The sequence below is a fragment of the Aquarana catesbeiana genome, linkage group LG12, assembly GCF_042186555.1.
Source record: "Aquarana catesbeiana isolate 2022-GZ linkage group LG12, ASM4218655v1, whole genome shotgun sequence".
Classification (NCBI taxonomy): domain Eukaryota; kingdom Metazoa; phylum Chordata; class Amphibia; order Anura; family Ranidae; genus Aquarana; species Aquarana catesbeiana.
The window spans coordinates 6,143,569-6,262,134 of NC_133335.1; the positions used below are offsets into that span (position 1 = coordinate 6,143,569).

Consider the following 118,566-nt stretch of genomic DNA (forward strand, 5'->3'; position numbering starts at 1 on the left):
CAGTGAAAAGCCTGAGGGTCAAGCATGATAAGCTCCCGGCTTATGTTGCCCCGTGTTTGAAAATGCTTCGGCAGTGGCAAGTAACAGCAGGAGATGTGTCAGGGCTGGGCTCAGCCCTTACTTCTCTGAACTGGCCGCTCAGCTGTCGGCTAATTGCCAGCTCCCATCTCTCTCCACAGTTACCCAGCTGTTGTTGATTCTGCTCGTCAGTCCTGCCTACTTAAACCCGTCCAGCTCACTTGATCTCTGAGTTCGCCTTTGTCAACATCACAGAGACTTTCTCCTGCGTTCCTGTTGAAGACTTGCTCAGCTGACGTTCGTTCTGGCTCCTGATCCTGCTTGCTGTACTACTACGTTTATCTCTGGCTCTCTGACATTTGCTTGGCTAACTACCTGATCCGGTTACTGAACTCTGGCTTGTTTTAACTATGCTTACTCTGTTTACCTTATTCTTATTATTAAACAAGTGTGATTTAACTATCCTTCTGTCTCGGTTTGATTCATGGCTCCTGATAGTAGGCGAAGGCCATGAATTTAGAAGATACAGTCAATCCACTTGTTGGTAATATTTTTTCCAGATTGGATAAGCAAGATCACCGCATCGATCAGTTTTGCCATAGGGTTACAAACGCACGGCTCACCTGGAAACTCCCACTGTGGCTGCTCCGGTACATCCTGAGTTGCAGGCCATCCCTGCTGCTGTACCAGTCTCTGTGCAGGCACCCGCCTCGAGTATTACCTCTATAAGAGGTATGTCTGGTTCTGCTCCGCTTCCCAAGCGATTTGGGGGCGATCCAGTTCAATGCAGAGGGTTTCTCAACCAGGTTGAGATTTACTTTTAAGGAGCACTTGCAGAAGCCTCCTGTACCTTTGTCTCCGAGCTTTGCAGTCCCACCCATGCCTATCCCACCTCCCTCACTTCCCATGCCTCCTGGTACCGAGTCTGTCAGTGAAGATGAACCCATGCACTTGGGCTTCACGCGTCTCTCTGAGGATGAGAGAGCCTTTAGGAGGAGGGAGAGATTGTGCCTTTATTGTGGCCAGGCAGGTCACTTTTTGAAGTCTTGTCCTACCCTTCCAGTGAACGCCCCAACCTTGAGGTCCTGTCATGGACAGACCTTAGGTGGCGTTGTTTCGTCCCCAGTTATCCAAAAGGATAAGCCCCTGGTTTCAGTCACCCTTTCTTGGGCTGAGTCATCCATCGAGATACAGGCTCCAATCAACTCTGGGGCTGCAGGCCTGTTCATTGATGCCGCCTTTGTATCGCAGCACTCGATTCCACTGCAGCTGCGTGACACTCCACTTGCCATTGAGGCTCTTGACGGGAGACCTCTACAGCCTGCCCATGTGACTCATGAAACGGTTCCGTTGTCTATGGCCGTAGGGGCTCTTTCAGGGAAGGTTCCATCCGCTGATGACACTACCTGATATTTGCCGTGCAGTACTGTGGTCCACCAGCAGGTGTCTCCTGGCAGTCAGGTGTCAAGGTGTCTCCTTGCAATCAGGTGTCACTTGAGACCAATTACAGGCCTATAAATACCCGGAAAACACTTATGTTTGCCTTGGTATCTTCCTTGCACCCTGACCTGCTACCTAGTGATCTGATCCTGATTCTGGACCTGTTCCTGTGCCCTGAACCTGTGTATCTGATCCCGTTTCCCTGTCCTGATCCCTATCCTGTCCCACCTGTTACCTTCATCCCTGCCCTGCAGTCTGATCCGTCCTTCCTCTCCCTGTACTTCCCTTGGCTGTATATAATTATCTGGTGTCTGTGGGTTTCTGTTGGTTGGTTGAGCACTATTTGTATTTGGGGTATTACATATTTATCACTTATCCTTAATAAACTTGATATTATTCACTTATATACGTTTTGGTGTCCTCTGTCAGATCACACGGTTCTGGTCACACATGTTCATGACAGTATACCAAGGCCATCTCTGACCAGAAGTGACTGCGCAGAGGAACCATTGTAGTGCTGTTACTGCTACTAAGATGCAATCAGAAACAGTTGTTCTCCTTGCCTCACTGATATTGGAGGATAACAATTATTGTCGTCTGGTCCTGAAGGAGTGGGCCAGGGATTAGCTCCTGGAGTGTATCCGTCTGGCCCATTCTCTGGTGGATTTGAAAATGTTCAGCCTCTGATTCAGCTGTGTGTAGAGCTAGCTTCGTCCAGTACTCCAGAGGGCAGGGATGATTTTTCTCCCCCCTTCAGTTTTGATCCGATTGAGTCTGTAGTGTGGTTATTAGAGGATGAGCAGGTTTCTTTCTTTGAACATTATTCCTCATGTTCTCAGCAGGTGTTATCAGAGTGTGTTAACTCAGTGCAATCTCTTGTTAGACAGGCAGCATGTAAACCAAGTTTTGTTAAGCCACTATTCCAAGCCTGGTCTAATATATTGCACTCAGCCTCACTCCGCTCACAACGCCCCATGTCTGCTACCAAACACCTGCCTATTCAGACGTCTTTTCTCTCATCACCCATGGCAACCTCAGCTACAGTCCAATATACCCTGTTTCCCACCAAGTATCAGTGCCCTGTTTCTACTTCCTGCACCTATCCTGCCTTTAACCCACCTGCCTCTTCTCTACTACCTACAACTTCCCCACAAAAACTTCCTCTGGCCGCTGTCCCCCCTTCCTTGCCATATCCCAGCCCTTCGCTTCAATATGCCTCACCTCCTACCTACAGTCCTACAGTCACCTACAGCAGTTAAGCCAAAGAAGAAATGGAAATTCTTTCCAACCCATTTGATCCTGCCAGTAACCCAACCTGCCTCTGCACCAGCTAATCCACCCCAGCCTGACGTCCCAGTGCTTGCTACCCAACCTGATGTCCCAGTGCTTGCTACCCAGCCTGATGTCCCAGTGCTTGCTACCCAGCCTGATGTCCCAGTGCTTGCTACCCAGCCTGACGTCCCAGCGCTTGCTACCCAGCCTGACGTCCCAGCGCTTGCTACCCAGCCTGACGTCCCGGCGCTTGCTACCCAGCCTGACGTCCCAGTGCTTGCTACCCAGCCTGACTTCCTGGTGCTTGCTACCCAGTCTGATGCCCCAGTGCGTACTACCCAGTCTGATGCCCCAGTGCGTACTACCCAGTCCGATGTGCCTGCCTTCCAGTCTGATGTGCCTGCCTTCCAGTCTGATGTCCTGGTGCCTGCCTTCCAGTCTGATGTCCTGGTGCCTGCCTTCCAGTCTGATGTCCTGGTGCCTGCCTTCCAGTCTGATGTCCTGGTGCCTGACTTCCAGTCTGATGTGCCTGCCTTCTAGTCTGATGTGCCTGCCTTCCAGCCTGATGTCCTGGTGCCTGTCTTCCAGTCTGATGTGCTGATGCTTGCCTTCCAGTCTGATGTCCTGATGCCTGCCTTCCAGTCTGATGTCCTGGTGCATGCCTTCCAGTCTGATGTGCCTACCTTCCAGTCTGATGTCCTGATGCCTGCCTTCCAGTCTGATGTGCCTGCTTTCCAGTCTGATGTCCTGGTGCCCACGCCTGATGTGCCTCTGTCTGTGGACCAGCCTGATGTGTTCCTGTCTGCTGCCCAGCCTGATGTGTTCCTGCCTGCTGCCCAGCTCGATGACCTGAAGCCCGCTGCCCAGATAGATGCCCTGGAGCCTGCCGCCCAGCTCGATGACCCGGAGCCCGCCGCCCAGCTCAACAACCCGGAGCCTGCCACCCAGCTCGACGACCTGGAGCCTGCTGTCCAGCTCGACGACCCGGAGCCTGCTGCCCAGCTTGATGTGCCTGGGCCTGCTGCCCAGCGTGATGTGTCCCTGTCTGCTACCCAGCCTGATGTGCCCCTGTCTGCTACCCAGCCTGATGTGCCCGTGCCTGCTGCCCAGCTTGATGTGCCCGTGCCTGCTGCCCAGCTTCATGTGCCTGCTGCCCAGCTTCATGTGCCTGTTGCTGAGCCTGTTATATCTACGCCTGCTGCCCAGCTTGAGCTGCCCCTTCACCTGGTTTGATACTTTGGACTGTCTTCTTACCCAGCTTAGTGTGACTCTGCCTGCTGCCCAGCTTGATGCCATAGACTTGCCCCAGAAACAGCTAGTTGGAGCGTCCGGAGGCCGCTCCTTTGAGGGGGGTACTGTCAGGGAAGGTTCCATCCGCTGATGACACTGCCTGATATTTGGCGTGCAGTACTGTGGTCCACCATGAAGTGTCTCCAGGCAGTTTATGACAATCTCGGGCCAGGTGACGGGAGCGAAATTTTCGCCCTCACTCGCCAACCTCTATATGGGGTGGTGGGAGAGGTCCCGCATCTTTGGATGTGATAGCCCCCGCCATCTGGACACAATTTTCTTTTGTCGGTACATAGATGATCTCCTGTTCATCACATCGGATGATCAAGTAGATCTAGATCAATGGCTTTTGTACCTGAATGACAACTCCCTTAATTTGAGATTCACCGGAGAACTCTGCGAGGTCTCAATTACTTTTCTTGATGTGACAATGACGGGTGAAGACGGCATTGTAACCACAAGCCTACACAGAAAATCCACAGCTGGTAATGCTCTTTTGAGAGCAGACTCTGCCCATCCAGGGCACACAATTAAAGGTGTGCCCTATGGACAGTTTCTGAGATTAAAACGCATATGCAGCACACCTGTCAGTTTCGAGAAGGAGGCCATCAATAGGACCCACAGGTTTATAGACAGGGGATATCCCAACAAACTACTGAATAGGGCTTTATGTGCAGTAGAGAATATCCCAGAGATACTTTGTTGATAGAAAATCCCAGAAAAAGCAACAAAAAACATTCTCGCTTACATAGCAATATTCCAGTTTTCTCCACGCCTTTTAGTTTAGAATATAGTAGAATCAAGAACACAGTCACCAAGTATCTCCCAATTTTACTTAATGATTCTATCTATAATGAGATCCTCTCAAAAGGCATTAAATCTGTGTCCCGAAGAGCACCCACGTTGGGAAGCTCTCTTTCTCATCCAGCTTATTTCTCAGTCAGCCTTCAGGATTTACCTGGCTCCATTTTAAAGGCAACTTCAAATGTGGCATGAAAGGATGCGACTATTGCCGCTTTATTAAAAAGGGCAATAGTGTGTGTTCTAGCAATAATGGTAGAAGTTTTGAGATCTCAACATTCATTAATTGTAACACCAAATTCTTGGTATACTTAATTATATGTGAGACGTGCCATATCCAATATGTAGGTCGCACCACACGGAGGTTGAAAGATCAGTTGTATGACCGCCTACATGATATTGAGAGAAATAGACCTACCAATGTGGCCAAACATTGGAACACCATTCATCACAAAGACGTTACTAGCTTCGTAATTCGAGGGGTGGAGAAGATAGTGACCCCAAAGAGAGGGGGAGATTTACTAAGGACACTTTGTAAGCGCGAAGTGTTCTGGATATTCTCTTTAAACACCGGAATCCCGCTGGGGTTAAACTTTGAGTGGGATGTGTCCCACTACTATGATTAACCTCACTATTCATGCTTGAGTTCACTCTACATTTGTAAAGCATTATGATTAAATCTTTTTACCCACATATGAGATTACTAGATATATGCTACACATGTATTTTGACACCATTTAGTGGCGGCGACTGTGGCTATCCGCTCTGCAGCATGCATACACCCACATATGTCTAGAGTTGTATGGATGGATGTGTGTCTCTTTATCGTGTTTAGATTAACAACTATTGATATGAGACACAGACCATTTGATTAATTAATTAATCTACTCTGTACTGTTTTGGGTTTTGGGGTAATGGTTTTATTATCATTACCATTATTATCATCATTTCCACTTTCATATTTATCTTTATTGCTGCCGGCCATATATTGAGGGTTTATACACAACCATCTGCATATGCGAAGATATTTATTCACTTTCGCTTCACACACATGGGTTTCCTCTTCTCCTATCTTCTCCTCTCATCTGCTTTCGTTTTCGTGTTCTCGTTTTCTTTAATCTCTTCTCTTATCTTTCCACTCACCTTTTTCACCTATCTTTTCTCTTTACTTCTGTTTCCTTCTCCTCTCATTTTCTTTCGTCTTCTTCTCTCTTTTTTTCTTATCTTCGAGTCCGTCGAAAAGATTTGAAACATGTTTCATTTCTAGGCCCGTTGAACTTTTGGGGGAAAAAAGCCTGCTGGAGCCCACACACGATCGAGTTGTCCAACGGACTCCGGTCCGCCGAACCAAGTATGCCGTAAAGTCCGGTCTTGTGTACGCGGCATTAGATTCATTCCTGTGAGATTTAGCTATGATTAAGCACTAACTGTAGTGTGAAACGCGTCAGCTTCCCTTTACTTCTTGCTGTGGCATGTATTTTTGTTGATTTTATTAATAAAGGCGATTATCATTTTGAGTGCGGCCATCCAGGACTTTTCTCACAAACTCATTGTTACAAGCATTGCCGGCACCTGAGGCTTCCAGTCTGGAGGAGAGGTTCCTAATTGACCTTCTTGGAGCGGTGATTTCTTTTTGTCTGCTAAAACCAATGGCCAATACTCCATACTCATACTCTTAGAAGACCTCTCTACTGCCTTCGACACAGTTGACAACCTGCTCCTCCTCAGCAAACTACACTCCCTTGGCCTCCGTGATTCTGCTTTATCCTGGTTCTCCTCCTACCTATCTCAGCACACTTTCAGTGTCACTTACAACTCCATCTCCTCCGCTCCTCTTCCTCTCTCTGTTGGGGTACCCTGAGGCTCTGCCTTTGGGCCCCTCCTATTCTCGCTCTATACCTCTTCCCTGGGCCGGGTGATAACCTCCCATGGCTTCCAATACCACCTCTATGCCGATGACACCCAGATCTATCTCTTCACTCCTCAACTCACCCCCTCGATCTCCACACCGATCTTAAACTTACTGAATGACATATCGGTATGGATGTCACACCACTTTCTCTAACTCAGTCTTTCTAAAACTGAGCTTGTTATATTTCCTCCTTCCCAGTCCCCCCCCCATGACTTTACCATTAAGATCAACAGCACAACCATTGGTCCCTCCACACATGCCAGGGTGCTGGGTGTAATCCTTGACTCTGACCTCTCCTTCAGCCCCCATATCCAATCACTGGCTAAATCCTGCCGCCTTAACCTCCGCAAAATCTCCACAATTCCACCCTTCCTGACTAATGACACCACAAAACAACTTATTCACTCCTTGATTATTTCCCCACCTTGACTACTGTAACTCCCTCCTCACAGGCTGGCCCTTACACAAGCTATTCCCCCTTCAGTCTATTATGAATGCTGCTGCTAGACTAGTACACATCACTAACTGATCTGTGACTGCTGCTCCTCTCTGCCAATCCCTTCAATGGCTTCCCCTCCCCCACCGTATAAAATTCAAAATGCTAACCACAACATACAAGGTCATTCACAACATCTCTCCCAGCTACATCACCAACCTCATCTGCAGATATCACCCAAATCGGCCCCTCCGCTCCTCCCAGGACCTCCTGCTCTCTAGCTCCCTTGTTACCCTGTTTCCCCGAAAATAAGCCCTACCCTGAAAATAAGACCTACAAAGACTTTAACTAGGGCTTATTTGGGGGATAGGGCTTATATTGCAGCCATCACCAACAATCACACTAGGTCTTATTTTCAGGGAAACAGGGTACCTCCTTCCATGCTCGCCTTCAGGACTTCTCCAGAGCCTCTCCCATCCTCTGGAACTCCCTGCCCCGGTATATCCGATCAGCCCCTAACCTGTCCACCTTTAGGACTTCTCCAGAGCCTCTCCCATCCTCTGGAACTCCCTGCCCCGGTATATCCGATCAGCCCCGAACCTGTCCACCTTTAGGACTTCTCCAGAGCCTCTCCCATCCTCTGGCACTCCCTGCCCCGGACTATCCGATCAACCCCGAACCTGTCCACCTTTAGGAGATCCCTGAAAACTCACTTATTCAGAGAAGCCTATCCCACACCCACCTAACAACTGTCCCCGAGCCACCCCCCATCAAATCATTCCCCGCATCTATTACCTTTTGTACCACCACCCCCTCCTGTCCCTTATGTATTGAACTGTAACTGTAATTGTGCTGCCCCCCCCCCCCTCTACATTGTAAAGCGATTCGTAAACTGTTGGCGCTATATAAATCATGTATAATAATAATATATACACAAGACTGTATATATATATATATATATATATATATATATATATATATATATATATATATATATATATATTAATACACCGCCTGAAGTGTATTAAAAACAGTACACCACAAAATGCACTGTAGATATAGGTTACACTGGATGTAGAGTATATATATATATATATATATATACGGTGCTCAAATTTGCCGCAAATGCCTCATAATGTTCGCCCTTCATCCCAAACATCAAGCTCATCCCTAATCATAAACACGTGGTACTCACACTAATGCATGTTACTATTCAACGCGGTGTAATTGGGTTCTAAGGGCCTGTTCACACAAGTGTTGATTGTGAAAAATGCACCTATAGAATTTTTTGAAGCCTTGAACAAGCTTCAGACACCATGAAAGTGTCGTTTTTCTAGGGGGAAGAGCTTAAAAGGGAAGTGATGTAGAGGAAATTATCTACTTTGAAGTGCCTCTTCTCTCCAATGAATTTGTGTACTGTCACTTGCTGGTAACCAAGCTTCCTCGCACCGACACTTGCAGGTGAGGTCATTTGCTGGTCCCAACTCTTGCTGAGCTATGAGTAAGCACCTTTGGATGTGAAACGCATTAGCGATTTGATCCCCGTTGTGTCCACTTCTGTTACCTGTCTGCATTTTGGATTTTATATACCCAATAAAGATGCTTTTTTGATGGAGTGCGGCAATCCAGGACTTTTCTATTTCCATTATCTTGTGCATAGCCAGCACCCAACTCTGTTTAGTAGGACGGCAGCACCCTGAAAACACAGAGACTTATAGAGCGGCATTTCTTATCAGTTTCCCAACTCTCGCTGACACAAGAAGCTTTGCCAACGGCAAAAATGCTCAATGCCTCTGCTTCTACCTGGCACTGCCAGTTTGGCTGGCTGGTTGATTTTTTTGCCCGCACACAGAAGCAAATGGTCATAGCTCCCAAGTGTCAGGGATTTCGAGGGACTGTCCCTGATATGGAAAAAAGTCCTTCTGTCCCTCTTCCCTCCTCCTTTGTCCCTCATGTTGGTCAAATCTATAGAGTTGTATATAAAATGCACTATTTATCTTTTAAAAAGTGTTTCCCGGTGCTAAACCATTAATCTCATTACTAAGTTGCTGCATTTGTAAACTTTCAAAAGCCAATATAAAGGAATAGTAGTGGTAAAAAAAAAACAAAAAACATTTTTTGTATAATTCTCCTTTAAGGGGGCGTGGCAGGGGGTGTGTCCTCTACTTACATACTTTGCTAATAGGTGTCCCTCCTTCCTATCTCTAAAAGTTGGGAGGTATGTAAATTGTGTTATCACACGTCTGCTCTGTACAAACAGGAAGTGGCTGGAGCTGTCCTGTCCTTGTTCTCTTTTATTTCGCAGTGCATTCTGGGATACAGGAACCTCCACTGCCTCTTCTTAGCAACCAGCTAACACATTATAAATGTATAGCGCTACCCCCCGCAGGAGCTGCTTGGTATGACGGGTCCTCTGTTCTCTGCCACGTCTCTGTAAACTGCTTCATCACTTCTGACACACCTGGTTCTGTATAACTGAAAGAGGCTCACAGCTGTATGAGTTTCTTAACAAACAAAACTAAAACACAATATGAAACAAACTAAAACACAATAAGAAGCTAAACTAAAATACAATATGAAACAAAACTAAAACATAAATAGGAAACAAAACTAAAACACAATAAAAAACAAAACTAAAATACAATAAGAAACAAAACTAAAACACAATATGAAACAACACTAAAATACAATATGAAACAACACTAAAATACAATAAGAAACAAAACTAAAACACAATATGAAACAACACTAAAACCTAAAATGAAACAATCTAAAACACAATAAGAAACAAAACTAAAACACAATATGAAAAAAAACTAAAACACAATAGGAAACAAAACTAAAATTCAATAAGAAACACAACTAAAACAAATAATGAAACAAAACTAAAATCCGATAAGAAACAAAACTAAAATAAAATATGAAACAAACTAAAACACAATATGAAAAAAAAAACAAAAACACAATAGGAAACAAAAGTAAAATACAATAAGAAAAAAAAAATAAAACACAATATGAAACAACACTAAAATACAACAAACAAAACTTAAATACAACAACAAACAAAACTAAGATACAATAAGAAACAAAACTTAAACACAACAACAAACAAAGATAAAATACAACAAGAAACAAAATATAAATGACCACTAACAACAAATCAATATGTATAATAACATACATTGAAAAAAAAGGAAATATAAAAAACAATATTAAATACTATACTATAATAAGCATAGCATGCTATTAAAACACTGCATTGTAAAAAAAAAATCTAAATCATTCATAGGTCTGGAATGCGCTCAAGTGTTAAGGACCCCTCCCCCATACAGTAAAATGGAACAATTAGGATTTGTGTTGTCCCTTCTGTATCTTGCACAATGCTGACTACAGAGCCAGCCAGTCCTTGTAGCTATTAACTGTGCAAAAGTTCAGATCTTTGATTTAGTTCCCTCTCTCGGGAGGGGATCCTGGCTTCCTCTGCTCCCCATCCATCCAACCATCAGATGAAGAATGTGGATGGGATGGTGGAAGACGGTTCTGGGCTGGAGGTCCACACAATATGAGAAATGTCCCTGATGGACGTTCTCGGCTCACACACAAATGAGAACAGCGACCCCAAGCAGGGCCGGACTGGCCTACCGGGATACCGGGAAATATCCCGGTAGGCTGGCTGCACAAAGTACCGCTGGGGCCGCTCACTGCCTGTGTCAGCAATCTAAAGAGCAGCAGCGGCGGCAATGGCTGTGTCACTGGGTCACTCACTGCTGTCTGTGTCTCCTCCGTTCGGGCGCCGGCGCGCTGCCCACCACCCTCATCATGCCTCTGTCTGTGTGCCTGAGGGGGAGGAGCAGGAGAACGCCGTGCTGCTTCATTTTTGCCTTCATGACTCGTCCCGTGTGGCGCCAGCAAGCACTGCCCACTATCTGCACGAGGAGAGAGAATAGAAGTGAATGGCTGGCCGTGCAGCTGCTGCAACACAAGAACTAAGGTATTAAAAATCTCTATCTCTCTATCTCTCTCTCTCCCCTCCCTCTCTCTCTCTCCTCTCTCTCCCCTCTCTCTCTCTCCCCCCCCCCTCTCTCTCTCTCCCCCCCTCTCTCTCTCTCTCTCTCTCTCCTCTCTCTCTCCCCCCCCCCTCTCCCCCTCTCTCTCTCTCTCCCTCTCTCTCTCTCTCACCCCTCTCTCTCTCTCCCCCCCTCTCTCTCTCTCCCTCTCTCTCTCTCCCCCCTCTCTCTCTCTCTCTCTCCTCTCTCTCTCCCCCCCTCTCCCCCTCTCTCTCTCTCTCTCTCTCTCTCTCTCTCTCTCTCTCTCCCATGCTTTGTTCAAGTGCCAGATTATCAAGCTGTATACCATCAAACGCTGCCACTGTGCCCATAGATTGCCAACACTGTGCCCATTAAACGCTGCCACTGTACCATCAAATGCAGCCACTGTACCATCAAACGCAGCCACTGTACCCATCAATTGCAGCCACTGTACCATCAAACGCAGCCACTGTACCCATCAATTGCAGCCACTGTACCATCAAACGCAGCCACTGTACCCATCAATTGCAGCCACTGTACCATCAAACGCAGCCACTGTACCCATAAATTGCCACCACTGTGCCCATTAAACGCTGCCACTGTACCATCAAATGCAGCCACTGTACCATCAAACGCAGCCACTGTACCCATAAATTGCCACCACTGTGCCCATTAAACGCTGCCACTGTACCATCAAACGCAGCCACTGTACCATCAAACGCAGCCACTGTACCCATCAATTGCAGCCACTGTGCCCATCAAACACAGCCACTGTGCCCATCAAACGCAGCCACTGTACCATCAAACGCAGCCACTGTACCCATAAATTGCCACCACTGTGCCCATTAAACGCTGCCACTGTGCCCATCAAATGCAGCCACTGTACCCATAAATTGCTGCCACTGTGCCCCCTCAAACGCAGCCACTGTACCCATCAATTGCAGCCACTGTACCCATCAATTGCAGCCACTCTGCCCGTTAAACGCTACCACTGTACCATCAAATGCAGCCACTGTACCCATCAATTGCAGCCACTGTGCCCATCAAACGCAGCCACTGTACCATCAAACGCAGCCACTGTACCCATAAATTGCCACCACTGTGCCCCAGGGCCGGATTAACATAGGGGCTGATGGAGCTGCAGCTCCAGGCCCCTGCCTTAAAATCGGCCCTCCCAGTCAGCAGTATAAGCCTGATTTCTCCTGTCCATAAACTTCTATGGGACAGGAGAAGCTGTGTGTAAATGGAGGGGTGTCTGGCTGCATCTGTGTTGGCTCACTGTGTTTATTACAGTGTCAAAGTGCACAGTTCCCCCCCTACACAAATGGCTCTGCCTTCCCCCTCCCCTCTCTCCTCTCTCTCTGTGTGCGGTGAAGGAGCCGTGTGGGCTGGGAAATTATGAACAGAGCAGCCGGCAGATAGAAGGTGAACAGATATGTGAGTGATAAGCTTCCCATCCAAGTGTGAGCTCAGTGACTGGACTCTTATCTCCCTTCTCTCCCCCTCTTTTACCTTTATCTTCAGCAATGGCTGTTATAACTGCAGTCAATATGTAGACTCGGCTCCTTGTGCTTTTAGGTGGGTTCACACTGCTTTGCTGTGTTTTGGCCCATTGCTGGTGTATCCGCAGTTTTCCTGCGTTTTACCCACAGTGCTATTGATTTCTATTAGGTTGCATGTTTTTTCTGAAAGCGCACCAAAATCAATAGGACTGCAAGCTAAAACTGCAGATACACAAGCAGTGCGCCCAAACTGCAGCAAACCAGTGTGAGCCCAAAGGCTGTACACACAACCCTCTATAGAACTTGGTCTGATCAATACTCCTGGCATTCATTTTACACACAACCATACCATCCCAGATCAGGAGGGGTGGGGGCTTCAGGGATTTGTTTGACTATGCAGGTCCTGTCCCTTCTACCCATCCTGGAAGAGTCCTGGAGGAAGTGGCAGGCTGCTGGTGGCAAGTGGCACACTGTATCTGGTGGCAGGCTGCTGGTGGCAAGTGGCACACTGTATCTGGTGGCAGGCTGCTGGTGGCAAGTGGCACACTGTATCCGGTGACAGGCTGCTGGTGGCAAGTGGCACACTGTATCTGGTGACAGGCTGCTGGTGGCAAGTGGCACACTGTATCTGGTGGCAGGCTGCTGGTGGCAAGTGGCACACTGTATCTGGTGGTAGGCTGTGGTTGGCAAGTGGCACACTGTATCTGGTGGCAGGCTGCTGGTGGCAAGTGGCACACTGTATCTGGTGGCAGGCTGCTGGTGGCAAGTGGCACACTGTATCTGGTGGCAGGCTTCTAGTGGCAAGTGGCACACTGTATCTGGTGGCAGGCTGCTGGTGGCAAGTGGCACACTGTATCTGGTGGCAGGCTGCTGGTGGCACACTGTATCTGGTGGTAGGCTGTGGTTGGCAAGTGGCACACTATCTGGTGGCAGGCTGCTGGTGGCAAGTAGCACACTGTATCTGGTGGCAAGTGGCACACTGTATCTGGTGGCAGGCTGCTGGTGGCAAGTGGCACACTGTATCTGGTGGCAGGCTGCTGGTGGCAAGTGGCACACTGTATCTGGTGGCAGGCTGCTGGTGGCAAGTGGCACACTGTATCTGGTGGCAAGTGGCACACTGTATCTGGTGGCAGGCTTCTAGTGGCAAGTGGCACACTGTATCTGGTGGCAGGCTTCTGGTGGCAAGTGGCACACTGTATCTGGTGACAGGCTGCTGGTGGCAAGTGGCACACTGTATCTGGTGACAGGCTGCTGGTGGCAAGTGGCACACTGTATCTGGTGGCAGGCTGCTGGTGGCAAGTGGCACACTGTATCTGGTGGTAGGCTGTGGTTGGCAAGTGGCACACTGTATCTGGTGGCAGGCTGCTGGTGGCAAGTGGCACAATGTATCTGGTGGCAGGCTGCTGGTGGCAAGTGGCACACTGTATCTGGTGGCAGGCTTCTAGTGGCAAGTGGCACACTGTATCTGGTGGCAGGCTGCTGGTGGCAAGTGGCACACTGTATCTGGTGGCAGGCTGCTGGTGGCACACTGTATCTGGTGGTAGGCTGTGGTTGGCAAGTGGCACACTATCTGGTGGCAGGCTGCTGGTGGCAAGTAGCACACTGTATCTGGTGGCAAGTAGCACACTGTATCTGGTGGCAGGCTGCTGGTGGCAAGTGGCACACTGTATCTGGTGGCAGGCTGCTGGTGGCAAGTGGCACACTGTATCTGGTGACAGGCTGCTGGTGGCAAGTGGCACACTGTATCTGGTGGCAGGCTGCTGGTGGCAAGTGGCACACTGTATCTGGTGGTAGGCTGTGGTTGGCAAGTGGCACACTGTATCTGGTGGCAGGCTGCTGGTGGCAAGTGGCACACTGTATCTGGTGGCAGGCTGCTGGTGGCAAGTGGCACACTGTATCTGGTGGCAGGCTTCTAGTGGCAAGTGGCACACTGTATCTGGTGGCAGGCTGCTGGTGGCAAGTGGCACACTGTATCTGGTGGCAGGCTGCTGGTGGCACACTGTATCTGGTGGTAGGCTGTGGTTGGCAAGTGGCACACTATCTGGTGGCAGGCTGCTGGTGGCAAGTAGCACACTGTATCTGGTGGCAAGTGGCACACTGTATCTGGTGGCAGGCTGCTGGTGGCAAGTGGCACACTGTATCTGGTGGCAGGCTGCTGGTGGCAAGTGGCACACTGTATCTGGTGGCAAGTGGCACACTGTATCTGGTGGCAGGCTGCTGGTGGCAAGTGGCACACTGTATCTGGTGGCAAGTGGCACACTGTATCTGGTGGCAGGCTTCTAGTGGCAAGTGGCACACTGTATCTGGTGGCAGGCTTCTGGTGGCAAGTGGCACACTGTATCTGGTGACAGGCTGCTGGTGGCAAGTGGCACACTGTATCTGGTGACAGGCTGCTGGTGGCAAGTGGCACACTGTATCTGGTGGCAGGCTGCTGGTGGCAAGTGGCACACTGTATCTGGTGGTAGGCTGTGGTTGGCAAGTGGCACACTGTATCTGGTGGCAGGCTGCTGGTGGCAAGTGGCACAATGTATCTGGTGGCAGGCTGCTGGTGGCAAGTGGCACACTGTATCTGGTGGCAGGCTTCTAGTGGCAAGTGGCACACTGTATCTGGTGGCAGGCTGCTGGTGGCAAGTGGCACACTGTATCTGGTGGCAGGCTGCTGGTGGCACACTGTATCTGGTGGTAGGCTGTGGTTGGCAAGTGGCACACTATCTGGTGGCAGGCTGCTGGTGGCAAGTAGCACACTGTATCTGGTGGCAAGTGGCACACTGTATCTGGTGGCAGGCTGCTGGTGGCAAGTGGCACACTGTATCTGGTGGCAGGCTGCTGGTGGCAAGTGGCACACTGTATCTGGTGGCAAGTGGCACACTGTATCTGGTGGCAGGCTGCTGGTGGCAAGTGGCACACTGTATCTGGTGGCAGGCTGCTGGTGGCAAGTGGCACACTGTATCTGGTGGCAAGCTGCTGGTGGCAAGTGGCACACTGTATCTGGTGGCAGGCTTCTAGTGGCAAGTGGCACACTGTATCTGGTGGCAGGCTGCTGGTGGCAAGTGGCACACTGTATCTGGTGACAGGCTGCTGGTGGCAAGTGGCACACTGTATCTGGTGACAGGCTGCTGGTGGCAAGTGGCACACTGTATCTGGTGGCAGGCTGCTGGTGGCAAGTGGCACACTGTATCTGGTGGTAGGCTGTGGTTGGCAAGTGGCACACTGTATCTGGTGGCAGGCTGCTGGTGGCAAGTGGCACACTGTATCTGGTGGCAGGCTTCTAGTGGCAAGTGGCACACTGTATCTGGTGGCAGGCTGCTGGTGGCAAGTGGCACACTGTATCTGGTGGCAGGCTGCTGGTGGCACACTGTATCTGGTGGTAGGCTGTGGTTGGCAAGTGGCACACTATCTGGTGGCAGGCTGCTGTTGGCAAGTAGCACACTGTATCTGGTGGCAAGTGGCACACTGTATCTGGTGGCAGGCTGCTGGTGGCAAGTGGCACACTGTATCTGGTGGCAAGCTGCTGGTGGCAAGTGGCACACTATCTGGTGGAAGGCTGCTGGTGGTAAGTGACACACTGTATCTGGTGGTAGGCTGTGGTTGGCAAGTGGCACACTGTATCTGGTGGCAGGCTGCTGGTGGCAAGTGGCACACTATCTGGTGGAAGGCTGCTGGTGGTAAGTGACACACTGTATCTGGTGGTAGGCTGTGGTTGGCAAGTGGCACACTGTATCTGGTGGCAGGCTGCTGGTGGCAAGTGGCACACTGTATCTGGTGGCAGGCTGCCGGTGGCAAGTGGCACACTGTATCTGGTGGTAGGCTGTGGCTGGCAAGTGGCACAATGTATCTGGTGGTAGGCTGCTGGTGGCAAGTGGCACACTGTATCTGATGGCAGGCTGCTGGTGGCAAGTGGCACACTATCTGGTGGAAGGCTGCTGGTGGTAAGTGACACACTGTATCTGGTGGTAGGCTGTGGTTGGCAAGTGGCACACTGTATCTGATGGAAGGCTGCTGGTGGCAAGTGGCACACTGTATCTGGTGGCAGGGAGCTGGTGGCAAGTGGCACACTGTATCTGGTGGCAAGTGGCACAATGTATCTGGTGGCAGGCTGCTGGTGGCAAGTGGTACACTGTATCTGGTGGCAAGTGGCACAATGTATCTGGTGACAGGCTGCTGGTGGCAAGTGACACACTGTATCTGGTGGCAGGCTGCTGGTGGCAAGTGACACACTGTATCTGGTGGCAATTGGCACAATGTATCTGGTGGCAAGTGGCACAATGTATCTGGTGACAGGCTGCTGGTGGCAAGTGACACACTGTATCTGGTGGCAGGCTGCTGGTGGCAAGTGGCACACTGTATCTGGTGGCAAGTGGCACAATGTATCTGGTGGCAAGTGGCACACTGTATCTAGTGGCAGGCTGCTGGTGGCAAGTGGCACACTGTATTTGGTGACAGGCTGTCGGTAGCAAGTGGTACACTGTATCTGGTGACAGGCTGTGGTTGGCAAGTGGCGCACTGTATCTGGTGGCAGGCTGCTGGTGGCAATTGGCACATTGTATCTGGTGGCAGGCTGTGGGTAGCAAGTGGCACACTGTATCTGGTGGCAAGTGGCACACTGTATCTGGTGGCAGGCTGCTGGTGGCAAGTGACATGCTGCATCTAGCGGCAGGCAACTGTGGAAAGTGATACGCTACATCTGGTGGCAGGCTATGGGTGGCAAGTGACAAGCTGCATCTGGTGGCAAGTGACAAGCTCAGGTCCCACTAATTCTGCACGATGGTGAGTTGAACTATTTCACTATATATTACAATGTAGTAACTGAAATAATGGAATTTGATCATCCTGACACCATATCAAGCATGGTGTCAGGATGATTGATTTTAAGTACTAACACCAGCCATTTGCCTGACAAATCACCTCCACTGCCGATTTCCCTGCCAACCCCGAGACTACATCCTCCACCCTCATCTTTTTTTTGGGAAAAGGGGGATGTCCCTAAATGACAGTTTGGAAATGTGGTCTCCCTATGTTGCTGCTGGTGAGAGACCGCATAGCAGGTGGTATTGGTGGTGTTGCTGCTGCTCAGAGGCTGCACGGCTGGTATTACTGGTGAGAGTATATTTAATTCGTTTTAGCGAAAAATTGTTTGCATTTTCATTTTGTTTCCATAAAAAGGCCCACCGAAATTCTCAGCACCAGGCCCATGATGCTCTTAATCTGGCCCTGCTGTGCCCATTAAACACAGCCACTCTGCCCATCAAACGCAGCCACTGTACCATCAAACGCAGCCACTGTACCCATAAATTGCCACCACTGTGCCCATTAAACGCTGCCACTGTGCCCATCAAATGCAGCCACTGTACTCATAAATTGCTGCCACTGTGCCCCATCAAACGCAGCCACTGTACCCATCAATTGCAGCCACTGTGCCCGTTAAACGCTGCCACTGTACCATCAAACGCAGCCACTGTACCATCAAATGCAGCCACTGTACCCATAAATTGCCACCACTGTGCCCATTAAATGCAGCCACTGTACCATCAAACGCAGCCACTGTACCATCAAACGCAGCCACTGTACCCATCAATTGCAGCCACTGTGCCCATTAAACGCTGCCACTGTACCATCAAACGCAGCCACTGTACCATCAAATGCAGCCACTGTACCCATCAATTGCCACCACTGTGCCCATTAAACACAGCCACTGTGCCCATCAAACGCAGCCACTGTACCATCAAACGCAGCCACTGTACCCATAAATTGCCACCACTGTGCCCATCAAACGCTGCCACTGTACCCATAAATTCCTATGGGGCTGGTATGACATTTTTTCCAGGGCTGGTTTTCATTCCCAGTCCGGCCCTGACCCCAAGAGAGAATTCTGGGATCTGCGCCAACATCAGACACATCTGTGTCCCAGTCATGTGACCTCCTCACACCAACGCTGTGCTGGATGAAGAAACAGAACAGATAGTGGTATAGGAGGATCGGGGTGGCCGTGTGTGCGATCCTCTCCGACACCCAAGGTAAGTGGATTTCCTGCTCAGGAGATGGAGAGATTTGTGGTTGTGCAATGACTCTTCCAACCAATAACAGTATATGGGAAATTATTATTATTATTCAGGATTTATTTAGCACCAACAGTTTGCACAGCACTTTACAATCTTACGGGAAGACAATACAGTTACAATACAGACATACAAGAGGGTTCTGCTCATAAGAGCTTACACTCTAAAAGGGTGGGGAGATATTGTATATGCCTGTCATGCTTTTACCGCTATCTTGGGCTCCTTTAAGTGGTTGTCTCCTCACTTCCTGTCCTGGTGACAACATTTTAATCTCCAACAGCAACACAGACAAATAAAAATTCTTTACATAAAGCCGTTCTCCAGGCAGCTATTAAAAAAAAAAATAGATAAATAAATAAAATGCTTGGTGATCATTTGATTTTTAAGTCCCTAAATGTGACCTGGTATTGGCCCCTGTACAGCAGAGCTCAGGTTGGGAGCGGGGAAACCAATACAAGGAGGCTATCGGTTGTTCTGTGGTGTTCACAGCTGATTGGAGGAGAGAGCAGAGTGACAGAGAAATAAACTCATCACTGTGCTTGCCCACTGTTCCTTTACAGGCTGGGGCAACCTGGGCTCAGAGGAAGTGGGTTGAACGATGATGGCCATCAGACTGAGGACATCTAGTGGCAGAAAACTACTGCATGGGGAAAGATCTGGATTGAACATGAGTATGCAGAAAAGGCCGGTTTGGTTATTGTAACCACTTGCCGCCCGCCATATAGCAAAATGACGGTGGCAAAGTGGTTTTCTAATATCCTGACCGGACGTCATATGACGTGATCAGGATATTAAGCCGCTGCGCGGCTAAAAAAATAATAAAGACCAAATATATATATAAAAAAAATATGTATTTTTTACTTTCTGCTATAAAACACATCAAATAAAAAATCGAATTTCTTCATCAATTTAGGCCAATATGTATTCTGCTAAAAATGTTTGGTTAAAAAAAATCCCAATAAGCGTATATTGATTGGTTTGCACAAAAGTTATATCGTCTATAATTTATGGGATATATACTGAAATTTGTATTTATATATGTTTTTTTACTAGCTGAGTGGCGGCCCGTCCATTAGGGACACCCAGGCGTCACCCGGCCACCCCTATATGAATAATGGATAGATTGATACATAGCATGAATCTCTTCACAGCCTATTCATGTGTCCGGCCCCTTTCAGGACGTGTGAATTACAGCGGCGGTTTTTTGGGTTTTTTTAAGCACCTGATTAGAGTCAGAGGCTCCAATAGGCTTCAAAATAGGGTGGAATACGAGCGCAGAGCATTGGGCCACGAGCCCACCCAAGTGTTACAACAGCGCATGAATATGCACTGTTGTAACACTGATCCTCAATTCGGCCAATCAGAAGCGGGTGTGAGATCCGTTTTCTGATTGGCCAAAAAGAGAAGACTCCCAATTGGCTGCCAAGAAGAAGGAGGAAACGGAAGCCGCCGCCAGCATGGATAACCGTGGAAAACAGGAGACCCCCCCCCCAAAAAAAGAATAAAAAATTTCCACCAGCCCCTACTGCCAGTAATGGTGGTGATCAGCGACTTATAACGGGACTGCGATATTGCGGCAGGCACTCTCTGACACTAACTGACACTTTGTGAGGACCAGGGACACCAATACAGTGATCAGTGCTAAAAAATATGCACTGTCACTGTACTAATGACACTGGCTAATTATGAGGTTAAACATCTCGGGCGTTCAAAGGGTTAACTGTGTGCCTAGCCAGTGTTTATGTGTACTCTGTGTGCTGCTTTTACTAAGGGAAATGATGGATTGTATTCCTTGCTCTGCAGGGAAAGGAAATCCATCACATCCCTGGTGCCAGGATGGAGCTCTGTATTGTCTACATAGGCAGAGCTCCAGCCAGCCTCTCTCCTTGATAATCAGAACGTGCCGGAGGACATCCATTGGCTGGCAACCGCAGAAGAACCGGCGGGCCAGGGGGCGTACGTGCGACCTCCTACCCAGAAGTGCAGAATCACATATACCAAGCATTACCAAGCAGAAGCAGTGAGCCGGGGGCCAGAGCGCGACCCCTACCCAGAAGTACAGAATCACATATTGTATATACTGTATACATGTGACTTTTCATCCGTCTCAGACTGCCCTGTCTATGAGGTGACAACACTGCTGTGCGATTTCACTGCAGAACAAATAGCGTTGTCACCCTTATACAGGAAGTGGAATAATAATGTATCTACTGGCAGGATCATCAGGGAATAACACTGTGCTATGGGGGAGGGGCCACCTTTGTTCTCATTACTGACCGGCTGCATCATATATGTCATTCTGGTCAGAGTTATACTTTAAAGGGCCAGTCCACTGACAGCGGATCTTCCCTTGTGATGGATGTCCGGTGATATCTTCTGCCTCTCGGGGGCGCTGGATGTGTTTCGCAAAGCTCTGCAATCATTGGAAGTTCTTTGTTACATTTTGAATATATTCTTATGTATCCGGTTGGTTGCTGAGAGAAGTGCGGAGAGTAACATCTGTGTGACATCCCCGGGAATTTACTCCAGTTTCTGGAGAATTTCTTGTTTTTTGGAGAAGTGAAATCCCTTGTGGCTTTGCAGTTTTACATAATGTACTCAACTTATTACTGAATAGGAGAGCAGCTCAGCCTCAGAAGCATTAAACAGAATGCAAAAAAAAAAGATACAAAAACATCAACAAAAAGATACAAAAACAAGTATTTTCAAATTGATCATTAAACAGAATGCAAAAAACAAAAAAAAATAAAAATAAACAATACAAAAAACCCAAAAAGATACAAAAGAAAACATCAAAAAGCTAAAACAAAATATTAAAAAGATACAAAAAACAACAACAAAAAGATACAAAAAAACAACTAAAAAAGAAATAAGAAAAATAACATAAAAGTTACAAAACAACAAGAAGGAGTATTTCCAAAGTAATCATTGGTGATGTTTGTCTTTCAGATGACCGGGGGGACAGGAAGGGAGACCAGCCTCGTCCAGCAGACCTTTGTTCTGCTGCGGAAGAATATTCTGGTACAATGGAGGCGTCTGGGAAATGTAGTGCTGGTAAGTAAACTGTGACTGGGGGTAATACTGTGGGTGTTTTTGGCTCTCTATGGCCATATTAGCAAGAGTTCCCCTTACTTCCTGTCTCAGTGACACCAAGGCATGAGATGAGAGGGTGCAGGTGTAGGTGGGGTGCAGCACCTTGCGTCTTGCTTTTTGACTACTGGTGATTGCTGGGTGGCATTTTTAGGTTCTTTTGGGGGCTCTTTCTTGTAGCTTTTTAACACCTTTTTCTGACACTTTTAAAACAGCTTTTTTTTCTTTGCTACCTTCAGCCTACTAATTAAGGGTTAATTGGTGACAGGTGCTTGAGACCTATATAACCTTGTGTAGAACTCATTGTGAGCTTGCTGGAACTCTGTCCAAGTGGAACTGGACTAAGTGGTGAGTTTAAAACCAGAGTTAGTGGAACTGGCCTAAGTGGTGAGATAAAAACCAGAGTCTCATCTCTGCTGACCCTTATTACTGGTGGGGCCTCCTCTCTTACCCTTATTATTGGTGGAGTCTGATCTCCGCTGACCCTTATTAATGGTGGAGTCTCATCTCTGCTGACCCTTATTACTGGTGGGGCCTCCTCTCTTACCCTTATTAATGGTGGAGTCTCCTCTCCGCTGACCCTTATTAATGGTGGAGTCTCCTCTCCGCTGACCCTTATTAATGGTGGAGTCTCATCTCTGCTGACCCTTATTAATGGTGGAGTCTCATCTCTGCTGACCCTTATTAATGGTGGAGTCTCAGCTCCGCTGATCCTTATTAATGGTGGAGTCTCATCTCTGCTGACCCTTATTAATGGTGGAGTCTCATCTCTGCTGACCCTTATTAATGGTGGAGTCTCATCTCCGCTGATCCTTATTAATGGTGGAGTCTCATCTCTGCTGACCCTTATTAATGGTGGAGTCTCATCTCTGCTGACCCTTATTAATGGTGGAGTCTCATCTCTGCTGACCCTTATTAATGGTGGAGTCTCCTCTCTGCTGACCCATAGGGTGAGTACATGGATTGAAAACTGGCTACAAGGGCGAGTGAAATGCATGCTCAGTCGGATTCGGGTCTGGTGATTGACTTGGCCATTGCATAACATTCCACTTCTTTCCCTTAAAAAACTCTTTGGTTGCTTTTGCAGTATGCTTCGAGTCATTGTCCATCTGCACTGTGAAGCGCCGTCCAATGATTTCTGAAGCATTTTGCTGAATATGAGCAGATAATATTGCCTGAAACACTTCAGAATTCATCCTGCTGCTTTTGTCAGCAGTCACATCATCAATAAATACAAGAGAACCAGTTCCATTGGCAGCCATACATGCCCACGCCATGACACTACCACCACCATGCTTCACTCATGAGTTGGTATGCTTTGGACCATGAGCAGTTCCTTTCCTTCTCCATACTCTTCTCTTCCCATCACTTTGGCACAAGTTGATCTTGGTCTCATCTGTCCATAGGATGTTGTTCCAGAACTGTGAAGGCTTTTTTAGATGTTGTTTGGCAAACTCAATCTGGCCTTCCTATTTTTGAGGCTCACCAATGGTTTACATCTTGTGGTGAACCCTCTGTATTCACTCTGGTGAAGTCTTCTCTTGATTGTTGACTTTGACACACATACACCTACCTCCTGGAGAGTGTTCCTGATCTGGCCAACTGTTTTGAAGGGTGTTTTCTTCACCAGGGAAAGAATTCTTCGGTCATCCACCACAGTTGTTTTCCGTGGTCTTCTGGGTCTTTTGGTATTGCTGAGCTCACCGGTGCGTTCTTTCTTTTTAAGGATGTTCCATATAGTTGATTTGGCCACACCTAATGTTTTTGCTATCTCTCTGATGGGTTTGTTTTGTTTTTTCAGATTAATGATGGCTTGCTTCACTGATAGTGACAGCTCTTTGGATCTCATATTGAAAGTTGACAGCAACAGATTCCAAATGCAAATTGCACACTTGAAATGAACTCTGGACCTTTTATCTGCTCCTTGTAAATGGGATAATGAGGGAATAACACACACCTGGCCATGGAACAGCTGAGCAGCCAATTGTCCCATTACTTTGGTCCCTTAAAAAGTGGGAGGCACATATACAAACTGTTGTAATTCCTACACCGGTCACCTGATTTGGATGTAAATACCCTCAAATTAAAGCTGAAAGTCTGCAGTTAAAGCACATCTTGTTCGTTTCATTTCAAATACATTGTGGTGGTGTATAGAGCCAAAAAGATTAGAATTGTGTCGATGTCCCAATATTTATGGACCTGTATATGTGTAAATGAATAAAAATAAAAATGAAGGTAATCTGTGAGTAAAAATATGTATCTATATCTATATATATAGATATAGATGAGGTTCAATGTAGAAAAATGTAAAATAATGCATTTGGGTGGCAAAAATCTGAATGCAATCTATAGACTGGGGGGAGAACCTCTGGGGGAATCTAGGATGGAAAAGGACCTGGGGGTCCTAGTAGATGATAGGCTCAGCAATGACATGCAATGCCAAGCTGCTGCTAATAAAGCAAACAGAATATTGGCATTAAAAAGAGGATCAACTCCAGAGATAAAACGATAATTCTCCCACTCTACAAGACTCTGGTCCGGCCGCACCTGGAGTATGCTGTCCAGTTCTGGGCACCAGTCCTCAGGAAGGATGTACTGGAAATGGAGCGAGTACAAAGAAGGGCAACAAAGCTAATAAAGGGTCTGGAGGATATTAGTTATAAGTAAAGGTTGCGAGCACTGAACTTATTCTCTCTGGGGAAGAGACGCTTGAGAGGGGATATGGTTTCAATATACAAATACCGGACTGGTGACCCCACAATAGGGATAAAACTTTTTTGGGGAAAGGAGTTTAACAAGACTCGTGGCCACTCATTAAAATGAGAAGAAAAGAGGTTTAACCCTAAACTACGCAGAGGGTTCTTTACTGTAAGAGCGGCAAGGATGTGGAATTCCCTTCCACAGGCGGTGGTCTCAGCGGGGGCATTGATAGTTTTAAGAAACGTTTAGATAAGCACCTGAATGACCACAACATACAGGGATATACAATGTGATACTGACATATAATCACACACATAGGTTAGACTTGATGGACTTGTGTCTTTTTTCGACCTCACCTACTATGTAACTATGTAACTTGAGCTTGGTTTCTCAGGTGTGTTTGGCATTCTTACCAACATTCAATCCCCCAATCACAGTGGTAATTCTTCCAAGACAGGTTCAGGAGCCATCTATTTGTGTTTGTCCAACATCAACTGCTTGGCCTTTTGCCTCCTCTACCAATGTTCCTGTACCCAAGAACTAAGAGTTCTGGGCAGGAGGTGTTCCAGTGTCCCCAACAGAAGGTCCTCGGGCATCTGGCTGGACTGCCCAAACATAAGGAAGAAGGGCATGTGTCCAATGGACTTGTGGACAGTGTAGCCATCTATTTGTGTTTGTCCAACACCAACTGCTTGGCCTTTTGCCTCCTCTCCCAATGTTCCTGTACCCAAGAACTAAGAGTTCTGGGCAGGAGGTGTTCCAGTGTCCCCCAACAGAAGGTCCTCGGGCATCTGGCTGGACTGCCCAAACATAAGGAAGAAGGGCATGTGTCCAATGGACTTGTGGACGGTGTAGTTATAGGCCCATACCACAGCCCCTCATGTTGGCACCACCGATCTCAATAGCTCTAAAGTCTGCAGCATTCAGCAGGGTGTGATTGAATCACTCACAGGTGCCATTGCATTAGAGGTGATAGGGAGTGGTGTGAGATTTACTTTTGGTCATGATTACATACTCAAAGTTCTGGTCTTGGCCTGACAATATCCACTTTGAGCAGCCATACGATTGGACAATGTGCTCCCAGAAATGTTTGTCAGTGGTGACAGCTATCTCGTCCTTGGTAGGCACCACCACCTTGAACCTGGTAAAGTGGTCAGCGAAGACATGCACATATTGATAGCCATAGGGCGTGCTGGAGATCGTTAGGAGGTCCATGGTCACCAATTACAAAGGGCTCAGGGGTGGTGCTTGTCATTGGAGTGATCTTTTCAGAGGGAGCCCTGCAGCTGGCACAACTTTCACACTCCTGACAAGCTTTGTGCACCCAGTCTGACAAAAATGGAACTAAAAAGTACCTCCAAACCAGTGATTCTGTCTGATCCACCCCAAAATGGCTGCCTGTTCTGTGGATTACTTGGCAGATCTGTAGGATATGCGACTGGCGAATATCCCATAACTCGGAGGGGATACATGCCTGATAAGGTTCTTGATGGACCATGGATAGGGTACGGCCCACCCGCCACTCTCATTACAGGCCTTGCAGGGTTCGATTATAACGGTGGTCCCTGTAATTTTTGGGGTGGCCCAACAGGGAGTGACCAGACCACTTCTTGTAAGGGTGCCAAAAGTAACTTTGGCTTGGGGGTGTACAGACCTACACTACTTGCTCCATTTGCGTCTTGGTTGCCCTGCAGAAGAGCGCCACCTGCAGTGAAGAAAGAAGACTACGCCTGCCTACACTGGTGTCACCAGGACAGGAAGACACAGGGAGCAATTAAGGCTAAATGATATTCTATTGCTTCTTGCTTGATATCATTATGGTGTTCTTGCTGTTTCTGTTCATTACTACTTCCCACCCATATTACACCCTGTCCCCAGGACAGGAAGTTTTTAATATATCCCTTATGGGGACACAGGAATTAACACTTTCTGCCTGTCCCTGCTACAGTTTAATGTTCTTCATGGTCCAAATCCTTTCTGTAAATCTCTTTTAGTATAATCAAAGGTTTTTATTCCATTAAATCATTGGTTTAATATAAACAGCTCTGATGAAGGGTGTGATGTTCTGAAATGTGTTAGATTTCCACCTCTACCATAAACACATCAGTGATTGAAATTCCACAGCTGGCCTTTTGCCATTGAGGTTTTAAGAAGAGCGCATAAAAAGCCAACAGTGGTTCAAACCCTCTCTGTGCATAACTAAATAAAACTGTTCCTCTGGAGTTCAGTTTTAGTGATCCTGAGAGGCCGTCCCATGTCCTCAAGGAGAATGGATTCCTCTGGTTAGGGGCCCCTTTATCTTACCCATAATTTCCTGTAGTGGAGAGCTCAGGAGATCTATGTCTGTGTTCTCAAATGATTTATTATAATTGGTGATGGTGGTGACCCCATGTTTGGTTTACAGGAGTGGGTCCAGCATTTGGCGTTGATCTTCTTGCTCTTCGTAATGCTGGCTCTTAGAGACGCTCCAAGCCCGAGTGCGTACACACCAGCCGTTGTCCTGGGGCGCCTGGATGAATTCAGCAATGAAAGTTTTCCAGTTGGCTACATCCCTACAACCCCAGCCATCCGGGACATAATGCAGAGGGTCAGCAGAAGCCAAATCACCCCAGGTAAGATCAACTCTAAGCCGAGCATGGTGCTCCTCCCTGATGAATGAGCAGTGTATGGGGGTCACCAGAAGGCCTGACTGCTTTATAAAATCTTTTAGTTCCCATTCAAGTGTTATATGTGTGTACAAAGCTGGGGTACCCCAAGAATGACCCCCGCTAATAAATGAATGGAAATTACAAAAGTCCCGATTCCTCCTTCCAGAAATATCAATGCAGGAATTCCAAAATACTTCTGACCTCCAGGACGCAGTTTATGGGAACATCACCGCTGTTGTGGAATTTGAGAACGAGTTTACGTATTTTATCAGATATCATTACTACATCATCCCGAACCCCAATGACTACTTGGCTCACAGAGGTAAGATCAAGTAGCCAATTTTTCAACAGTGCCATGGAGGTCTCTGTTTTTACGTCCTAAGCAATTTCACTTCCTTTAAAAACATCAGAATGTTGAAACTTTCATACTGCCACTTCCTTGTTTTCTTTTTGCATTTACATGAAAGTCTACTGCAGCCTTTCTCAACCATTTTACTTCAGAGGAACCTGTAAAATAAGTTTCAGGGCTCAGGGAACCCCTGCTAATCCAATTCATTGGGGATCAGTGGGGAAAATATCCCTTATGTTAGTGGCCACTGGCCAGTTGTCATTGGGAAGAATTTCCCTTACATTGGTGGTCAGTGGGAAGAATGATCCTTCCATCAGTTATCAGTGGCAAGAATGTTTCTTGCATTGGTGGTCAGTGGGGAGAAAGATCCTTCTATTGGGGGTTAGTAGGAAGACTTCTTACATTGGCGGTCAGTTATAAGAACATCCCTTACATTGGTGATTCATGGAAAAAAATTCCCCTTACATTGGTGATTAACGGGAACAATGCCCTTTACATTGGTGGTGACCAGTGGGAAGAATGCCCCTTAAAATGGTGGTCAGTGGGAAGAATGCTCCTTACATTGGTGGTCAGTGGGAAGAATGTTCCTTACATTGGTGATCAGTGAGAAGAATGTTCCTTACATTGGTGATCAGTGAGAAGAATGTTCCTTACATTGGTGATCAGTGAGAAGAATGTTCCTTACATTGGTAATCAGTGGGAAGAATGCTCCTTACATTGGTAATAAGTGGGAAGAATGTCTCTTACATTGGTGGTCAGTGGGAAGAATGTCCCTTAAAATGGTGGTCAGTGGGAAGAATGACCCTTACATTGGTGGTCAATGGGAAGACTGCCCCTTACATTGGTGGTCAGTGTAAAAATACCCCTTATATTGGTGGCCAGTGGGAAAAAATGCCCCTTACAATGGTGATAAGTGGGAAGAAGACCCCTTATATTGGTGGTCAGTGGAAAGAATTTTCCTTACATTGGTGATCAGCGGGAAGAAGGCCCCTTATATTGGTGGTCAGTGGAAAGAATGCTTCTTACATTGGAGGTCAGTGGGAAGAATGTCCCTTAAAATAATGGTCATTGGGAAGAATGCTCTTTACACTGGTGGTCAGTAAGAACAATGCACTGTCGCATACCTTGTGGCCTGAGTCTGATGTGCAGCGGGAGGCCTCTTTTACAGATCTGGCTCGGGGACTACTGATGTTGCGACAGTGGCCATGAGAGCATGGTGAGGCATGACTGCCTGTGTAGTCTGGTGGTAGTAGTGATTCGTAGCAGGTTCATCATCAGAGCTGGCTGGATAGCTGGAACAGCAGATCCTGGACCGGTAGACAGGCAGCAATGGGCAGCGGCTGATAGCAGGCTGATAGCAGGTGCAGGAAGACCCACAGTAGAAGATACTCTAGTTGGAGCTAGGCAGATACAGGCAGGGCAGATGAACAACTGGATGTGAGGTTAGACAAGCCAGGTCGACAACAGACGGTCAGATGCAGGTATAGATGGCAGGCAAGGAACTGTCAGGGTACAGGCAGAGGTTGGCAACACGAGATCAAGCAGATAAACAGAAGGCAGATCAAAGTCCAGAAACAGGCCAAGGTCAGCACAGGTAGCGTTCAAGCAAAGTCAGGAGCAAGTCGGGTTAAACACAGAAGTCTGCAGAATCCGATACAAGAACACGGGTACAGCTGCAGATCAGACACCGAATGGACTAGTGCAGCTGCTGCACTCATATAGGCCACTTGGTGCCAGTGTCAATGGCTAATGAACGCATAAGCATAGGTGTGTGCATTCGCATGCGCATATACGTTCACCTGAGCACAGTAAGACGGGCACCAGCAGGCCAGCGTTGCATGCGCCTCGGAGCTTCAACTGTGCTATGGCCAGCACATTCCAGACAGCTACTATTCTTTTTCACAGGGTTGCATATAAGAAATACTACTGGCTATAATATTTATCTTCTTTTGGTCTTTGCTCTTCCTGTGTGTTCCTCCAGGCTACTGTGAAACTTCAGAAAGCTGCCGCCCCCTGGAGTACTGGAAAGTGGGGTTCATCTCTCTACAAGCCAGTATTGACTCTGCCATTGTTGAGGTGAGCCAAAAGCCATTTCTGTCCCCATCACTACTCATTATATACTGTAGGTAGCTGTCTGATCAGTGGAGCGAGAAAGATCCTGAGGGGTAAAAATGGACCCGGTTTCTTAACCACTTGACCACAGGGCACTTAAACCCCCTTAATAACCAGACCAATTTTCAGCTTTCGGTGCTCTCACATTTTGAATAACAATTACACAGTCATGCAACACTGTACCTATATGAAATTTTTGTCCTTTTCTTCACACAAATAGAGCTTTCTTTTGGTGGTGTTTAATCACTGCTGGGTTTTTTATTTTTTGCACTATAAAAGAAAAGAGACTGAAAATTCGGTAAAAAAAAATGAATTTTTCTTTGTTTCGGTTATAAAATTTAGCAAATTAGTAATTTTTCTTCATAAATTTTGGCCAAAATTTATACTGCTACATATCTTTGGTAAAAAATAAGTACAAATTGGTGTATATTATTTGGTCTTTGTGAAAGTTATAGAGTCCAAACGCTATGGTGCCAATCTCTGAAAATTGATCACACCTGAAGTACTGACGGCCTATCTAATTTCTTGAGACCCTAACATGCCAAAAAAGTACAAATACCCCCCAAATGACCCCTTTTTGGAAATAAGACATTCCAAGGTATTTAAAAAGATCCACGATGAGTTTTTTGAAGTTGTCATTTTTTCCCACAATTCTTTGCAAAATCAAGATTTTTTTTTTCTTTTTCTTTTTTTCACAAAATTGTCATATTAGCAGGTTATTTCTCACACACCACATATGCATACCACAAATTACACCCCAAAACACATTCTGCTATTACTCGAGTACGGCGATACCACATGTGTGAGACTTTTACACAGCGTGGCCACATACAGAGGCCCAATATGCAGGGAGCACCTTCAGGCGATCTGGAGCACCCAGGCCAATTCTGACATTTCTCTCCTACATGTAAAAATCATCATTTATTTTCTAGAAAATTACATATAACCCCAAAACATTATATATTTTTTTTTAGCAAAGACCCTAGAGAATACAATGGCGGTGGTTGCAACTTTTTATCTTGCACGGTATTTGCGCAGCAATTTTTCGAACGCATCTTTTTTTGGAAAAAAACGGTTTTGTGCTTTAAAAAAAAACAAAACAGTAAAGTTAGCCCAATGTTTTTGCATAATGTGAAAGATGAAGTTATGCCGAGTGGAATGGCGCCAAACTTCGCTACTTAAAAATCCCCATAGGCGACGCTTTAAAAAATTTTCTGGTTACAAGTTTTGAGTTACAAAGGAGGTCTAGGGCCAAAATTATTGCTCTCGCTCTACCGATCGCAGCGATACCTCACATGTGTGGTTTGAACACCGTTTTCATATGTGGGCGGGACTTACGTATGCGTTCGCTTCTGCATGCGAGCACACTGGGACAGGGGCGCTTTAAAAAAAAGCTACAGGCATCATTCAGATATCCCCGCACAAAGTCAAGAACATCGTATGATGGCGGGCGGGAAGTGGTTAAAACGCATTTTTTTTTTAACACAAAGTTGTTCATTTATACAATATTTCTAACACATAGCATGTACTCAAAGCAAAAATGACACCCCAAAATAGATTCTCCTATTCCTCCCTAGTACGGCGATACCACATGTATGAGACTTCCACAGCCTGGCCACATACAGAGGCCAAGTACAGCCGAGTATGGCTGAGCATGGCAGAGTATGGCAAAGTATGGCTGGGCATGGCCGAGCATGGCCGAACATGGCAGAGCATGGCCGAGCATGGCTGAGCATGGCTGGGTATGGTAGAGTATGGCTGGGTATGGTAGAGCATGGCTGGGTATGGTAGAGCATGGCTGGGTATGGTAGAGCATGGCTGGGTATGGCTGGGTATTGCACAGGGTATTGCACAGGGTATTGCACAGGGTATTGCAGAGTAGTGCAGGGTATTGCTGAGCATGGATGGATGGCTGAGCATGGATGGCTGGATGTGACTGCATTTGTCACAGAGCAGCGCTGTGGGCACTACACATCCAGCCCACAGCGCTGCTGCCATCCGATCCCTCCTCCTCTGTGTACAGTTCGGTACAGAGAGGGGAAAGAGGAACCGGCGTCATGACATGACGTGACGGAGCGATCACATGGTGAACGGTCGTGATCAGTGATGCGCCGGGTCCTCTGTACCCGGCGGTCATGGATGTTCTTGGGTGCGCGTGAGAGCGGAATTTTGGGACGACGTCACTGTACGCCCTCCCGGAGTTAAGCAACCGCCCTGCAGCCGTCATTCGGCTATGGGCCGGTTGTTAAGTGGTTAACAAACACACTTACGTTTCTAAGTGGGAAGAAGACCAAGGAAGGCACCAAAGGCAAGGAAGACGGTCACAAACCTGGTGCATGATAGGCTCCTGTTCTATCAACATACCTACCTTCGAATCAGTCTTCAGGACCATATTGAGGAGGTATATGCTTCCGTCTCATCTAGCACCCCTCTACCCATCTTCTCCTGGCACTTGTTTCTGAGGCTGCTCCAATCCAGGGGATGTTCTCCACACATGGTGGACATGCTCTATGCTCTCTGTATTTGGGATCAAGGTCCTTAAACTCTTTCAATCATTGCTGGCTTGTCCCTTCCATAGAGACCTGTGGTATGTTCTCTTACACTTAAAGCCCCCAGACCTCACAAGGTCCCAATTTCAATTGGCAACCAATGTATGTTTTACTGACAGCGAAACAAACCATAGCAAGAGCTTTGGAAAAGCAATTTGTACCCTTTACAGAACTCTGTCATTGCATAGAGGCACCAGCATTCTCCTAGACACGCACAAGAAATTTTTAAAAATATGGACCCCGTAGATACAATATGCCCACCCTTTCATGTCTACAGCAAGTAATGTACTGTTATAGGCACTCAGGTGCTAAGACTCCAGCTACCAAAAGTATTGGGACGCCTGCCTTTACACACACATGAGCTTTAATGGCATCCCAGTCTTAGTCCGTAGGGTCCAATATTGTGTTGGCCCACCCTTGGCTGCTATAACAGCTTCAACTCTTCTGGGAAGGCTGTCCACAAGAATTAGGAGTGTGTCTATGGGAATGTTTGACCATTCTTCCAGAAGAGCATTTGTGAGGTCAGGCACTGACGTTGAACGAGAAGGCCTGGCTCGCAGTCTCCGCTCTATTTCATCCCAAAGGTGTTTTATCTGGTTGAGTTCAGGACTTTGTGCAGGCCAGTCAAGTTCCTCCACCCCAAACTCGCTCCTCCATGTCTTTATAGACCTTGCTTTGTGCACTGGTGCGCAGTCATGTTGGAACAGGAAGGGGCCATCCCCAAACTGTTCCCACAAAGTTTGGAGCATGAAATTGTCCAAAATGTCTTGGTATGCTGACGCCTTAAGAGTTCCCTTCACTGGAACTAAGGGGCCAAACCCAAACCCTGAAAAACAACCCCCACACCATAATCCCCCCTTCTACCAAATTATTTGGACCAGTGCACAAAGCAAGGTCCATAAAGACATGGATGAGCAAGTTTGGGGTGGAGGAACTTGACTGATCTGCACAGAGCCCTGACCTCAACCTGACAGAACACCTTTGGGTTGAATTAGAGCGGAGACTTGCGAGCCAGGCCTTCTCGTCCAGCATCAGTGTCTGACCTCACAAATGCACTTCTGGAAGAATGGTCAAACATTCCCATAGACACACTCCTAAACCTTGTGGACGGCCTTCCCAAAAGAGTTGAAGCTGTTATAGCTGCAAAGGGTGGGCCAAGTCAATATTGAACCCTACAGACTAATGCCCGGTACACACGGTTGGATTTTCCAATGGAAAATGTGTGAGAGGACCTTGTTGTCGGAAATTCCGACCGTGTGTGGGCTCCATCACACATTTTCCATCGAATTTTCCGACACACAAAGTTTGAGAGCAGGCTATAAAATTTTCCGACAACAAAATCCGTTGTCGGAAATTCCGATCGTGTGTACACAAATCCGATGGACAAAGTGCCACGCATGCTCAGAATAGATTAAGAGACGAAAGCTATTGGCTACTGAACCGTTTATAGTCCTGACGTACGTGTTTTACGTCACCACGTTCAGAACGATCGGATTTTCCGACAACTTTGTCCGACCGTGTGTATGCAAGACAAGTTTGAGCCAACATGCATCGGAAAAAATCCATGGATTTTGTTGTCGGAATGTCCGATCAATGTCTGACCGTGTGTACGGGGCATAAGACTGGGATGCCATTAAAGTTCATGTGTGTGTGAGAGACGACAGGCGTCCCAATACTTTTGACAATATAGTGTATTTATTTCCTATGGTCGTCAGCTCCATTTAGTGGTCAGAATGCTACATTTTTTGATTCACTCTAGTCTTAAAGAACGAATAACATTTAACCTGCAGAGGATATATCCTAATAACATTTGATTTTGAACCCATTCACACAGTACAAATATACAGTGCCTTGAAAAAGTTTTCATACCCCTTGAAATTCTCCACATTTTGTCATGTTAAAACCAAAAACGTAAATGTATTTTATTGGGATTTTATGTGATAGACCAACACAAAGTGTCACATAATTGTGAAGTGGAAGGAAAATGATAAATGATACAAATAAATATGTGAAAAGTGTGGGGGGCATTTGTATAGCGCCCCCCGGAGTCAATACTTTGTAGAACCTCCTTTCTCTGCAATTACAGCTGCAAGTCTTTTTGGGGATGTCTCTACCAGCTTTGCACATCTAGAGAGGACATTTTTGCCCATTCTTCTTTGCAAAATATCTCAAGCTCTGTCAGATTGGATGGAGAGCGTCTGTGAACAGCAATTTTCAAGTCTTGCCACAGATTCTCAATGTGATTTAGGTCTGGACTGTGACTGGGCCATCCTAACACATGAATATGCTTTGATCTAAACCATTCCATTGTAGCTCTGGCTGGATGTTTCGGGTCGTTGTCCTGCTGGAAGATGAACCTCTGCCCCAGTCTCAAGTCTTTTGCAGACTCTAATGCCATGTACACACGGGCGGACTTTTCGACCAGACTGGTCCGACGGACCGAATCCGGCAGACAATCCGACCGTGTGTGGGCTCCATCGGACCTGCAGCTGACTTTTTCGGTCAAAAATCTGACGGACTTTAGATTTGGAACATGTTTCAAATTTGTCCGACGGACTCGAGTCCGGTCGAAAAATCTGCTCGTCTGTATGCTAGTCCGACATACGAAAACCCACGCTAGGGCATCTATTGGCAACCGGCTACCAACTTCCTTATTTTAGTCCGGTCGTACGTCATCACGTACTTATCCATCGGACTTTGTTGTGATCGTGTGTAGGCAAGTCCGTTCAAAAGTCCATCAAAAGTCAGTCGGAAAGTCCATCGGACCAGTTCGGTTGAAAAGTCCGCCCGTGTGTACGTGGCAAAACAGGTTTTCTTCTAAGATTGTCCTGTATTTGGCTCCATCCATCTTCCCATCAACTCTGACCAGCTTCCCTGTCCCTGCTGAAGAAAAGCATCCCCACAACATGATGCTGCCACCACCATGTTTCACGGTGGGGATGGTGTGTTCAGGGTGATGTGCAATGTTAGTTTTCCGTCACACATAGCATTTTGCTTTTAGGCCAAAAAGTTCAACTTTGGTCTCATCTGACCAGAGCACCTTCTTCCACATGTTTGCTGTGTCCTCCACATGGCTTCTCACAAACTACAAACAGGACTTCTTATGACTTTCTTTCAACAATGTCTTTCTTCTTGTCACTCATCCATAAAGGTCAGATTTGTGGAGAACACGACTAATAGTTGTCCTGTGGACAGATTCTCCCACCTGAGCTGTGGATCTCTGCAGCTCCTCCAGAGTTACCATGGACCTCTTGGCTCTTCTCTGATGAATGCTCTCCTTGCCCGGCCGGTCAGTTTAGGTGGACGGCCATGTCTTGGTAGGTTTGCAGTTGTGCCATACTCTTTCCATTTTCCGATGATGGATTGAACAGAGCTCCGTGAGATGTTCAAAGCTTGGGAGATTTTCTTATAACCTAACCCTGCTTTAAACCTCTTTACAACGTTATCCCTGACCTGTCTGGTGTGTTCCTTGGCCTTCATGAGGCTGTTTGTTCACTACGGTTCTCTAACAAACCTCTGATGGCTTCACAGAACAGCTTTATGCTGAGATTTAATTACACACAGGTTAACTCTATTTGCTAATTAGGTGACTACTGAAGGCAATTGATTCCACTAGATTTTAGTTAGGGGTATCATGTTAGGGGTACAAATGCCCCCCACACTTTTCACATATTTATTTGTATCATTTTCATTTTCTTTCCACTTCACAATTATGTGCCACTTTGTGTTGGTCTATTACATAAAGTCCCAATAAAATACATTTACATTTTTGGTTGTAACATGACAAAATGTGGAAAGTTTCAAGGGGTATGAATACTTTTTCAAGCAGTTTCACAAGGCAAATAGCTCCTCATTAATGCGCCCTTACGTGTCCTGATAACCACTGTCACCGGGACAAAAATTGAATGTAAATTCTTCCAATGAGAACACTTGTTCTAGTGAATGTCAAAAGAGGTGGTATTTCCCTTTTTTTGGGGAGTTCTCTGGCTTTCCAAAAAAATAAAGTAGATATATTATTGATCTTTTACTCCCTTTTCTTTTAACAGAAAAATAATATAAAAAATATATAAACTTAAAAATTGCCCAACCTTAAATACTGAAATAATCAGCACAAACAATATTTTGCAGAAGAACACCAAGCAGTCGCTGTGGGATGGTTTGGCGGCCACAGAGGTGGTGAAGATGAAATCTTTGGATCTCACAGAAAGGCCGGTTCTGTTCATGGGCACCATCATCTATGACTTGAGCATGTGCTTCGTCTCATTGTCCTATCTCATGACGCTGCAGATTACCCGGGAGAGGAGGAAAACCAGAGAGCTGATGAGGATGATGGGACTGAAGGATCTGGCGTTTTGGTGAGTGGCGTTGGTCAACCCAAATAAGTATATTCTTGGTAGGGATTCTTTATGGAACATAAATAGCTCAGGTAGGGTGCCAATAGTGTGGGAGGTGGGGCAGTGACACAGTGGTGGCGTTACTGACTTTCAAAAGTTCAGGAAGATCGGGGGTCACAAGCATGCCTGCCTTTCTGTTGGCGGATAAAATGGCCCCCATTGGTTGGAGATTTCGATTCTTGGAAGATCTCCAGTATGATGTCATCATCTTGTATTTCAGGTTGTCTTGGGGGTTGCTGTACATCATCAGTGCCATCATCATCGCCACCGTCATGGCTCTGGTTGCCACCACTTATGTGTTTGTGCAAAGTTCCTTTGGCGTTATTTTTCTGCTCTTCAGCCTCTATGGCATTGCAACGGTAAGTCTCGATGATGTGTTTGCGTAAATGAAAGCCACCCTTTATCACCCTCCTAGTTAGGTTGCGATTAGTATTGAGGTAAAGTTAATTGTTGGCTCTTCTATAACCAGTAAAGTGAAGTTTAATTGCTTTTGGCTGTTTTGGGTTCTGCTGGTTGTAGGCTTGGCTGCTTCCCCCTGATTTTTGGTGGGTTCCAGAATTTAGGGGGTTGAAAGAAGCAGGCCCTTTAACTTGTATATTGAACAGCATCAGCCAATCCTGAGGTAGGAAGAATGACCAGTATGTGAGTGAGGTGTGTAAAAATAGGCTGGGCCCTAGAACAGCAGGGTCCTTGTCCTGTGGGAGATGACCCAGCCTGAGGGTTGTGGCCCTATTGTCACTTAGTGAAAATTTGCAGGAGGCTACAGGGGTCCCAGCTCAATGAGAGCTTAGCGACCTGTGTCTGGTGATGCTGGGAGTAGTTTGGAGGAAGTCTACAGAGGATCTTGTCTGGAGGCTTACATTACAGAAGCCGTCTGGTACTGCAGGAAAGCATTCAAATACCCAGGGCACAGTGAGTACAGGCCTGAGCGAGATCCTAGAGATTTCCCTTGTTAACTCTTGGAGAGACTGCTTAAGGTTGTAGGCTCAGATTTGTTCCTTCATTTGAGTCCACTGAGGGGTTTCACCCTGAGGAGTCCGTCATAGTAAGAGAATGCCCTCCATTATAATTTTCACCAAATTTGGGTAGGGTAGTGTGTAGATTAAACCTTGGGATACTCCAAATTTAGTATCCCAAGGCTCACCCCGCACCCTAGCCAAGTTTAGCTACAAAAAGACATGCAACCAATCAGTAACATGTCATAGAAGCTTTAACATGTCAATGTCTTTAAAAAAGTCATTTTCAAAATTCTGCCTAGAAGGTCATGGAACTTCCTATTATAGTGTGACAACACTGTCTCAGTCTCCCTGCATTGTCACAAGGGATTCCAGTGGAGACTAGAAGAAGACATGTCAATACACATTACACAGGCATAGTCAAGTGTTATCACCATCAGGCAACCCTCTGAAACGCCACGCCGCCATCCCTGGAGTGCATGTAGACAGGAAGTGGCTGGAGATCTCCAGGGCTCAGAGCAAATTACATGTCATCTAGTTTATATCGCTAGGGTTTCATGAGGGATCCTTACCATATGGGGGGCATTATAGACAGGAGGTATATGGAGGTAGTTTTCCTCTGCAGCTCCTTTTTTATGAACTGAATCCAACCTCATTGATTAATTTTTTACCCACTCAGGTCTGTTTTAACTGCATGTTGAGCGCCCTCTTCAGGAAGCACCGTCTGGCAGCAATTCTGGGATTTTTCATCACTCTCTTCCTAGCTGCGTTGGGCCTCCTTCCCCTGGTGAACGCCATACCCAAATCTCTGGAAGTTTTTCTGAGCATTTTCCACCCCTTCTCCTTCGCTGTCGGGATAGTGGAGGTAATCATTTATTTTTGGGAGCTGTTTGTGGAGCTTACACAGGGCTGAGCAATATCGCCCCACCCCTAGTCAGGCACCAAGCACCAGTGCAGTCATATGACAGGAAGAGAGAGGAAGTGGTATGGATCTACTGATCTTCTTTATTTGGCAGCTGAATGGAACCAAGGAGGCGTGAAGGAACGATTCTTCAGATTCTTCAGGGGCGGGCATTAATGTGAACCTGTTGTCCTGCACTGCATGGATAAAGCATTAGTTAGGTTTAAATACAGTTCAGAAAGTATAGTCAAACACTTTGAAAGTGTATTTGTTGGTGTGAGATGTGCCCATTAATTATGGCTTCTCTGTGTTTTTAGAGCATGCACATGGAAAATGACTTTCAAGGGGCCTTCTTCTCAGACATCGGTGGTGACTCCTCCCACATACTCTCCAGCGCCATCTACCTGACTCTGGATTCAGTACTTTATATCATTCTCACTCTCTATTTCGACAAGATTATTCCAGGTGATAACAAATGGCTGATATTTATTCTCATCATTTAGCGGTGGATCAAGGAGTTCCAATAACAAAATGTGTCACGTGGTGCACAGGGGTGGGAATGTCAATTGTATCCAAGCCTCAAACATAAGAATGGAAGCTATTGCACTGACTTGTCTTGGTCACTGTGATGTCTATCTTATGATGTAATTATACACACACTGGTCTAAAAGCCTCAACCAAAGTAACTCTAAAGCTGTCTTTATTTTATCCTCATGGCCTTAACCAGACTTGACTTATTTTCATGGCAGATAAACACGGAGTGAGGCACAACCCGCTGTTCTGCTTGAGCCCTTCATTCTGGTCAAAGAAGAAGATGACCCCTGTACCGCTAGGAGAAGGAGAGCACATAGAAGAGGACTCGGGGGACTATGCAGAAAAAGTTCCCATTGAGTTACTGGGAAAAGAAGCGATCAGGTACTGATGTTTGAGGTGAAGTCTCCACTTCTGTCCATTATAGAAGTCACACCCAGTAAGCACCTTAAATTAAAGAGAGCCCATGGCTTGTTGACACAGACCCCAAATATTATTTTTAACAATGATCCAGGATGGGGGCACATTTTCATTTCAACATGATGTTAAATATTTGAATTGCCATGGAAGCGGCCATTATTGCCCATTATACAATGCCTTGAAAAAGTATTCACACCCCTTGAAATTTGACACATTTTGTCACGTTACAACCAAAAATGTAAATGTATTTAGAGTCGTACAAGTGTGAATGGAGCAGCTTAGCCTTTGCAAGCTGTTATATTTTATTCATGGCAAGGAAGAGGTTCTTTGTTACCCAAGATATGTGATTTGGCCATGCTAATAAGCATTCTGTTGATTCATGTGGAGCCGCTTGCTCAACCTTTTTACCCCAGAGGAACCTAGAATTATTAATAGCAGGGGTTCTCCAAGGCCTAAAAAATTATTTCTTTGGTGGTCATTGGAAAGAATGCTCAACACCAGTGGTCAGAGTTGCAAAACACAGCTAAAAAGATAATTGGGGCCATGGTTCTGGTTCAGTTGAGTGGTGTTGGCTCTGGAACTATCCAGGCACCATCAGTTAGGAGGTCAACCAACGAATGCTCAAGGAACCTCTGAAAACCTGTGGAGGAACTCTGGTTTAGATTAGTTTATGTAAAATATTCATTTTAGTATTGGGAACTGTAACGAAACTTCCCATACTCTGCTTGATTGCTTTCGTCATATACCACTTCCTCCCAATCTGAATATAGATATCAGATATTCCAACCGCTCCCAACAACAAAACTAGACAATACTCGTTTGGTTGCTGGACATGGACTGTTTATTAGAACAAGAATACAGTCTTATATACAGTTGAAGGGAAGGTTCTCCCCTCCTGCTCATATTACTCTAACAATACACCAGTAACCAGAAACCCAATTAACATGAGCTAGTTATCTGATCATTTACCCAGACTTGGTGACTCAGAGATATGACCTTTCAGGGTAGACTTGCCGCCTCCTCACTCAACTTACAATACACATAAGTATAAACACATCCTCCAATAGCACAATAAACTATTGGGTGAAAGACCCAGCTTTTCCAGATCTCATTAATCAGCATTCCTTTCACATACATCTGCCCACTGAGTCCCAAGCTGGCAGAAACCATCATTGCCTCCTTAATAATGTCCTTTTGCATTACATAACAGAATATCTTCCTAATGCTCGTAGCTCAAATGCCGAAGCCCATAGTTGGTAGGCAAGAGGCTAGCATTCAGTCCCCTCCAAAAGCCTCTGTCTCGAGTGAGTCTGTCACAGGAACTAGCTCTATATAGTGGTTTTGGCCCTGAAACTATGGAGGCACCATCAGCTGGGAGGTCAACCAACCACAGCTCAAGGAACCCTGATTGAGAATGGTTGGTATAAATTGTGAATTTTAGTATTGGGAGCTAGCTTTTAGAGTGTGTTGGATCTGGAACTATGGAGGCACCATCAGTTGGGAGGTCAACCAGCCACAGCTCAAGGAACCTGGTTGAGAATGGTTAGTGTAAATTGTGAATTTTAGTATCAGGAGCTAGCTCTGTAGAGTGGTGTTGGCTCTGGAAGTATGGAGGCACCATCAGTGGTCAACCAATGACTAGAAGTATGGAGGTCAACCAATGACTGCTCTAGAAACCTCTGGAGGAACCCTGGTTGAGAATGGTTGATGTAATATATGAATTTTAGTATCTGGTCAAAGAACATGTCCTTGGACTGGTTTTATGTAATTTCCTCTAAATCATCATATTCTCCCTTCATACAGGATAAGTAATGTCAAGAAAATGTACAGCGGCAAGGACAAAACGACAGAGGCGCTACGAGGTGATCCAATTTCTAAAATGTTCACTTCTCTTGTCTGTAAATCCACAATCCTGGAAATAAAATATTTCACGTTAGAGATGTGCACAACAGAGAAGGATTTGTGTGTTAAGTTAATTAGTTTGTTTCCTCATATTCATAATAATGTTGAAATGGATCGTTTTCAGAATTTGTTTTGTATATTCCGATTTTGTTTCGTATGTTCATTATTTTCAAATCGATTCAAAATAAATAAGGATGAGCCAAACACCCCCCTGTTCAGTTCGCACCAGAACATGCGAACAGGAAAAAAGTTTGTGCGAACACCGTTAAAGTCTATGGGACACGAACATGAATAATCAAAAGTGCTAATTTTAAAGGCTAATATGCAAGTTATTGTCATAAAAAGTGTTTGGGGACCCGGGTCCTGCCCCAGGGGACATGTATCAATGCAAAAAAAAGTTTTAAAAACGGCCGTTTTTTCAGGAGCAGTGATTTTAATAATGCTTAAAGTCAAACAATAAAAGTGCAATATCCCTTTAAATTTCGTACCTGGGGGGTGTCTATAGTATGCCTGTAAAGGGGCGCGTGTTTCCTGTGTTTAGAACAGTCTGAAAGCAAAATGACATTTTGAAGGAAAAAACCCATTTAAAACTACCCGCGGCTATTGCATTGCCGACAATACACATAGAAGTTCATTGATAAAAACGGCATGGGAATTCCCCACAGGGGAACCCCGAACCAAAATTTAAAAAAAAATTACGTGGGAGTCCCCCTAAATTCCATACCAGGCCCTTCAGGTCTGGTATGGATATTAAGGGGAACCCCCGGCCAAAATTAAAAAAAAAAAATGACGTGGGGTTCCCCCTAAATTCCATACCAGACCCTTCAGGTCTGGTATGGATTTTAAGGGGAACCCCGCGCCAAAAAAAAAAAAAAAACGACGTGGGGTCCCCCCAAGAAATCCATACCAGGCCCTTATCCAAGCACGCAACCTGGCAGGCCGCAGGAAAAAAGGGGGGACGAGAGTGCGCCTTCCCCCCTCCTGAACCGTACCAGGCCACATGCCCTCAACATTGGGAGGGTGCTTTGGGGTAGCCCCCCAAAACACCTTGTCCCCATGTTGATGAGGACAAGGGCCTCATCCCCTCAACCCTGGTCGGTGGTTGTGGGGGTCTGCGGGCTGGGGGCTTATCGGAATCTGGAAGCCCCCTTTAACAAGGGGACCCCCAGATCCAGGCCCCCCCCCCCTGTGTGAAATGGTAAGGGGGTACTTACCCCTACCATTTCACTAAAAAACTGTCAAAAATGTTAAAAATGACAAGAGACAGTTTTTGACAATTCCTTTATTTAAATGCTTCTTCTTTCTTCTATCTTCCTTCATCTTCTGGTTCTTCTGGCTCTTCTGGTTCTTCCTCCGGCGTTCTCGTCCAGCATCTCCTCCACGGCGTCTTCTATCTTCTTCTCCTCGGGCCGCTCCGCACCCATGGCATGGGGGGGAGGCTCCCGCTCTTCTCTTCTTCTTTTCTCCTCTTCTTCTCTAATTCATTTTCTTCTCCGGGCCGCTCCGCACCCATGCTGGCATGGAGGGAGGCTCCCGCCGTGTGACGGCGCTCCTCGTCTGACAGTTCTTAAATAATGGGGGGCGGGGCCACTCGGTGACCCTGCCCCCCTCTGACCCACGGTGACTTGACGGGACTCCCCTGTGACGTCACGGGGAATGCCACAGGGAAGTCCCGTCATGTCCCGTGCGTCAGAGGGGGGCGGGGTCACCGGGTGGCCCCGTCCCCCGTTATTTAAGAACTGTCAGACGAGGAGCGCCGTCACACAGCGGGAGCCAGCATGGGTGCGGAGCGGCCCAGAGAAGAAAATGAAGAAGAGAAGAAGAGAAGAAAAGAAGAAGAGAAGAGCGGGAGCCTCTCCCCCATGCCATGGGTGCGGAGCGGCCCGAGGAGAAGAAGATAGAAGATCTAGCGGAGGAGATGCTGGACGAGAACGCCGGAGGAAGAGCCAGAAGAGCCAGAAGAACCAGAAGAACCAGAAGATGAAGGAAGATAGAAGAAAGAAGAAGCATTTAAATAAAGGAATTGTCAAAAACTGTCTCTTGTCATTTTTAACATTTTTGACAGTTTTTTAGTGAAATGGTAGGGGTAAGTACCCCCTTTCCATTTCACACAGGGGGGGGCCGGGATCTGGGGGTCCCCTTGTTAAAGGGGGCTTCCAGATTCCGATAAGCCCCCCGCCCGCAGACCCCCACAACCACCGGCCAGGGTTGTGGGGATGAGGCCCTTGTCCTCATCAACATGGGGACAAGGTGTTTTGGGGGGCTACCCCAAAGCACCCTCTCAATGTTGAGGGCATGTGGCCTGGTACGGTTCAGGAGGGGGGGGCCGCACTCTCGCCCCCCCCTCTTTTCCTGCGGCCTGCCAGGTTGCGTGCTCGGATAAGGGTCTGGTATGGATTTTTGGGGGGACCCCACACCGTTTTTTTTTTTTTTGGCGCGGGGTTCCCCTTAAAATCCATACCAGACCTGAAGCGTCTGGTATGGAATTTAGGGGGAACCCCACGTCATTTTTTTTTTTTTTAATTTTGGCCGGGGTTCCCCTTAATATCCATACCAGACCTGAAGGGCCTGGTATGGAATTTAGGGGGACTCCCAAGTCATTTTTTTTTTTAAATTTTGGTTCGGGGTTCACCTTTAGGGAATTCAGATGCCGTTTTTATCAATGAACTTCTATGTGTATTGTCGGCAATGCAATAGCCGCGGGTAGTTTTAAATGGGTTTTTTCCTTCAAAATGTCATTTTGCTGTCAGACTGTTCTAAACACAGGAAACATGTGCCCCTTTACAGGCATACTATAGACACCCCCCAGGTACGAAATTTAAAGGGATATTACACTTTTATTGTTTGACTTTAAGCATTATTAAAATCACTGCTCCTGAAAAAACGTCCGTTTTTAAAACTTTTTTTTTTCATTGATACATGTCCCCTGGGGCAGGACCCAGGTCCCCAAACACTTTTTATGACAATAACTTGCATATTAGCCTTTAAAATTAGCACTTTTGATTTCGCCCATAGACTTTTAAAGGGTGTTCTGCGGCATTCGAATTTGCCGCGAACACCCCAAATTGTTCGCTGTTCGGCGAACTTGCAAACAGCCAATGTTCGAGTCGAACATGAGTTCGACTCGAACTCGAAGCTCATCCCTAAAAATGAACTTAAAAATGAATTTGAATTTGAAATGGAACGTATTGCAATGAATACAATAAGATTTAGAAGTGAAAAAAGATGACGATTCCTACTTAGGCTGCTTTATAGAACAGAATTGAAAATAATAGATTAGAATAGAAATTAATAGAATATTTTATTATGTGTAATTCTATTTTATTTTTTTCTGTTCTATTTTATTCTTTTCTATCCTTTTATTTTCCGTTCTATTCTAATCTATTCTATTCTTTTGTATTCTATTATTTTCTTTTCTATTCTATAAAACAGCCTAAGTAGGAATCCTCATGTTATTTCTCTTTTATAACTTACTGTATTTATTGCAATATGTCTCCATTTCTAATTCAAATTTATTTTTTCATTCGACATTGGATAATTAGTTTATAATTTATTTAATAAAGTTTTTCATTTATTTTGGATTTATTGAAATTTGTTATTACTGTGATTCATAAACTCCGAATGTCGTGAAGCTGAATTCTTCTTACTATATATTTCCCTTCATTCAGGGCAGAGAATAGGCTGTCTGTCCTGAGGAATTCCTATTTAGAAGACAGTGGGCATACAAACATTCACAGCCAATACCTAATTTTAATGAACACACTGTATGTAATAATTAAAAAGATTAAGGGGTGTATTCATAAAAATACAAAAATAAAAAATTCTGTATGAACATCTCAAGCATTCTCTTAGCTGTCATGAATAATCCCTATATATTGACAAAGATGTTTATTCTTATAATCGCCAGCTCCATCTAGTGGCCATGATGTGATATTTCCATGATTGAGGTTTTACAGAAAAATACTGCATTGTAGCCAGTAGATGGAGCTGATGATCATTGGAAACACACATATTAGACAAATTATGGGGACTATTTGTTATAGCTGTAAGAAAGCTTAAGGTATTTTTTTATTTTTATATTTTCATAAATAGAACCCTTTAAGGGCAAGGAGACCTGAAAAGTTCCAGAAAGTTGGGAAAGGATAAGTATTCTTTACACAAAAAGGATGACTGTCCTTTTTTTTTTTTTTTTTTTGAAAGAGACTCAATGTTGCATTCCACAATTTTTTTGTTTCTGATGGAAGCATAATCCCATATTGTGTAGCCGTGCATTGATCACTGAAAGGTTTTACCCCCCAGGACTGAATCTGGACATCTATGAGGGACAGATCACAGCGTTACTCGGTCACAGTGGAGCTGGAAAAACAACATTACTGAATATACTCAGCGGGATGGGCGGAGCCACTGGTGGTGAGTTTTTCCTCTCGTTATAAGCTTTACCTGTCTATATAAAAATAGATAGATAGGAATGACCTCTACAGTCTGTGTCCAGGGCTGAATGTAACCACTGCCGGGCACATTTGCTAGTGTAAATGTGGCCTAACATTAAAAAAAGCTGACCCAAATCCAATACAGTTTCCATCTCTCTACTTATATTGAGCTTCAAAGAGCCCTCTGACCACACTGAGCTAATACCACATCTAGAAACATCTGAGAAGTGGGCACCATACTGCTGTTGAACAGAACAAGCAATTGTGTCATTATCTTACTGTGCATTATGGGTACATGACTTTGAATCTTCTGATAGGACCAAAACCAACACCTGAAATACAGATGGAGGCTCAAATATATGTTTTGGGTGGAGATGACCTTTAACGTAATTTCTTCCTCATTGTAGGGTCTGCCAACATCTATGGCCATCCTCTATCAGACCTCAGTCATCGTCAGGAGATCCAGAGAAAGATTGGCTTTTGTCCGCAGATCGATATCAACTTTGAGCTTCTAACGGTGAAGGAGAACTTGGAAGTTTTTGCTCAGATTAAAGGAGTTCCTAGAAGTAAAGTGAAATCCGAGGTACAAACCAACGCGGATGTGCAGATATACATCAACAATAGACATCTGTGAATGGGAGGTTTGAATTTTTGCTGATCAGATTTATTTTATAGGTAGAAAAGGTCCTTTGTGACCTGGACATAGAGAACATTGAAGACCTGAGAGCCAATAAACTGAGTGGAGGTCAGAGGAGGAAGCTGACCCTGGCGATTGCACTATTAGGAGACCCCAAGGTAATCTTTTCAAGTATTTTTTGTCTTTCATTGAAAAAAAAAAAACACTTTGTGAGAACCAGCATGGAGCATTAAGGGCGCATCCATTTTTTTAAAGTGGATTTAAACCTGTGAAATTAAAAATGAACAAAGCCCCGAGTGTGATGTCTGTCTACTCTCACAATCTTCTGCTAGCTGCGTGAGAGTCAGTTATGCCAGTCTATGCCAGGGGTGTCAAACTCAATTTCATTGTGGGCTGCATCAGCATTATGGTTGCCCTCAAAGGGCTGGTTGTATCTGTAAGACTGGATGTCCAGAGCACCCCATCCCCCTTACATCAGATGTCAAGAGCCCTCCAACCATCAGAAGTCAAGAGTCCCCACCCTCCCTTTCATGACAGTGTACCCCCTTACCTTGTGCTGCTACCGGGAAGAAGCTGGGGGCAGAGCTGGGAAGCAAAAAGTGCAAGGTCTGGAAGAGGACCAGAGCATAGTTGGCAACATTGTAAAAAAAATTTTAGGGACACTTTTTTGGTTGTGGGCGGAGTTGCATTATAATTAGGGTGCATGCATTTGAAGGCATGGCATAGAAAGATGTAAAAATGCAGAAGAATGGGCGTGGTTTACGTGAAATTGTGGGTGTGGCTTAAATGGGCATGGCTCAAAGGGTGTGTGGTTGGAGTCTGAGATGAATGAGGGATGGAGAGGGTAAGGGGGAAAGGGGGGAGAGAGGTATGGAGGGGCAGCAGCCCCAGATCCTACACCACAATAGCAATATGTGTATTCCAGAGTTTAACAATCAGCAGATAAAGATACTCCAAACACGTGGTGTCAGGATGATTGAAGCGCATTATTTCTATTATCACATTGTAATATAAAATAAAATCAACTCACCATAATGCAGAATCAGTGGGACCCCTGAGCGTGTCACCTGCCACGTCCCCTGCCACCAGATGCTATCAGGTGCCCCCAGCAGAGTCCCTCCTTACATCAGGTGCCCCCATCAGCGGAGCCTTCCTCATATCTGTGTCCCCATCAGCAGAGCCCCTCCTTACATCTGCCCAGCAGAGGAGTCCCTCCTTACATCTGTGTCCCCAGCAGTGGAGTCCCTCCTTACATCTGGTGTCCCCATCAGCGGAGTCCTCCTTACATCTGATGTACCCATCAGTGGAGTCCTCCATACATCTGATGTCCCCATCAGTGGAGTCCTCCTTACATCTGGTGTCCCCATCAGCGGAGTCCTCCTTACATCTGGTGTCACCATCAGCGGAGCCACTCCTTACATCTGTGTCCCCATCAGCGATCAGCGGAGCCCTCCTTACATCTGGGGGCCCCATCAGCTGAGTTTTCCTTACATCTGGTGTCCCCATCAGCGGAGTCCTCCTTACATCTTGTGTCCCCATCAGTCCTCCTTACATCTGGTGTCCCCATCAGTCCTCCTTACATGTTGTGGTGTCCCCATCAGTCCTCCTTACATGTTGTGGTGTCCCCATCAGTCCTCCTTACATGCCGTGGTATCCCCATCAGTCCTCCTTACATGTCGTGGTGTCCCCATCAGTCCTTCTTACATGTCGTGGTGTCCCCATCAGTCCTCCTTACATGTCGTGGTGTCCCCATCAGTCCTCCTTACATGTCGTGGTGCCCCCATCAGTCCTCCTTACATCTGGTGTCCCCATCAGACATCTAGTCTGCCCCCCGTGACATGCAGACTGTCCCCCCTGTGACATGCAGACTGCCCCCTGTGACATCCAGACTGCCCCCCCTGTGACATCCAGACTGCCCCCCCTGTGACATCCAGACTGCCCCCCCGTGACATGCAGACTGGCCCCCCTGTGACATCCAGACTGGCCCCCCGTGACGTGACATGCAGACTGGCCCCCCCCTGTGACATCCGGACTGTGTGTAGCCGATACAGCTTGTTGCTGTTCCCTCCTCGCATGTTGCTGTTCCCTCCTCGCAACCAGCCTGTGTCCCCTCGTCCTGTCCCCCGCTGCCATTCAGATGGAGACAGGTGTATCGCTGTGTCTTCATGCTGCAGCCGATCAAGTTAATGTAACTCAGCTGTGTTCGTCGGCAGTAGCTCTGCGCTCTTGTCTGAAATCGGCACATGCGCAGTAGTAGCAGAGGATATTCTCTGTGTGTTCAGTGGAGAGGGGAGGGGCCTCCCCTCTCCACTAAACACAAGGGGATTAGTCCTCACGGAGGCAGCGGCGGCCATCTTCTTGTAGCCCACCGGCTGTTTTTGCTAAACCATTCCCATTTTTCCCGGGACAAAAAGCTAAATCCCAGGAATTTAATCGGGATGAGCTCCGATCGGGACGAGGGTCCCAAAATCCGAATTGTCCTGGGAAAATCGGAACTGTTGGCAAGTATGCCAGAGGCGGGCTGGAGGCTGCTGAATGCTGAGACCAGGGGAGGTGGAGATGAGAGGGTGCCGTGGCTGCAAAAAGAATCTGTAGAAGGAGCTCTGTACTCCTCTTTGCTGCTGACTGCTGAGACAAGGAAGGGGGTGAGAGGCAGAGACAAGCCTCTCTGCGGCTGTAAGGAAAAGTGCTGGATCTGGCGGAGGAGTTCTGTCTTCCCCTCTCTGTTGACTGCTGAGACAAGGTGGGGGCAGAGACAATGGATTTGTCGAAGCTGCAGCTGAGGTGCAAGGGCCACAAAAGATTGGTCAGAAGGGCTGTATTCAGCCTGTGGGCCTTGTTTTTGACATATGTGGTCTATGCTAATACCAGGCAATTTCGGGAGATGGCCCTGTCCCTGCTCCAGCATACAGCAGGTAATTGACAGTCTTAGCTGCGCCGGTTACCTTATTAGACTGTGTAGAGGGAATGTGTCCATTCCCACCACTCAGGTCTCAGATTACACTCAGGTCATTGTTCTGTGCTGTGGAGTGTGTAACATCAGATCTCCACCCCCTGCTTTCTGGAGCTCAGAAATTGTGTTTTTGAGGAGGCTAAAGAGAAGAGAGGGCTGCAGATAAACAGGTAAAACGTATGTAGGAGGATTTGCTTAATCTTTGTGTATCACTTGAGGCCAGTCACCTCACTGTATATGGAAGGATTTACAACCACTTTAAATTTTATTTTTAAGGGCGTTTCCCTCCCATTTTTATTAAAACAAAGCAAGTTCCACACACACATGATTTTTTAGCACCACCAAATAAATACACAATCTGACTCCTGGCCAGAGATCTTCTTTTGTCTGGGGTGGAGCCCTGGGCCGTAGTCACATCTATAAAGACAGCCCTCCACACACCTAGACTGCTGGTGGACCCAGGTTGGGAGCTTCATCCCTTCAAAGTCTCTACAAAGACTCTGGGCTCCAGGACCAAAACCGAGTTTTAACAATCTCTGAAGAAACATAAAATCCAGTTTCCTTTGTATGACATAAGCACCCTGGAGTGCCTCAACCTGCCTGGATGAAAACCATGGGGATAAAAAACCCCTTTCACACCATGGCACCACAATTTTTTATACATGGTAAATCTAACATTTTACAATTTAAGGATTCTCATTTCTCTAAAATTGTGAAGACATGGATGAGTATTAAATTATATATGAAGTAAACATAATTTATGGTTGTGACTGAAGTTCTCTTTTAATCGTTGGTATGCAACACAAATCTTTACAAATATCTCTTCTATTTTTAAAACTGCCCTCCTTTTAGATTCTGTTGCTGGATGAACCGACGGCTGGTCTTGACCCCTTCTCCAGGCACCGTGTATGGTCTGTTCTCAAAGAGCGCAAAGTTGGCCACGTCACCTTATTCAGCACGCAGTTCATGGACGAAGCTGACATCCTTGCGGGTGCGGTGCTTTAAGGTTTTGGTGTCCACCTTTCTGGTGTAATTTAAACCCTTAGGGCCCTTGAGAAACATTTATATTAAAAAATGTACTCAAGACTACTCATGTCCATTTCTTTAGCCCAATAAGTGGTCCCTGCCCAAATATTCTGAAGCCAATCAGCATGGTTGTATCTGCTGTAAAAGTTCACATGACCAAGCATTTTTCCTTTAAATGTGTGACCTTAGCTATCATTTAGGCTATTTTGGGCTACAGCAAAGGTTGGCTTTTCAAAGATCATTCTCTGTAACCAGATGCATTCAATTTGGTTTATCCCAACTCTCAAACTTGCTTGTCACGGCATACAGAATTTTGTTGGAAATTCTTATACATGTCTGATCATTATCTTTTAATTTGGTTCCAGACCGTAAGGCTGTGCTCTCCAATGGGAGGCTGAAATGCGTTGGGAGTTCTTTTTTCCTAAAGCGAAAATGGGGCATCGGCTATCACTTGAGGTGAGCATGGAGACCCAAACCTGCATGTAATGCTTTGAGACTTGCAGAAGATGTTGTTGGTGCACTAAGTTTAGGAGTCACCAAACAATTCCTCTAACATCTAGACTGTGGTGCAAACACAAAGGGTCTCATACTTGAAATTTCAAGGAAGGGTTAAGGTTCACCAAACAACTCCTCTAACATCTAGCCTTTGGAGCTTTCACAAAGGGCTTCATCCCTAAACTACACGGAAGGGTTAGGATTCACTAACAACTCCTCTAACATCTAGACTGTGGTGAAAACACAAAGGGTCTCATACCTGAACCTTCAAAAAGGGTTAGGATTCACCAATCAACTCCTCTACCATCTAGACTATGGTTCCAACACAAAGGGTCCCATACCTGAACTTTCAAGAAGGATTAGGATTCACCAAACAACTCCTCTAACATTTAGGCTGTGGTGCCAACACAAAAGGTTTCATACCTGAACGTTCAAGGAAGAGTTAGGATTCACTAAACAACTCCACTAACATCTACTGTGATGCCAACACAAAGGGCTTCATACAGGAACCCAAATGGAAGAGTTAGGATTCACTAAACAACTCCACTAACATCTACTGTGATGCCAACTAAACAACTCCTCAAACATCCAGACTGTAGTGCTAACACAAAGGTCCCCCTATCCGAATCTTCAAGGAAGGGTTAGGATTCACTAAACAACTCCTCCACTATCTAGACTGTGGTGCTAACGCAAAGAGCCTCATACCTGAACCATAAAGGAAGGGTTAGGATTCACAAAACTACTCCTCTTAACATCTAGACTGTGGTGCAAACACAACAAAGCCTCATACCTGAATAACCAAGGAAGCTTTAGTTGCCTGGAGTCACCAGGTCTACACTACACGAATAGAGAAATAAGCCTAGTTGGGTTTATGAAAATGCAGAAACTTCTATGCTGTGGGTCAATGTGGTAAATACAGAGAAAAAAATGTTTTGGTCTTTTCAGCATAGACTAATCATCCACTATTGTGTCATTAAACTGTAATCTCTGGTATAGCACGTGGCCCTTTTTAAGACTAATGCCGCGTACACACGAGCGGACTTTCCGGCATACTTGGTCCGGCGGACCAGAGTCCGCTGGACAATCCAACTGTGTGTAGGCTCCGGCGGACTTTTCCGGCGGACTTTTGGGAAAAAGATTTGAAACATGTTTTAAATCTTTCCGTCGGACTCAGTTTCTGACGGAAAGTCTGCTCGTCTGTGTGCTGGTGCGACGGAAAGCCCGCTCGTCTGTATGCTGGTCCAACGGACCAGATACGACGCAAGGGCAGGGTATTGCATTTCGCGCTCGCTGCAATAGGAAAAACAAATTTTCCTATTGCGGCGAGCGCGGGGCATACCAGGCCCTTAGGTCTGGTATGGATTTTAAAGGGAACCCCCTACGCCGAAAAAACGACGTGCGGTCCCCCCTAGAATCCATACCAGACCCCGATCCGAGCACGCAGCCCGGCCGGTCAGGAAAGGGGGTGGGGACGAGCGAGCGCCCCCCCCCCTTCTGAACCGTACCAGGCCGCATGCCCTCAACATGGGGGGTGGGTGCTTTGGGGGAGGGGGCGCCCTGCGGGGCCCCCCCACCCCAAAGCACCTTGTCGACCTGTTGATGAGGACAAGGGCCTCTTCCCGACAACCCTGGCCGTTGGTTGTCGGGTTCTGCTGGCGGGCCTACCCATTCACCTAGGGAAAAAGTGTCAATAATAAAACACACTACACAGGTTTTTAAAATAATTTATTAAACAGCCCGGGGGGGGGGTCTTCCTCCGGCTTCGGGGGTCCCTCCGGTTCCTCTTCTCCGGTCCGGTTGGTTCTTCTCCGCTCTCTCTGGCCTCTTCTCCCGGTGTTCCAGTTCTTCTGCCGGCTCCTCCGCTGTCTTCATGCCGCTCTTTTGCCAACGGAGGTCCGGACTTCTTGTCTTCTTCCCTCTTTTCTTCTCCAGATGTTGACACGACGGTCTCTCCGGCTGGACTGCTCTCTGAGCGCTCTGCTGTGACTTATATAGGCGGAGACCCTGCCCCCTTATCCTGTCACAGTCCCTGTCATGAAGATCCTGCCAATAATCAGCGATCCAGACGTAGGGGGACACGGCCGCGGGTTCCACTGCGCATGCGCGCGCGTTCACGGGTGCTGTCACGCACGGGCACGCGTGCGCGCGCACTCCCGCTAGTGCCAGGCCGGCTATTTAAACCGGCCTGTCACACTCCATCCCCGCTGTCTGCTCTACAGCGTTCCGTGTGCCTTAACCTGATCTGACCTGTGTACTCTGCTATCTGACCCGGCTTCCTGTTAGACCATCCTGCTATCCGCCTGCACCAGACCCTCTTGGCTTGCCTGACCATCCCTCTGTGTTGTCCCTGGTACCTCTGCTGATCGACCGATACCGACCTCTGGCTTGTTTGACCACCCCTCAGTCTGATACCTGTATCCAGCATTCCAGTCTACTACCTGCTGCCTTGTTCCAGGTTCCAGTCCAGCGTTCCAGGCTACTACCTGCTGCCTTGTTCCAGGTTCCAGTCCAGCGTTCCAGGCTACTACCTGCTGCTTGTTCCAGGTTCCAGTCCAGCGTTCCAGGCTACTACCTGCTGCCTGTTCCAGGTTACAGTCCAGCGTTCCAGGCTACTACCTGCTGCTTGTTCCAGGTTCCAGTCCAGCGTTCCAGGCTACTACCTGCTGCCTGTTCCAGGTTCCAGTCCAGCGTTCCAGGCTACTACCTGCTGTTTGTTCCAGGTTCCAGTCCAGCGTTCCAGGCTACTACCTGCTGCTTGTTCCTGGTTCCAGTCCTACTTACTTACCTGTTTACTTACCTGCTTCCTTATCTGCTGTGGCTCCGGGTCCTCCCTGCGATCCAGCGTCCTCTTCAGCTTCTGGACCCAGAGGGTGTCACCACTCCTGCACTTCCGGTGACTGTCGATCCTGCCAGGCACCCATACCACTCCTCACTCCTGGCCTTCTGTCTCCATTCCAGAGGAGCAGGAGTGGGAGCTGTAAGGGAGTTCCTTCTCTGCACTTCAGGCTCACAACCTACCAGGTACGTGACAGTAGCAGACAGCCATGTCTGAGCCTGAGCAGGGAACGTCTCCCATGGAGGAACTTTGTGCACACCTGGCAGGATTGACTGAAGCAGTCAAGAATCTGCAGCAAGGATACACCAGGCTGGAGGAACGAGTGTTAACTTTGTCTAATCCCATTGGGGCTCAGGGAGTCCCTTCCGCTTCTGCTCCTTCAGTCGGGCCTTCCTCAACAGTGGTGATGCTTCCTCCAGAACCCAAGGTTCCGACGCCTGAACGTTTCTCCGGAAATCGCCTCAAATTCAGGGCTTTCCGCAACTCCTGTGAAATGTTCTTTGCTCTTCAGCCACGTACTTTTTCCCTTGAGGCTACTAAGGTGGGCTACGTAATCTCTCTGCTTTCTGGTGACCCCCAAACCTGGGCCCACCGCCTCTTGGAGCAAAAGGACGTATCCTTGACTAATCTTTCCGCCTTCTTTGATGCACTCGGTCAGCTGTATGATGACCCCCAGCTGTCCGTGACTGCAGAAGCGGCTTTGCACACCCTTCAGCAGGGTCGCGGGGCTGCAGAAGACTATGTGGCGGAATTCAGAAAGTGGAGTGTAGACACGAATTGGAATGATGCGGCTCTCCGCTATCAGTTTCGAATGGGACTTTCTGACTCTCTGAAAGATGAATTGGCCAGGGTGGGTACCCCACAGACTTTGAATGCATTGATCGATCTAACCATCCAGATCGATCGACGTCTAAGAGAACGAAGGACTGAGAGAGCGATGGGAACCTCTCGCCCAACTTGGGTTACCCCTAAAGTTCCCCATCATACATCACCAGCACCACCAATGTCTACATTTAACCCACCTGAGCCAATGCAATTAGGGGTTCTGCTGCCTTCTCTTACTCAGGAGGAACGACAACGTCGTCGAGTGAATAATCTGTGCCTGTATTGTGGGGAACCTGGGCACTATGTCAGGAACTGTCCCCTTAAACTTCGTAAGTGCCTATCTCTGTCCTCTGACTATGTTGCACCTCTGGTTAAGAACACTACTCACCTTGCTCTCTCTCTCCTGTTACAGCTTCCAGGAGAGACCCTGCAAATAGCCGCCATTATTGACTCTGGAGCTTGCAGTTGTTTCATGGACTCTCTTTTTGCTACCCAACACCGGATACCTCTGTTGCCTAAAACCCATGGACTTTCCATTCATCTAGCTGATGGAACAGCCATTAAGTCAGGGCCTGTTACCCAAGAGACTGTTCCACTACCCGTTTCCATCTCCAATTCTCATCAAGAACTGTTACGCCTAGATATCATCGCTTCACCTATGTTCCCCATAATCCTCGGCATGCCATGGTTACAGGCCCACAATCCTGACATTAATTGGATCACAGGTGAGGTTACCTTTTCCTCCTCATATTGCCAACAGTCTTGAGGACTTCAGGACACTCAGAAGAATCCTACCTTGCTCTGTTTAAACACAGATCCTAGTCTGCACCTTTCCATCCCTTCTGCATATCATGATTTCTTAGATGTATTCAGCAAGCAGGGGGCAGAGGTCTTACCCCCTCACCGGGCCTATGACTGTCCTATCGAATTACTCCTCGGTGCCGAGATACCTTTTGGAAGAATATTTCCTTTAACGGAAGTGGAACAAGGGGCTTTAAAAGAATATATCGATGAGAATCTAAAGAAAGGCTTCATTCGTCCATCCACGTCTCCAGCAGGTGCAGGTATCTTCTTCGTACAAAAGAAAGACAAGACCCTCAGACCATGTGTAGATTACCGTGAGCTGAACAAAATCACTGTAAAGAACCGTTACCCTCTTCCTCTGGTACCAGAGCTGTTCCAAAGACTTGGGACAGCTACCATATTCACTAAGCTTGACCTCCGCGGAGCCTACAATTTGGTTCGTATTAGGGACGGAGACGAATGGAAGACCGCCTTTCGTACCCGTTATGGACATTTTGAATACCTTGTGATGCCGTTTGGACTGTGCAATGCTCCTGCTACATTCCAGTACTTCATCAATGATGTTTTACGAGACTTTTTAGATCTGTTTGTTATCGTCTATCTAGACGACATACTAATTTTTTCTTGTTCCCTTGAATCCCATCGCAGGCATGTCAGAAGTGTATTGGCCCGGCTTCGACAACACGGTCTATATGCAAAAGCTGAGAAATGTGAATTTGAACAGGAAAGTATTCCATTTTTGGGGTTAATCATTTCCAGCAAGGGCATTAAGATGGACCCCCAAAAGGTCACTGCAGTACTAGACTGGCCAGTCCCAACAGATAAGAAGGGGATCCAGCGATTCGTTGGATTCGCGAATTTCTACCGCAAATTTATTAAGGGGTTTTCAGCCATCATCACACCCATCACACAGCTAACTAAACAGGGTACACGTTTCCACTGGTCTGCTGAGGCGCAAAAGGCTTTCGAGACTCTCGGGCCTTTTTACCTCTGCTTCCGTGCTAAAACATCCAGATTCCTCTCTGCCATTTGTACTAGAGGTGGACGCATCCGAAATTGTGGTAGGGGCAGTGTTGTCCCAAAGACAGGGAACTAAGGCCTTGTTATATCCTGTGGCCTTCTTCTCTCGTAAATTGTCCACGGCAGAGAGAAATTATGATGTAGGTGACAGAGAATTATTGGCTATCAAATCTGCGTTGGAGGAGTGGCGCTATCTGCTAGAGGGTGCCGCTCATCCAGTCTTAATTTTTACAGATCATAAGAACCTGGAGTATTTGAGGTCTGCAAAAAGGTTGAAGCCACGCCAAGCCAGGTGGGCCCTCTTTTTCTCCAGGTTCTCTTTTCATGTCACTTATCGCCCTGGTTCCAAGAATACCAAGCCTGATGCCCTATCCAGGATGTTTCAAAAGCCCCAAGAGATTTCCCCTCCGGACACCATTCTGTCCCCGGGGAATTTTCTTTTTGCTTCAGGGAGATCTGCTTTCCCGGATTAAGCAGGCTTCCGCAGAATTGGGGTCTTTCATTAGGCCAGAACTCCAAGTTAAGGATGGGTTATTATGGCACGAGAATAGGATTTTTATACCTGAAGAACTACGAGTTTCAGTACTAGAACTCTGTCATGACCATGCTTTTGCTGGGCATTTTGGAGTGGCTAAAACTACTGATCTGGTACAGCGTACCTTTTGGTGGCCTCAGTTACGTGATGATTGTAGGAGATTTGTTGAATCCTGTACCACCTGTATGAGAAACAAGGGGCACAGGACCAAGGCTTGGGGTTTGCTAAAGCCATTACCTGTCCCAGATAGGCCTTGGAAGATGCTTTCTATAGATTTTATTGTGGAATTACCTCCGGCTGGGGGTTTCACCTAAATTTTTGTCATAGTAGACCGGTTGTCGAAGATGGCTCACTTTGTCCCAATGAAGGGCACCCCCTCAGCTACAGAAACGGCACAAGCATTCATTAGAAAAGTCATCAGGCTCCATGGGGTACCAGTTAATATCGTTTCAGATCGGGGGGTACAGTTTACCTCCCGATTCTGGAGGTCTCTATGCAAAACATTGAAGATTGAACTCTCATTTTCATCTGCTTACCACCCCAGACTAATGGGCAAACAGAGAGAACAAACCAGACTCTTGAACAATATTTACGCTGCTTTTCCTCATTTGCCCAGGATGATTGGATTTCTGTTCTTCCATTGGCTGAGTTTGCCTACAACAACTCTATTCATTCCGCTATCAAACAAACCCCATTTTTTGCAAATTATGGTTACCACCCTTCTTTTCTGCCTAATTCTCTTCCAGAGTGCACAGTACCTGCAGTTCAGGAGAGGTTGGACTTCTTCACTTCCAACAATCAAGTTTTGCAGGAGACCATGACCAGGACCCAGGAGTATAATAAGGCAACTTTTGATAAGAAGAGACGAGGTGAGCTGTTACTTACACCCGGGGACCAGGTATGGTTATCTACAGTAAATCTCAAGATGGCTTGCCCATCAAAGAAATTGGGTCCCAAGTTTCTTGGCCCATTTCCTGTTAAGCAAAGGATTAATGAGGTGGCATACGAACTTGAACTTCCGGATTCATTAAAGGTGCATCCAGTATTTCATGTGTCTCTACTCAAACCCTCTGTTTCTAACCCATTTCCAGGCCGAAGTACGGATCCTCCTGATCCAATTTTGGTGGATGGGGAGGAAGAATTCGAGGTGGAGGCTATCATGGACCATAGGAGAAGAGGCAACCAAAATCAATTTTTGATAAAATGGAGGGGGTTCGGCCCAGAAGAAAATTCTTGGGAACCCGAGGATAATATTCATGCTGAAAATCTTTTACAATCTTTTAAAAGAGCCCATCCGGAGAAATTCCTTCAAAGGGGCTTCCGGAGGCTGCCCCTTGGGGGGGGGCAATGTCATGAAGATCCTGCCAATAATCAGCGATCCAGACGCAGGGGGACACGGCCGCGGGTTCCACTGCGCATGCGCGCGCGTTCACGGGTGCTGTCACGCACGAGCACGCGCGCGCGCACTCCCGCTAGTGCCAGGCGGGCTATTTAAACCGGCCTGTCACACTCCATCCCCGCTGTCTGCTCTACAGCGTTCCGTGTGCCTTAACCTGATCTGACCTGTGTACTCTGCTATCTGACCCTGCTTCCTGTTAGACCATCCTGCTATCCGCCTGCACCAGACCCTCTTGGCTTGCCTGACCATCCCTCTGTGTTGTCCCTGGTACCTCTGCTGATCGACCGATACCGACCTCTGGCTTGTTTGACCACCCCTCAGTCTGATACCTGTATCCAGCATTCCAGTCTACTACCTGCTGCCTTGTTCCTGGTTCCAGTCCAGAGTTCCAGTCTACTACCTGCTGCCTTGTTCCTGGTTCCAGTCCAGCGTTCCAGTCTACTACCCGCTGCCTTGTACCTGGTTCCAGTCCAGCGTTCCAGGCTACTACCTGCTGCCTTGTTCCAGGTTCCAGTCCAGCGTTCCAGGCTACTACCTGCTGCCTTGTTCCAGGTTCCAGTCCAGCGTTCCAGGCTACTACCTGCTGCTTGTTCCAGGTTCCAGTCCAGCGTTCCAGGCTACTACCTGCTGCCTGTTCCAGGTTTCAGGCTACTACCTGCTGTTTGTTCCAGGTTCCAGTCCAGCGTTCCAGGCTACTACCTGCTGCCTGTTCCAGGTTCCAGTCCAGCGTTCCAGGCTACTACCTGCTGCTTGTTCCTGGTTCCAGTCCTACTTACTTACCTGTTTACTTACCTGCTTCCTTATCTGCTGTGGCTCCGGGTCCTCCCTGCGATCCAGCGTCCTCTTCAGCTTCTAGACCCAGAGGGTGTCACCACTCCTGCACTTCCGGTGACTGTCGATCCTGCCAGGCACCCATACCACTCCTCACTCCTGGCCTTCTGTCTCCATTCCAGAGGAACAGGAGTGGGAGCTGTAAGGGAGTTCCTTCTCTGCACTTCAGGCTCACAACCTACCAGGTACGTGACAGTCCCTGGGCATGCTGGGACTGTGACGTTTTAGGGGGCGTAGTCACCGGGTGATGTTGACCACGCCCCTTAAAACATCACAGTCCCAGCATGCCCAGGGACTGTGACGGCATAAGGGGGCGGGGTCTCCACCTATATAAGTCACAACGGAGCGCTCAGAGAGCAGTCCAGCCGGAGAGACCATTGTGTAAACATCTGGAGAAGAGAAGAGGGAAGAAGACAAGAAGCCCAGAAGTCTGGACCTCTGCTGGCAAGAGAGCGGCCTGAAGACAGCGGAGGAGCCGGCAGAAGAACTGGAACACTGGGAGAAGAGGCCAGAGAGAGCGGAGAAGAACCAACCGGACGCCGGGAGAAGAGGAACCGGAGGGACCCCCGAAGCCGGAGGAAGACCCCCCCCCGGAGCTGTTTAATAAATTATTTAAAAAATCTGTGAAGTGTGTTTTATTATTGACACTTTTTTCCTAGGTGAGTGGGTAGGGGTACCATGTACCCCATACTCATTCACATAGGGTGGGGGCCAGGATCTGGGGGCCCTCTTATTATAGGGGGCTCCCGGATTCCAATAAGCCCCCCACCCGCAGACCCCGACAACCAATGGCCAGGGTTGTCGGGAAGAGGCCCTTGTCCTCATCAACATGGGGACAAGGTGCTTTGGGGGGGCCTCGCAGGGCGCCCCCTCCCCCAAAGCACCCACCCCCCATGTTGAGGGCATGCGACCTGGTACGGTTCAGGAGGGAGGGGCTCTCGCTCGTCCCCACCCCCTTTCCTGACCGGCCGGGCTGCATACTCGGATCGGAGTCTGGTATGGATTCTAGGGGGGACCCACGCCGTTTTTTCGGCGTAGGGGGTTCCCTTTATAATCCATACCAGACCTAAGGGCCTGGTATGCCCCGCGACGGGGCTCGCAAGGTGTCAATCTCGCCGATAAAGGCAAGATTGACTTCCTTTTCAGTCACGTTCAAAATGAACGGACTTGCCAGAAAGTCCGATCGTGTGTACGCGGCATAAGTCTGACATTTCCAGCTTCAAAGGAATATAAGGTAGACCCATATGAAGGATCCATGTACCTCAAAAGTGTGGAGAGTGTTTTAATGATGAATTTTGACTGATAACTTTGTCTTTTTTGGGTAACCAGGATGCAGGTGACCCCATCATGTGATACAGAGGCCATCACATCCCTCATAAAGCAGCATGTCTCCAGTGCCAAACTCAGCACACAGAATGTGGAGGATTTGACGTTCACCCTGCCATTCCTGAACATGGATGCCTTTCCTGGTACGGGGATCATGTCATAGTCTGGGGGGGCATAAAATGGAAGTATACATTCATTCGTAGTGGATTCGTAAAATAACAGGGAAAGGAAGCAGAGAGTGTACGGACCAGGAGCATCAAGCTAAGGGTACTGCAAAGTTCCTGCCATATTTATATGATCCCTAAGTCAGAAAAGACAGCATGGAGATAAATGTAATTCATTGATTACACTAACCTCCTACTGTGCTTTCCACTTCTATGTCCTGAAGTTCCCCTTTATCACTGAACTGTTTTTTTGCAGCTCTGTTCTCTGACCTGGGGGGACACGTGGGCCAAAACATTGTAAGTTACGGAGTCTCTATTAATACGCTGGATGATGTGTTCCTGAAATTGGAAGGAGAGGCCGAGATCGAAAAAGGAGGTGGGTGACGTTTTTATGTTTTTATAATGTAGCAGTTCTAATGTCTGAAATTCTGAAAATTTTTACCAATTCTTAAATGTGGTGGCTGTCCCTACTTTACCAACTCACAAAATACATGCCAAATCTGGGAGCCAGGGCCTTAAAAAGGGTCCACCTGACCCAAGATGGCTGTTAGAGCCACATTGGATGGCAGCATCCAATGTGATAGCTTCCCTAGTGACCCAGGAAACCATAGAGGGATCATGTTCCTCTTGACCTCTTCTCCAACTGCAGTGTCACTGCAGAAGAGTGCCACCTGCAGTGGAGAAATAGAGAAAATAGACTGCATCTGCCTACAACACCCCCACCCCCCTTAACAGATGCTGTCCTTGGCATCAACATAAAGTGGAAACAACAATAACAATGGTGATAAAAGCACAATCAAAATATGGGTAAGCAGAATAATAAACAACTCAAACAACTGCACAGCAGAGCTGCCCGCGGTTAGACTGCAAAGAGTGCCGGCTCTCTTGATTCCCCGTAGAGTCACTTGGCAAAGGCTCAACTGCAGGCAGTGACTCGGGGGACCTGAAGTTACAAGGGACCAGGCATGTCTTCTATTTTCTTTTCACCTGAGCCCAAGGTTGAATCTTCGGATGAGTCAGTACAGTCTGTGGTACTGGATGGTGTGGGTGAGCATTCCTGGCTCCCAACTCCAACGTTGTCAGGCTCAGGACTGGGAGAGGCCAAAGACTAGGGATGAACCTGATGTTCGAGTCGAATGTAAGTTCGACTCGAACATCGGGTGTTCGCCTGTTCGCCGAATAGCGAACAATTTGGGGTGTTCGCGGAAAATTTGAAAACCACGGAACACCAATTAAAAGTCTATGGGAGAAATTAAAAGTGATCATTTTAAAGCCTTATATTAATGGTATTGTCATAAAAAGTGTTTGGGGACCCGGGTCCTGCCCCAGGAGACATGTATCAATGCAAAAAAAAGTTTTAAACACAGCCGTTTTTTCGGGAGCAGTGATTTTAATAATGCTTAAAGTGAAACAATAAAAGTGAAATATTCCTTTAAATTTCATACCTGGGGGGTGTCTATAGTATGCCTGTGAAGTGGCGCATGTTTCCCATGTTTAGAACAGTCCCTGGACAAAATTACATTTCTAAAGGAAAAAAAGTCATTTAAAAGTACGTGCTGCTATAATGATATAATGTCGGTCCCGGCAATACAGATAAAAGAAGTCATTGAAAAAAATGGCATGGGATCCCCCAGTCCATTACCAGTCCCTTTGGGTCTGGTATGAATATTAAGGGGAACCCCGAACCAAATTTTTTAAAAAAAATTGCGTGGGGGTCCCCCCAAATTCCATTCCAGGCCCTTCAGGTCTAGTATGGATATTAGGGGAACCCCGCATTAATTTAAAAAAAAATGGTGTGGGGGCCCCCCTCAAAATCCATACCAGACCCTTCAGGTCTGGTATGGATTGTAAGGGGAACCCCGTGCCAAAATTTAAAAAAAAATGGCGTGGGGGTCCCCTCAAAAACCCATACCAGACCATTATCCAAGCACGCAACCTGTCAGGCTGCAGGAAAAGAGGAGGGACGAGAGAGCGCCCCCCCTCCTGAACCGTACCAGGCCACATGCCCTCAACATGGGCCTGATCCCCACAACCCTTGTCCGGTTATGGGGGGGTGTGCGGGCGGGGGCTCATCGGAATCTGGAAGCCCCCTTTAACATGGTGACCCCCAGATCCCGGCCTCCCCCCGTGTGAAATGGTAGCGGGGTACAAATATACCCTTACCATTTCACAAAAAAAGTGTCAAAATGGTAAAAATGACAAGACACAGCTTGGGACAAGTCCTTTATTAAAAAATAAAAATGTCCCAAGAAGTCCATTCATCTTCTCTCGCAACGCCGACGGACCGAAAAAGAAAAAAAAGAAAAAAGCCACGACCGACACGCCTCCATGGGAGGCTCCCGCCGTATGACGTGTCTTCGCAGGTGACAGTTCTTTTATAACTGAGGGCGGGGCCACACAGTGACAATCCCCCGTGACCCCGCCCCCTCTGACGCACAGGGACTTCCCTATGGCTTTCCCAGGGTGTCAGAGGGGAGAAAAGATGAATGGACTTCGTGGGACATTTTTATTTTTTTATTTTTTTAATAAAGGACTTGTCCCAAGCTGTGTCTTGTCATTTTTACCATTTTGACACTTCTTTTGTGAAATGGTAGGGGTACATTTGTACCCCGTTACCATTTCACACAGGGGGGGAGGCCAGGATCTGGGGGTCCCCTTGTTAAAGGGGGCTTCCGGATTCCGATAAGCCCCCAGCCCGCAGACCCCCACAACCACCGAGCAAGGGTTGTGGGGATGAGGCCCTTGTCTCCATCAACATGGGGATAAGGTGCTTTGGGGGGCTACCCCAAAGCACCCTCCCCATGCTGAGGGCATGTGGCCTCGTACAATTAAGGAGGGGAGGCACTCTCTCGTCCCCCCCTCTTTTCCTGCGGCCTGCCAGGTTGCATGCTCGGATAAGGGTCTGGTATGGATTTTTGGGGGGACCCCCACGCCATTTTTAAAAAAATTTTGGTGCAGGGTTCCCCTTAAAATCCATACCAGACCTGAAGGGCCCCCATGCAATTTTTTTTTTTTAATTTTGGTTCGGGGTTCCCCTTAATATTCATACCAGTAGATGGGCCCCCCAAGCCATCCAGTGCCTGGGAACAGGAATCCCTTCCAATCCCCAATTTATTTTCCAATATAATTTCCAACCTTTATTGGCTACCCTTTCTGCAGATTTAGAGAAATTGAAATCCTTGGCAGTCTCTTGGTTTGGCAGATGTAATGTCATAAAAATGAACGTCATGCCATGGCTCTTATATCTGCTGCAAGCCTTGCTGATCAAACTGCCACAAGAGTTTTTTCAAAAGACATGAGCAGCCTTCATCCGATATGTTTGGCGAGGTAAACCTTCCCGTCTCAAGCGGGCACTCTTGCAAAGATCTAAGCTCAGGGGCGGTGTCAGACTCCCAGACCCTGCCTTATATTGTATAGCGGTTCATATGACCAGAGTGGTCGATTTGGTGCAGACACGCTTCTCACAAACTTTGGGTGTCTTTTGAACAAGAATCAGTGACTGCCCCCCTAACTGGCCTTCCCTGGTCAGGAGACCACCACTCTCGAGTAGCACCTCCCCATTCCTTGATTGAATCCACCCTGATAGAACTTTCTAGATATTACAAACTGGCAGCTACTTCCAGTTTTCCCTCGCCATTGACTCCCGTCATTGGTCACCCAGACTTTGCTCCGGGCTTGGCTGATAGAACCTTTCAACTCCAACAAGATCTGAACCTAGTCAGAGCTCCTTCCTTCCTTAGCCCATCTGGTTGGATCTGCCCATCAGAACTGTATAGTTCTTTCAATTCTTCAGCTCTGGGCCAGTGGAAAATGTTACAACTAACCTACTTTCTCCGATCCCTTCCCAATCATTCTGGGTTCTGAAGACAACCTACTTCATTTGAAGACCTTTGTTTGGGGGAAGGTCCTATTCGAAAATCTCTCTCCATTTCATATGGTATTTTACTCGCAGTCACGTCTCACCAAGATCCACCATATTTGCTCAAATGGGAAAGAGACCGAAACTTCACATTTTCAGAAGATCAAAAGAACCGAATATTATTTTTTGCTCACAAATCTTCCCTCTGCAGCAAATATCAGGAGACTTCTTATAAAATCTTGACACGCTGGTACAGGACCCCTGCTGTATTGGTGTCCCTTTTCCCTGGACACAGCCCACTATGTTGGAGATGTGGCACCCAGAACGGCACAATATTTCACATTTTCTGGGACTGTCCAAAGATTCGACCCTTCTGGCGACAGGTACTCCAAATCGTGCACAAACTTACAGACTACTCTCTCTTTGACAACCCTGCAGCAGTGCTTCTTAATTTGACCCCTATGTCGAGTGAGAGATACCGTAAGTCTTTTCTGAAGCATCTTTTGAATGCCGCTAGGGCATGTATTCCCAGTATGTGGAAACAACAAACCCCACCCCTTATAACACAATGGTTTGCCAGGGTGAACGATATCCAACGGATGGAAATCCTCACCGCAATCCTCAGGGATAAGACAGAGGAGCACAACATGCGCTGGCTGCATTGGGACATGTTTCATTTTTCGGATGAATATTTAGCATTTTCTTAACTATCTGAAGGTATGTAGTTCTGGAAGCTCGGTTCCTTTTACTGTCAATCCCACGGAAGCTCCTATACCCCCCCCTTTTTTTTAAATTTTTCCCCCTCCCTGCCTCCCCTTTTCTCGTTCTCTCGTTCTTTTTCTACTTCTTCTCTTCTTCATTCTTCCTCCCTCTTTAGACACTAAATGTGTCCACCTTTCTCATTCTTAACAAAAAAAAAAAAAACACCCAAAAATGACTTTCGGTATGTACCGACCACACGGTACGCTGTTTTCTTTTTTTTTAAACGGAGCAGGATGCTCCCTTCTTGAAGGGGAGCAACACTTGCCACTACTTTACAACTGATGTGTGCCTACAAGTGATCTGATCCTCTTATGCCCCGTACACACGGTCGGACTTTGTTCGGACATTCCGACAAAATCCTAGGATTTTTTCTGACGGATGTTGGCTCAAACTTGTCTTGCATACACACGGTCACACAAAGTTGTCGGAAAATCCGATCGTTTTAAACGCAGTGACGTAAAACATGTACGTCGGGACTATAAACGGGGCAGTGGCCAATAGCTTTCATCTCTTTATTTATTCTGAGCATGCGTGGCACTTTATCCGTCGGATTTGTGTACACACGATCGGAATTTCCGACAACGGATTTTGTTTGTCGGAAAATTTTATCTCCTGCTCTCCAACTTTGTGTGTCAGAAAATCCGATGGAAAATGTCCGATGGAGCCCACACACGGTCGGAATATCCGACAACACGCTCCGATCGAACATTTTCCATTGGAAAATCCGACCGTGTGTACGGGGCATTAGTATGTACATGGGAGCCATGTTCCTACATCTATTTATCTAAACGTAGTTATGTCTTACTGGTCTGGTAATGGACTGGGGGAATCCCATGCTGTTTTTTTCAATGACTTCTTTTATCTGTATTGCCGGGACCGACAATTCATTATAGCCGCGAGTAGTTTTAAATGGCTTTTTTTCCTTTAGAAATGTCATTTTGTGCGGGGACTGTTCTAAACACGGGAAAAATGCACCACTTTACAGGCATACTATAGACACCCCCCAGGTATGGAAATTTAAAGGAATATTTACCTTTTATTGTTTCACTTTAAGCATTATTAAAATCATTGCTCCCAAAAAAGCAGCGGTTATTAAAACTTTTTTTTGCATTGATCCATGTCCCCTGGGGCAGGACCCGGGTACCCCAAACACTTTTTATGACAATAACTTGCATATTAGCCTTTAAAATTAGCACTTTTGATTATTCATGTTCATGTCCTATAGACTTTAACGGTGGTCGCGTGTTCAAACAAATTTTTTGCCTGTCTGCATGTTCTGGTGCAAACCGAACCTGGGGGGTGTTCGGCGCATCCCTACCAAAGACTTAAGCACCACCTGCAGTAGAGAAAGTAGACTGCACCTGCCTACACAATTTATATGAAGTTACCAGCTCACTGGATTTCTGGCAGGATGAACAGGATTTTGTTTGCACTTTTCAAAAAAAAACAAAACACTTTCAATTGTATATTTAACAAACCAAAAAGAGCCAAGGAGTTCAGGTTTAGATACTCTTTAACTACATTCCAAGGCTAAGCTTGAGGTCAAAATTGCTACCAATGTGGTAATAAGGACTATATTATCATGGCGATTAATGACAATGAAATATGCCACAACAAGGTCATTGCAATTAAAGTTTTGCTGTCTATGTACAGCACACCAAATTATTTATTTTCTCATCTTGAATGATCAGATTATGGCGTTTTTGCCCAAGAGCAAAATGAAGAAGAGGATCACTTCTCCTCGGAGCCGGAGGATTCTATCCTTCTGATGTCGGACTCCGGTACACCCACCATCAGTGGACTGGCATTGTGGAGACAGCAGGTGTTGGCCGTGGCGAGGATACGATACTTGAAACTTATCCATGACATAAAAGGCTTTCGATCCATGTAGGTGTAATCGGTTTCTGGCGATCTCTGATATGGCGGGACCGGGGTATGGTATAGTATAGAGTTATTTCATGTGTAAAATTCTGCTTATTTATTGATTTATGTACACAGAAGACCTGGCTTGCAATCGGCATCCTAACTAATTTCTATGGTGCTCAGTAGGGCTGAGGTCAGGGCTCTGTGCAGCACTCTCAGGTTCCCCCAAACCAAAATGGTCAAACCGTGTCTTTATGGAGCTGGTGTTGTATACAGAAGACTTCGCTCACATTTGGCATTCCAACTAATCCCAAAGGTGTTCAGTAGGATTGAGGTCAGGGCTCTGTGGAGGCCACTCATGGTTCTCCACACCAAATTGGTGACACCATGTCTTTATGGAGCTGGTTTGTACACAGGGGCTCAGTCATGGTGGAACAGAAAAGGGCCTTCCTCAATTTTTTACCACAAGGTTGGAAGAGCACAATTGTCTACGATGTCTTTGTATGATGGAGTATTACCAGGACCCATCACTGGAGACACCTGAATGCCATCATTTGGAGAGGTGGCCCCATATAGTGTACTTTTCTCTTAAGATATACAGTATACTACTTTTGGATTATCTGATAGGTGGAGTTGGGAACATTGGTGTTGAAGTAGCAGGTTACTGCCAACAACACCTGTCAGGTGCAATATAGGAATGGAAATAGGAGACTGTGTGTACTTGTCCTTAATCTAATATGCATGTAACACGCCATCTTGAATTTCAGACTTCTTCTGCTGGTATTGTTCATCCTTCCCCTGGTTACCACCACCATACTGGTGAACAATTTCCACTCCACAAACACCTGGGAGCTGACTCCACAGCTTTACTTCCGAAGACCTGGAGATCGGGCCCACAGATATTACTCCAATCTTCTGCTCGTCAACACCACTGGTACAAAACCAAAAGGGGCCATCATTTTCAGTTATCAGCACTCTAAGCTTAAATATTTCATTTGGCAAATCAAAAACATTCTCAGTCTTAAAGCAGAACTGAAGCAGCAGTTCCCAGAACATTTACTATAATGTCCAGGCATGTTCCACCTTATGGTGACTTAGATTGGCTTCCTCCAGCTATGCATGGTCCATGCTCCACCTCGTCACTGCAATCTCCTTCGAGGCTTCTTATGGCCTGGCATCTTTTCTTCCACCATTAGTGTGTGTTGCAGTAACATCTTCCAGTCACCCAGCTCCATTTGCTTATAGATGCCGGAAATGTACACTGCTCTGTTCATGCACTACACACAAAGTACTAATAGACAGGCAAATTATTTTTTGAGGCAGAAGAAACATATAGGGGTTGGTTTACTAAAACTGGAGAGTGCAGAATCTGGTGCAGTTCTGCATGGTAGCCAATCAGCTTCTAATTTCAGCTTGTTCAGTTAAGCTTTGACATTAAAAAAAAAACAAAAAACTGGAAGCTGATTGGTTTCTATGCAAAGCTGCACCAGATTTTACACTCTCCAGTTTTAGTAAATCATCTCCATAAAGTCTCTACTCCTTGGAGTCTATTTATAAAAAGATCTCTGTGGAAATGCCTCAAGCATTCTCACAACTGTCAAAGTTATTATTGTCAGCTCCATTTAGTGTCTGTATTGCAGAATTTTCCTGAAATACCCCAATGAAGAAAAATACTGCAAGTATTCATACCCCTTTGAAATTTTACACATTCTGTCATGTTACAACCAAAAACGTAAATGTATTTTATTGGGATGTTATGAGATAGACCAACACAAAGTGGCACATAATTGTGAAGTGGAAGGAAAATGATAAATGATACAAATAAATATGTGAAAAGTGTGGGGGGGCAATTGTATAGCGCCCCCCGGAGTCAATACTTTGTAGAACCCGCTTTCTCTGCAATTACAGCTGCAAGTCTTTTTGGGGATGTCTCTACCAGCTTTGCACATCTAGAGAGGGACATTTTTGCCCATTATTCTTTGCAAAATATCTCAAGCTCTGTCAGATTGGATGGAGAGCGTCTGTGAACAGCAATTTTCAAGTCTTGCCACAGATTCTCAATGTGATTTAGGTCTGGACTGTGACTAGACCATTCTAACACATAAATATGCTTTGATCTAAACCATTCCATTGTAGCTCTGGCTGTATGTTTTGCGTCGTTGTCCTGCTGGAAGGTGAACCTCCGCCCCAGTCTAAAGTCTTTTGCAGACTCTAACAGGTTTTCTTCTAAGATTGTCCTGTATTTGGCTCCATCCATCTTCCCATCAACTCTGACCAGCTTCCCTGTCCCTGAAGAAAAGCATCCCCACAACATGATGCTGCCACCATGTTTCACGGTAGGGATGGTGTGTTCAGGGTGATGTGCAGTGTTAGTTTTCCGCCACACATAGCGTTTTGCTTTTAGGCCAAAAAGTTCAACTTTGGTCTCATCTGACCAGAGCACCTTCTTCCACATGTTTTCTGTGTCCTCCACATGGCTTCTCACAAACTACAAATGGGACTTCTTATGACTTTCTTTCACCAATGTCTTTCTTCTTGTCACTCTTCCATAAAGGTCAGATTTGTGGAGAACACAACTAATATTTGTCCTGTGGACAGATTCTCCCACCTGAGCTGTGGATCTCTGCAGCTCCTCCAGAGTTACCATGGACCTCTTGGCTGCTTCTCTGATGAATGCTCTCCTTGCCTGGCTTGTCAGTTTAGGTGGACGGCCATGTCTTGGTAGGTTTGCAGCTGTGCCATACTCTTTCTGTTTTCCGATGATGGATTGAACAGAGCTCCGTGGGATGTTCATAGCTTGGGAGATTTTTTATAACCTAACCCTGCTTTAAACTTCTCCACACCTTATCCCTGACCTGTCTGGTGTAATCCCTGGCCTTCATGATGCTGTTTGTTCACTAAGATTCTCTAAAGCAAACCTCTGAAGGCTTCACGGAACAGCTATATTTATAATGAGAATAAATTACACTCTGGTGGACTCTATTTACTAATTAGGTGACTGGTTCCACTAGATTTTATTTAGGGTTATCAGAGTAAACGGGGCTGAATAAAAATGCATGCCACACTTATCAGATATTTATTTATTTTTTTACATTTTGAAAAACATTTATAATTTTCCTTCCACTTCACAATTATGTGACACTTTGTAGTGGTCTATCACATAAAATCCCCAAAAATACATTTACGTTTTTGGTTGTACCATGACAAAATGTGGAAAATTTCAAGGGGTACGAATACTTTTTCAAGTCACTGTATATTACTAGAGATTAGGGATGAGCTTCGAGTTCGAGTTGAACTCATGTTCGAACATCGGCTGTTCACCAGTTTGCCAAACAGCGAACAATTTGGGGTGTTCGCGGCAAATTCGAAAGCCGCAGTACACCCTTTAAAAGTCTATGGGAGAATCAAAAGTGCTAATTTTAAAGGCTTATATGCAAGTTATTGTCATAAAAAGTGTTTGGGGACCCGGGTCCTGCCCCAGGGGACAAGGATCAATGCAAAAAAAAGTTTTAAAAATGGCAGTTTTTTCGGGAGCAGTAATTTTAATAATGCTTAAAATCAAACAATAAAAGTGTAATATTCCTTTAAATTTAGTACCTGGGGGGTGTCTATAGTATGCCTGTAAAGGGGTGCATGTTTCCCTTGTTTAGAACAGTCCTGCACAAAATGACATTTCAAAGGAAAAAAAGTAATTTAAAACTACTCGCGGCTATATGAATTGTCGGTCCGACAATACACATAACAGTTCATTGATAAATACTGCATGGGATTTCCCCACAGGGGAACCCCGAACCAAAATGAAAAAAAAAAATTGGCGTGGGGGTCCCCCTAAATTCCATACCAGGCCCTTCAGGTCTGGTATGGATTTTAAGGGGAACCCCGCGCCAAAATTTTTTAAAAAATTGGCGTGGGGTCCCCCCAAAAATCCATACCAGACCCTTATCCGAGCACGCAACCTGGCAGGCCGCAGGAAAAGAGGGGGGGACGAGAGAGCGCCCCCCCCCCCTCCTGAACCGTACCAGGCCACATGCCCTCAACATTGGGAGGGTGCTTTGGGGTAGCCCACCAAAGCACCTTGTCCGCATGTTGATGAGGACAAGGGCCTCATCCCCACAACCCTTGGCCAGTGGTTGTGGGGGTCTGCGGGCTGGGGGCTTATCGGAATCTGGAAGCCCCCTTTAACAAGGGGACCCCCAAATCCCACCCCCCCCTGTGTGAAATGGTAAGGGGGTACAAAAGTACCCCTACCATTTCACAAAAAACTGTCAAAAATGTTAAAAATGACAAGAGACAGTTTTTGACAATTCCTTTATTTAAAGTCTTCTTTTTTCCATCTTCTATCTTCTTTCTTCTTTCTTCTATCCTCCTTCGGTTTCTTCTGCCATCTTCTTCTTCCTCCGATCCTCTGCTTCTTTCTCCGGTGTTCTCGTACGGCATCTCCCTCCGCGACATCTCCTTCTCTCCATCTCCTTCTCTTCATCTTCTTTTCGGGCCGCTCCGCATCCATGATTGGATGGGAGACTCCCGCTGTGTGAGGCTTCTCTCTTCATCTTTTTCTCTTCATCTTTTTCTCTTCATCTTCTTCTCTTCATCTTCTTGTCTTTATCTTCTTTTCGGGCCGCTCTGCATCGATGATTGGATGGGAGGCTCCCGCTGTGTGACACTTTTCGTCTTCTGACGCTCCTTAAATAACGGAGGGTGGGGCCACCCGGTAACCCCGCCCCCTCTGACGTCACAGGGAATGCCACAGGGAAGTCCCGTGCATCAGAAGGGGGCGAGGTCACTGGGTGGCCCCGCCCTCCGTTATTTAAGAACCGTCAGAAGATGAGAAGCGTCACACAGCGGGAGCCTCCCATCCAATCATGGATGCGGAGCGGCCAGAAGAAGAAGATGAAGAGAAGAAGAAGATGAAGAGAAGAAGAAGATGAAGAGAAGAAGAAGATGAAGAGAAGATTAAGAGAAGAAGAAGATGAAGAGAAGATGATGAAGAGAAGAAGATGAAGATGAAGAGAGAAGCGTCACACAGCGGGAGCCTCCCATCCAATCATGGATGCAGAGCGGCTCGAAAATAAGATGAAGAGAAGAAGATGAAGAGAAGATGATAGGGCGGAGGAAGATGCCGGATGAGAACACCGGAGAAAGAAGCAGAGGATCGGAGGAAGAAGATGGAGGAAGAAACCGAAGGAAGATAGAAGAAAGACGAAAGAAGATGGAAAAAAGAAGACTTTAAATAAAGGAATTGTCAAAAACTGTCTCTTGTATTTTTTAACATTTTTGACAGTTTTTTTGTGAAATGGTAGGGGTACTCTTGTACCCCCCCACCATTTCACACAGGGGGGAGGACCGGGATCTGGGGGTCCCCTTGTTAAAGGGGGCTTCCAGATTCCGATAAGCCCCCCACCCACAGACCCCCACAACCACCAGCCAAGGGTTGTGGGGATGAGGCCCTTGTCCTCATCAACATGGGGACAAGGTGTTTTGGTGGGCTACCCCAAAGCACCCTCCCAATGTTGAGGGCATGTGGCCTGGTATGGTTCAGGAGGGGGGGCGCTCTCTCGTTCCCCCCTCTTTTCCTGCGGCCTGCCAGGTTGCGTGCTCAGATAAGAGTCTGGTATGGATTTTTGGGGGGACCCCACGCCAATTTTTTTTTACATTTTGGCGCGGGGTTCCCCTTAAAATCCATACCAGACCTGAAGGGCCTGGTATGGAATTTAGGGGGACCCCCACGCCAGTTTTTTTTTTTAATTTTGGTTCGGAGTTCCCCTGTGGAGAAATCCCATCCAGTTTTTATCAATGAACTTTTATGTGTATTGTCGAACCGGCAATTCATTAATAGCCGCGAGTAGTTTTAAATGACTTTTTTTCCTTTGAAATGTCATTTTGTGCAGGACTGTTCTAAACAAGGGAAACATGCGCCCCTTTACAGGAATACTATAGACACCCCCCAGGTACGAAATTTAAAGGAATATTACACTTTTATTGTTTGACTTTAAGCATTATTAAAATCACTGCTCCCGAAAAAACGGCCGTTTTTAAAACTTTTTTTGCATTGATACATGTCCCCTGGGGCAGGACCCAGGTCTTCAAACACTTTTTAGGACAATAGCATGCAAATTAGCCTTTAAAATTAGCACTTTTGATTCTCCCAGGGGACATGTATCAATGAAAAAAAAATTTTTTTTAAACGGCTGTTTTTTCAGGAGCAGTGATTTTAATGATGCTTAAAGTGAAACAATAAAAGTGAAATATTCCTTTAAATTTCGTACCTGGGGGGGTGTCTATAGTATGCCGGTAAAGTAGCGCATGTTTACCGTGTTTATAACAGTCCGAGAGCAAAGACCCTTCAGGTCTGGTATGGAAATTTAAGGGAACTCCGCGCCAAAATTATTTTGAAAAATGGCATGGGGTTCCCCCCAAAAATCTATACCAGACCCTTCAGGTCTGGTATGGATTTTAAGGGGAACTCCGTGCCAAAATTTAAAAAAGAAATGACATGGGGTTCCCCTAAAAATCCACACCAGACCCTTATCCGAGCACGCAACCTGGCAGGCCGCAGGAAAAGAGGGGGGGATGAGAGACCTCCTCATGTTGAGGGCATGTGGCCTCCTGAACCGTACCAGGCCACATGCCCTCAACATGAGGAGGATGTCCCCATGTTGATGGGGACAAGGGCCTCATCCCCACAACCCTTGCCAGGTGGTTGTGAGGGTCTGCGGGCGGGTGGCTTATCAGAATCTGGAAGCCCCCTCTACCCCTACCATTTGACAAAATGAAAGTGTCAAAATGTTAAAAAAACCACAGGAGACGGCTTGGGACAAGTCCTTTATTAAAAATAAAAAATAAAAAAGAGATTCCAGCAATTTATTCCAATAAATCCATGCTCCTACTCCAGCGATGTGATCCAATTCTCCATCTCCAGCGATGGATGATCCCCAGCGACTCCAGCTGTCAGAGAGGTTACCTGGTTGGGCGCCGGTGCACGCCGGGGCGCGTTGGTGCTCGTGTCTCCGTGCATGCTAGGGCGCGTGTTCCTGGGGGCGCTGGCGTGTCTGGTCTGACCAGCCGTGGCGTGCAGGGTGGCGTCCGGGCGGATGTGCGTACGCGCTAACGCGCGTCCACGCTAACGCGCGTCCGCGCTAGCGTGCGTTCGCCTATGGGCGTTACCGCAGGCGTACCCGGTGGTGTTGGTGTGCACACTGGCGTCGGGAGCGCGCTCGGGCGTGTGCAGGGGCGCGCGGCGCTTTGGCGAATCGGCGTACGCACGAGCGCGGCGTTTTGGCGCCCATCAGCCTATTTAAGTCTGCCTCTGTCCCTGTTCGGTGCTGCCTGATCAACAGCTCTGTGTCTCGTTCCTGTGATCCTCTCTGTGTTCTTGTATTCCTGAAGTTTGACCCGTTGTGACCCGGCTTGTCTTTGGACCTCCCTTGATTGCTGCCTGAACCCGACCCCGGCTTGTTTGACCTTGTTACTGCCTGCTCCACTTGTACCGTTGCTGCCAGCTTGCTGCCGACCTCTGCCTGTGTGTGACCAGCCTGATAAGCTCCTGCTCAGCATCAGTTCCAGCCTTCCTGAAGCTCTACCAGCTGCCTGTAAAACCACCTTGCTCCAGGACTCCACATCAGGCCCTCATACCACTCCGCATTCGTGGGCTTCCTGTTTACTCTATCAGGGGTCCCGAATCGGATACGTAAGGGAGCCTACCCTCTGCCCAAGCGGACTCACCTGTCTGGTAAGTGTGGGACCTGACAGTATCAGGCAGCCATGACTGAGTCCGGGCAGGGGACCTCCCCCATGGATGAACTTTGCAGGCACCTAGCGGGCCTCACCCAAGCCGTCAAAAGTCTACAGGAGGGCTATACCAGACTGGAGGGACAGGTCCAGGCCCTCTCAGCCTCCCCTTCGGGAACAGCACCTGCTAATCCTGCCTCAGCTCCCTCTGTAGTAATGCTCCCACCAGAGCCCAGGGTGCCTACACCCGAAAAATTCTCCGGAGATCGTTGCAAGTTCCGGGCGTTCCGCAACGCATGCGAACTTTATTTTGCTCTACAACCCCGTACGTTTTCCCTGGAAGCCACCAAGGTGGGGTTCGTCATATCTTTGCTGTCCGGCGAGCCTCAGACCTGGGCCCACCACCTGCTTGAGCAAAAGGCCAGATCTTTGGATTCCTTGAATTACTTTTTCATAGCAATGTCCCAGTTGTATGAGGATCCCCAGTTAACAGCCACAGCAGAAGCCGCCTTGCACTCCCTTCAACAAAGCCGCAGAGCGGCCGAAGATTACGCCGTAGAGTTTAGGCGTTGGAGCTCTGATACGGAGTGGAATGACGCGGCTTTGCGTCACCAATACCGGCTGGGGTTGTCGGACCCTCTTAAGGATGAATTGGCACGGGTAGGGATACCTCAGACACTAGAGGAGCTTATCAACTTGTCAATCCAAATCCTCAGAGAAAGACGTTCTGAGAGGTCCGTTGGCCATCCACGCCTCACTTGGATGTTACCCAGGGCTCCCAGTGCCCCGAACCAAGCTCCACCTGTCTCGTCTGTTCCAACCCAGGAGGCTCCTGAGCCCATGGAGCTGGGACTGCTCCGTCCCTCTCTGACCCCAGAAGAGAAGACACGCAGATGCACTCTCAACCTGTGCTTGTACTGCAGAGAGTCTGGACACTTTGCAAGAGCATGTCCCAATAAGAGACGTAAGTGTCTACCGTCCTCTTCGTTGTGTGCACCTGTTTTACCTAGATCCGGTAACCACTTAACACTTTCCGTTGTATTACAGTTACCTGGAAGGAACATCCCAGTACCGGTCATCATTGATTCGGGAGCATGTAGCGGATTCATTGACCGGACCTTCATTAAAGACCATCATATTCCTACTCAAACCAAAGCTCAGGGATTAGCAGTTTTCTTAGCGGATGGCTCCACTCTCAGCTCCGGCCCTGTTACCCAGGAAACTGTTCCTCTACTGGCCACCATTGGCCTGGAACACCAGGAACTTTTACGCTTGGATGTCATCTCCTCTCCCCTCTTCCCAATTATCTTAGGAATGCCTTGGTTACAGGCTCACAATCCTAGTATCAACTGGTCCATGGGCAAAATCCAGTTTTCATCTGAATATTGCAAGCAACACTGTTTACAAGGAACCCCTATGGCATCCTCTCAATGCCTGTACCTAGATTCAGAAACCAAGTCTTACCAAAATCTCCCCGAACCTTACCGGGATTTCCTGGATGTGTTCAGCAAAAAGGGCGCAGAAACTCTTCCAGTACACAGACCCTATGATTGCCCGATAGAACTCTTACCGGGAACTGAAGTTCCTTTCGGGAGGATTTTTCCCTTAACTGAGCAGGAGCTGGGCACTTTGAAAGTCTATATAGACGAAAACCTGAAGAAAGGATTCATTCGTCCCTCCACTTCTCCAGCAGGTGCAGGCATCTTTTTCGTAGAGAAAAAGGATCACTCCTTACGTCCATGCATCGATTACCGGGAGCTCAATAAAATTACTGTAAAAAACAGATACCCACTACCTCTGGTTCCCGAATTGTTTCAGAGATTAGGATCTGCTACCGTCTTCACCAAGCTGGACCTCCGTGGAGCCTACAATTTGATCCGCATAAGAGAGGGGGACGAATGGAAGATGGCCTTTCGTACTCGATTTGGGCACTACGAGTACCTCGTCATGCCCTTTGGTCTGTGCAACACGCCAGCCACATTCCAGCACTTCGTCAACGATGTCTTTCGGGACTTTCTGGACCTATATGTCATCGTTTATCTAGACGATATCCTGGTTTTCTCTGCTTCCCTGACTGACCACCGCAAACACGTACGAAATGTATTTACCCGGCTTAGACAACATGGGCTTTATGCCAAACTCGAAAAATGCGAGTTCAAGCGCCAATCCATCCAGTTCCTAGGCTTGGTCATTTCCCCTGACGGTATCAAAATGGATCCGCAAAAAGTATCCACTATCTTGGATTGGCCTGCACCTATAGACAAGAAAGGAGTACAGCGTTTTATTGGCTTTGCTAATTTCTATAGGAAATTCATTAAAGGATTCTCTTCAATTATAACTCCCATTACAGAACTTATCAAACAAGGAACCCGGTTCTGCTGGACCCCCAAGGCGCAAGTGGCCTTTGAAAGACTCAAAGCTCTGTTTACGTCAGCCACTATCCTCAAACATCCCAACCCTGCCTTACCTTTCGTCTTGGAAGTGGATGCTTCCGAAGTCGCGGTTGGAGCCGTACTCTCACAAAGACAAGGTGCCAAAGCACTCCTGTACCCTGTGGGATTTTTCTCACGTAAACTCTCCCCTTCCAAGAGAAATTATGACGTGGGAGATCGGGAACTTCTAGCCATTAAAGCAGCTCTGGAGGAATGGCGCTATCTCCTGGAAGGTGCAGCTCACCCCATTTTGGTCTACAAGGACCATAAAAACCTAGAATACCCAAGGACAGCCAAGAGACTGAAACCCCGGCAGGCCAGATGGGCACTTTTTTTTTCTCGATTTATTTTTCATATTACCTACAGACCCGGATCCAAGAATGTCAAATCCGACGCCCTTTCCCGAATGTTTCTTGATTCAGAGAAGACCCTGTCTCCAGACACCATTCTCCCCTCTGGGAATTTCCTGATCTTACAGGAGGATCTAATCTCTCAGATCAGACGATCCTCTATGGGAATGTCATCACCTGCTGGAGCTTGTACCAAAGATGGGTTGTTCTGGTATAAAAATAAAATTGTGGTCCCTGAGGAGCTAAAGGTATGGGTATTAAGCTTATGCCATGATCACAAACTGGCCGGTCACTTCGGCACACGGAAGACAATTGATCTTGTCCAACGCACCTTTTGGTGGCCCCACCTTACCAAGGATTGCAAGGAATATGTTGAGTCCTGTAATACTTGCGCCAGAAGCAAGAGTAGCCGGGCAAGAGCTTGGGGTCTGTTGAGACCATTATCAGTCCCAGAGAGACCATGGGCCATGATTTCAATGGACTTTATTGTCAAACTCCCTCCATCAGAAGGTTTTTCTTCCATTTTTGTTGTAGTAGACAGGCTGTCTAAAATGGCCCATTTCCTCCCCATGAAGGGCACCCCTTCGGCTATGGAGACTGCTACCATCTTTATTAAGGAGATCGTCAGACTGCATGGAGTACCAACCAATATAGTTTCTGACAGAGGCGTCCAGTTTACCTCCAGATTCTGGAAAGCCCTTTGTGGCGCCCTGGAAATCGAATTATCATTTTCTTCGGCCTATCATCCCCAGTCAAATGGACAAACCGAGAGGACGAATCAAACCTTAGAGCAGTACCTCCGCTGTTTCTCTGCATTCTCCCAGGATGACTGGGCTTCCCTGCTTCCCATCGCGGAGTTCTCTTACAACAACTCACTACACTCAGCTACCAATCAGTCACCATTTTATGCCAACTATGGTTTCCACCCATCCTTCTTGCCTGGATCTATTCTCGAGTGCCCTGTTCCTGCAGTATCCGAAACTTTGGACTTTTTCTCAAACAATAACAAATTGCTGCAGGATACCATGACTAAAGCTCAAGAAGATTACAAGAGAATTTTTGACAGGAAGAGACGGGGAGAACTTGTTCTGGAACCGGGCAATTCTGTCTGGTTATCTACTGCTAACCTTAAGTTGGCCTGTCCGTCCAAAAAACTGGGTCCTAAATACTTGGGTCCTTTCTCGATTAAAAGAAAAATCAACAATGTGGCATATGAACTTGACCTTCCTAACACCCTGAGGATACACCCAGTCTTCCACGTGTCCCTCTTGAAGCCGGTTACCCCCAACTCTTTTTCTGGCCGTAGTATTGGGCCACCCAAACCTATCTTGGTTAACGGCGAGGAGGAGTTTGAGGTGGAGGCAATTTTAGATTGCAGAAGAAGACGCAATCAGATTCAATATCTGGTAAAATGGAGGGGCTATGGACCTGAAGACAATTCATGGGAGCCAGAAAGTAACTTGCATGCCAGAGAACTTCTTCAGTCTTTTAAAACTTCTCATGCCGCAAAGATGGCCCAGCTAGGCATCCGGAGTCTGCCCTTGAGGAGGGGGCACTGTCAGAGAGGTTACCTGGTTGGGCTCCAGTGCACGGCGGGGCGCGTTGGTGCTCGTGTCTCCGTGCATGCTAGGGCGCGTGTTCCTGGGGGCGCTGGCGTGTCTGGTCTGACCAGCCGTGGCGTGCAGGGTGGCGTCCGGGCGGATGTGTGTACGCGCTAACGCGCGTTCGCCTATGGGCGTTACCGCAGGCGTGCCCGGTGGCGTTGGCGTGCACGCCGGCGTCAGGGAGCGCGCTCGGGCGTGTGCGGGGGCGCGCGGCGCTTTGGCAAATCGGCGTACGCACGAGCGTGGCGTTTTGGCACCAATCAGCCTATTTAAGTCTGCCTCTGTCCCTGTTCGGTGCTGCCTGATCAACAGCTCTGTGTCTCGTTCCTGTGATCCTCTCTGAGTTCTTGTATTCCTGAAGTTTGACCCGTTGTGACCCGGCTTGTCTTTGGACCTCCCTTGATTGCTGCCTGAACCCGACCCCGGCTTGTTTGACCTTGTTACTGCCTGCTCCACTTGTACCGTTGCTGCCAGCTTGCTGCCGACCTCTGCCTGTGTGTGATCAGCCTGATAAGCTCCTGCTCAGCATCAGTTCCAGCCTTCCTGAAGCTCTACCAGCTGCCTGTAAAACCACCTTGCTCCAGGACTCCACATCAGGCCCTCATACCACTCCGCATTCGTGGGCTTCCTGTTTACTCTATCAGGGGTCCCGAATCGGATACGTAAGGGAGCCTACCCTCTGCCCAAGCGGACTCACCTGTCTGGTAAGTGTGGGACCTGACACCAGCAAGGAACACGCACAGGATCCTGCCTCCACTGGAGGCACCCAGCCAATGACGCAGCGCTAGCTTGACAGCCCTTATGTAGCTGAGGGCGGGGCCACCCGTCACATGACCCCGTCCCCCTCTGACAAGGGGAAACGCATGGGTGACCCCGCCCCCCTCTGAAGCAATGCAGGATTCCCATTGCATCAGAGGGGGGCGGGGTCACTCGTACACGTCACTGGGAAACCCCAACGTTTCCCCTTGTCAGAGAGGGACAGGGTCATGTGACAGGTGGCCCGGCCCTCAGCTACATAAGAACTGTTAAGCTGGCGCCGCGTCATTGGCTGGGTGCCTCCAGTGGAGGCAGGATCCTGTGCGTGTTCCTCGCTGGAGTCGCTGGAGATCATCCATCGCTGGAGATCGAGAATTGGATTATATCGTTGGAGTAGGAGCATGGATTTATTGGATTACATCGCTGGAATATCTTTTTTATTTTTTATTTTTTTATTTTTAATAAAGGACTTGTCCCAAGCCGTCTCATGTGGTTTTTTAACATTTTGACACTTTCTTTTTGTGAAATGGTACCAATTCACATGGGGGGGCGGGATCTGGGTGTCCCCTTTGTTAAAGGGGGCTTCCAGATTCCGATAAGCCCGCAGACCCCCACAACCACTGGGCAAGGGTTGTGGGGATGAGGCCCTTGTCCCCATCAACATGGGGACATCCTCCCCATGTTGAGGGCATGTGGCCTGGTATGGTTCAGGAGGGGGGGCACTCTCTCGTTCCCCCCTCTTTTCCTGCGGCCTGCCAGGTTGCGTGCTCGGATAAGGGTCTGGTGTGGATTTTTGGGGGAACCCCACGCCATTTTTTTTAAATTTTGCCTCGGAATTCCTCTTAATATCCATACCAGACCTGAAGGGCCTGGTAATGGAATTTTGGGGGACCCCCACACATTTTTTTTTTTTTTCAATTACTTTTATGTGTATTGTCGGGACCAACAATTCATTAATAGCCGGCACTAGCGCAAGCACTTTTAAATGACTTTTTATTCTTTTAGAAATGTCATTTTGCTCTCAGACTGTTATAGACACGGAAAACATGCGCTACTTTACAGGCATACTATAGACACCCCCCCCCCCAGGTAGGAAATTTAAAGGAATATTTCACTTTTATTGTTTATTGCATTATTAAAATCACTGCTCCCGAAAAAACGGTCGTTTTTAAAACCTTTTTTTTGCATTGATCCATGTCCCCTGGGGCAGGACCCGGGTCCCCAAACACTTTTTATGACAATAACTTGCATATTAACCTTTAAAATTAGCACTTTTGATTTTTCATGTTCGTGTCCCATAGACTTTAACGGTGTTCGCGTGTTCGAACAAATTTTTTGCCTGTTCACATGTTCTGGATGGGAACCGTGTTTGGCCCATCCCTATATATTACTCACATTATGGCAATTTGTGACAGATGTGTGAATACTTGAGGCATCCTCACAGCAAAAAAAATAATAATAAATTGATCTATAGGCAAAAGACAATGCTACCAAAGAGTAAAACAAATTTCCATTGTAGGTCAACCCTACAACCACCTGAGAATGTTTATTTTTACTATTAACCCGTACATGTCATTAACCTTTCTTTTAACTAAACCATAACCTTCCATAATGGTGACTTCCAGTATTTCTCCACATAGGTCTTCCCATTGAGAATCTTGTTCATGGTATCACGGCTCAAGATATTGCAGTGGATGTTCTGGATGGTCCGTATGATGAAAACACTACGGCCTACAACGGCGCTATAGAGATCACACTAGACAACAACACGGTAATAAAACTTTCTTACAAAGTAACATTTCTCCCCCACTAAGGATGCTGAAATCAACCCAACAGGACATGTCTCCTACCATATTCCTGATCTATACAGAACGGACACATCAGTGTGTAGACAGTACTGATAACATTATCACTAGTCTCTAAATCAAGAAAATCATGCTATTCATACTTATACAATATATGGCCATATTATGTGTACCCCTGACCATCACGCCTATTTGAGATTGTTGGACATCCCGTTCCAAAACCATGACCATTAATATGCAGTTTTTAATTGAGTTGCCCCTTTGTGGCTATAACATCCTCCACTTTCTTGGGAAGACTTTCCACAAGATTTTGGAGTGTGTCTGTTGGAATTTGGTTTCATTTGTAAGTACCGATGTTGGATGGGAGGATCTGGTTCCAATTCATCCCAAAGGTGTTCAGTGGGGTTGAGGTCAGGGTTCCATACAGGACACTCAAGTTCCTCCACACCATACTGGCCAAACCATGTTGAGTTATCCACTTTTGTGTCTATAACAGCCTTAAAATTTTGCAGAAAGCCTTTCCTGGAGTGTTGAGTCTGTGGGAATCTGTGTCTATCTGTGAGGTTAGGTGCTGATGTTGGATGAGAAGACCTGGCTCATAATCTGTCATCCTACCAAAGGTGTAGGGTTGAGGTCAGGGCTCTGTATACCGCATTCATGTTCCTCCACACCAAACTGGTCAAACCATGTCACGTTATCCCTTCTTTGTGTCTATAACAGCCCCCACTCTTCCTAGGAAGGCTTTCCACAAGAGTTTAGAGAATGCCTGTGGATATTTGGGCCCATTTGTGGATGGATTAATGGATGAGAAGATCTGGTCCAAGCAGCTGTGTATCAAGCTGGCTTTGTACACAGAAGACCTGGCTTGCAAGCAGCATTTCAATTCATTGCAAAGGCGTTCACTAGGGTTGAGGCCATGGCTCAATGTAGGCCCTCAAGGTTCTCCACACCATGCTGGTCAAACCATATCTTTATGGAGCTGGCTTTGTACACAGAAGACCTGGCTTGTATTCATTGCTTCAGGGGGGGCACAGTCAAGCTGGAACAGAAAAGAGTCTTCACCAAACTGTTACCACGAGGTCGGAAGAGCACAATTGTCTGCACTGTCTGTGTATGAAGACAGCAAAAGATAACCTTATATGGGTTGCAATGCTTCCCTACTCTATCCAAAACTACCAAAAAATGCTTTGCTATACATACACTCTAAATCCAATCGCATTGGATGAAAATGCATGAAATGATGAAATAAGTTTATGTGACCTTGACACTTACAATTCCAAGACTGATGTTCCAATGTTGTTCAGTAGATGCCTAGGGTGTGCACAATTCCAAAAGACAATTCTGTTGAACATATTTATTTTGTATGGTATCACTTTTCTGCTTTTATTTTTTTAGGACTACGGGTACACAATAATCGGAAACCCCCGAGCACACAATATCCTCCCAGTATTGGTTAATATTATCAGTAACGCCTTTATGAGGGTCTATAACACCACGGAGAGGATCAGGGTGTGGAACTACCCCATTGTGCCTGTGAGTACCCGTTTGTCCGTTCCTGGTTTACTTTTGTATCAGGTCATGAGGTTATTTTAATACACAGCAATACACCGTCGCCACCTGCACCAGTTTCTATTGCAGAGGAACTGGCACTGGGTCTGCTCTATTGTTATCAGAGGGAATGTGTCAGTTTTCAGTATAGAAAACTGCCGCATATCTGTGCCAGGTCGGGACTGCCATGCAGGATGTGAGTAGCAGACAGCTCACCTCCCACTCTCTGCTCATGCAGTCATTACACTATATGAGTTCGCTGCCCTTCTCCTCCCTCCTGCACTCAACTGAGCAGATGGGGTGGGGGTGAGGGAAGGAATTTGGGCCGGGCAGAGGGATCCGGAGCATACAGCTCCATCTGAACTGCTCTCTGTGCTGTATCTGTCACAGACACTGCATACTTCTCACAGCAGGTCAGTCCTATGTAATAAAGGTGTTTGTACCTAACCCTAAGGGCTGGACCACACAATGAAAACTACTGGATCGGAGAGGAAAAATAAATCTTTTGTTGTAACAATTTTTCTTTTTGTCACCAGGACTACAGGGATCGCTCATCATTTGAGATTTTCTACATGGGATTGGTGTCTATGATCTTTGCGTCTGGACTTGCCCCCCACTTTGCAATGACTAGTATGCAGGATATGAAGGTTAGTATAGGCCAGGGGTCTCCAAACTTTGTAATTAAAGGGCTAGTTTACTGGCCTTCAGGTTTTAGGGGGGCCAGACTGTGGCCATCAGGGGTAGAAAATGTCCCAGCATCAGTTGGAGTAAACAATGCCCCATCTTTGGTGTCAGTGAGAAGAATTGCACTCCATAGTTGGGGTCTTTGGTAGGAATTATGCCCCATCCTTGGTGTCATTGGGAGTAATTGTGCTCCATCATTGGGCCTCATTGTTGGTGTTATTGGGAGGAACTGTGCCCCATCATTGGTGACATTGGGCCCCATCGTTGGTGTCATTGGGATGAATTAACCCATCCTTGGTGTCATTGGGAAGAATTGTGCCCCATCATTGGGCTTCATAGTTGGTGTTATTGGGAGGAACTATGCCCCATCATTGGTGACATTGGGCCCTATGGTTGGCGTCATTGGGAGGAATTGTGCCCCATCATTGATGGCATTGGGCCTCATTGTTTGTGTCATTGGGAGGAAATTTGTCCCATCGTTGGTGTCATTGGTAGGAATTGTGCCTCATAATCTGTGTTATTGGGAGGAACTGTGCCCCTTCGTTGGTGACATATGGCCAAGGGCCATATAAAGGCAAGCAAAGGGCCTCATCTGGCCCCCAGACAGCAGTTTGGAGACCACTGGTATAGGCTATGGGACTTAATTACTATCATGTTTTCTGATTAAGATTTAAAGGAGAAGTACGGGGAAATCTCATTTGGCTGTACTTCTCCTGTGGATCACACGAGTGCTGTTCGTTCTGCACTCCTGTGACCCCTTTTCAGCAGACAGCGGGCTGAAGCCCGCTGTCAGCTGATGTCCCAGAGCCGGTCCAGGCTTGGGCAAGATCACGACAATGAAGTTGAGATCTGCCCATATGCCCGGACCGGCACCCAGATCTGCCTTTCAGCAAACCGCCCCCTCCACAGCCCAGCGCTCCAGTGAGCTCTGGGGGGGGGACAAAGCAGAGAGACGGTGACTGACAGTCACCAGCTCTCTGCTCAGGAAGCCCTAAGAACTGAACGAACGGCGATGTTTGATCGCTCGGTTTTCAGGGTTAGAGCCAGCGGGGGACAGATGCAGCATCGAACCGATGCTGCATCCACCTAAGTAAGTATAATTCAGAAAAAACAAACCAACCCCATACTACTCTTTGAAAGTGGATCTCTACTTTGGAGGCCCAAAAAAGGCAAGGGTACGGACTAGGACTAGTTACCAGTATTATCTGTGGGCTTCTGGCAGCTGATCTTTTCTCCAATACAGACTTACCATGCCCTGTTCTGCTCTGTGTCTCTTTGTGGAGGCAACAATGTTGGTAGAGACAGAGCTTTGCTCGTCATGTCAGAGCTGACTCCAGATGACTGGTGGTTATCTGATGACTGCACAGATCCACAGAATGGATGAAGTACAAGCAGGGAGATCCTTGCATTGTAGGTTCTCAGGTGCAGCTTCCTCTCAAGCAAAGAGAACAGTGAGTAGCATTGTAGGGACAACACCAAATCTCACTCCAGATCTCAGGTCAGGGCCAGGAGAAGGGGTGTGCAGGAAGGGCAGCTGCCCTGGGTGCAATGGTTTACTGGGGGTACCTTCCTTCTGTTGCAAGTAGTAACAGCAGCAGTGATTTATACAAGCAAGTGACTGCTGGGTGTAGGATCCCCTAAGCTTGCACATCATGAGCGGGGGAGGAAGACGCAGTTTGGAATCTTAGCCCTGGGCGCTGGATGGCCTTGTCCGGGCACTGCCTCAGGTATAAATTTCTCTCTAGCAATGGAAACAGTCAGCAGCACAGAAGTGACCTCACCAAAACTCCTGAGGCCACCAGGATTGGAAGCAGGGAGATGCTTGCACTTCAGTTCCTTAGGTACAACTTTCTCTCCAGCAAAGAGAACAGTGAGCAGCACAGTAGTGACATCACCAAATCTCACTCTATATCTTGAGACTGTCAGGCTTGACGGCTTGCACTGCATGTCCTCAGACACAGCTTCCTCTTCATATAAAAGAAAGAAAGGTGCCTCTAAGTGCAATATTAAAAGATTTAATCAAGGGCACAAGGTGTTAAAAGCACTTACAGGTAACGCGTTTCGGAGCATGCACGGCTTCTTCAACAGGTCTGACGAAGGAGCCGCGCATGCTCCGAAATGCATTCCAGCTCGAACCCAGAACACAGGCCGCCTCACTGCCTCCTCGCTCCCGCACGCATGGAAGTAATCTAACAGCTGCTGGACCGCGTTACTTGGCTCTATTTGCGGACAGAGGACGGATCCATTTACCAGAGGAGGACTCCATGTTACAGGCTTTTAACAATCCACAATCCTGTAAGTGCTTTTAACCCCTTGTGCACTTGATTAAATCTTTTAATATTGCACTTAGAGGCACCTTTCTTTCTTTTATATGTTTTCAGAGTTGCTTCTCCTCACCCAAAGTGCTGCCTGAAGTGCCTTCCAACCATCACCTCCCCTGACCAGCCATCCACCTCCACCAGAGTGCCCTTACCTCCTTTTCTGTTTACAGCTTCCTCTCCAGAAAGGAGAATAGTGAGCAGCAAAGTAGAAACCAGTGGCGGCCCATCCATAGGGACGCATGGGCGCCGCACTCCTATCCATGCGTCCGCCCCCCTGGTCTGCATACAGGGACGCTGGACCATGGATTCCAATGGGAGGGGGGAAGTTTTTTGAAGCACGTGATTAGAGCCAGAGGCTCTAATAGTCTTCAAAATGGCTTCAAAATAGGGTGGGCCCACGTGACAATAGTGAATGAATATTCGCTATTTTCACACTGATTCTCCTCCCGGCCAATCAGGAAGTGGGTCTTGAAATACATTTACCGATTGGCTGAAAGGAGAAGCTAAGCTGGCCGCCGGGAGGTGGAGAGAGGAGGGAGTAGATGCGAGGAGAAGAGACACAGGGAAAGCTAGCGGGCCGCCCATCTGTCACCCGGAGGGAAGCTTTTCTGGCCCCCCGGAGTGGAAGGAGGAGACCCGCCACTGGGGGAGACATGAGGAGAGGAGATATAGAAGCTGGTCGCCCAGAGGGAAGCCCACGGTAAGTGTTGTGGCCACCGGGTGACACTGACCGACCGACAGAGGATAGGGGAGGGGTAAGGTTTTGCGGCTGACCCGACCGCGGAAAGGGGGTGGCTGGCTGTGCACTGTTTGCCACTTGCCCCCAAAAAAATACCACCGGCCTCCTTTGGTAGTGACATCACCAAATCTCACTCCACATCTCTTGAGACTACCAACCTTGGAAGCAGAGAGATCCTTGCACTTCACATCCTCAGGTACAGCTTCCTCTCCAGCAAGGAGAACAATGAGCAGCAAAGTAGTGACATCACCAAACCTTACTACAAATCTGTTGAGCCTAGCACTAGCAGTCAGAGGTAGCAGTGCCTTAGCTGATCTCACATTGCAGATATGCAGCTATGAGCTTACAGAAGAGGAGTGCCTAAGAACAGGAAATGCTCTGCTAGTTTTCCAAAGGAATTCAAGACAAAGGATAGATTTCTCAGGGTACTGCTTAGGCACATAAAATATTTCTTAAAATGTCCGAAATCTTCACTTTCAGGTTCATTTTAACTTTTGTGTCAGTATGTTTCCTAGTATGCTTCTAACTGATAAAGACTTACTGTACAAAGTAATGGGACTAAAAATACCCAACCCCAGCCTAGCCTGATGGGAAAGATCTATTTTGTCGAAGGAGATTTCCCGTTCACTTCTCAGCTTGCCGACACCAGAATAAGAATGATGGGAATGAGGGTTATCAGATCGGGAGGTCTCACAGAGGTTTTAACTCTCCCCCAATACTAAAAAAAATTTATTTTTTTTGCTATTGTCACCTGCTTCCATCTCAGAGATTCTCCTCTTGTTGTCACTGGGACAGGAAGTGAGGAAAAACCTCCCCCCTTGAGGCAACAAAGAACCCAACAGAATCTGACAGAAGTTGGTGAACGGAGCTCAGCTGTTTATGAAGCCTGTAGAGTAAAGGTCCTCCTAGGTGATCTTTTTTCTATCTTTTGGCCATGATCACAACCACCGAATCTTTCTCCTTCCAGATCAAAGCTCGCTCCCAGCTGCGTATTTCCGGCCTTTTCCCATCCGCGTACTGGTTTGGACAAGCCCTGGTGGACATCACTCTCTATTGGCTCCTCCTTTTCCTGATGGTCGCCATCCTGTTTGCGTTCAGCTATTCCGTCCATCTGTCATTCTTTAACACGGTGCTGCTTGTGAGTATCATTGCTCAGCTTTTCACAGCCATGCATTTAGCTTAACCTCTGAAATTCTACTCATTTAAAACCCAACCGGGCTTCATTTTAAATCAGCCTAACACACTCCAGGTGCATCAAAACAAAAGATGAGCCAAGTCTTATGCCCCGTACACACGGTCGGACTTTGTTCGGACATTCCGACAACAAAATCCTAGGATTTTTTCCGACGGATGTTGGCTCAAACTTGTCTTGCATACACACGGTCACACAAAGTTGTCGGAAAATCCGACCGTTCTAAACGCGGTGACGTAAAACACGTACGTCGGGACTATAAACGGGGCAGTGGCCAATAGCTTTCATCTCTTTATTTATTCTGAGCATGCGTGGCACTTTGTCCGTCGGATTTGTGTACACACGATCGGAATTTCCGACAACGGATTTTGTTGTCGGAAGATTTTATAGCAAGCTCTCAAACTTTGTGTGTCGGAAAATCCGATGGAAAATGTGTGATGGAGCCTACACACGGTCGGAATTTCCGACAACAAGGTCCTATCACACATTTTCCGTCGGAAAATCCGACCGTGTGTACGGGGCATTACAGTTGGTTTTCTGTAGAAATCAGCCACATCCCGAGTAGAGAAGTCTGTCCCTTCCAAGCAGCTTCAGAGAAGGACTGTTGCTCTCTGCTTGGAAGTAGTGGTCTCTCTGTAGAGGTCCAACATGTCCCCTGCTGTGTTATAGCCAGAGCTCTCCAATCAGCAAGAAGAAGTATGAGTTTGTCTGATTGCACCGCTATATATCTGCCACATCAGGGGGTGCGTTGGTCCTCTGCAAGGAAACCTTGCCAACCCACATTGTTCAGTCCTGGTCCATCATTGTCACCAAGCTTGGAAGGAAGAAGGTCCAAAGCAATGTTATCATCACTGGGTCTCAGTGGCGGCTGGTGCTCAATGTTTTTTTTTGGGGGGGGGGGGGGCGGGGAAAGCGGCGGCAAACCAATCCCCTCCCCCCCCCCCCACGCGGAAGACGGACAGGAAGGCGGCAATCCCCCCCCCATGGAAGACGGATGATCAGAGGCCTCCTTACCTTAGGAGGCAGATGGTAGGGCTGCTGCTCCTCCCTACGGGGCCGTTGCTTCTCCTCCTGGCCAACAAGAAGTGGGTCCTGAGACCCAATTGGCCGGGAGTCCTAAGATCCCCTGGCCAATCGGGTCTCAGGACCTGCTTCCTAATTGGCCAGGAGGAGAATCAGGAAGACAATAGTGAATAATAATTTACTATTGTCACACAAGTGGGTGGCCTCTGGGGGCAGTGCTCAGGCTCTAATCATGTGCTTAAAAAAAAAACCCATTGAAATCCATGCGTCCGGCGCCCTGCATGTAGATTAAGGTCCAGGCGCATGGATTAGCTGGGCGGCACCCCTGGTCTCAGTGCAGGCAAATCGTGGCTGGTGGGAGGAGCCGGCAAAGGCTGTACATATTTTCCCGAAAACATCAGAGCACCCTGCCTCAGTACTCCCCTCAAGAGGTTCACACTGATACGGGTCACAGGAGGGGGTCGGGTGCGTCCCTGTTCACCAATTCACGTGCGAATCAGGTCCCTTTTCCAGTGCAGACCATGGCCGCCCCAGAGCTGCGTGAACTGGCTCCACTGAAAGTCGGTCACACTCTCCTGTCATGTGAATTGGATGCGGGGAACAGAGGCGGCTCTCTAATTAGGCAAATTAGGCGGTCGCCTAAGGCCTCGCACTCACAGGGGCCTCGCGGCCTCCTAATTTGCCTGTTCTCAATCACTGAAGTTGACGCCGGTGGCTCCGCCTACCCCCACTGGGACTCTGTGCCTTAGGAGCTGATGGACAAATCAGATACTGCCCGCAGCCTGAGGAATAGCGACCTCATCACAGAGCGTCCCAGTCCGTGGGGCCTCATGTGTAAGTTTTGCCTAAGGCCTCACAAAGCCTAGAGCCGCCTCTGGCGGGGAAGCTTACATTTTGATACAAACAGTGGGCTGGCTCTTGGGAGGAGTTATGCAAATATCAGAACACCTTTTTGAGGGCGGATGTCAGTCTGGAGGAGTGGGCGTGCCTATGCAGACTTCATTTGCATGCAGACCACCCCACCTATTGCCCACAAGTATTGCCTCTGATAAAACAGTACAGTCAGCACTCCTGTACTGGGCCCAGGCCTCATTAGTTCAATAGGGGGGGCCCGGGCACCTGCTCAGAAGGAGGGTCGGCTGTACTGTCTTATTACAGACATCAATCCTCTTCTACCTTCCCCTGCAACGGTGCCAGCTTCTTCCTCTGGCTGCAGTACAGGAGAGTGTTTGTAGCACATGCACCCCTTCCATCTGCTGTCTCGGCCCCCCCTGTGTGCCCCTTCCCCCCGGAAGCTACTGGCTTCCCTCCTCTCCTCCTCTGCTGGAAGCTGCTGTAGGCACACAGGGGGATGTTTTAGGATGGAGAGGGAAGGAAGGAGGGAAGGAGCCAGTAAATATATAATTTATTGGCCCCTTTTTTTCCTGAATGAACATAGTGAGTGATCAGTACCAATCACTCCTGTGTCCATTCATCACTGAAGCATAGTAAACCGTGTTTACTATGCTTCAGTTTATGAATGAGCAAGAAGCTTCAGAGTGCTTCCAATTCATTCATCTTTGCAACTGAGGCTGAAAAGAAAGGGACTGATAAAATCTATGTCCTTAGTCACTTCTGGCGGTGGGGGGGGGGGGGGGGGTCATCTGACAGGTAGGCTGTATGGGGCCCCGTGATTTCTAACAGCAGCCTTGCCCATATGTGATGCTGAGCCTCCATGATTGGAAGAGTTTAAATCCAATAAATGAAAGGGGTGGGCCGGTGCGTCCTCCAGGATGTCAGTCTGGAATAGTAGGCATTCCTAGGCACTCGTCCTCCAGCCAGGAACTGAGGAGGGCTCTATCTGACTTGTTGCAGCTTCTAATGCAAAATGTGAGAAGCTCACAGTGTGCGGTGAAATCAGAGGAAGGCATTTCAGTCCAGGAGAGGAACCGGTACACCTGTGCAAGACTGAAGGGAAGGCTGGAGGTCAGGTTTAGGGTGGCCTCAGATTACAATAACTTCATGACAATTCTACATTTGGTCAGCGTCTGAGGAATCTGATTATGTTAGTTACATTACAGTTATGTTTTTGATTTGCAGATTGTGGAAATTTTGGGTTACGGCATGGCCACGGTCCTCTATGTTTACTCAATCACATTTATGTTTTGGAAGAGGAAGATTCATCATGACCGATGGTCCTTCTTCTTTATCTTGGTAAGTTAGTGACATCGTCTCTAGAGGGTCACTTCAGCTTTTTCATGTCTACAAATCGGAGTTCATGTCCTGTGAGCCACATTCTAAGCAACAGATTTGTTTGCAGCATTTTATTTGTCTGCAGACAGCAAGAGAAACTCTCTGGGATTTGGGTGGTGAAGCTCTTGGAGGCTCCAAATAAATGACCATGTGGCAGCTTTCTACTACCTAATGGAGCCCCAACTGGGTCCGAAGAAGAGTCAAAGGATGAGAGAACCACGTTGTAGAGATCTCTCTAGACCCCGCCCTTCCTTTTTGACCCCTCCTGCTTCTCATAAGTCCCACCCCTTATAGAATCCGCCCACTCCGTCACCTGTATTTCACTTGCTTCCACCCATAGTGTCAGGAGTATACAGCTCAGCATCACAGGACAGAGTATACAGCTCAGCATTACAGGACAGAGTATACAGCTCAGCATTACAGGACAGAGTATACAGCTCAGCATTACAGGACAGAGTATACAGCTCAGCATTACAGGACAGAGTATACAGCTCAGCATTACAGGACAGAGTATACAGCTCAGCATTACAGGACAGAGTATACAGCCCCAGAATCACAGGACAGAGAATACAGCTCCAGAATCACAGGACAGAGAATACAGCTCCAGAATCACAGGACAGAGTATACAGCTCCAGAATCACAGGACAGAGTATACAGCTCCAGAATCACAGGACAGAGTATACAGCTTCAGAATCACAGGACAGAGTATATCAAAGAATGGGAGATAAAAAAAAACTATGTTCAGTATCCCTCCCTCAACGCACACAGAGAAAATGTTGATAAAACAATAGTCAGCAGCTGCTATACTAAAACGAGATGCATAGAATATATATCAAAGAAAAATTTCTAAAACATTAGCAGTGCTAGTGCAAAAATAGCAAATATTTAAAAATATCAATGAAATTGCTTAAGAGTCCACTTAAACAAAGTATCAAATGGTGATCCACTCAGTGAAAGTCAATTAAGAAAAAGCAGGTGAGTATAAACTAGACGATCGTGGAAGAAAATATTAGCAGCGATCCCAAGTCTCCATCACCACACCACTTGTGTCACAGCCCTGAAGGTAATCCACTTACCAGACTTTGCTGATTAACACGCTTATCAATCAAAGGGATAATCGCTGTTCACTGGACACTTTTCATCTGTATTTTGCTCATTGCAAGCAATAGATAAAAAAATTCCACATAGCGTAATCTAGTACAACACTCACAATGTTTGCATAATATAAGTGCATGTAACATTAATACTATGAATTTAGGCCAAAATGTATTCTGCTACATGTCTTTGGTTAAAAAAGAAAATCCCAATAAGTGTATATTGATTGGTTTGTGTGAAAGTTATAGTGTCTACAAACTATGGGATATATACCGGAATTCCTTTTTAATTTTTTTACACTAGCAACTATGGCCATCAGCGACCTGTAATGGGGCTGCGATAGTGCGGTTAGCAATCTGACACTAACTGATGCCTGAGGGGGGTTACTGACTAACTGACTCTGACATCCTCAGCGACACTAATACAGTGATCAGTGATAATACTATGCACTGTCACTGTACTAATGACACTGGTTGGGAAGGTGTTAACATCTAGGGGCATTCAAGGGGTTAACTGTGTGCCTAACAATGTGTAATGTGTGTAATATGTAGTGCTTTTACTAAGTGATCTTGTCTTTTTTCCCTGCTTTGCAGGGAATAACAAAACAGCAAGATCGCCTGTCAGTGTACAGAGCTCTGTGTTGTTTACAACACAGAGCTCGCTTCCATGAATGACGGAGACGATCAGCGAATCCCAGCGGTCAATCATTGTTTTGTAACAGTTCAGATCACAGCCGGGGTGGCGGGCGCACGCCCCTTACGTAGAGGTGCTGATCACATACCAGATACGTGATCCAGACCACAGAAGCCGCCCTGCCACAGTAGATGTAGTAGCGCGGCCGCTAAGCAGTTAAATGACAAGAGTACAAATCTACTACAAAAAGAAGTGACATGTGCAAGTAAATACCATTAAAAAAATGACAAATTCATGAAGAAACTCATATACGTTGGATGCCTGGATGTTCCGGTCCCCTGATGACGTCAATTGTGATGAAACGCGTCAACATGAGCTAACAATCTGACTTTTTTTTTCTTTTTACAATGTAGTACTACTAATATATTTTGTCCTTTTTTATCTGTAGCCAAAAGCTATAGGAAATAAAAATGAAAGTAAAGTATTGGTGTAAAATGTGAAATTTGTAGGTTGATCACATGTTGCTTTTCGATTTTATTGCGGCCGACATTCTGGCGCCGGGTCACCTCTCACCTGGATTTCTGGTCTCTTGCAGTCCTCCCTCATCCCGATAATATACAACCTATTTACATTTTTCGTTCCTGTGTCAGAAGAATTATATTTCATCTACTTGATCTTGGTGCCGCCCAGCAATTTGATGGCGTTTTTGATAAATCTGGTGAGTGTTGATACATAGCTTTTTATATCACACATTATTACAGGAAAACATGTCATACTGGGGATGTGCCGGCAAAAAAAAAGACAAAACAAAAACGTGAAATGTGTTCTTTACATGTAGAAGTTAAAGAATATGTCAACCCAACATTTCCTATTCCTGGTGTGAGCCTGCTGTCCCATGTACTTGTATGCACAAGTCTCCTGTTGTATTTGTATTGCTTTCTTTGTGTGAAATCCCTGGTGATCCTGCCAGTCCCCCCCTGCTTTCTTATTAGAAATTGACCACATTAGGCATGAGAGCACAGCGTGGTCAGTTATATAGCTGTGCTAAGCCTCTTTCAATGATCACACTTGTCCTGACATGCCCTCCCTCCCCCTCACATAGCAATGGGAGACCAGTGTGCTGCTGTTTCTCCTCCCCTAGCTCTCAGAACAGAGGGTATGTGATCACTTATAAAAGAAGAGGTGGAAAAGGTATTTATAATGTGTGTGTGTGTGTGTGTGTGTATATATATATATATATATATATATATATATATATATATATATATATATATATATATTCAGCCACCAATTGTGGAAGTTCTCCCACTTAAAAATATGAGAGAGGCCTGTAATTGTCATCATAGGTATACCTCAACTACGAGAGACAAAATGTGGAAACAAATCCAGACAATCACATTGTCTGATTTTTTGAAAGAATTTATTTGCAAATTATGGTGAAAAATAAGTATTTGGTCAATATGAAAAGTTCATCTCAATACTTTGTTATATATCCTTTGTTGGCAATGACAGAAGTCAAATGTTTTCTTCACAAGGTTGTCACACACTGTTGCTGGTATTTTGGCCCATTCCTCCATGCAGATCTCCTCTAGAGCAGTGATGTTTTGGGTCTGTCGCTGAGCAACACGGACTTTCAACTCCCTGCAAAGGTTTCCTATGAGGGTTGAGATCTGGAGACTGGCTAGGCCACTCCAGGACCTTGAAATGCTTCTTACGAAGCCACTCCTTCGTTGCCCGGGCGGTGTGTTTGGGATCATTGTCATGCTGAAAGACCCAGCCACGTTTCATCTTCAATACCCTTGCTGATGGGAGGAGGTTTGCACTCAAAATCTCACGATACATGGCCCCATTCATTCTTTCATGTACATGGATCTGTCGTCCTGTTCCCTTTGTAGAGAAACAGCCCCAAAGCATGATGTTGCCACCCCCATGCTTCACAGTAGGTATGGTGTTCTTTAGTTGCAACTCAGCATTCTCTCTCCTCCAAACACGACGAGTTGTGTTTCTATCAGACAGTTCTACTTTGGTTTCATCTGACCATATGACATTCTCCCAATCCTCTTCTGGATCATCCAAATGCTCTTTAACAAACCTCAGACGGGCCCGGACATGTACTGGCTTAAGTAGGAGGACACGTCTGGCACTGCAGGATCTGAATCCCTGGCGGCGTAGTGTGTTACTGATGGTAGCCTTTGTTACGTTGGTCCCAGCTCTCTGCAGGTCATTCACTAGGTCCCCCCGTGTGGTTCTGGGATTTTTGCTCACCGTTCTTGTGATCATTTTGACCCCACGGGGTGAGATCTTGCGTGGAGCCCCAGATGGAGGGAGATTATCAGTGGTCTTGTATGTCTTCCATTTTCTAATTATTGCTCCCATGGTTGATTTCTTCACACCAAGCTGCTTGCCTATTGCAGATTCAATCTTCCCAGCCTGGTGCAGGTCTACAATTTTGTTTCTGGTGTCCTTCGACAGCTCTTTGGTCTTCACCATAGTGGAGTTTGGAGTGTGACTGTTTGAGGTTGTGGACAGGTGTCTTTTATACTGATAACAAGTTCAAACAGGTGCCATTAATATAGGTAATGAGTGGAGGACAGAGGAGCCTCTTAGGCTGGGTTCACACTGGTCCAACAAACGCTCCGACATTGGGAGCTCATGTCGCATGACGTGTGAAATCCAATGTTTCCCTATGGGAGCCGTCCTAACTGGTCTGACACAAGTCGTTCCGACTTTAGAAATGCTCCCTGTACTACTTTGGTCCGACTTTGATCCTACTTCAGCCTAATGACTATCATTGAAGTCGGATCGCCGTCTCACATGATCCAACTTCGGCACGCGACTTGTGCTCAGATGATCTTGAGGGGGAACTCCGTGCCAAATTTTAAATAAAAAAACGGCATGGGTTTCCCCCCCCCAAGACCATACCAGGCCCTTAGGTCTGGTATGGACCTTGATGGGAACCCCCTACGCCGAAAAAACGGCGTGGGGGTCCCCCCCAATCCATACCAGACCCTTATCCGAGCACGCAGCCCGGCCGGTCAGGAATGGGGGTGGGGACGAGCGAGCGCCCCCCCCTCCTGAACCGTACCAGGCCGCATGCCCTCAACATGGGGGTGTTTGTGCCTTGGGAGAGGGGGGCACGCTGCGGGCCCCCCCCACCCCAAAGCACCTTGTCCCCATGTTGATGAGGACAAGGGCCTCTTCCCGACAACCCTGGCCGTTGGTTGTCGGGGTCTGCGGGCGGGGGGCTTATCGGAATCCGGGAGCCCCCTTTAATAATGGGGCCCCCAGATCCCAGCCCCCCACCTTATGTGAATGAGTATGGGGTACATCGTACCCCTTCCCATTCACCTAGGGAAAAAGTGTCAATTAAAAAAAAACACTACACAGATTTTTAAAGTAATTTATTAGACAGCTCCGGGGGTCTTCTTCCGACTTCGGGGGTCTCTCCGGTTCTTCTCCGGGTCTTCTGCCGGGCTCCTCCGCTATCTTCTGCTCTTTTGCCGCTCTTTTGCTATAGCGGAGGAGCCCACTCTGCTGCCTTCTTCTCTTCGGGGGTCTCTCCAGTTCTTCTCCGCGCTCTCCGGGTCTTCTGCCGGGCTCCTCCGCTATCTTCTGCTCTTTTGCCGCTCTTTTACTATAGCGGAGGAGCCCGGTCTTCTCTTCTTCTGATGTTGACACGACGCTCTCTCCGGCTGGAATGCACTCTGGGCGCTCCGCTCTGACTTATATAGGCTGTGACCCCGCCCCCTTATGCCGTCACAGTCCCAGCATGCCCAGGGACTGTGACGGCATAAGGGGGCGGGGTCACCGCCTATATAAGCCATAGCAGAGCGCACAGAGAGCATTCCAGCCGGAGAGAGCGTCGTATCAACATTGGAAGAAAAGAAGAAGGAAGAAGGCACAAGGCAGAAGTCCGGGCCACCGCTAGCAATAGAGCTGTAGAAGATAGTGGAGGAGCCGGCAGAAGATCAGGACACCGGGAGGAGACGCCGGAGAGACCCCGAAGTCGGAAGAAGACCCCGGAGCTGTCTAATAAATTACTTTAAAAACCTGTGTACTGTGTTTTTTTATTGACACTTTTTTTCCCTAGGTGAATGGGTAGGGGTACGATGTACTCCATACTCATTCACATAGGGTGGGGGGCCGGGATCTGGGGGCCCTCTTATTATAGGGGGCTCCCGGATTCCGATAAGCCCCCCCGCCCGCAGACCCCGACAACCAATGGCCAGAGTTGTCGGGAAGAGGCCCTTGTCCTCTTCAACATGGGGACAAGGTGCTTTGGGGGGGGCCCCGCAGGGCGCCCCCTCCCCCAAAGCACCCACCCCCCATGTTGAGGGCATGTGGCCTGGTACGGTTCAGGAGGGGGGGGCGCTCGCTCGTCCCCACCCCCATTCCTGACCGGCCGGGCTGCGTGCTCGGATAAGGGTCTGGTATGGATTGGGGGGGACCCCCACGCCGTTTTCTCTGCGTAGGGGGTTCCCCTGAAGGTCCATACCAGACCTAAGGGCCTGGTATGCTCCTGGGGGGGAATCCATGCCTTTTTTTTTATTTAAAATTTGGCGCGGAGTTCCTCCTCAAGATTCACACCAAGACATCCGACATTGCATTATTTCCTGCCCCCTGCTGTAGCCCCTCCCATTGTGTGTTAGTATACTTGTCCTTTGACCAATTAAAACTATCTGAAAAGTCAGATCAAAGTAGTATCCTGTTCATGAAAGTCGGATGGATGTAGGATCAATGTAGGACCAATGTAGGACTGATGTCGCAGAGCAAAGTAGGATGAAAGTCGTACTACTGTCGTGTAGTATTGTGTGAACCCAGCCTTAAAGAAGAAGATACAGGTCTGTGAGAGCCAGAAATCTAGCTTGTTTGTAGGTGACCAAATACAATAAATTTCCACCATAATTTGCAAATAAATTCTTTCAAAAATCAGACAATGTGATTGTCTGGATTTGTTTCCACATTTTGTCTCTCATAGTTGAGGTATACCTATGATGACAATTACAGGCCTCTCTCATCTTTTTAAGTGGGAGAACTTGGACAATTGGTGGCTGACTAAATACTTTTTTGCCCCCACTGTATGACCATCGGGTCTTCAGAAAAAAACTCAAGACCCATCTCTTCTAAGAAACAGGACTAACGGCATGGATCAAGCGCCTTGAGGCGATTCAGTTCGCATTTGCAGCGCTATACAAATCATTCATTCATTCATATATATATAAAACCACAAACTTTTTTTTTCCTTTCATTTCTATTTTAAACTGAATGGGTTGTTTTACAAAGTAAGGGTTTACATATACTGTAACCCACAGTAGGACACAGTAATTAACCCCCAGCACAGCACAGTAATTAACCAGGGCATGGTTCAATACTTAACCCTCAGCACCGCACAGTAATTAACCCCCAGCATTGTACAATAATTAACCCCAAACGTTTCCCAATAATTAACCCCCAGCATTGTACAATAATTAACCCCTAATGTTTCCCAATAATTAACCCCCAGCATGTCACAACAATTAACCCCCAGCATTGTACAATAATTAACCCCTAATGTTTCCCAATAATTAACCCCCAGCATGTCACAACAATTAACCATGAGCACTGTACAATAATTAACCCCCAATGCTGCCCAATAAATAACCCCCAGCATGTCACAACAATTAACCCCCTGCACGGCAGAGTAATGAACCTCCAGCAATACACATTGAAGAATATGTAAACCCTACATTTTTTATTTCTGATATGTGGCTGTTGTACCGTGTACTTGTATGAAGAAGTATCCTTTTCTCCTTGTATTGCTTCCTTTATGTGAAATCCTGATAGTCCCCCTTCATTCCTATTAAAAACTGACCACACTAAGCATGAGAGCACAGTGTGGTCAGTTCTCTAGCTGAGAACCCATCCTGATTCCCCCCCCTCCCCCGCAGAGTCATTCTCTAGGAAGATCAGGGTGCTGCTGTTTCTCCACCCTCACCTCTCTATGCAGCTGTGAACAGAGGGAATGTGATAACTTATATAAAATTGGAAAAACTATATTTATAATGTTTTTTTTAATATCTGTACATATATGTTCCACCTTTCATTTCTTTCATTTCATTTCATACATAAACTTTATTGAAATTAATTTGGGGCCGGTGTTCCAAGGAAACCATTTCTCATTACTCACAGCAACCAGATATCTTTGGGAAGCTCTAAACTTAAATGGGTGCATTTATATAAAAATGTACACAGCTGTTCATCCATCGAAACATGTAAATCCGCTGTGTGCGAACGTTTCCATGCTATATTCTCTGCATATCAAATGTATGAACAGGGAAAATGATTGAATTCTGGCCACTAGATGGCAATGAGGAACCTACACTATATGACCAAAAGTATTGGGACACCTGCCTTTACACACATGAACTTTAACCACTTCAGCCCTGGAAGGATGTACCCCCTTCCTGACCAGGCCATTTTTTGCGAGACGGCACTGCGTCAATATAACTTACAATTACGCAGTCGTGCGGTGCTGTACCCAAAAAAAAAATTGAGGTGTCCCCCCCCCCCACAAATAGAGCTTTCTTTTGGTGGTATTTGATCACCTCTGCAGTTTTTATTTTTTGCGCTATAAACAAAAAAAGAGCGACAATTTTGAAAAAAAAAAAAACAATATTTTTGACTTTTTGCTATAATAAATATCCCAAAAAAATGTAAAAAAAAAATGTCTTCCTTTGTTTAGGCCGATATATATTTTTCTACATATTTTTGTTTAAAAAATCCCAATTAGCGTATATTGATTGGTTTGCTCAAAAGTTATCGCGTCTCCAAAATAGGGGATAGATTTATGGCATTTTTATTAGTAATTATTTTTTACTAGTAATGGCAGCGATCTGCGATTTTTAGCGGGACTGCGACATTGCGGCGGACAGATCGGGCACTTTTGACACTTTTTTGGGATCGTGACATTTATACAGCGATCAGTGCTACAAAAATTCACTGATTACTGTATAAATGTTACTGGCAGGGAAGGGGTTAACCCTAGGGGGCGATCAAAGGGCTAAATGTTCCCTAGGGAGGTTTTTCTAACTGTGGAGGGGAGGGGACTGACTGGGAGTAGAGAGAGATCGCTGTTCCTGATCACTAGGAACAGACAATCTCATTCAGTACTCCCCTGACAGAAGGAGGATCTGTTTGTTTACACTGGTAGATCCCCGTTCTGCGCGCGCGTGCCCACAGGTCGCCGTGTATGCGCCCGACGTACAATGATGGCGATTCGCGGAGGAGAGCCAACCTGCCCCAGTACAACTGCGGCGGCTGGCCGGGAACTAGTTAATGGCATCCCAGTCTTAGTCCGTAGGGTTCAGTATTGAGTTGGCATAAAATAAGTAAAAATTTGCGCTGAACTGAAAAAAGCAAGCGGCCAGCAAAGTTCGTAGATAACAAACAAAAAGTCACATGCATAAAAATTATTGCGGCGCTGAAAAGTTATAAAATGAAATTGAAGAGTGGGAGGAATTCAATCACCAAATGTATTGTGCAGATGTAGAAAGAGTCACTCGTCACCACGTGGTAATGTAGTCTGCTTACCAGAAGGTGTTAAGGATTAGGCATAGATGATAAATTCTCAATAGCATCCAGCGAATCCAGCCCACCGGAACCCCTCATCAGACCACAACATCCGTGGGATTTCCTTCACATATAAACATCTCCCAATGGTCACTTCAGAATTAGGCATTCAGGCATGTAGTCATCATATATCCGAGAAAAGAAAATGAAGGACCCATAGTGAAGCCCGTAATGATAGATAAAAAAACTTTTATTGTAGTAACTTACAGTGGAAGCTTAAAACAGCATGCATCAATGATAGGAACAAACGGCTGCAGCAATCAGCGTACGGATGTCAGCCTGCCTGACATGTTTCATCGTAACAGATGTCTTCAGAGGAATGCCTCTGAAGACTGAAGAATGCCTGACATGTTTCTTCGTAACAGATGTCTTCAGAGGAATGCCTCTGAAGAATGCCTGACATGTTTCTTCGTAACAGATGTCTTCAGAGGAATGCCTCTGAAGACATCTGTTACGATGAAACATGTCAGGCAGGCTGACATCCGTACGCTGATTGCTGCAGCCGTTTGTTCCTATCATTGATGCATGCTGTTTTAAGCTTCCACTGTAAGTTACTACAATAAAAGTTTTTTTATCTATCATTACGGGCTTCACTATGGGTCCTTCATTTTCTTTTCTCGGATATATGATGACTACATGCCTGAATGCCTAATTCTGAAGTGACCATTGGGAGATGTTTATATGTGAAGCAAATCCCACGGATGTTGTGGTCTGATGAGGGGTTCCGGTGGGCTGGATTTGCTGGATGCTATTGAGAATCTATCATCTATGCCTAATCCTTAACACCTTCTGGTAAGCAGACTACATTACCACGTGGTGACGAGTGACTCTTTCTACATCTGCACAATATATTTGGTGATTGGATTCCTCCCACTCAGTATTGAGTTGGCCCACCCTTTGCAGCTATAATAGCTTCACCTCTTCTGGGAAGGCCGTCCACAAGGTTTAGGAGGGTGTCTATGGGAATGTTTGACCATTCTTCCAGAAGAGCATTTGTGAGGTCAGGCACTGTAGGGACGAAAAGGCCTGGCTTGCTGTCCGTAATACATCCCAAAGGTGTTCTATCGGGTTGAGGTCAGGACTCTGTGCAGGCCAGTCAAGTTCCTCCACCCCAAACTCGCTCATCCATGCCTTTATAGACATGCCATCTAGTGGTCATACAATATTATGGCCACTAGATATGGCAATGAGGAGCATACTTATTGCTTCTATTAGTCAGCGCCATCTAGTGGGCATACTGCATTATGATCACTAGCTGGCATTGACTATAGTAGGAAATAAGTTTGCTTCTCAGTGCCACCTAATGCCATTCCTACATTCATCTATTCAGTTTGCAGAGAATATAGCCTGAAAACACTTGTATCACGCTAAATGAATTTCCATAAAGTTTCGATGGAGGAGAAACTATGAAACAAAACTTTGGTCTTTAGTTTTAGATATAATAGGGGATGCTTAGAACCCATTGGGGAGATTTCCCTCCACTTGGAGCCATAACAAGATTGATTGGAATTCTCTCCAAAATGAGGGAATTTCCCATGTATCACCAGGACAGGTGTCCCCATTAGAAGATTTCCCTCTGTTCCTGTTGTGGTGACAACTCAAAATGTTGAATTTCCCATCACTTCCTGTCTCTGTGACAACAGTCACCAGGACAAATAGAAAGGGAGAATCTCCCCAACGGGGACATAAAGAAAACCTGATAGTTTCTTAACTTTCCCCATAAAACAAACATTTTATCTAGAGATACACTTTAATCAAGGATTCTGATTGGTGGGTTTGTTCTTTTGGTGGACTTTAGTAAAGTGATGGAATTGGAAATCTCTGTATAATACAATGATATGATATTCTCTTCCTAGGTTTACCTTCATGATCCTTATTACATTGATATGCCAACTGTGTACGGCCAGCTGGTGATTGTAAGTAAAGGAAAACTCCGATCAAAGTAATAAACTCCTTGTGAAGTGTTCAGAGACCAGAGGGACTCGGTTCTATCCAAGCAGTGCCAGGACAAAGTCATCCAGTGCCCAGGGCAAAAATGGCAAACTGCACACATTGGTGTCAGTGAACACAATAATAACCCCCAACATTGGTGTCAGTAAATGCAATAATAACCCCCAACATTGGTTTTTGTAAATGCAATAATAACCCCTAATATTGGTGTCAGTAAATGCAATTATAACCCCCAATATTGGCCGTGTACAGATTACATAGAAATTAAAATTATTATTATTTTATTTATTTATTAAAAATTTTGCAAAACAATATTACCAAAAAAGAGCCATTATGTCCCCAAAATCAATGTTTATTACTTTGTTATCCTAAGTAATGAAGTTATTACTGAATAAACCGGCCGATAATGGAAAATGTAAAATTGCTCCATAGGAGTGAACAGGTACGAGAAGTGCATAGAGGGCCAAAAACTAGCATTGTCACTTGTATGAATTGTGAGAATTTCCACCTCTCCACCTCGCCCGGTTTCTGACTCTCTCTGCTTCCTCTTCAGCCGTACGCACAAACCATCATACTCTGGGGCCTCCTGTGGTTTCTGGAATGGTGGATTGGAACCCGAAGTTTAAAACAAGATCCGGTATTCAGGTGGGTTGCTGAACAACGTACATGACAAGGACATTCATTTATATAGATTTGATTGTGGATGCGTCTACTTAGTTGAACATAAATAAAGCTAAAGCCACAGCAAACAATCCAGGAGTGGGTGCTGATCTCACTGTGGACTCATCTCTTGCCTTTGAATAAGACAGACATTTGCCCCCCTGGGACAAGACCAGTAAAATGTGTTGGGCTGGTGGCCATAAGTGGAGAATCTTCACCATTTAGACATCGGGACCAGCAGTCAGTGACCCTGGGCTTGGCATTGGAGTTGAGCAAACTTCGGTAAAGTTTCACCAGTTGTGGTTCAGCCAAATTTTTTTAAAAATTCACGCACCTCCAAAATACTGAAATTCTAAACCCAAAGTCCTTTAGAAGTCGAAGGTAATCTGAACCAGGCTCCAAGAAAGTGTGTATTACAGAGCAGCCAATGATGATAAATTGGGCTGAATGGTTTGGGAAGCTGACATGGTGGCAGGTCAGGTCAAGCTAAGAGTGGTCAGCAGATGAAGACATAAGATAGAAGCAGCCTTTTGCTACTTTCTCCCAGAAGCCTTTTGGGGATCTAAACCACCAAAAATAATTTAGATTTGACTTGCAGCCTCCAAATTCATAAAACTCGATCTGAATCTAAGTTCATCCAAATTTAAGGATTACCTCCGCTGGGCGTTGTATAGTTATCTGCTCCCTGTTCAAACTTGGGATTGCAGCTCCTGGCAGAGGAAAGTCTTCCAGCTACAATGGAAGCCAATACTGGAAGATGAGAAAAAAAGTGTATCACGATAAACCACGTCCTTAAGGAGCACCCCCCTCTCACCATGCCCACCAATCACTGCGGCACCATGGCACTCTCTGCATGGTATACACATTCTTTAGTCTACAGAAATCCAACCCCACCAAGAACGGGCAACTATGTTGTGTTTTCTCTCCAGGCCAATGGTTCCCAGTCCTCTACTGGATGAAGACATTAGGCCCCCAAATGCTGAGTATAGTCCATGTCGTAGTACTTGGTCTGTGTGCATTATGTAGACTCTTGTACTCTTTGTACTCCACCATTTGTTAAACAGAACTATTCACATGTAAACTATATTTCACCGTCCGACACATTGTAACATTGTAAGTGATGTCCTCTACCTAGCATTTGCTTTTATCTATTTCTGATACAATTCCCTTGCATGTTGTCTATATTTCATACACCCATTACAATGTAACATTATTAGGTAGTGTATTGTGTTGTTTTCATTTTTATATTGGGAATATGAAATCACTGCTAACACGTCCCATACTACGGATCTGACACTTTCCTCTCTTCATTCAGATTCACCAAAAGAGAACATCCATTTACCCAGAATCCCGAGCAGCTGGATGATGCTGATGAGGAGGTCCTTGCTGAGAAAGAAAGGGTTAACACTTTAAAAACAACAGATCAGGAGGAGGAGGTAATATATTGCTAAATGCAAATCCACTATATACATATATAAATATACATCACACTCCTGTATGTTAACTGTCACATCATGTCCTGCACACCATGTGAAACTTGGAATCAGGCTGGCAGTTGGAGTGGCTGCTCTGCCGGCTGACCATAAAGGAGGTGGTGAGCAGGAGTAAATGGTCATAGTTTGTCTCTGTTCATTACTTTGTCAGATTATAAAGAGTATCTCGTCTATCAGCGCTGTGTTAATGTAAAGAGAAACCTACAAAGGGCACTGTATGGAGCGAACTTTCTCAACCCTTTCTTAAATTAGTTTCCAGGTCTCAGGGAACCCCTGATAAAATGAATGTATCTGGGATCAGAGGGAAAAATGCCCCCCTTACAATGTTGGTTTTGCCAAGTGGTGTTGGTCTTGGAATTATACCGGCACCACCAAATGGGAGGTCAGTCAGACACAACTCAAGGAACCTCTGGAGGAAACCTTGCTGAGAATGTCTGGTCCAGCCTGACCTAGAAGTGTAACGCTGCAGATAAAAATATTAACAGAAGTTACAAATCTTACTAACTTTGTAGCAGTCACATGAGACTCTTCTTGTATTGGCCTGTCAGGGAAATTTTAAGCTTCTCCCTATAAGCATATAATTTCTTTGTGCTTCAAAGCACAAATACAGCTCTCTCATATAATGCCGATAAAGCGCGCCTTTCTTTCTCTCTAAGTGACACAGACACAGATGCTTGAGCTTAGCAGAATCCTCCAGAAAATAGCCAGGCTCCTTTTATTTATACTATAAGCATGGATAACAAAGGAAGGTGGTGGCTTCAGAATCAGCCAATCAGACACTTGTATTCATTCAAAAGAACCAATCACACACATGTATATATTCAAATAGAAATACAGTAGTGACGTGTGCAGATGGTCATGTGCAGAGCAGCAAGCACATGGCTCTGAACACGATCGTGTGCACATTCCCACTGCTACCAATGATGCGAGCCATACTCTATCATGGCTCAGTGGGCCATAATTTTGTATGGTTATGCTATGGTTCCCATGTACGCAGATCTGCTTACTTAGAAGTTTAGATGCGGTCGCCATGGAGCGGCCAGTCCCTTGGTGAGGCATAAACAAGCATCCTTAAAAGAGCAAACAGATCTGCCTTGTCCACGGGAAGGTTTCCACAGCCAATGGTCTTCCACCAACGTCTGTATGTGCGAATACCCTCACATGAGCGTATTACAGCAAAACTGACACTGGGGGACATCTGACAACATACATTAATAAAAATTTCCACAACATGGCCCATTTTTGAAATTTTGTATCAATTACAAATGTCACGACAATCAGATGTCCTTCAGAATCAAATCACACATTGACTTTGTGTTTTTACCCTTCAAGAGGCCGACCATCCTCGTGGACAGTTTGCGGAAAGAGTTTAAGGAGAAGTCAGGCATCTGTGGACGCTTCAGGAAGAAGAAGAAGAGAACGGCCATCAGTAACACCTCGTTCTGCGTCAAGAAAGGTCAGTTCCTGTTCATTTTTGTTTCTTTTAATGACGTTGGCCATAGAGAATGTGCGCCCAAAAACACCTACTGTATGTGTGGTTGGAAATGTGCGGCCAAAACACCCATGTGTGGTTGGAAATGTGAACAACGACATCTATGATCCAATTTTAATCCCACTGAAAGCAAAAGAGAGTCCACATGACAGTGCTGGTCTATGTGTCAGATATAAAGGATATGTTCTCTTTTTCCATGATTTAACATCACAACGTTTCAGATTAAAGTCTGCAGTAACAGAGGTACTTTAACCCTTAAAAACCCAGATCATTCCTTTTCAGTGCAGCAGGGGTCTGATTGGTTGCTGGAAGAAACCAGATAGTTCTTCTTTCAGAAATTTAGAAATATCAATGTATCAGTTTTGTCTGTTTTTTTTTTTTTTTTTATTTTAAAGGTGAAGTCCTGGGACTTCTGGGCCCCAACGGAGCCGGCAAGACCACATCTGTGCTGATTCTGGCAGGAGAGAAGAAACCATCAGCTGGACAGGTGAGAAGGCATGGAGTGGAGGTCTTCAGGGTTCATGTATAGAGATGCTTGAGGGACATCTCACCCACTGTGGTTATGAGGGACTAAGGAAAAAGGTTCCCTAGAAAACACTCTGCACTCAGCCTCAAGGGAAGCCCTCTCAGCACTTTGGCCTCTAACCCGGTATGTGATACTGTGGTTATGAGGGACCAAGGCAAAATCTTTTCTAGAAAACACTGCACCACCAAAATGCAATCAATAAAACTTTACCAACTATCACAAATTCATCTACAGGTAAGAAAGCATTAAAACATCTGAGAACCCCAGTAATTAAACAATTCATTTTTATTAAAAAAAAAAGAGGTTATTGTCCCTACAGATAGATTCACCTAACCACATTTCCTAAAAATATTATGTTAGGCCCCATTACTGGTAGGCTTTGAGCCAATGTCCAGCGTGACATTCTTATAAGGCATCTTCACTGACTGCCTCCTACAGGTGTTGCTGGGTAATGCAGGAGACCCCCATAGGACTAAAGACTCTGCAGCATTGGGCTACTGTCCCCAACACAACCCTCTGTGGCCCAACCTCACCGTGAAGGAACATCTGGAGATCTACGCTGCTGTGAAGGGCATGAATAAAGAGGACACAAGCCGTGCTATTAAACGGTAAGTTAACATGCAATGAACTTTCCTCATGATGCAGACCAGGAGTTGTAGGACTCCATTTCCTTTGCTCTCCTTAATATTGTTTCATCTTGACAGTCCCATCAACAGTGATGGTGGCTTTACCATTATGCTTTTAGGTTGTTGGAGAAAACAGAGCCTAAAGGTAAGTCACACAAACACATGCAAACCTAATGCAAGCAGTGGCCTTGTCAGAATGAAGCCCAAACCCTCAACGCTACAAGGCAACTAACAGCTCAGCTCTGACCTAGCCTTGACAAGCCATCTGTGTACACACATTACATTAAAGACATTTTCCCTATAATCCTCTCTCTCAACATCTTAATAAATCTCACAAGTTAATAAATCCTAACTAGATTGTTCTTCTCATTATGTCTCCATACTTTGGTGTGCAGGGTGAGTGAAGCTCTGGAGATGAAGGACCATCTCAACAAACCTGCCAGGAAGTTGTCAGCTGGGGTCTCCAGAAAGGTGCGGGTTTTTTTGGACTGTGTTCTTAGCATGATCAATGGAGTAGATGTGATCAGACACTCAGGATATCTGAAGAGGATCTGCAGAGCTAACCAAGACCATACCCTCATAGACCCAAACTTCACTGTGTCTTGTAAAATGATTGGCTGGACCTTTCCCATTTCCACCAAGTCTGCCCTCTGGAAACCATTGGATGTAGTTGGAGTGATAAAGCGCAGATTAGAGAGGCTTTCATAAAGCTACCAGTCCAGTAGCTCATCTGTAATTTTATGATAGTTGTTAATGTAGGTGTCCATAATATATATAATAATGGAAGTTAAACACTCCTTGGTTCCTGAGTCATCTGTCATCATCCAGCATGTCCATAAATCTATTCGTTTTATCACCTTTGTTAATATCTGTAATCATTCTGCACATATAACATAACTGAGAGCAGCTATGTTCTGTTGGATTAAGACTTTAGATCATGGATCATGGCTGGAGGCATGGAAGTTAGAATGGTCATATTCCTAACAATTGCAAATGGATCCCTGGTCAGGAATCGCCTCAAAAATTCATACAGTTATCATAAACATTAAGTATCAATAATGTTGTCAATTTTGTGTTGTTTAAGCCAACATAGCAGTAGCCAAGATTTGTCCTTTTAGATCTCTGTTGTTCTTTAGGTGTGTTTTGCCATCAGCATGTTGGGTAATCCCACCATTGTTCTCCTGGACGAACCTTCCACTGGTCTGGACCCAAAAGGACAACAAAGGCTTTGGTGAGTCTTGTCACAAGTTGATCAAGGAGCTAATACCTTAAAGGGGTGCTCTACTTTTATTTTCTTTATACAGACCCTGATTCCTATAGTGACACATTGCAAGAGACTAACCGTTTCAGCGATCTTCTCTGGACACAGCAAGGCCAGACTTCATTCATGTTGATGTATTTGTTCTCTCATAGTCAAAAAGTTTACTAATTAGTGTCTCTTGCTGCCACATGACCTTCTGATATCAGACTGAGCTGAAGAAATTAAATTAGAGCTCTTAATTTTTTAAGGCCTGAATGTGTAGTTGTAGCACTAGTGCCCTACAGCTTGATGTTGTAGAAACATTTGTCTCCTCCATTTATATTATTAGTTTAAATCCTACAACACATGCACTATACTTGGAGGTTTATATACAAAAGTATGACACCTTAGGCTTTTCTTGTGTATTCAAGGAGAGCCATCCGAGCGGCCTTCAAGAACAGGGAAAGGGGTGCCATCCTGACCACACACTATATGGAGGAGGCCGAGGCTGTGTGTGACCGCGTGGCAATCATGGTATCTGGAAAACTCAGGTGAGAAGGAACGATGCCAGGACTGAGTCAGGGGAGACTTTTAGGAAGCCAGGAATACACAGAGGAAGTCAGGGTTTCTTCCATGTATGGTCTGTAGGACATTGATCCCATATACCTGTGTCATGGGGAACCCTACTCCATAAATCTCAAAAACGTCATGGTAGAGACATGAGGAAGGATAATGTAATGCAGATTACTTAGCTCCGGTATGACAGAGGTTGGAGATGGAGACCTCTCTGCAGACACGAGTCATTGGAAAATTTTCCCTATTGCGGCCAAATAAAGACGTTTTTTATTTTGGCATCAGGAAGATTTTTGAATGTGTTTAATAAAGGAAGCAAAAATAACTCAGCAAACAGCAGAATATAACAATTTTCTGATATCATTGTTGTCATTTAGAATCATTACTTTCATGTAAAAGTTGAGAAAACCATTGACAGGACACTTTTTTTAATGATAACATTGTAACAATTGCTGGGTTCCCCTTACGTATTCTTCTTTTGGAATGTGTTAAAGTGTATGTAAAGCCAAAACCTTTTTTTTTTTGTAGTGTAGGGTAGCGTAGGGTAAGGTCCCTATCAGGTTTTGTTTTTTTTTTGTTCTGTGTTCTGCTGGGGAGATTTCCGTTCACTCCTTGTTTTGTTGAGATTAATTCCCACATCCCATTGAATCTCCAAATCTCATAAGTTGAAGGTCTAACCCTTCCTTACTCTATCAAGAACTTAAAAAATATGTTTTGCTTTTGCATATACACCCACACAGCATTCCTCCCCCAGGTGTATCGGATCCATCCAACATCTGAAGAGCAAATTTGGTAAAGGTTACCTCCTGGAGATCAAACTGAAGGACACCCAGCAGGTTGATGTGATTGACCGGGAGGTCCTCCGCCTCTTCCCGCAAGCCGCCAGGCAGGACAGGTAAAGTAGCTAAATCTGGGCAATGTTCCAAGACCCCCAGTAAGGATTGATTCTTCTAACCTCATTATTGACCGATTCCCGGGCCCCCTTTAATGGTCAATCCTCGGTGTTAACATATCACTTAGATGACAGATTCTTAGATCTTGGGATGTGACAGAATCACGTGGTAAGGGATCCCTAGATCTCAGCAACAACAGACCACAATCTTCCAGATCCCTCTAATAATAGGATCCATGTACTGTATAGACCAGGGACGTGCGGTGAGGTGAGTGGCTGGTGAGGCGCTGGCTAGTATCAGAGCCAGATACACACAGGTTACATACAATGCGATCGTTAAAGCGGGAGCAATAATTTTAGCACTAGACCTCCTCTGTAACTCTAAACATGTTACCTGTAAAAAAATTTAAAGCGTCACATATGGAGAGCTTGTATTTAAAGTGGCCGCTCTGTATTTAGCTTCTGACAGGCTGCTATGCAAGGAGCCCCATATCTCTGGAACCATAGCTCATAGGAGCCCCAAAGTTTACCAGTGGTGGGGTAGGACTTAGGCTACATCCCCCCCCCGAATTTGGGGTCTCTGTGACCCCAGGTCGCCGAGCTACAAGCCTTAAAGCTCGATTTATTTATTTTTTTTGTTTAATGTTCATGGCAGGTGAAACCCTGCCTCACCTGACTGCACGTCCCTGGTATAGACAGACCTGTAAGTAAATAAGATACGTTATCCAATTCCCAAACCAAATTGTTCTGTTTCAAATGCCGCTTTATGCATTGACCTACCTCCTTAAGACCCAGCCTGTCCAGACAGTATGGTCACCTGCTGACTTGGCACCAAGCACAGGTAGCTTAACTCTTCAATAAGACACAGAGGTTCAATCCAACAGAATTTTACTCTGGCTGATTGCAGTACAGAGGATGTTTTTTTCCAGTCTTTTAAAGAGCAAGAAGACCTGGCCATTTCTATGCCTCTGGGAAATACTAACTCTGACTCTGAGGAAACATGAAAGAAATGAGGAGGGTCTATCTAGGAATTATCTGAACAGACTATCGCTTAACGAGGATTAGTGGGGGAGGAGTACAGAGGGAGATACCAAAAACACATAGTAAACGAGTTGTAGTGGCCAAAACTGCCATTGGAACAATATTAATCTTATGCAGTTCACTACAACACATATAAAATACATGAAAGTGGGGCAGAACACAAATAGTGCGAGGTTGTGATGGGTGACACATGTTGGGTTTAGTGATTGGATGTTTCCATTGAATGTCGGTCTTTACTCCGCAGGTTCTCCTTGGATGACTTTTACTTTATAGACTTGTTGGGTTTAGTGATTGAATGTCTCCATTGAATGTCGGTCTTTACCTCGCAGGTTCTCCTTGGATGACCTTTACTTTATAGACTTGTTGGGTTTAGTGAATGAATGTCGGTCTTTACCCCACAGTTTCTCCTTGGATGACCTTTACTTTATAGACTTGTTGGGTTTAGTGATTGAATGTTGGTCTTTACCCCACAGGTTCTCCTTGGATGACCTTTACTTTATAGACTTGTTGGGTTTAGTGATTGGATGTTTCCATTGAATGTCGATCTTTACCTCACAGGTTCTCATTGGATAACCCTTACTTTATAGACTTGTTGGGTTTAGTGAATGAATGTCAGTCTTTACCCCACAGGTTCTCCTTGGATAACCTTTACTTTATAGACTTGTTGGGTTTAGTGATTGAATGTTGGTCTTTACCCCACAGGTTCTCCTTGGATGACCTTTACTTTGTAGACTTGTTGGGTTTAGTGATTGGATGTTTCCATTAAATGTCGGTCTTTACCTAGCAGGTTCTCCTTGGATGACCTTTACTTTATGGACTTGTTTGGGTTAGTGATTGAATGTCGGTCTTTACCTCGCAGGTTCTCCTTGGTTGACCTTTACTTTATGGACTTGTTGGGTTTTGTGATTGAATGTCGGTCTTTACCTCGCAGGTTTTCCTTGGATAACCTTTACTTTGTAGACTTGTTAGGTTTAGTGATTGAATGTTGGTCTTTACCCCACAGGTTCCCCTTGTATGACCTTTAATTTATAGATTTGTTGGATTTAGTGATTGGATGTTTCCATTGAATGTCAGTCTTTACCTCGCAGGTTCTCATTGGATAACCCTTACTTTATGGACTTGTTGGGTTTAGTGATGAATGTCGGTCTTTACCTCGCAGGTTTTCCTTGGATGACCTTTACTTTGTAGACTTGTTAGGTTTAGTGATTGAATGTTGGTCTTTACCCCACAGGTTCCCCTTGTATGACCTTTAATTTATAGATTTGTTGGATTTAGTGAATGGATGTTTCCATTGAATGTCAGTCTTTACCTCGCAGGTTCTCATTGGATAACCTTTACTTTATAGACTTGTTGGGTTTAGTGATTGGATGTTTCCATTGAATGTTGGTCTTTACCCCACAGGTTCTCCATGGATGACCTTTTCTTTATGGACTTGTTGAGTTTAGTGATTGAGTGTCGGTCTTTACCTTGCAGGTTCTCCTTGGATGACCTTTACTTTATAGACTTGTTGGGTTCAGTGATTGGATGTTTCCATTGAATGTTGGTCTTTACCCCACAGGTTCTCCTTGGATGACCTTTACTTTATGGACTTGTTGGGTTTAGTGATTGGATGTTTCCATTGAATGTCGGTCTTTACCTCGCAGGTTCACATTAGATAACCTTGGATGACCTTTTCTTTATGGACTTGTTGGGTTTAGTGATTGAATGTCGGTCTTTACCTCGCAGGTTCTCCTTGGATGACCTTTACTTTATAGACTTGTTGGGTTCAGTGATTGGATGTTTCCATTGAATGTTGGTCTTTACCCCACAGGTTCTCCTTGGTTGACCTTTACTTTATGGACTTGTTCAGTTTAGTGATTGGATGTTTCCAATGAATGTCGGTCTTTACCCCGCAGGTTCTCCTCCTTGTTGGTCTATAAGATCCCAATGGATAACGTTCAGTCTCTGTCCCAGGCCTTCCTACACTTGGAGAATGGTAAGATTATACAGCTGGCAATGGAGCTGAAGATGAATGTGAACGACCTTACAGGAACGGTATGAAGGTCGGTGATCTTTGTGTATTTTCTTTACACAGCTAAACAAACGTATAACATCGAGGAGTACAGCTTTTCCCAGTCCACCCTGGAGCAGGTAATGACACTGATATCTAATGAACACTGACAAACATGGTGATAAAGTCCCTACTTTCTTGATGTGATTTATTTTGTTATGTAGGCTTGCTTATGCTGTAAGATTTCCAGAAAGGGTCTCAGGTGACAGCAGGTGCAAGGAAAACCAAACAAAATCATTATCTTTACTAACTTGCTTGATTTTCCTGGCCATGTTCATGAATGTAAGGTGTGGTAAGAAGGTGCTTAGTCTTTGTTGTTTGATTACTGACAGGTCTTCCTTGAGTTGGCCAAAGAACAGGAGAAGGAAGACTTCCACTTGGATTCATCATTCCAATGGAAACACCTGAAGAGTGAAGAGATATAACATTGTCTGTAATATTATTATTATGTGCCTTGTGTGTGCGGCGGAACCTTCTGCCTTAGAAGTTGCACTGAGATGGATATTGTGGGGGAAGCCGAAATCAAGTCACCACCAAGGAATGCATGACAAGTGTCGGAGGCCTCCTTTAGTATTCCAAAGAAGGAAGACTAACCATTATATGTGCCTGTATACAGTATATATTGACATCATATCATGTGACTATGTAACCAGAGAGGGGGAGAGGAAGAGGTGCTACATTACTATGCAGAGTAAATTTTCTTTTAAAATCTATTTTGTAGAACTTTGAGCCGTGTTTCAGGCATCTGTTCATAAAAAAAAAAAAAATCACATTGATATTCATCCAGCAAATTTGCATGCACATTCATTCTATGTGAATTGGGCAAAACAAATGTTTTTGGGCTCTTTTGTTATCTGAACGAATGTTTATTTTTTATGGACAGTAGAAAAATATCGCATTATGACCACTAGATGGAGCTGAGGAGCATTGGGAATACATATATCTTTGTAACAAGAGATACAATGAAACAATTCTAGAGAACGCTAGAGGTAAACAGCATATACATGTAACCAGTGGTTAAATTTACCAGTCACCATTACCATTGGTTACATTTATCTGTTAATTCCCTCCATTGTTGTCTAGCCACTTAAGGACCGCCCCACGTACATATACTGCGGCAGGAAGGCCCTTAAGCGCAAAATCACGTACCTGTAAGTGATTTCTTTCTTCAGGTCTGGGGCATGCGTGCGCACCGCTGGTGACCCGCTCCCGCTGTGATTGGAGCAGGTCGCCGCCGAGGCAGACAGAACGGCGGTCTGCCTATGTAAACAAGGCAGATTGCGGTTCTGTCAGAGGGGAAGATGGAGATCTTGTGTTTCTGCTAAGCAAGAACACGGATCTCTGTCTTCCCCCAGTCAAAGTACCTCCCCCACACAGTTAGAAAGCACTCCCAGGGAACACATTTGACCCTTTGATTGACCCTGATGTTAACCCCTTCCTCGCCAGTGTCATTAGTACAGTGACAGTGCATCTTTTTAGCACTGATCACTGTATTGGTGTCAGTGGTCCCCAAAAAGTGTCAAATCGCTGATCGCCGCCATTACTAGTAGAAAAAAAAAAGTCCATAAATCTATCCCATAGTTTCTAGACACTATAACTTTTGCGCAAACCAATCAATATACACTTATTGGGATTTTTTTTACCAAAAAATATGTAGCAGAATACATATTGGTAAAAAATTGATGAAGAAATTAGATTTTTTACATTTTTTTTTTGTGGATGTTTTATAGCAGAAAGTAAAAAATATTGTTTTGTTTCTTTTCAAAATTGTCTTTTTTGTTTACAGTGCAAAAAAATAAAAACCGCAGAGGTGATCAAATACCACCAAAAAAAGTTCTATTTATGGGAAAAAAAGGACATCAATTTTATTTGGGTACAGCATCGCACGGCCGCACCATTGTCAGTTAAAACAACTCAGTGCCGCATCGCAAAAAATGGCCTGGTAAGGAAGGGGGGGAACCTTTGGGGGGCTGAAGTGGCTAGAATTGTTACGGTGTATCTCTTGTTACAAATTTATCTCCATCTAGTGGCCATATTGCAGTATTGAACTGCTTGCCTACAAAAAAGAACATTGGTTACGAAGCGAAAACAGCCAAAAGGACATTCATTTTTTTCCCCACTTTACACCTAATGAGTGTCCATGTAAATTTGCTGGGTGCATGGCTAGGCAATTTTTTTTATTTTTTTTTATAAATAGTAGACAAAGTTTTTATATTTCTTATATTTAGTTACTCTACATTAATAAAAGTCATGAAGGTTTTTTTATTTTTTTGGGTGTTTTTAGGGAAGCGGAGGGGGCACATGAATGTTTAAAAAAAATAATTTGTGGGTGTTTTTTATGGGGGGCAAACATGACAAACCTGTGAAGAGACTATTTTATATATTTTTGTACTATATTTTGTAAACTGTCAATTTTATTAACTAAATACATCTCTATACATCATGTCCTTGTTTGCTAGATAGCAGGGACACCCTAGCAGACGCTCGAATACCTTTAACAATAAATGATATACATTTCTGTACCAGCTTTATTTTCTTTTTGTTATTGTTGAGTATCGTTGTGGATGGATATTGTAAAATAAAAAATCTTTTTTTTCAGTATTGTTTTCTTTTTATTTCCTATCTGATCCATCGTTAAACATTGCCAGCACATCAGACAATGGGCAGATATAACGGAGCACATTCGGGTTTCTATGGGCGGAATGGAAAGGACTACAATTAGGATGAACCGCCGTTATATTGTTTGACTTTTGATTAGTCATTGCTAGTAACATGCAATTGATTCAATATATAGTTTGTTGGGTTTTATAATATTACCATCTATAACAGTTTTGTGGATTTACATTTTCATTTTTCTGAAAATGCCAGATATGTTTTTCCAGTCCCAACATGAATTTCTGTAAAGCAGAAATTTTCCGGAATTGGAACCCCTCATAATGAGCACAGAGGGTGTACAGACCCGGGAACTCAGCACAGGGATGGTGGGAACCCCTCATAATGGGCACAGCGGGTGTACAGACCCGGGAACTCAGCACAGGGATGGTGAGAACCCCTCATAATGGGCACAGCGGGTGTACAGACCTGGGAACCCTTCATAATGGGCACAGCGGGTGTACAGACCCAGGAACTCAGCACAGGGATGGTGGGAACCCCTCATAATGGGCACAGCGGGTGTACAGACCCGGTAACTCAGCACAGAGATGGTGGGAACCCCTCATAATGGGCACAGCGGGTGTACAGACCCGGGAACTCAGCACAGGGATGGTGGGAACCCCTCATAATGGGCACAGCGGGTGTACAGACCTGGGAACCCTTCATAATGGGCACAGCGGGTGTACAGACCCAGGAACTCAGCACAGGGATGGTGGGAACCCCTCATAATGGGCACAGCGGGTGTACAGACCCGGGAACTCAGCACAGGGATGGTGGGAACCCCTCATAATGGGCACAGCGGGTGTACAGACCCGGGAACTCAGCACAGGGATGGTGGGAACCCCTCATAATGGGCACAGCGGGTGTACAGACCTGGGAACCCTTCATAATGGGCACAGCGGGTGTACAGACCCAGGAACTCAGCACAGGGATGGTGGGAACCCCTCATAATGGGCACAGCGGGTGTACAGACCCGGTAACTCAGCACAGAGATGGTGGGAACCCCTCATAATGGGCACAGCGGGTGTACAGACCCGGGAACTCAGCACAGGGATGGTGGGAACCCCTCATAATGGGCACAGCGGGTGTACAGACCTGGGAACCCTTCATAATGGGCACAGCGGGTGTACAGACCCAGGAACTCAGCACAGGGATGGTGGGAACCCCTCATAATGGGCACAGCGGGTGTACAGACCCAGGAACTCAGCACAGGGATGGTGAGAACCCCTCATAATGGGCACAGCGGGTGTACAGACCCGGGAACTCAGCACAGGGATGGTGGGAACCCCTCATAATGGGCACAGCGGGTGTACAGACCCGGGAACTCAGCACAGAGATGGTGGGAACCCCTTATAATGGGCACAGCAGGTGTACAAACCAGGAACTCAGCACAGGGATGGTGGGAAACTGCCATTCTGCTCCTTGACAGTGAGGTGTGAGGTTGCTGGTTTCTTGGCTCCTGTGCTTCCAGAGACCAGGGGCTAAAGTTGCTTCTCTGCCCCAGTAGGGATGCTGAATCCGGGGGAGGACCTAGGTGAGGGCCCCCTGGAAAGGCCTGTGACTAGGCCTCAGCCTGTGGAAGATACTGGGCCTGGCCCAAGGAGAGATGAGTCCATGTCTGCCTTTAGACAGAGGATTGTCAGTAATCTAAAACTGATTGAGAAAGAAGAGGAGAAATTGTTAGTTTTGATGGCTGAATTTAGGAAGGAAAAACAGATTTGTGCCAAAGTATACAGTAAAAAGAGACCGGTTTTGAGACCTGAGTTGAAGGACTTGGAGCAAGCTGTGAGGAAGCAGAAAGAACCGGTGAGCTCTTATGAAGGAGAATAGCATAATATTTAAAGAAAAATATAGAAATAAGGAACGGTTCAGCCAAATGAGGAGAGGAGATGCAGGTACCGACAGGGTCAGTAGAGAGTGAGAAAGTGGGCCCGGAGGATGAGCCCAGCTGTTCAACTCCTCAGGCATCAGCTGAGCCCTCAGTGGCGGAGGCCTCTGTCCCCCTCCCTGTGCAGCAGCAATATGGAACATCTGGGAAGGAGGTTGAGGGAGGTACCGGCATGCTGGAGTTCATCACTGAGCTGGAATCCCGTTTTGGATGCGGCCTCCCCGGATGATGAGGAGGAGATGGACACCGTTCCTCGCCCTGTGAAAGAGAGACCTGTGGAGAGAGCAAGATCCACTATGAAGTCTGCAACAACTAGGGGGAAGTCTGATCCCACCGTCAGCCATTACACCGCAAAGGTATCAACACAGCAAGCAGGTACAGTGTGTGTGCAGGATGGTAATGTGAACTTTAGGCCGGGTTCACGCTAAAACACGCTATGGATCGAACAGGAGCGCTGTTCGTCCCTGTTCCCTGTTTCAGGGATGAATCAGGGCCGATTCTATGCCTGAGACGGAGCCAAAGATGCAGAGCGCTCCGCAGCCGCCCCAGAGATATGTGAACCGGCTCCATAGGGAGCCAGTCACATTCTCCTGCTATGCTAATTAGATGCAGGGAAACGCGCATCTAATTCGCATAGGTGTGAACGGGGCCTAAATGACAA

General features: G+C 46.4%; 1 protein-coding gene across 4 annotated transcripts; it reads left to right on the forward strand.

Moving 5' to 3' along the window:
- The first annotated feature begins 18,585 nt into the window (after nt 1-18,585).
- Nucleotides 18,586-115,963, forward strand: LOC141113858 (cholesterol transporter ABCA5-like). 4 transcript variants are annotated; one of them, XM_073607188.1, is made up of 39 exons: nt 18,586-18,713; nt 21,705-21,809; nt 26,950-27,157; nt 27,360-27,515; nt 29,524-29,618; nt 36,332-36,558; nt 36,818-36,956; nt 38,233-38,418; nt 38,772-38,919; nt 39,204-39,369; nt 41,209-41,267; nt 45,607-45,717; nt 46,145-46,320; nt 46,413-46,532; nt 50,180-50,318; nt 50,719-50,809; nt 60,428-60,567; nt 60,845-60,964; nt 66,901-67,096; nt 67,840-68,006; nt 81,583-81,713; nt 83,143-83,280; nt 83,832-83,942; nt 88,007-88,177; nt 91,334-91,447; nt 93,810-93,932; nt 102,679-102,738; nt 103,326-103,417; nt 104,748-104,868; nt 106,258-106,381; nt 106,813-106,904; nt 107,382-107,551; nt 107,965-108,040; nt 108,706-108,800; nt 109,241-109,360; nt 110,137-110,277; nt 113,211-113,290; nt 113,390-113,445; nt 113,698-115,963. In XM_073607188.1, the coding sequence occupies exons 2-39, from the start codon at nt 21,705-21,707 to the stop codon at nt 113,788-113,790; spliced, it is 4,857 nt and encodes a 1,618-aa protein (XP_073463289.1). In that variant the 5' UTR covers nt 18,586-18,713; the 3' UTR covers nt 113,791-115,963. The 4 variants fall into 4 exon arrangements, with proteins under 4 accessions (XP_073463289.1, XP_073463290.1, XP_073463291.1 ...); XM_073607189.1 differs by lacking the exon at nt 88,007-88,177; XM_073607190.1 differs by lacking the exons at nt 26,950-27,157; nt 27,360-27,515.
- The last annotated feature ends 2,603 nt before the right edge of the window (nt 115,964-118,566 follow it).

Coding starts and splice junctions, on each gene's coding strand:
- LOC141113858 (XM_073607188.1), top strand. CDS start 21,705: ATGACCGGGGGGACAGGAAGGGAGACCAGCCTCGTCCAGCAGACCTTT. Junction 27,158..27,359: donor CAGAAGCCAAATCACCCCAG/GTAAGATCAACT, acceptor TCCTCCTTCCAG/AAATATCAATGCAGGAATTC. Junction 46,321..46,412: donor GAAGTAAAGTGAAATCCGAG/GTACAAACCAAC, acceptor TTTATTTTATAG/GTAGAAAAGGTCCTTTGTGA.